The 137,199-nt window shown below is 43.8% G+C and overlaps 1 protein-coding gene across 1 annotated transcript; it reads left to right on the top strand.

Annotated features, from left to right (window-relative positions):
* The first annotated feature begins 43,525 nt into the window (after positions 1–43,525).
* Positions 43,526–93,565, top strand: TBC1D4 (TBC1 domain family member 4). The gene is made up of 18 exons (XM_056861888.1): positions 43,526–43,729; positions 45,406–45,495; positions 50,498–50,602; positions 53,226–53,358; positions 56,044–56,135; positions 56,439–56,549; positions 59,355–59,477; positions 61,236–61,310; positions 63,565–63,791; positions 79,408–79,568; positions 80,765–80,974; positions 83,949–84,107; positions 84,735–84,893; positions 86,707–86,951; positions 88,259–88,418; positions 89,911–90,080; positions 90,380–90,556; positions 92,861–93,565. The coding sequence occupies exons 1-18, from the start codon at positions 43,613–43,615 to the stop codon at positions 93,071–93,073; spliced, it is 2,727 nt and encodes a 908-aa protein (XP_056717866.1). The 5' UTR covers positions 43,526–43,612; the 3' UTR covers positions 93,074–93,565.
* Positions 93,566–137,199: the final 43,634 nt, after the last annotated feature.

The following is a 137,199-nucleotide window of genomic DNA, read 5'->3' as shown; positions in this document are numbered from 1 at the left end:
GGATTTGAGCCCAGATCCAAGACGAAGGGTAGTCTGCTAGGCCTTGGGTCTGAATAGATTAAGAAAAGAATGCCCCATCCACCCACCCCAGTAATAAAAGTATATTTTCATCAGGAAAAGCAATAAGGAGCACATCGTAGAACTGAGAAAAGTTATCCAAAAGGTTTGTTGATTTCGTGCAGAATCACAGGACAAAGGTTATTGGAAACTGTTGACTCATGAGGGTTTGCAGAGATGCCCCCTTTTGTTAATTTGGCCTTCAGTATAGAATAGACGCATAGACAAGAAACGTCTGTGGGAGAAGAAGGGGTTTTGGTCTGTCTTTAGAGATAGCGTGGCATAGAGGTGAAGGGTGGTGGATTGTAATCTGGAGAACCGGGTTCAATTCCCCACTCCTCCACATGAAGCCTGCTGGGTGACCGTGGGCCCACCTCCTAACGGAATGCCTCTTGCCTTGAAAATCCTACAGGGTTGCCATAAATCTGCTGTGTCTTGAGAACGCTTTCTGTCTCCACCACCATCGTAGTAGAGACAACCATTTCCCAGAAGGGCAATGGTCTTAAGGCTTCCATCTAGAGCGGGTTTTCTTGTGAGCAAACACCTTTAAACTCAGTGAGACTTACTCCCAATAGAGGATGCGTAGATGCAGGCTTTAAATGCTACACCAGTGTGGGGCAGTGGTTAAGAGTGGTGGTTTGGAGCGGTGGACTCTGATCTGGAGAACTGGGTTTGATTCCCCACTCCTACACGTGAGCGGCGGAGGCTAATCTGGTGAACTGGATTTGTTTCCCCGACTCCTACACACGAAGCCAGCTGGGTGACCTTGGGCTAGTCACACTCTCTCAGCCTGACCTACCTCACAGGGTGTCTGTTGGGGGGAGGGGAAGGGGAAATGATTGTAAGCTGGTTTGATTCTTCCTTAAGCGGTAGAGAAAGTCAGCATATAAAAACCAACTCTTCTTCTTTATTTAGAGATTTATACTCCACTTTTCTCCCTGATGGGAACCCTAAGCGATTTATGACATTGTTCTTCCCCCTCTGTTTTATTCTCACAACAACCGCCCTGTGAGGTAGGTTAGGCTGACAGTGTGTGCCTGGCCCTCGGCTACCCTGCAGTCTTCCATGGTGGGGTGGGGATTCAAACCTGGGTCTCCCAGATCCTAACTCTGAAACTCTAACCACTACAGTGTAATAGGTGAAGGCAGCAATGGACGTATGGACTCCTAGTCCTTGAAGTCTTTGGACATTTAGCCAGCACTCTGGTGCGGTAGAAGTAAATGTGATGGGGTTTCTTGAGCCCTTCTGCAATCCTAGTAGGGGAAACACAGAAATAATTTTTTTGGTGAGCAGGAGAGCTTGAGAGCCAGCATGGTGTAGTGGATAAGAGCGGTGGTTTGGAGCAGTGGAGTCTGATCTGGAGAACCGGGTTTGATTCCCCACTCCTCCACATGAGCGGCTGACACTAATCTGGTGAACCCCACCTACCTCACAGGGTGTCTGTTGTGGGGAGGGGAAGGGAAGGCGATTGTAAGCCGGTTTGAGTCTCCCTTAAATGGTAGAGAAAGTCGGCATATGAACACCAACTCTTCTTCTTCTTCTTCTTGTGAATGTGCCAAGGTGCACCACAATTGCCTAGCTTAAGGGGAAATGTTGAGGTTATTCCTTTCACATGCGCTGTGGTAAAGTTGTGGGTGTTGGCAGAACTGCTCCGGAGTAGGTCTCTTGAGCACTGCAGTGAATGCTTTTTCTGAATCCCAGCTGCTTTAGCAAATCAGTCATGCAAGCCCTGTGAGTCTGCATTGATGAAGGAACATCTGGTTTTGCTGTTCTCTGAAGCAAGTTCTGGGAGCCAACCATCAGAATAGAACCGGGGTGGGGTGGGGTGGGGTGGGGTGGGGGGGTCACAGGAGCAGAATATATAGCGAGCCTTTTTTGGTTTTCTAATTAAGCACTAAAAACACCATCTAAATACATAACGTGATTCTGCAGTCAGCACATCTTGAACATAAAGAATGTTGTCACTGCAGTGCTATGGAGGAGGAGAAAATTCACATCAGGCAGCAATCTTTGACCTGTATGTGTGTGTGTGTGTGTGTGTATAAATAAAATCCCCCCTCACCTTCTCCAGTGTGGCAATCTTTGACCTGTATTGTTGACCTGTATAGGGAAGGGGCCATGGCTCAGTGGTAGAGCCTCTGTTTGTTATGCAGAAGGTCCCAGGTTCGATCCCCGGCATCTCCAGTTAAGGAAACTAGGCAGTAGGTGAGGTGAAAGAGATCATCCTGAGACCTGGAGAGCTGCTGCCGGTCAGAGTAGACAATACAGACTTTGATGGACCAAGGGTCTGGTTCAGTATAAGGCCGCTTCATGTGTTCATGTTTTCTCATTCTCCAAAACCTCTCCCAATTCCATCAAACCACACTTAGTGCTCCACATATTTGAAGTATTCAGACAGCTCCTTTCACAGTGGACTATCACCACAACTTTAGAGTTGTTTTAGAGAGTCAGAGACACACCTGTGTATTATATGTGGGGCCATAGGAAACAAGGCCCTGCCATGGTTGGGTGAGAGATTCGAAACAGCTGGAAGATGAGAGATGCAAAACAGATAAAAGGAAGTATTTCTTCACACAGCGTATAGTTAAATTGTGGAACTCCCTGCCCCTGGATGTGGTGATGGCTGCCAACTTGTAAGGCTTTAAGGGGGGGTGGACATGTTCATGGAGGCGAGGGCTATCCATGGCTACTAGTCAAAATGGACGCTAGTCATGATGCATACCTATTGTCTCCAGGATCAGAGGAGCATGCCTATTATATTAGGTGTTGTGGAACACAGGCAGGACAATGCTGCTGCAGTCATCTTGTTTATGGGCTCCTTAGAGGCACCTGGTTGGACGCTGTGTGAACAGACTGCTGGACATGATAGACCTTGGTCTGATCCAGCAGGGCCTTTCTTATGTTATTATGGTTGTGTGGGACTGCACATGAAAGTTTGGTTCTCTATGATACAGACAACCATGTGAATGGGCGGTACCCGACATTTGCATTTCCCAGTAGCTGCTACAATCTTAAAAGATAAAGCCAGGTCTGGGAAATTTGCTGCAGATGTCGGGAAGAAGGTTTCTTCCCTTAATCATTTCCTAACTTTTGCAAACATTTTTTTGCACCCCTAATAATAGGCTTGCCTGATCTTGTCAGATCTCAGAAGCTAAGCAGAGTCAGTCCTGGCAAGTATTTGGTTGGGAGACCTCCAAGGAATACCAGGGTTATAATGCAGAGGCAGGCAATGGCAAACCACCTCTGAACGCCTCTTGCCTTGAAAACCCAACCAGGGGTCGCTGTAAATCAGCTAAATTGGGGAAGGGCTGTTGCTCAGTGGTAGAGCATCTGCTTGGCGTGCAGAAGGTCCCAGGTTCAATCCCTGGCATCTCCAGTTAAAGGGACTAGGTAGGTAGGTGATGTGAAAGACCTCAGCCTGAGATCCTGGAGAGCTGCTGCCTGTCTGAGTAGACAATACTGACTTTGTTGGACCAAGGGTCCGATTCAGTATAAGGCAGCTTCGTGCGTTCATGTGTGTTCAGCTGTGACTTGACGGCAAAAAAAGAAGAAAAAAACTAGCTGCCTACAATGTCTACTATTTAGAGATGACCTGGACAAACTTGGAATGACCTCAGGGTAGATTGTGTCCCCATGATTTTTCTAGGAGTGTTCCTCTTGGCATAGCTTACATGGTATTTCTGTTGATCCCTGTGTTATTAACTGTATTAGTGCGCTGAGAATCAGATTCCTTGATCTAAACTGGGCAGGAGTATCCCATGGCATAGACTGTTAACTTTAAAAAATTTCCCTCTGTCTTCTGATGTTGTTGTGTTGTCCTGGGACCAAACCGCTTGTTATGGCAAAGACAGGGGTGGCTGCGGAGATCAGCTTCCCTAGTTCATGTTCTTTCCACTGGGATAACTATCAGTTGTGTGACATGTACCTATTATGTGTTGAAAATAGAGCACATTACTTTCCCAGCTCTATGGCCCCTCTGAGTGACCAGGGCCTTTTTTGTCAAGCCCCTTGGCAGCCCTGTGGTTATACCATGAGAAATTGCAACCTTGTTTGCACCACAACATTGCCTAGAGCCTGGAAGGGGTGCTGAAAATGGAGTGGTTTGGAGTGGTGGACTCTAATCTGGAGAACCGAGTTTGATTCCCCACTCCTTCACATGAGTGGCAGACTCTAATCTGGTGACCCGGGTTGGTTTTCCCACTCCTACACATAAGGCCAGCTGGGTGACCTTGGACTAGCCACAGCTCTCTCAGCCTCACCTACCTGTCTGTTGTGGGGAAGGGAAGAAGAAGAAGAAGATTTAGTTTTTATATGCCGACTTTCTCTACCATTTAAGGGAGACTCAAATTGGGTTACAATCACCTTCCCTTCCCCTCCCCACTACAGACACCCTGTGGGGTAGGTGAGGCTGAGAGAGCTGTGACTCGCCCAAGGTCACCCAGCTGGCTTCGTGTGTAGGAGTGGGGAAACAAATCCAGTTCACCAGATTAACCTCTGCCGCTCATGTAGAGGAGCGGGGAATCAAACTCTGTTCTCCAGATCAGACTCCACCACTGCAAACCACTGCTCTTAACCACTACACCACACTGGCAAGAACCTGCAAGAGGTGCTGAAATGGAGCGGTTTGGAGCGTTGGATTCTAATATGGAGAATCGAGTTTTATTCCCCACTCCTTCACATGAGTGGCAGACACTAATCTGGCGAACTGGGTTGGTTTCCCCACTCCTACACGTAAGGCCAGCTGGGTGACCTTGGGCTAGTCACAGCTCTCTCAGCCCCACCTACCACGTCTGTTGTGGGGAGGGGAAGAGACGGTGATTGTAAGCCGGTTTGATTCTCCCTTAAATGGTAGATAGTCGGCATATACAACCACAGGTAGGCAGAACAGCACTTTATAAAGGAGAGAGATCTTTAGATGGGGCGGTGTTTTCAGCAGCTGCCATCCGGTTGCTTTTAATGTGTCCCTTTGTCTCTCAAGTAATTATTTGATGCCTTCTTGCTGAAGAGTTTTTGTTTTTGTTTTACCCTGAAAAAGAAAGTGCTATTCACCAGGGCCTGAAGCTGTTTCAGGAACTGTGTGTCTCTGAATGTTAGCTGAGGGATTAAGATAAATTAGGTAGGCACGCTGGTTGACAGGTCACATATTGCCAGTTGGATTGCCTGGTATTTAACTGTGTCCGAGTAGGATCAGATGTGGTTTTGAATTAAAATTATTGTCAGCTATTTTGTGAACCCCAGGATGCCAGCTTCCCTTTCTTATTTCATCAGGAGGTTGTTTGTTTGGAAGGGCAGGCTGTCTTGCCCTCTCTGCCTGCCGCTTTCTCCAAATTAGAAGAATCAACTTGCGGCTTCTTTAGCCCAGCTGTCTTTAAAAAGCGGCTTTGGATTTTGAAATAGCTGTTGTTATTTTGCTTTTATTTATTTTTTTAATTTCCTTTATTTTAAAATTGCAAATCTAGCCTGATCTTGTCCCACGATACAAGCTTCAGAGAAGAACCAGTCAGTTAATTTTTTTTTCATGTATAGAAACTGTGCCCTGACCTGGATGGCCCAAGCTAGCCTGATCTCGTCAGATCTCAGAAGCTAAGCAGGGTCAGCCCTGGTTAGTATTTGGATGGGAGACCACCAAGGAATAGCAGGGTTGCTGTGCAGAGGAAGGCACTGGCAAACCACCTCTGTTAGTCTCTTGCCATGAAAACCCCAAAAAGGGGTCACCATCAGTCGGCTGCGACTTGACAGCACTTTACACACACACACATAGAAACTGTACTTTTGTTAACAAAATCAGACAAATCAGTGTTGTGCAAGTTATCAAAACAAAACAACACTAGGCTATAAAGTCTTATGAGCTATATTCACAATGGACGTCAATGTGACAAGAAAGCAAATTGCATGTAATATACAGATAATGAGCGCAGTAGCGCAATATCTCAACCCTCAACGGAGGTGAAAGCAAACCCCAGAGTTCAACAGGTAAGTCTGTGTTTTATGTTGTAAAGGGATAGAGTTTTAGTCTGTCAAGGGACAAAAAGAAGCCAAGAAGGTCAGGTATGTATAGTCTCTGGAAGAACCCCAGCAAGAGGTAGATGAAGAAGACGGGCTCTCCGGATGAAAACTGTCCTCCGTTTACGCTGTTAGCTTCATCAGTTGCTTGATCCCCAAATAATCTAAACAAAGTATCTCTACAGTTAAATCTATCCTTATTCTTCTTCTTCTGCCAACTCATACAATGAAAATATCATCAATGAATGACAGTAGAAAATAGTAATACATACAGTGTTTTCCATATGTTTTTTTTCTTGGAAAGTCCATTTCTATGGCATTGCTCTCAGCATAGGCTGTCTTAAGTAGAAGTCATAGTACATAGTCTATTAACTGGTAACAACAGATGCAGCCAATACAGAAACTGAGAAAGTTAGTAACAGCATTAAAGTGATACCAATGTTAACAAGAACAGTAGCTATCCTATAATTATATACAACAGTTCAAATCTAAGTCTACATTAGAGGATAGATTTAACTGTAGTGGTACTTCTGGAGACTATACGTACCTGACCTTCTTGGCTTTTTTGTCCCTTGAAAGAAGACTATCTATCCCTTTACAACATAAACACGGACTTACCTGTTGAACTCTTGGGTTCGCTTTCACCTCCGTTGGGGGTTGGGTTTTTGCGCTTTTGCGCTCATTATCTGTATTATATGCAGTTTGCTTTCTTGTCACATTGATTGTCATCCATTGTGAATATAGCTCATAAGACTTTATAGCCTAGTGTTGTTTTGTTTTGATAACCAGAAACTATACTTAACATTGTTAAAAGTCTTATAATAATGCATTACAGAGCAATCCTGGGAACCGCCGCAGCCGGGGATGGCCCGGCTACATTGTGGCCGTGGTGCCCCCACAGAGGCTTCCCAGCCGCTGCGAGGTGGGGGAAAGGGGGGTTTAAACAACAACAACAAAAAACACTTAAAATGGTGGGGAAAGGGTGGCGCAGCAATGCCATTGCGTTAGGGAGCTTCCCAGCACGAATGAGGTTAGGAAGCTGCCTAAAGGCAGCTCCGCCCCTCGGAATGCCTCCCAGGACGCCGGCGCTGGGCACTTGCACCGGGAGAACGTCAGCAGGAGGCTGCACCAGTATCTGAGGACCACACTGCCTCCGCAGTCCATGCAACGTGGAAATTGAAAAAAAACACCACACAAATGCCCTGCATAGTGGAGGAGCTAAGAATTTTGTGTGTTTTACCAGGGCTTTTTTGTGACGGTACTCAGTAGGTACCTGTTTTCTGTTGCCCCAGAAGGTCGGACCAGAACCAGCGGGTTGAATTTAAATCAAACGAGTTTCCGTCTAGACATTAGGAACAATTTTCTAGCAGTTAAAGCAGTTCCTCAGTGGAACAGGCTTCCTTGGGAGGTGGTAAGCGCTCCTTCCCTGGAGGTTTTTAAGCAGAGGCTAGATGGCCATCTGCCAGCCATGCTGATTCTGTGACCTTAGGCAGTTCATGAGAGGGAGGGCACCTTGTCCATCTTCTGGGCATGGAGTAGGGGGTCACTGGGGGTGTGTGGGGGAGGTAGTTTGGAATTTCCTGCATTGTGCAGGGGGTTGGACTAGATGACCCTGGTGGTCCCTTCCAACTCTATTATTCTTTTTTCAGGGATCTCCCAAGTCCTGATCCTCATGCACTAGCCCACTCCACTCAGTCAGAGAAAGAAATAGTGGAACAGACTAATGGAGCACTTGGTGTGTGTGAGGTATTGGTGGAAATCTGCACGACCTTACATATGAATACGGGCACCTGTTTTTTGTTTTTGTTTTTAACAGAAAAGCATTGTGTGTGTTACATTGAATGTTCTTGCTTTTTTTGTTGGTTTGTTTAGAAGCCTGTGGGTAAGCTAAAAGCCAACAATTTCAACATTTGTGACCTAAAATCATGCTCAGTCCTGTACTTGCTCATAAGGGGGACAGGAGAGAACAGACCCTGATTTGTCTCCTGCACAAACAGGAAGAGACCGAAATGCATTTGGGAAACGCCAGCTTTTGTGCCCTGAAGATCTTGCAGGGCAGGCCTAGATTCTTCGGCAGGATTTTTGCTTGTATAAGTCAGTGCGATGGCAGCCAGGCTTTGTGGAGGACAGAGATCTGTCAGGCTAGGCTGCATACCGCATCAAGTTTTCTGGAGCAGAGCCATCCGCCTGGAAGCCAAGTGTGTTCCCGACTTGTTTGTGTGTTGGAATTAGTGTTGGGTGTGATTGTTGACCTTTTAGTTAAGAAAAGCTGTAGGAGGGGGGGGGAAGGAGTGGATAGCTTTTAGAAGCTGTGCTTTTGCTGAATTAAATAGAAGAAGAAGAAAACAAAAAAGAAGAAAACAAAAAGAAAAAGAAAACAAAAAGAAGAAACAAATAAGAAAACAAATAATAAGAAAAGAAAACAAATAAGAAAAAAGAAAACAAGAAAATAAGAAAACAAAAAAGAGGAAGAAAAAGAAAAAGGGTTTTTATATGCCAACTTTCTTTCCTACGTAAGGAAGAATCAAACTGGCCTTCCCTTCCCCTCCACACAACAGTCACCCTGCGAGGTAGGTGGGGCTGAGAGCTGTGACTTGGATTTATTCTCTCTTACACTCCCCTTTCCAGTTACTCCTCATGTCCCTGCACTTGGGCTTTCTCTGTGTGGGGGTTTGCGGTCGCACCCACCACCCTGTGCCAGCATTCCTAAGATGCCCACAGGCTCAAAAAGGCCAACCTATCTGGAGGTCTGCAAAATGACTGGCACTCTTGCTTCTGAAATGACCCCAAAGGATCCCAAAGGTTCTCTGGACATATAGCGCCCCGCGGTTGCTGATCCCTACTTTGGATACTCCAAGCTTTCCCACCCTTTAGAGTTTAAAGTTGTAATCACGGTGAACTGATTTTGCGGTATCAACTGATGTTTATGTCGCTGACCATCTTATAGCTGTGCCAGCCTCTGTGGAAAAGCCCTTCACAAACATCTGCACAGTCTTTGCAGCTGCTTCCTAATGCTGAAAATACTCCACCTTTTTATTTTGTCTACTCTGGCAAAAAATGCAAAAGCCGAATAACGTTGCCTGTGTGTGCCTGTTGGACGTTCACTTGTTACATCTGATAAAGCTAATTTTACAATGTTTCAGGAACTGAAATTGTACTGCGCTGGCATATCCTGTCGTTCACAAACAGCCTGTTCAACGGATACAGATAGTAGATAAATGTTGTTAGTCTTTAAAGTGCCGCTGGACATTTGTTTTATTTTGCTAACATGTACTAAAATGGAAAAACCCTCTGCAACAGATAACTTCAGTCTGCGGAATCCTCTAAACAGCTCTTGAAGAGCCAGGGGGCTGGCACAGATAAGTACACAAAGGGTTTTAGTTATGACTTGCAACCTTATTCATACCATATCTTATTGACTCTAAATGTCCCTTCCCAGCCTTTTGTGTAGCATCTCTGAAGTGATCTTATTGCTGGTTCTTTGCTTCCCTGATTATAAAAGTGCAATAAACAGCCTAAGGAATCAGGGATGGGAAATTGGGCCTTAGTTTTAGCTGGGAATTACCTTGTTTCTCATGTTCCTCTTGGAGAACTGAACGTCTCTCCTCTGTTCCAGAGAGTCGGTTGTTTCAGAAAATAAAGAGGAGTCTTGTGGCACTGTTAACATATTTATTGTCATAGATTTATTGCAGCACACGTTTTCATGGGCTCAATCTTAAGCAATGCCACAGGGCTCCCTTCTGTTTCCCTTCAGCTCTAGAGAATCATAGAATCACAGAGCTGGAAGGGGCCATACAGGCCATCTAGTCCAACCTTCTTAATGCAGGATCAGCCTAGAGCATCCCTGACAAGTGTTTGTCCAGCCTCTGCTTAAAGACTGCCAGTGAGGGGGAGCCTCACCACCTCCCTAGGTAGCCCACTCCACTGCTGAACAACTCTTACTGTAAAAATTATTTTTTTAATATCCAGCCGGTACCTCTTTGCCAGCAATTTAAACCCATTATTGCGAGTCCTGTCCTCTGCTGCCAACAGGAACAGCTCCCTGCCCTCCTCTGAGTGACAGCCTTTCAAGTACTTAAAGAGAGCAATCATGTCCCCCCTCAACCTCCTCTTCTCCAGACTGAACATTCCCAGCTCCCTCAGCCTTTCCTCGTAGGGCTTGGTCTCCAGGCTCCTGATCATCCTCGTCGCTCTCCTCTGCACCCACTCAATTCTGTCCACGTCCTTTTTGAAATGAGGTCTCCAGAACTGAACACAGTACTCCAGGTGCGACCTGACCAATGCAGTGTACAGCGGAACGAAGGACGTCTTGGTAAGCAACTTGTGACGATGACTTAGCCTAACCTACTTAATAGTTGTTCGTCTTCTGCGGAGGATGCTAACAAAGGACGGATTTTCAAGGACATTGAGCCAGCCTAAGATGTATGCACACACACACCTCAGTTCTGGAATAACGTGGAATACCTCAATGGATTGGAATCTATGGTTGCTATTTTAGTCATGCAGAAATCTTGAAAGTTGAGAAGAGAGTGTGGATATAATTTTAAATGAATACACAGCATTATAATATCGCTTAAGTGACCCGGCTCTCTTGGTTGTTCCTCAGTAAGAAGATCAATATGGCTAATGTCCCTGAGAAAAAGGCTTGCTTATCACTCCAGGTCTTGCTCTGTAGCTGCAATAAATAGCATATTGGAAGCACTACAGGACTAAGGTTGCCAGCTCTAGGCTGGATAATTCCTGGAGGTTTAGAGGTGGAGCCTGGGGAAATGGCAGGATTGGGGGGAGGGGTCTCAGCGGGGTATAATGCTGTAGAGTCTGCCCTCCAAAGCAGCCGTTTTCTCTAGGTTGATCTCTGTAGACAGGAGATTACTTATAGTTCTGGGAGATCTCCTTGCCCCACCTAAAGGTTGACAAGCCTGTGTAGGACCCATCGTCAGTCATATAGTGCTACAGAGGCCTGTGTGAACTGAATGTGTACCCTAGAATGCATCCCTGAATTCTCAGCAAACCACAGAAGTTCCATGGCAGACAAGTCTATGTTCTCTAAAGGTAGAAAGTTTACGATGGGTAGCCGTGTCTGTTGGTAGTAGTAGAACAAAGCCAGAGTCCAGTAGCACCTTAATGACTTAACAAAATTTCTGGCATGGTGTGAGCTGTCGTGAGCCACAACTCACTTCTTCAGATACAGCTAGAATGTGAGTCCATCTATCCTTAAGTAGAGAAGCATGAATTAGACACACAATGTCAATGTAAATGTCAAAAGCAAGTTGATGACATTACCAGGTGTGATTGGATTAGGTGTGCTATGCAGAGAGGCAGTCGGTGTGGAGAAATTAGCATTGGTAATGAGACAGGAATCCCAGATCTCTGTTCAATGCAGGAGAATGCATAGTCTTGAAGACTGCAAAATTACAACTAATAATAAAACTCAAGACTATGCATTCTCCTGGACTGAACAGAGATCTGGGATTCCTGTCTCATTACCAATGCTAATTTCTCCATGCCTACTGCACCTCTGCATATCACACCTAATCCAATCACGCCTGGTAATGTCAATTACTTGACATTTACATTGCCATTGTGTGTCTAATTCACTGGTCTCTACTTAAGGATAGATGGAGTCACATTCTAGCTGTATCTGAAGAAGTGAACTGTGGCTCATGAAAGGTCATACCCTGCCAAGAATTGTGTTAGTTTTTAAGGTGCTACTGGACTCTTGCTCTTTTCTACCAGTAGAAAGTTTGACTGGGCTATAGCAAGTTGCCGTCTTTCCTTTAAGTGACCTGGAAGCAGTCCGCTTTGGTGATCTGAGTGATGGCCGTCAGTTGAGGAGCCTTGTACCTTTCCCCCTGACTTGGCTTTTCGTAAATTAGTTGGACCGTTCAATTGGTTGATAGCCAGAGGACTTGTGTGGAATGCTGGAAAACTTTCGGCCCAATAAAGTTGAATGTTAATGGGAGAATCGTGTCTGTGGCTTTATTGAAGCACATTTTTTCAGCTGGCACCGTTGGTCCCATGATTTGTGCCTTGTTCGGAGGTGTTATTCTAACTTGTCTTGGATCATTGCCAAAGTCAATATTATGCAAGGCAGATAAGACGAATCTCATTTTTCTAACGAAACAGGTGTGCCAGTGTAACAAAAGTCAGACAAAAATGGTGTCCTTGCTTTGTTGGTGCAGTTAAGAATGTGCTGTAGTTAAGTGTTTTAATAAGTCATTTGCAGACAAATAGGACGTTGTAATGGCTGAACGGTTTCAGTATACATTCAGGTCTTTTACGCATGGCTGTTTCACTCGCCTTCATCCCTCTGACAACATCAGGTCTTTGTGTTGATTATGCATGTTGTTTCCGACCATAAGAGGTCACCTCTCTCTCCCCCTGCCTTTCCCCGCGTTTTGCCCACGTTTTCAAATTCGAGATAAAACCGGTCTCTGAAAACACAGGCAAAACGCAGGGAAAGGCAGGGGAGAGCGAGGCGACCTCTGACGGTTGGAAAAAAGATGAAAAGTCTTTGGAGGGGTGATGTCGAGTGAAACAGCCATGCATAAAAGACCTCAGTATACTTCAGACTTGCAAAGGGAATACGTTTTATGTTAGTTAAGGGCTAACTTCCTTATTCCGTTCGCTTTTCATTTTGTGGCGAATGCTTCGGGTTGCACTTGCAAAATGCAAACGAATTGTGCTTATATCATTGGAAAGTTTAATTGGTAGAGTGGCATATTCTAAATGCAACATAGTTTGGATTATTGTTCTTTGTCATTGAAACCCAGTTTTTAGGATCTCTAAGGTGAGAGTTTGAGAATGTGTAGATATGATACTTTAGCCATGTTCTTAGTACAGGGGGGAAATCCCTCTCTTGTTGTGCACTTATAATTTACCCTTGAAAAGGCCCTAAATCATTTCTGAGTTCAGCTCAGCACAGCAGTCCTTCCTTATTTGCAGCCTTCGTATTATTACTTTCCATCCCAGGGAAGGATAGCCTGCCTAACCATATCTGAAATGTGTTTCTAAAGTCAGTTGCAAAAGAGCAATTTATTCCTGGTATCTGAACTCTCCCCTCCTTAGTGCATTTAAAATATGTAGTTATGTATATCCTTTCTGAAAAACAAATCAGATTTAAACTAATACAATCAAGATCCTACATCAGCATGGTGTAGTGGTTAAGAGCGGTGGTTTGGAGCGGTGGAGTCTGATCTGGAGGACCGGGTTTGATTCCCCACTGCTCCACATGAGCGGCGGAGGCTAATCTGGTGAACTGGAATTGTTTCCCCGTTCCTACGCACGAAGCCAGCTGGGTGAACTTGGGCTGGTCACAGCTCTCTCAGCCCCACCTACCTCACAAGGTGTCTGTTGTGGGGAAGGGAAGGTGATTGTAAGCCAGTTTGAGTCTCCCTTAAGTGGTAGAGAAAGTCTTCTTCTTCTTCTTCTCCTCCTCCTCCTCGTTGTTGTTGTTATCATTTCTGTGATTATTATTATTATTATTATTATTATTATTATTATTATTATTATTATTATTATTATTATTATTATTATTTCTGTGATTGGCCAGGGAAGAGTTGCTGTGAGGGAGTCTAACTGGATAAGAGTTTTAATGAATTTGAGCCATTTTTTTTTTACACTTTATGAATGCCTGTTTTTAAGGCTGAGTGCAGACCCAGTGCTATAGATCTCTTAACTATTCGTTGTTGGTGCTAACTATGGCCAGTATTACCTTTTAACTGGTGTTTTCGCCAATGACAGCATCAACTGTGGTTGGCAGCGTGTTTGCAAAACGTGGCTTGCGTTAACCAGGGTTAGCAAAAACACCAGTTAAACGTAACACTAACCACCGTCAGCTCCGAGGCTGGCTGTGTAACCAGTTTCAGCAATAAGCCCACTTTGGAAGCACATTCGCCACATATTGTTCAAATGTGCAGTCTTATCCTTCCTCTCTTTTTGAAGCTGGCTGTTCACAGCATCGATTGGCTGGCTGGATACCTTTGGTATCACCAGGTTTCTTTCCTCTCCCCATCTGGAGCATTTTTACAGCTTTTGAAACGGTGATTGTGCTTTTAAACAAGGAGATGATGCTAGTGAACCTTTCCTTTCATGAAAATCATTTGGAAAGATGTTACTCAGAATTCCTTCTCTATGTATAAAGTGCCGTCAAGTCACAGCTGACTTATGGTATCCCCGTGGGGTTTTCAAGGCAAGAGACATCAGAGGTGGTTTGCCATTGCTTGCCTCTATGTAGCTTCCTTGGACTTCCCTGGTGGTCTCCCATCCAAGTACTAACCAGGGCCGACCCCGCTTAGCTTCCGAAATCTGGTGAGATCGGGCTAGCCTGGTCTATTTAGGTATGGCGACCTTCTCTACATGGGGTGCAACCTTGTGGGGCCCAGAAGAGATCAGTCTCCTTGGTGGCATGGCAGTTTTCCAATCCACTGTCATGGAACGCCTGCCAAGCCTTCTTAGGAGGATAGTTCAGGAATAGAGTTTGTGTGTTTGGCCTATTATTGTTTGTTGACTGTACACGAGTTTGGTTTTTCTTAATCAGAAATTGTTTCACATATTTTGTAAATAAAATTTACCCAACAAATCTTCAAGGGTTGTATATATCATTATTTTTAGGTGTGATGTTGATGGCTTTCCTCTTAGCACTTCTCTTACATTAGTTCCACATTTACGGGGATCATATGATGGTTCTTTAACCTTTAATGTGGGGAGATGATGATGCTTTTTGGGGGAAATCCTGCTCCCCTCTTAAACAAACAAGGGGCCCTGAAATTACTTAGCACCGTGCAACAGAATTCACAGAATTGTATGCATAGTCATGCACCAGAGCAGAGAATTGTTTGTTCTTGAAAATACTTTTTTTTTTTAAAGGAAAGCAAAAAAAGTTAAAAAGTGTCCCTAAAATATAGTTACTTGGGAAAGGGGAGTGGAAACAGCCTTGTCATTTGTGATGTCACAACCACTGTCCAATAGGCACCCATGACAGAAACCCAACCTAATTTCTACTCAGTGATTTCAATGATAGTGGGAGAAATGTGTTATTATGAGTAACATCAAATGGTAGTTTGAATGATAATGTCTTTGCAGTGTGATCTGAATGTAAAACATCTGTATCCATGTTGTAAAAATACACCTAGCTGGACTCTCCTTTCTTTATGCATAAATGTTTGAAGGAACTAAACCAAAATGGAAGTGAAGTATCATGACTTTTGTATGATGGAACTTTAACGGCTATAAGTAAGAAACAAGAAAAACCTTATTGTGACTCATGAATTTATTATGGAATGGGCTACTTCATCAGGTTTCTAACATCTAGTCCAGGGGTATCGAACTCATTTGTTACGAGGACCAAATATGAAATAAATATCACTTGGTCGGGTCGGGCCACATGCACCATAAAATGTAATGCCAGGTACTAACGATACAAACTTTATAGAAGACACAGGCAAAGCCAATTAATGATATTATTTTTTTACTTTATTTTTTATTTAAAATATAAATCTGCTTAAAACAATAACACTTTTTATTTTCTTTTATTTAACAGTCTTTGATAATTACCACCTCAGGACTGGGGGGTGGCTGGCTCATGAGCCGGATAACAACTGTCAAGGGGACGGATAACAGCTCTCAGGCATTATCTTCAGTGGAAGTCTTAGGATCTGGTTGTAACTGATTCTTTGGGAATTTGTATTCCTTATATAGGTAGGCAGAATACTAGCAGGTGACAGGTAGAAGCTACATCTGACCATGGATTGTTCATACTGTAAAAGCTCAAGTGATACAGTCTTTATTTCAAGAAAATTTAAGAACTCAGTCAGACCTCCGGCATCTTTGTAACTTGCTACTATTCTGCAGGTCACTTTATTATCAAAAACCAGCAGTGGGAAACGTCCGCCCTTTAGATATTAATCTGGGGCCCGGAACAACCAGAAAAGCATGCCCTTTAATAAAACTGGCGTTTCCTAGCTTCATAAAAAGGCCATTCGAGAAAATGAGAGAATGACGTGATCTTTAGTAGCACCAAGCTGGAATGAAACAGTTGTTTGTGTTAAGTACTCTTTCAAGCTCTCTATATTGCAATAGACGTGTTTGTGTAAGAAACAGAACACTGAAGAATAAAAATATGAGTAATCTTCATCCTGAACTGAAATGTTCCTCATATTGCTGGGTCATGTGAACTCCAGCAAGGACACTAAACTATTTCCCCCCCTCTCCAAGGTCAATAAAATATTTTCCTTCAAAACTGGCAGAGATGAAGAACCTATAACCACGTGGCAGCGTGTAACCTTCCTGAAAACAAATCAGCTGCCCCGACACTTTAATGGGGTTATTGTACCCCCTTCACATTCCTACAGCTGATTTTTTTTTGGGGGGGGGTTATACTGGAGAGAGGCAACCTTAAACTGTGCTTTAGCACTGAGGGGTTCCTAGCTTCTCTGAAGCATGACCCTTTTAAATCCTCATGGCAAAAAATCTTAGATGAGAAACTGTCGTTGTTGGGCTTCTCGCAGGATATGTTATTAGATCTTGGGAAAACTGAAGCTTTTATCAAAATTAAAAAGTGCATTAAAGAGCTCGATTATAACAGCACTACTTTTCGTGCTCGTCGCGTCTGTTCATCCCAGTTCTTCGGAATACCCCCTCCACGTGGCCTGCCTGCCTATACATATTATCTGACAACTCCTTGTCTCTGTAGAGCTTTTTGCTTGGCTAGATTGAATGCTAACCCTTCTATGGTAATGCAGGGCAGAATCCTGAATATACCATACTCAGACAGGATCTGCCCTTGCTCTTCCGGCTCTATTGACTCATTAGCCCATGCCCTTTTGGAATGCCGCTTTTACGAGGAACTTCGATTGCACTATATTTCCCCCCTTTTAATATACAAATCCAATGCCTCTGTGACTGACATAATGCCTTTTTTTACTAAGCGACAGGGACCCCAAGGCTACATTGTCAGTGGCAAGATTTGTTTCAATCCTTATATCCCTCCAACACTAGATACATGCTGCTCAAGATCAATTGATCAAGGAGCTTCTAAGGGATGAAAGGAAAGGAGAGAGGCAACAGGCAACCCCAGACCCAATTTAAATCCCCTCAATTAAAGAAGCAACAAAACCAAGGTCCCCTTATTATCCCTTTTGGCTAGTTTCTTGAGCTGAAACACAGGCAAGGAAGTCTTTAACCTCATTCTGACAGAATGTCTGATAACAGAGGCATTGGTAGAATTTATGACCTCAGTTGTTCACTCCATGAGCCAAGACAAGGTGAACGGGGTTGAGTGGGGGAGATCCATAAGGGGAGAACTCTTCCGTAGGCAAACTGTAGTTACCTCTGACTATAGTTGGCCTGTAAACCGCGCTTTGAAGCAGGCTTCCAAGTTTGCTTAGGGGGGAAAAGCATAGTTTGTAGTAACTAGAGCTTGCCTGATTCAGGTGATGTGAGAAGAAACATAATTATTGTAAATGAGGGAAGAGTGAGAATCTGAGTGTCTGAGGAGAGGAGGGAGTATGTGAGTGTAAAGTCCGTTCACGACAGACACACCATTGAACACATGAAGCTGCCTTCTACTGAATCAGACCCTTGGTCCATCAAAGTCAGTATTGTCTACTCAGACCGGCAGCAGCTCTCCAGGGTCTCAGGCAGAGGTCTTTCACACCACCTACCTGCCTAGTCCCTTTAACTGGAGATGCCGGGGATTGAACCTGGGACCTTCTGCACGCCAAGCAGATGCTCTACCACTGAGCCACAGCCCCTCCCGTGGCTGTGATGTCTGAATGGGGTCTTCATTGGTTTTGGGAACATGATCCTCTTTGTGCTACTGGAAGTGAAGTGGACCCTTGGATTCAGAGTGTCTGCCCGAAAGAGAACTCATTTGCACAGTAGAACGAGAGGCTCTATGCTCTTGAAAACAAGCAAATGCTGAAGTATGCATTTGGATTATTTAAAAAGTGTTTGATATATATAATATATGTGTGTGTGTATATATATAAAAATAAATTTTGGTCCAGGTGACCAAATGGCAGTGGCAGTCACTCCAACATAGAAGAAGAGTTAGTTTTTATATGCCAACTTTCTCTACCACAATCTCCTTCCCCTTCCCCACAACAGACACCCTGTGAGGTAAGTGGGGCTGAGAGAGCTCTAAGAGAACTGTGACTAGCCCAAGGTCACCCAGCTTGGCTTCATGTGGAGGAGTGGGGGAAACCAATCTAGTCCAGCAGCTTGCAAGAAGCCGTTGGTAAAATCATTCCATTGAAGATATTTATTCCGCAGCAGCTGCTATATTTAGTTGTGCGCTGCCGGCCACAGTCCCATTACATGCTACAGGATGACACACAACACCTCGGCAGTATCCTCCTAAAAGTTGTTCTTGGAAAAATCCTGTGCCTTAAATAAACGCTTGGGTTGGCAATTAAGGAACTGGGCTATTTGCTGTGAATAGCAATGGGCGTATGCCGTTTAGCTTGCAAGAAGGTCTGTCTTCTGTACCTGGAGAAAATACTCTTCTCCCTTTTCAGTGCCCATTTCTTTGTCCATACTACAGGGAGATGTGGGCTATTATGACATGGGAGATCATACTTAGAATTTATGTATGGGTTATTTTTTATTTTTTAAGGAATAGACAACACCATGGAAGATATTTCTGCTGTCAGCTGTTAGTTTTGATCAGCAAGCGGAAATTCCGCAGTCAGAAGCGTTTATACCTCTGAATACCAAGTACTGGAGCCAAACTGGGGAAGATCAACTCCATGACTTCCCTGTAAGCTGCCAGAGCCCTTCACTAATTGGTGGTTCACTATTGCAATCAGAATGGGGCACCTAGAGGCATCTTGGTACAATCCAGAAAGGCAATTCCTATACTCTTTAAAAAAAAAAAAAAAAGATAGTTTTCTCTGATTTTGCAGAGATCGAGTAAAAGATGGTCCAGATGTGTTAGTTTGTATTAACGATTTATGCATGGTGGGTATCTTATAAAAAATAGAAACATAAATAATTGTGGTCACATAAATCATGAAGATCCAATTATATAACCATATTAGAAATAGTAAGAGTGAATGACTAATGTATCTTTCATCTCTGCTCTTTAACTATATTTTTTTAGGATTAAATACTGATAAAGAAAGAAGGTGGAAGAGAATAGCTACACTTTGAGAAAGATTTGGTATATTTGAGATATGTATGCTAGATTATGCAAGGTTTTGTAAGATTAAGTTAGATTGAACCCTGACTAAGATGTAATAGACTGTGTTGTGTTTGTATGGTGTATATGTGTATGATGTGTAATGTTTGGAAAATTAAAAAAAATATTTAAAAAGATGTATTAGTTTGGATGTGTGCCTCTCAATCCCCTTCACCCAAACTTTGACATTAGTATTTTTTCTTCTTCTTGACTCTGTAACTTCCTGTGGAACTGATTACAAAATAGTTGCGGTTGGAGACCTCTTTGTGAATGTAACGTCTCTCCACTTCCCCACAGACAAATTAGCCTCCAGTACACCCCATTCCCTTGGCTGTTTTTGCTTGGTAATTAGCAGCTCGTTCCAGGCTGAAGTGCCCCGCATATTTTTTCCAGTTCTTCACACTGCGAAGCCGACACACACCTGCTTCACATTTCTTAAGAGCCCCTTTAACGCAACCTTTTTTATTTGCTCCGTCCCTGCCTTGAAGCATCCATGCAAGGAAGCATGAAGAATCACAGCCACTGGTTAGCTATGCAAACGACGATTGCTAATGGCTATGCAAACGAAGGAGCAGTCGAGTATGGGGGTGGAATTTCTCTGACTTTCTCCTCTTGCATCAGGACCGTGAATAGGCATTTTAAAGAAGAGATTTAAATAAGGAGCTTTGAGTGAGCATCAAAATCGACCCTGCGTAAAAGGCCTTTGTCTTTTTAACACACTCCTTTGTCCTTCCCAAAATATATGATGGCCAGTCCTGACTTTTTGTACTTGAGCACAAATTACTAAAGTGCAAATCACATGCTGTGTCAAAAAGATGCAGATCACATGCTGTGTCTAAAAGGTATGCACATTCAGACCTGTCTTGTTTTTAAAACGATCGTGGAAGAATCAGCAGCCCCAATATTTTATATTTCTTACCGCTTCTGCATGTTAAGGAGACATTAAATTCTACATGCATGCACTATCTAGAAGAAGAGTTGGCTTTTATATGCCGACTTTCTCTACCACTTAAGGGAGACTCAAACCAGCTTACAATCACCTTCCCCTCCCCACAACAGACACCCTGTGAGGTAGGTGGGGCTGAGAGAGCATGACTTGCCCAAGGTCACCCAGCTAGCTTCGTGTGTAGGAATGGGGAAACAAATCCAGTTCACCAGATTAGCCTCCACCACTCATGTGGAGGAGTGGGGAATCAAACCCAGTTCTCCAGATCAGACTCCACCACTCCAAACCACCGCTCTTAACCACTACACCACGCTGGCTCTACACTTGATGGGGTATTCATTTACTTAATATTTAGGCATGCATGTCTGAATACAGAAAAGGAAAAGGTCTTCAGTTCTCTCCAATACTATTTTCACTATGCTGGACTGCCTGCAGGGAAAAACAATTCCTGTCCCTTTAATAGAGGCTTAATCAGATGTTATATAGTGGGTAATGTTATTTATCTCTATGCCATGATAAGCTTCAGCTGCCCATTTGACACATTAAGCCTCTATTAAAGAGACAGGACTCCCCCCCCCCCCCCCCCGCAGGCCTTGGCAAATCCACCCAAGTCATGAGGTTGTGGGATTTAATGGTAACACTGAAATTAAGAATTCAGTTTTTTGCTTGACACTACTCATTAAACCAGAGATTGACAGGCAGGCACAGTCCTTAGAAGGACTTCTTTTATTCCCAGGACGTTGCGATCACATTGTTATCCTACCTCTTAAGGAGCTCGGAACTGTTTATATAGTTCTCCTCTACTCCGTTTTATTGTCACAACAATCTTGTGAGGTAGGTTTGGCTGAGCGGGGGCACCTGGCCCAAAGTCACTGAGGGAAATTCATGGATTTGGATGGGGATTTGAACCCAGGTCCAATAGCCCTAGTTCAGCCCTCTAACCAGAGTACATAGGTTTGATACAGGCATGATTCTGTTTGCTGAGAAAGAAGAAATTAATACTGATGAAGGTGATGCACACTGAGTGGACATTATGCCTCGCTGAACTCAGTAGAAGGAATCCTGCAATCCACTATGTTGCTTTAGCAGCACCTGGATATGTAAGCGTCACCAGGTGTTCTTATTCTCTGCGCTGTGAAAAGTTTCTCCCTCTTTGCTGTTAAAAGCACAAGAACAGAGTCCAGAAAGTTGGTGTGGTGGTTTTTTTTTTTTGGTTATTTAGCAACGCAAGCAACACAGGAAAAGCTTAATCGGGTCAGTAGCCGTGTCTCATGAATGCTGGGTCAACAACCTCGCGATAGTTTCTGAAGACTTGCTGGCAGCTGCTTGGTTTTAGGGCTTTATCTCCTTTAAGATTCACCTCATCCTAGCATCCTTGAACAATAGCTCAGCTTGCTTCAGAGGGGATTGATCTTTCCTCCTGATTTGTCCATTATGGAAGCTTACGCATTGTTCCAGTTCGTGGCCAGGTACCGAAGAAGAGGTTTGACTAAAGAAACTCTTAAGGTAACCTGTTGCTTGCATTTGCAGAATTAAGAGCCAGCGTAGTGGTTAAGAGTGGTGGACTCTAATCTGGAGAACCGGGTTTGATTCCCCACTCCTCCACCTGAACGGCGGACTCTAATCTGGTGAGCTGGCTTGGTTTCCCTACTCCTCTACATGCAGCCTACTGGGTGACCTTGGACTAGTAACAGTTCTGCAACTCTCTCAGCCTCACTTAGCTGGTCTGATTCTCCTTAAAAGGTAGAGAAAATCGGCATATAAAAACCAACTCATCTTCTTGGAAGTGTAGAGCCTTTTGTGTGTGTGTGTGTAGGAGAGACAAATAATCTGTCATAATCTGCAAGTAAGTGTGTTGGTTTCTTATACAAGTTCCAAGTGGTTATTGCTTATTGTTATACGTTGGATAGCAATTTAGGATCTTGTTTCTGTTTATATTAGTTTATAACTGATAATGGTTTCCATGAAAGTATTGTTAATGTGATCGAACCTGTCAGGGGATTGAAGCTGAAAATAATGTTGTGTTTTTCTGTGTCTCCTTAATTGGTGAGTGGGCAAAGAAAGTTTGGTAGTGGCTAGTTCCTTTTTAGCAACAGGAAATGTGTATCAAAGAAGAATTTGCTTCTGGTACAAGGATGCATCTTTTGTATCTGGCTGCATTTACAGTGCCATTTTATGCTGCGTTAGTGGAAAATACATTTTTTTTTGCTGTTGCAGAGTTTATGGGATTCCTTTGTCAAATTCTAGTTAAGAGTGCAGGATGTCAAATGTTTTCAGTAAATAAAATCAGTTAATAGGAAGCCAGTGGGAATTTTCAAAATTAGTTTTATCCATCATAGAGCTTTCTCCCTACACTGTAATAACTTCCAATCTGGGAATCTTTCTCATATTGACTTCTTCTTCTTTTGTTTATTTATTTCAGTGGTTTATTTCAATGATAAGTGTAGCTTGGTTGTTTCTTTGTTTTCCTTTTCTCCAGCCCTCTCAGTACGATAGTCAAAACATTACTGGAGAGCTGAAACCCGAGAAAGTATAACAGTTACAAATATTTCTTGTTTCAGCAATTCAGGCTTATTGCATGGTACAGAAAGGCTTTTTGCTTTTAACTGTTTTTGACTGGAGCAACTCCCAAACCCTACCTATCTTCAAAGTTCCTGAAGTGTAGGGTTTCCCCATCCTTTCTGGAAACCAGCACTGGGGACTTAACCAGGAGCGGGAGGGAGGCCTACACCTTGTTGCTGGCAGTGAGATGACATCACTTCCAGCGGGAACCAACAGTGAATTCATCACGTTGCCAGCATCATGGCAGTGCCCTTTTATGTGGGGAAAGCTCTATGGTACCTAAGAACATATGAAAGGCCCTGCTGGATCAGACCAAGGCCCATCAAGTCCAGCAGTCTGTTCACACAGTGGCCAACCAGGGGCCTCTAGGAAGCCCCCAAACAAGACGATTGCAGCAGCAGGTAAAAATGGCTTCTCCCATAGATCTGAGTGCCAACCTTCAGGTGGTGGCTGGAGATCTCCTGCTATTACAACTGATCTCCAGGCGACAGAGATCAGTTCACTTGGAGAAAATGGCCCCATGGAAGCCCCTCCCCAAACACTGTCCTCCTCAAGCTCCACCCCCAAAATATCCAGGTTTTTCCCAACCTGGAGCTGGCAACCCTATCTGCTTTCCTTCCATCCCACTGGCTTTTGTTTCCCCCAGCTCTGGCAGCTGGTTCACCACCCCTGAGTGCCATTCTACTGAATCAGACCCTTGGTCCATCAAAGTCAGCATTGTCTACTCAGACTGGCAGCGGCTCTCCAAGGTCTCAGGCAGAGGGTCTTTCACATCACCTATTCACCTAGTCCCTTTAACTGGAGATGCCGGGGATTGAACCTGGGACCTTCTGCATGCCAAGCAGATGCTCTGCCACTTCCCCACTTCACACTAAGACTACCACTGAGCCACAGCCCCTCCCTAGTATGCTTCTGGAGCTACAGCATGCTCCTTGAACACATATATTATTTTAGGCATGGGTTGGTGCCACCCAATTAAAAAACAAACTATGATTTGTTTTGTACGAAGCTGTGGGGGGGGGGGTCCCCTCTGCCATGTCTAATTGTACACATTGTAGTCAGGAGCTGTCCTGTTCTGCAGATCATTGATCCTCATGGTAACCAGTCCTTGGCTATTACAAGGAGGCATCCCCCCCCACTTAAATAACCAATGCAATCATTTAACAAACCGGCCTCTGGTCCAGATAAGCTTATGTCACAATATATATTCACTTTCAAGACTCTCATTGAGAAATAACAGCAGCAGATTCTCTCTGTGGCATGAGTGAAGAGCCGAATGCCAAGGACAGCAGCTTTGCATGCTCGAGGGGCGGGGGGGTCTTGGATGCCTGTTTATCAAACGGCATCGACACTGAACCCTGTGCCACATGGGACACTTCTGAAACAAGTACATTCACATCACTCTGTATCAAGTTAATCACCTTCATTGGTTTGGAGAATGTCATTTTGAAGAAAACTAACAGGAGAAGAAGAAGAGTTGGTTTTTATATGCCGACTCTCCCACTTAAGGAAGAATCAAACCAGCTTACAATCAGCTTCCCCTCCCCACAACAGGCATCCTGTGAAGTAGGTGGGGCTGAGAGAGTCCTAAGAGAGCTGTGACTAGCCCTAGGTCACCCAGCTGGCTTCGTGTGCAGGAGTGGGGAAACCATCCCAGTTCACCAGATTAGCCTCCACCGCTCATGTGGAGGAGTGGGGAAATCAAACCTGGTTGTCCAGATCAGAGTCCACCGCTCCAAACCACCGCTCTGAGCTGCTACACCACACTGGGAGTTGTAGTTGTTTTTCAGATTGACAAACTTTCCGCAAAAGCCCTCTACTGTCATGAAATTCAGCGGCAGTCAACCAGGAGGCAGTATAGCGGATCATAAATACCAGTTCTGCCCCTGAACTCTGTGCATTGATAGACCTCTGTATGTACAGAGCTCTGCTCTTGACTGGGGAGCTGGCTCCAAGTTGTGTTGGCATTTGGGCCGAGTAGAGACGACCCCTGCTGTTTCACAAATATTTTTGGCGACAGCAAGGAACAGCTTGCTTTCAATAACTTTTTGGCGCTACTTGCAAAAATGTTTGTTTAGATGTTGACACTGCTCTCCCTTGTTCAGCTGGCTACTTTTACCCTCAGTGGTTGACCATGTAGTTTACCATGTGGTTGACTCTTATTGACCAGGTAATATGACAATTCATTGGCTGCTTTCACGGTTTGCTGGGATCGCCATGTGACTAATTCAGCGACAGCCGGCATAAATAAAATGGTGTGGCATCTAGGAGAAGCAAAGTGATGGCTGTCAACTTGGAAGGCTTTGAGAGGGGAGTGGACATGTTCATGGAGAGGGCTATTCATGGCTACTAGTGGAAATGGATACTGGTCATGATGCATCCCTATTCTCTCCAGGATCAGAGGAGCAGGCCTATTCTATTAGGTGTTGTGAAACACAGGCAGGATGATGCGGCTGCAGTTGTCTTGTTTGGGGGCTTCCTGAGGCACCTGGTTGGCCACTGTGTGAACAGACTGCTGGACCTGATGGGCTTTGGTGTGATCCAGCATGGGTTTTCTTATGCTCTTCCTTTCAAAGTCACTGAATAGGATTGGGGAAGGTGATTTTTTTTGTGCTATCGATATGCCTTTCAATAAATACTTCTGCCCCGCCAAAATGGCTGTGTCTGATGTAAAAACTGAATTTAGAAGAAGAGGAGAAGAAGAAGAGTTGGTTTTTATATGCCGACTTTCACCGCTACCCCTTCCCTTCCCCTACCCACAACAGACACCCTGTGAGGTAGGTGGGGCTGAGAGAACTGTGACTAGCCCAAGGTCACCCAGCTGGCTTCGTGCGTAGGAGCGGGGAAACAAACCCAGTTCACCAGATTAGCCTCCGCCGCTCATGTGGAGGAGTGTGGGAATCAAACCCGGTTCTCCAGGTCAGAGTCCACCGCTCCAAACCTCTGCTCTTAACCACTATACCACGCTGGCTCTCTTAGTGAATGCTTTTCACAGCCAAGTTGGTGTGTGTGTGAAAACAACATCTAAGATGTTAGTTATCAGAGCAGCTGTCATTGTAGTAACCCTTTCCGTAGCACTGTTTGCACAGCCAACAAAATATCGGTGTATTCGTTTTTATCCTGGTTGGTGACAATCTGCTTATACAAAAAAACTACTGGAAGGGGTACTGTGGCTTGTGGCATATAATGATCAGGTCTGCTCTGTCTCTCCAAAGCACTTGGTTGGCCTGAACATTATCTATGCCTAGGGAATAGTTTTCTACACAACTTTCTGCTATAATTTCCCAGCAACAGGGCTCCTTATTATTATTTTGGAGCTGCTTGATTAAAGATAAAAGGCTGTTGATGGGAAAGCTAATTGACTTTGCATAGTTGGGTTCCTGTGAGCTGGTACGAGAAAACATTAAGACCCCGAAGTGATAAATTAAATTTATTATCCTCCTGGATGGAGGCATTCTAGGCCCAGAACCAAATCTGATTATGAGAATGCTGCGAGTAACTTGGTAGAAGTTTGTTTCCCAAGTTATGAAATGGGACACTGTGTGTTTGACGTTAAAATTGGTGGCTGTGATCCAAACAGCTACTTCGGGCATGCCTAAGAGCTTGGCTAGGCCCAGGAGGATTTTAAACATCTCCTTTCCCCCCTTGGAATACTGGACTGTCTGTACAGTATCCCAACTTGCTTTCAAAACTCCCCTCAGTTTCGAAGGTTGTTTGCCCTATGGCAGAGATGAACAGGCCTAAACCTGGTCGGTCATGCAATTCCAGGGTTCTTCAGATCCCAGCTGATATTCAGAGGTCAGACAGTCTCACATCTTGTTATGCCCTCTTTGCCATCAGCGGGAAGTTTTTTTGGGGGGAGCCTGAGGAGGCCGGGGTTTGGGGAGGGGAGGGACTATCGGCGCCATATTGCCAAAGTGGCCGATATGGCGCCGATAGACTTCCTCCAAAAACTCAGTATCTGCCAAACGCAATAAAGTGGAGCACAATACGAGGTATGCCTGTACATTGAAATCATTACTAAAAATACTGGGCACCACAATGAAATTTCATGGTGACTTAGTACCTGGGATTTGTCAAGGCCTAGAGTACATGTTAGAATCATAGAGTTGGAAGGGACCACCAGGGTCATCAAGTCCAACCCCCTGCACAATGCAGGAAATTCACAACTACCTCCCCCCCACACCTAGTGACCAGAAGATGGCCAAGATGCCCTCCCTCTCATCATCTGCCTAAGGTCACAATCAGTTACATGCATACAAAGCAAGGGCCCTCAACATTGCACTCATGGGCACCACAGTGTTCACCAACATCTTTCCTGGTGCTGGCCAAGTATTTTTAGGAAGTGGTCGAGGCCAGGTGGGGCTTTTGCTCAGCAGCTGTTAGTTTGGCCATTGGAGAAGGAGGTGGAAGTTGGTTACTTATTCCCAGTTCGTTCCCTATTCCCAGTTCCTTCTTTCCTAATTCCTGAATGTTTTTGAGGACAACTCAAAAGCTCTGCACCCCAAAATATGGATTGGACCACCACATATCATACACCCCCACATTCAGGGGACTGTGCCCTTTGAGATGGCGCATACTGGGTCCTGGTGCAAAGTCTGGTTCTTGTGCCAGTGGCTCCCAAGTGGGGTGCCCCCACCAACAATACACATACAGACACTGCACCCCAAAATAATCCTTGGACCACCCCAAATGACACATCCCCACACTCCAGAGACTGTCCCCTCCAAGAAGACATATAGCGGTACCCCGTCCAAACACCGGTTCTGGCACCACTGGCTTCTTTTTGGGTCCCCCCCCCCAGAAACCTGTAGTGCAAAGAGGTTTTGAATAAGGAACTGGAGCTCTGCACCCCAAAATATGGATTGGACCACCACATATCATACACCCCCACATTCAGGGGACTGTGCCCCACAAGGCAATGTGTCCAGGGTCCTGGTCCAAAGTTCGGTTCTTGTGACACCTGTTCCCAACTGGGGTGCCCCCAGGACCAATGCAGACGCTGTGGCCCAGCTGCACCCCAAAATAATCTTTGGACCACCCCAAATTACACATCCACACATTCCTGAGACAGTCCCCAGCAAGAAGACATACAGCAATGCCCGGCACAAACACCGGTTCTGGCATCCGAAGAGGGCATATGCTGTGTCCTGGTCCAAAGCCATGGAAAAAGTTTCTTTTGATTGCTTTCCTTGAAGATGCCTATTGCAGCCACACGTAGTTTTCCCTGAATAGTATCTTTCATGATTTCAACAGATTCTGCTGGTCTGCGATGAAGCTTGGCATTCAGAACTTGATCCTTAATAATTCTGAACCAATTTTCAGCAGCAGAATTACTGACTCTGGTTTGGGGGCACTGTTTGGCCTGCAGCGTAATTCCACTCCATAATGGCAGTGTCCGAGTGTATTTAGAGAGCAGTTTCTTCAGTTCAGTATTGTAGTAGTTGTTGGGCTGTAAAGCACTGTTCAGTACCTCATATTTAAAGTTGTCTTGTGGGATTAATTTTACAAATGGTGACGCCTGATGTATAGAGTCCAGCGGTGTTTCCATGATCTCATCTTTCAAATGGAGGTCTTGATCACTTACTGATATTGCTTGGTTTTTCAAAGCCTCTTTTACAGTACTGAATGCCACCCTACAAGCTTCCATAAGATATTTAGTACCAAATATAACGGTGAGGCATTTAATAAGTTCACCACATTCTTGTATAGTTGTTCCATTTTGCAGCAGTGCAAATGAATATAGGGAAACCTTCCCCACATCTCTTGAAAGCTTTAACTTACTGACATGGTTTTTGCTGGTCAACATTAACTATAGATTCATGGCTTCTGTTAATTGTAGGAAACCACTTTTCATTTATCACACTGGACAGAAGTATGTGAAACTTCATGTTAAACAGAGCTCCTGGTTGAAATGTTGAAGATTTACTGTTAGAGTAGTGGAGTAGTAGTTAAGAGCGGTAGTTTGGAGCGGTGGACTCTGATTTGGAGAACCTGCTTTGATTCTCTACTCCTCCACATGAGCAGCAGAGGTTAATCTGGTGAACCGGATTGGTTTCCCCACTCCTCCACACGAAGCCAGCTGGGTGACCTTGGGCTAGTCACACTCTCTCAGCCCCACCTCCTCACAGGGTGTCTTTTGTGGGGAAGGGAAGGGAAGGTGATTGTAAGCCGGTTTGAGTCTCCCTTAAGTGGTAGAGAAAGTCAGCATATAAAAACCAACTCTTCTTCTTCTTCCTTGACATTTTGTAGTTGGCTCCGTCTTCTGAGGCAGCCATTTTGTCGCTGCAACCATTACTCTTTGTCAGAATCCCAAAGGTGCCCGCAGGCTGGGAACGCCTCTCAGCACTAGGAGTGCAGAGAAAATAATTATGCAGACACAAACTTTGTCATGAGCCATGGCTAGGGGAAATTCCCATGACCAAAGGAGTTGTGGGAAAATGCAACTTAGAATCAATATTCCAAAGCCCTGAGGCTGGAACGAGTCTTTACAGGAAATACGCGATTGCCACAGAAAACAGTTGTCCTGCGTCAATACACTCTATCTTTCCTGGTAATGGGATGGCAGGCGTCCTGCAACATTTTCTTGCTCTTTGGAGTGACAACCAATAAAGTGGTTGCCCAATCTTGTAAGAAGTGATGTCACTGCAAAACATCTTGAGTTACTAAATGTTACTGGGGGAGAGATTAGTAGGTAAAGACCATTTTTTAGCCATTTTTTAGTTACACCTGTATGCAGCCTGCAATGTCTGGTTTGGGGCTATTTTGCTGCATGTAGCAGGTCTGATTCTTTTCTACTTTGCCGACGGAGGCGGCCATGTATCGGACCGTCAGTCAGATTTTTCCTTTTGTGTTGGAACAGGCCTGTCAGACAAGTTGTTCAAGTGCCTTCCTGCTCATTTAGAAATCTAAATTTTCCAGAAATTTTGAAACCATTGGAAGGAAAGAAGGGCTTTCCTGTTTTGTTTTAAATATGCATTTAAAATGGAGAAAACTTCAATATATCCATCTTTATCAAGCCTGTTGAAGACCTGGAAGTGTTGCCACGGCATTGAGAGACTCTCTAGGATTTCCCTTAATATTTGGAATTTGGGGGAATTCCTAGAGTGGCACTTGACACCGTGATGTCACTTCTGGTCTGCCCCTGGAATTGATCTCGCAAAACACCCTCTCCCTCTCCTGACCTCCTCAGGCTGGTCATGTGAGCCCTTGGCTGCAGTTTCAACTAATATAGGCTTGGGTCTCAGAACAAACCTGGCCCTCATCTCTTGCCATTTCCTGTGTGACAGCTCATCTCTACAGGACTGAAAGGTCCTAAGTGACCCTCTGCCATGCCCTTAAATGGCTCCCAGCCCTCCCTGGAGCTTTCAGGCATTTTCTGTGAAACCCCTTCCTGCAAATCTGTTACTTCAGCGACTAATGTTGCATATAATTCACAGTGCAACAATGTTGCATATTCTTAGTTTGCATAATGATCCCTCCAAGATGAGTACAGTTGCCAGGTGGGCAATTGCCCGCCAATCCAGCAGCCTGCTTGGAGCGGCAGCTGCAATGTGACGTGTTTATGTCACTTCCGGGTTTAGTCCCGTTTAGCCAAACCGGGGGGGGAGGTTGAGTGGTAAAGGGCCCCTTCGTGATGGAGCATTTCCAGGACTAAACCCGGACGTGACGTAAGCGCTTCATGTGTGGCTGCATGCATGCGTGACCGACCGCCCCTGCCCCCAAAAACCTCCCACCAGGGAAGAGGGAGGACCTGGCAACCCTCAAGATGAGCTTGTCACAGAGTATTACCAAAAGGAACATAACACGCGAGTTCTTTGATCCCAGGTGTGCTGGGTCTCCTACTTGTTCCTTGTGCCCACAAGGTTTGAATGGCAAATTGAGGGCTAAGAAATCGGCAGGTGGATGTGACCTTTCCTTCTTAGGAAGACCTTGAGTAAGAAGGCCTGCACACAGACCTTTTCCAATGGGTTACCAGTTAGTTTCAGGAAAGAAAGGTTTAACAGGAAGTTGCGGACACAAAGAACTCTTTGAAGGGCGTATATTAAGTGCTGGCAGGTGGCTTGTGCAAGAAAAATCTGACAGTGTGCGGCGCTTTCTGGAACCCGAAACAGCCTGCATTCCTGCAGTATCCATTAACTGAAGTTCCACCACTCATACATGTAATTTTTATTGAGGAAGAAGCCAGAACAGCCAGTCTTTCAAGGTCACAGATAGAACCACTTTTATTAAAATGTGCACAAGACAAGTTCTTACAGTCCTAATTTTTACTGCAGCTATGCCCACATTCCCAACTTGGGTTACAGAGAGGACAAGGTATCGGAAGAAAATTGCTAGGTAAACAGAAACGTCTTGCCCAACTGTTCCTGACAAGTCTGAGAACAAATTCTTCTGAGAATAGTCTACCAGTCCTGAACCAAAAATATATATATATATATCTATACTGTGGTGTTTGCATTTTACTGGAAAGGGGAGCAGGATCTACATTTAAATATCTGGTTGTTCTGAAGCCAAGATGAGTAGCCCCTCAGTTTCCATAAGTTGATTCAATTTATTTCTTCCGACACCAGCAGAACGTAGTATCTGACAAATGTAATAATCTCAAGTCGCATCCACACACTGTTGACATGTTGCACTATATCAGGTACCCCCAACATGGTGCCTTTTCCTGGTGCCAACCAAGTGTTTTTGGAAAGTGGGTGGGACACTTAACCAGCAGAGTTTCTGATTGGCCGCTGGATAGTCTATTGTCTGAGCAGATGAAAACATTGGATTTATTCTATCTTGCTCTCCTCTTTCTAGGGTATCCAACCTCCAGGTACTAGCTGGAGATCTCCTGCTGTCGCAACTGATCTCCAGCTGATAGAGATCAGTTCACCTGGAGAAAATGGCCGCTTTGGCAACCGGACTCTATGGCATTGAAGTCCCTCCCCAAACCCCACCCTCCTCAGGCTCTGCCCCAAAAAACTCCTGCTGGTAGCAAAGAGGGACCTGGCAACCCTACCTCTTTCCCAGTGTATTTTTTAAAAAAATTATCCCTCTTCTCTCTAGTGCTTAAGCTTCCCCTGTGTGTGTGTGTGTGTGTGTGTGTGGCTTTGCCTCCTATGGAAGCTATTTTGTGGTTGGCTCCGCCTCCTGCGGCGACAATTTTTTCGTTCCCACCACGCTGTGTCAAATTCCAAAGGTGCCCATGGGCTCAAAAAGGTTGGGGACCCCTGCGCTATAGCAGTGCTTTCCAACTGGATTGTTCTGTGTATACAAGACAATCCAGGTGGTCAATGATTGCTACAAGCCCCAGGGTTTTGCTAGTATTCGTCGATTTGTAGACGCGGCCTAAAATAATGTCCTTCCAGTTCAGTATTTCTCACAAAAGCCTCATTTATTCCCCACTGGTCTTCAGTGGCATTGGCACCATGATGTTCAGGCATTCATTGTGGCTAGTAATCATTGACTGACACATCTATGTCTAATAGTGTCTGTTTCCGCCTCTTCTGGTAGTTCATTCTCTAAATTAACTGTATATTACATTAACTAAACTGCCTGTTGTAAAAATTGGCAGAACTCAAACCGTACATTTCACATTGAAGTTTCCGGTTTTTAATTACTAAAAAACCTCTTGGTTTTTGTGACTGGTATAAGCACAGAATGCATAAACAGTTCTTTTTAAAAAAAAAATAGTATAGAATGAAGGGGTACAGAAGGAAAACAGGGAAAGGGGAAAAATAAAAGTATCTGACATACTGTTAAAAAACTAAAAATAAAGATTTTAATGCAAATCAAGCAGACGACATTACTTTGCATTTCAATATTTGGGCAGGTTGTACGAATAACATAATCGATAAATGATCGCTGTCTATGTCTAGTTAATATATTAACAAACCAAATAATTATCTAAATGTAAAATTGGAGTTACATTATAATACCACTAAATATTATCTGATTTCTCACTTTCCATTTGTTATCCATGAACCGCGACATAATTTGCATAAACAGTTCTTGAACACAGTGCTTATCTGTTGGCATGATAAACCATCCTTGTGATTTGGACAAAAACACACACATGCACTTCCATCTTGCAATGCAGACTTCTTGCGCTACAAAACAGGAAGGATGATGTGTGTCTCTGAATTTATTTCATGTGGTCTGGAAGTTCCCAAAATCCCAGAAGTTTTGAACTTACTTCCAAGTAGGCTTTGTAGAAAATTGCACCCTTATAACTTCTGCTGTACAGGACAGCGGATGATCTTGGGAATTACCAGAGTGCATCCTTTAGCGTTTTTTGAGCCTGCAGGCACCTTTGCAATTCTGACACAGCGTGGTGGGTGCACAGAGGTGGAGCCAACCAGAAAATATCAGGTGTGAGGTTATGCGTAACTCTAGCAGCATAACACTTCAATATTTCAAGCAGAAGCTGTGTTTAACAGGCTGTCCTTTGAAATGAACATGTTTAAAAATATTTTGGTGCTTGCCTTCAGTCATGGAGCGAAGATCCTTGCGCTGTGGGGACAGTTTCTCCTAAAGCAACATGGTTAAAAATCTGCACAGCCAATCAGATCTCCAGTGGCAAAAGCCCCATCTGGCCCCTACCTGCCTTCTAAAATCAATTGGTGGGTGCCAGGAAAGGTGTTGGACTACAGTAGCGTGGTGTAGTGGTTAAGAGCGGTGGTTTGGAGCGGTGGACTCTGATCTGGAGAACCGGGTTTGATTCCCCACTCCTCCACATGAGCGGTGGAGGCTAATCCGGTGAACCGAGTTTTCCCCACTCCTACACACGAAGTCAGCTAGGTGACCTTAGGCTAGTCACATTCTCTCAGCCCCATTTACCTCACAGGGTGTCTGTTGTAGGGAGGGGAAGGGAAGGCAATTGTAAGCCGGTTTGATTCTGCCTTAAGTGGTAGAGAAAGTCAGCATATAAAAACCAACTCTTCTTCTAAATTATTTTTCACAGACCGCGCCAAAAAGAAATACTTGAGTAAATTATGCAGGATACTAATAAATAATAATGGTGATAGAACTTGGGTATCATAGCTTTCTGAACACTTCTGGCTGGCTTAAAATTGTATTTTGGCTGTGAAAGGTTCACTTTCTTATGGCTTATCTTCAACCATTGTAGGCTTCAAGTGCATTTCTAGCAGATGTCCCAGGTTGCATGTTGTAACATAACAGCCTCTCAAATATCACTGTGGGGGAGGAAGTGTGCGCTCGCTGATGTAGTGAAAACAGAGTCTGCAAACATTGATGCCCAGCCAGAAAATGAGAAGTGCTGTTAACTGTAAAAGCTGAGCTTGAGTTTAAAAGAGAGAAAAAATTGGTAATGTGGTTTTCGAGACAGTAACGGTTGGGTCTGATAGCGGATCCCTGCTAGATATTGCACCCTTCGTGAAGTGCACTCAGTATGTTAAAGATGAAGTACAAAATATTTGTTGGAGGTAAAACTACACTGAAATGTCTTGTTGCCCGCTCTGGGTTGAGACATTCCTGGAGATTGGGGGGACAGAGCGTGGGGAGGGACCTCATCGGGTTATAATGCCATAGAGTCCTGCCTCCAAAGCAGCCCACTTTCTCCAGGAGAAGTAGTCTCTGTAGTCTGGAGATCAGTTGTAATTCTGGGAGATCTGCAGGGCCCACCTAGAGGTTGCCTGATGAGATGACATCACATTGGGAGATCCATGCTGAGCTTCCAAGCCTTGAGGAGTGCCCAAATTGGATCAGGGTTGCTGCAAGGTAAGGGGTTGGGGGATAGGGTTCCAAACCTCACTTATTTTCCCCAGTCAAAACCAGGGGAAGGGGTGTAACTCAGTGGCAGAGCATCTGCTTGGCATGCAGAAGGTCCCAGGTTCAATCCCCGGCATCTCCAGTTAAAGGGACTAGGCAACTAGGTGTTGTGAAAGACCTCTGCCTGAGACCTTGGAGAGCCGCTGTCGGTCTGAGTAGACAATACTGACTTTGATGGACCGAGGGTCTGGTTCAGTAGAAGGCAGCTTCATGTGTTCAGCTCCTTGGTACTGTTAGTCCTTGGAGGAGGGGAGCAGGTAAAGAGAAGGTGACCATATCCCCCTGCCCCCCCCTTTAGTGTTCATGACTAAGGAGAGGTCAAGTCAGCTTCGATTGGTGGAACAGCTGCTCTGGTAGGAAGGTGAGAATTGGGTTGACCTTGTATTCTTCATTTCACATTATTTGTGTCTTTGCTGTACTTTGTCAAGTAGGGAGTTGAGGAATAGCTGACATTATGTCAAGATGGTCTTGCCAAGATGGTCTCTTTCATGTCCAAAGTTTTAACTTCATGAGATATTCAAATATTGTTCCCTTTCTGTGGCTGGAAATGTGGTTATGTGCCCCTGCTTTCCTAATGGCACAATTGCATCAATATGTATTGTGTTAAAAAAGATGGTTGAACAAGGAAGCCTTGGTTACAAAATTTTCTGAACAATATATAGATGCATGGAAGCCAAAGCTGAATTTGTATCTTAAGGGAGAGGGAGCTAAACTGATATTCTTAAATAAATATGTTTAGTCTGAAGAGAAGACTGAGAGGGGATATGATAACCATCTTCAAGTAGTTGAAGGGCTGTCACATAGAGGATGGTGCCGAGTTGTTTTCTGTTGCCCCAGAAGGTCGGACCAGAACCAATGGGTTGAAATTAAATCAAAAGAGTTTCTGTCTAGACATTAGGAAGAATTTTCTAACAATCAGAGCAGTTCCTCAGTGGAACAGGCTTCCTCAGGAGGTGGTAAGTGCTCCTTCCCTGGAGGTTTTTAAGCAGAGGCTAGATGGCCATCTGTCAGCAATGCTGATTCTATGACCTTAGGCAGTTCATGAAAGGGAGGGCATCTTGGCCATCTTCTGGGCATTGAGTAGGGGTCACTGGGTGTGTATGGGGGAGGTAGTTGTTAAATTCCTGCATTGTGCAGGGGGTTGGACTAGATGACCCTGGTGGTCCCTTCCAACTCTGTGATTCTATTAAATAAATTAACCAGTGTTTTCATCCTTAATATGAAGATTGCCAGTATGCTTGCTGTTGAATTTGAAAAGTGTGTGCATATGTTTCAGTTTTTCTGGATTAGAAAAATGTTTTTAAATTATGTGCACTGCATTTTTCTATCTATGCTTCTGTTGCTTACAAAACGTTAACACTTATTAGTACCTCAATGTATTGTATTCTGATAGATTTAATTTCTATCTCAGACAACTTGCCTTCCATAGTTATGTCAATAACTTGTGGCATCTGTAGTCTGAAAGGGGATGGGAGTATTCTTTCCATTTTCCAAACTTTCCTTTGCCTGGGAGTGGTTTTTACTTTCCATAACTCTCTTGTGCACAATGAACAGACGGGTTTCCAAAGCAAGAGATGTTCAGAGGTGGTTTGCCATTGCCTACCTCTGCGTAGCAACCCTGGACTTCCTTGATGGTTTTCCATCCAAGTACTGACCGTTCTTAGCTTCCGAGATCTGATGAGATCAGGCTAGCCTGGGCCATCCAGGTGAGGGCCGAAATAAAGTTAGCATTTCCCAAACAGTGATACATGCTGGATTCTATCAGCTTTCTGTCTTTATGCCTTCCTAGGGTATTAGTCACAAAGCGGGCATGTGATAGTGCAAAACTGAACAGGCTATGACTACAGAGTAGGGTTACCAACCTCCAGGTAGTACAAAACACAGCACCAATGCTCAAAGTACAATCAACTATTCCATATACGTTTACTAACAACCAATATACAAGAAAACAATACCTATCACTATTATAATTCTAAATCCATCAGTGCAGTATATATGTTCACAATAAGTCATTCAGTCTTACATCGGATAGTGGAGGATTTTCTATCACCCGGAGTCTGCTGTTCACGCAGTTGTTACAAGCTATCACCACTTCTTTACAAGTTACCACTACTTCTTTCGGAAGTTCTGCCTTTCACTTACCTGCTGTGGTCCACAACTGTTCCATGGTTTGGGGATGGTTGGACTTTTTGAATACAGATTGTGTACATTACCATTGTGTATCACATGACTTATTGTGAACATACATATTGTATTGATGGATTTAGAATTACAATAGTGATAGGTATTATTGTTTTCTTGTATATTGGTTGTTAGTAAACGTATATGGAATAGCTGATTGTACTGTGATGTGTTTTGTATTAATTCCTACTTCAGCACGGGTTCCTTTCTTGTTATTGTTGTTTAACCTCCAGGTAGTAGCTGGAGATCTCCTGCTATTACAACTGATACCCAGGCGACAGAGATCAGTTCCCCTGGAGAAAATGGCCGCTGTGGCAATTGGACTCTATGGCATTGAAGTCCCTCTCCTCCCCCAACCCCGCCCTCCTCAGGCTCTGCCCCCAAAACCTCCAGGTGTTTCCCAACCCGGAGCTGGCAACCCAACTACAGTGGCCCTTCTTTATCTGCATCCTGTGTCTGGCAGTCTAGACTGACCACCGTAGTACTTAGCCATCTAAATAGAGATCTGTCTTTTCAAAATACACTGCTTATGCTAGTAGTGGTTCTCTTGGCACCTTACAAAAACATACATACTTATCAGAGGGAGCAGAGTAAGAATTTGCTTGCTGACACTGCATTTTATTTTGTCTGCGTTGAAACAGGGTTTCAGAAGGTTTTTTTTACATCTGAGTTGGTGTTCGGTTTTTGTTGCGGTAAAGGCTGAAGTGATTTGGACATTGCATATATAGATTCTTCTCCTGCAGGCTAGCTTCCTTCCTTCCAGCTGACCTATGTCGACCCTGTTGGATTTTCAAGGCAAGAGACGTTGGGAGGTGGTTTGCCATTGCTGGCCTCTGCATCATGTCCCTGGTATTCCTTGGAGGTCTTCCATCAAAATACTTGCCAGGGTCGAGGCTGAGAGCGTGTGACTGGCCCAAGGTCACCCAGCAAGTTTCCATGGCGGAGTGGGGATTCAAACCTGGGTTCCCCAGAACCTAGTCTGACGCTCTAACCACTACACCACGCTTGCTCTCTGTTCCTTTTATTGTTAAACAAAGCAGCAGGTACCATCTTAGAAAATGTATCCCTTTCTCTGTCTCTCGTAGGAAAAGTGCTTATAAGGCTGGACTCGCATTCTGCATTTTGTATCAAACACAATAAATGAAATAAAATGTAAGAAAAGCTGATGCTGGATTAGAGAAGGCACCTCTTTAAACACATCAATTTGTTCATAATCCCATATATGTTCCTCTCCCCACCCCGTTTCTGTTGCAAATGTAAACACACTGGCCTAATGGATAAACCCTTCATTGCATCTGATGGAGTGAGATGTAAGTCACGAAAGCTTATATTGGAATAAGCTTTATTAGCCTTTAACTTGCCCCTCGATTTCTGTTTCATAATCCACTATGCATTCATATCATCAAATCATAACTTTCTTAAAGAACATGGCTTTTATGCAACCATAATAAAGTAACATTAAGTCAGGGATTTGTGCGTATTGCTTCTGTCCCTCTTGTGGGGATGTATCCCCCAGCCATAATCTTGTTACTGCTGTCTTTGAACTAATTTTGAAAGATCTAATATCTGTTAGCAGCGTGTAAAATGACCATGTGTCCAATTGTGAAGAGTTACCAAGCAGATAAGTCTTTTGAGAGAGCTGTGTTTTGCGGTGGAGTGAAGAACAGAACAGAGATCTCTATCTCTGTCGGGGAGGGGCCATGGCTCAGTGGTACAGCATCTGCTTGGCATGCAGAAGGTCCCAGGTTCAATCTCCAGTTAAAGGGACCAGGCAAGTAGGTGATGTGAAAGACCTCTGCCTGTGACCCTGGAGAGCCGCTGCCGGTCTGAGCAGACAATACTGACTTGGATGGACCAAGGGTCTGATTCAGTATAAGGCAGCTTCATATGTGTTCATATGTGCTAATTTTATGGTGTTTTTCCTTAGACAGCAAAGTGATTACCGAGGCGCTTCCTTGTCAGAGGCTTTGTAGTGGAAGAACACCTGCTCAATTATTTATGTTCATGTTCAAATGCTTTGTGCAAAACAACTCTGATTTGTGTCTGTGTTTTCAGCAACCTTCATGAATAAAGGTTTGGAATCAAGTTTAACTGTCTGGTTTAGATGGGCAGATACAAGCGCGCCGGTTCCAATCTGATTCTATAACCATGCTCTAGAGAGAAAAACAGGTCAGCCAATGCTTTTGAAATAGTTTGCCTAAGAGCCATTATGGGGGAGATCTGTGATGGGATCTCATTACATTTTTTTAACTTAAAAAAAAAGGTGAAACCCCTTAATTCAGTCAGGGCTATGGGATTCAGAGGAGGAAGGTTTAATCCTTTTCTCCACTGATTTAATCACAGAAGTCCCTTCTCTCGACTCCCTGGCTGTTAATTGGGAAATTGTTCAAAAATGGTAAAGGTCCCCTGTCCGAGCACCAGGTCATTCCTGACCCATGGGGTGACGTCACATCTCGACATTTACTAGGCAGACTTTGTTTACGGGGTGGTTTGCCATTGCCTTCCCCAGTCATCTTCCCTTTACCCCCAGCAAGCAGAAGTGATTATTTTTGTGTGCCAATTGGATCAATTTCCCAGCATTTACGTGTCCTTACCACTGGAGATGTACACTTGTGATCAGTCCAACAGAACTGAAAATGCCTGCATTATACTAGTTTTCTTATCTATAGTTTATGCTCTGCTTTTGCTTTTATGCCTGTGAAGTACTTACCCATCTATATGAAAAGTGGCTCTACTTGTTTGGTTTTAAATATGCAGCCCAAAAAAGATCAGTTAAATGCTTGACAGAATATGCATTTCCTGTGTCTAAAATATCAGGAAACACTTTGCTTTTGAATCAGTAACGGTTGCTGTTAAAAGGCTATGTAACTATTTGAATTGGGGGAACTGTGACGAGTGAGTCTGAGGAAATGCAGATAAATCACTGCCAATTTTGTGGGAAGAGAAACTCCCTCTGCTTTTAGAAGAAAGGGTCTGTTCTCATGTGCAAAAGTCATTTTTCTGCCTCTGGAGAATGCCTCTTCTGTTCTTTTGGAATTCCAGCCAAAAGGTACCGTACATACTGAAGGTTATTTCTACTTGGCAACACTTTAAAATAGAACTATAAAGTGAATCTTGATTTATCTAGAAAATAACAGTTAATATAGATATTTAAAGTTAACTAGCGCTTGTGGGTCCTTTGTTTGCATAAATTTTGTAGGTGAAGAACTTTCTTATCTGAAAAGTTTTAATAGATGTACTTAAGGCTGCCGACCTCCAAGTACTAGCTGGAGATCTCCTGCTATTACAACTGATCTCCAGCTGATAGAGATCAGTTCACCTGGAGAAAATGGCTGCTTTGGAAATTGGACTCTATGGCATTGAAGTCCCCCCTCCCCAAATCCCTCCCTCCCCAGGCTCCACCCCCAAAATCTCCAGGTATTTCCCAAACCAGAGCTGGCAACCCTGTTTTACAAACCTGTGACTTGTATTTTGATCTTTCTGTGTTCTGTCTTCTGAAGCATGCTTTACAGCAGTCTTTTCAAAACCCCTTTAAAATGAGGTCAAGCTGGGGTTTTGCATCTGTAATGGAGAATTATGTTGTAATGCACGCGATATTGATGTGTCACAATGAAGCTACTTGACATCGGTGTAGAGATTTGACAGTCAAGCAGGCGCTCTTGATGAGGTTTGGATTAATGACAGAAAATGCATTTTTTGAGGTTTGTAGCTCTAAAAGTCCTTGTGAACTTAAACATCATGATGAATAGAAGTATTTCAAAAATGTTAAGCCCCTTAATTAGCAAAGCACATATCCTGGTCTAGGGAGTTTATGTAATTAATGGCTAAGAGTTTATGGTAAATGTTATGGATATAGACGTAGGGTTGCCAACCTCCAGGTACTAGCTGGAGATCTCCTGCTATTACAACTGATCTCCAGCCGATAGAGATGAGTTCACCTGGAGAAAATGGCCACCTTGGCAATTGGACTCTATGGCATTGAAGTCCCTCCCCTCCTCAAACCCTTCCCTCCTCAGGCTCCGCCCCCAAAACCTCCCGCCGGTGGCAAAGAGGGACCTGGCAGCCCTATGCAGACAGTATACTTATCACATAACCATACACCATGTGAACAGCTGGGCTGGGTCTTTGAATGGGCCCTGTATTAAAATCTTCCAGTGCATGCAAAGCTACCATGAAGGGCCGCCATGCTGAATGATTGTAAACCACTTATGGAAAGTTGGAGGGTGAACTCTTCAGCAGAACCTGTGGGCTGTGTTCAGCAGTCTCTAGAAATGGCTACATGGGGCAGTGGTGCATATTTTAAAAATGGGTCTCCCCCACTCGAATGTAAAGCATTGTTTTCAGTTGACAGAACGGAAGGTGTAGGACAGGGGTGTTGAGCTCATTTGTTACGAGGGCCGGATGTGACATAAATGTCACTTGGTCGAGCCAGACCCTGCCTTGCCAGCCCAGATCGAGAGTGGGGTGTGTGTGGCTGTCTCACCAGCCCAGATCAGGACGGGGGGGGGCTACCTCATTTGGTGAGCCTACAGCAGGCTCGCCAGCCCATATTGGGACTGGGGGGATGGCTGCCTCAGTTGGCTTGTGGGCTGGATAAGAGCTCTTGAGGGGCCGGATCCAGCCCGTGGGCCATATGGTTGACACCCCTGGTGTAGGGTGTGTGTATGCTGAACCCTCCCCTGCCTAGGGATCTTCCCCCCCCCTCCATAGGCCCTCTCCACATACTCCTTAAAGCAAAAAAAAATAGGCAAGAGTTTTCTCTGAAACATTTGGACGCACGGTACTCATCCTTAAGTGGTGGTTTCTTTAGTTCTTGTTTGGCTCTTGAAGGCGTTGGTCACTCGTTCCTAAGCACATTAACAAGAAGGGACACTAAAATAAGTGTCACAGTCCCAAATGATGTCATAATCCCAAATGGTGTGCCGCTATGGAATTGCTCTCTGAGATTCTACAAAATCATCCCGGAGGAGCTTTAGATGTATGAAACAGTAGCTTTTAGGCCAAGCCAGGATTTCTAAGCAATTTCCCTATTTTTTTCTAATATCTAGAGCCACCCATCACACTGTGCCTTGTATCCTTGCTGTATTATAAATTTTGCAATCTTTACCATCTCCTGTTTGTTTTTATTTAAAAAGAAATTCAGGAAATTCGAGTGCCTTCTTTCCATTATCAAGTGTCTTAATCAGTCTCTATCAACCTCAAATAATGGACAATGAAAAAAACAAATGACTTATTGTACCTATACTGCCAGACCCCCAAGGGCAGATCCTATTAAAAATGGAAGTTATATATGTATATATTTAAGTTTCTCATGTATTTCCAAGCCACTTTAATTGAGCAAAACTTTTTCATTGTACTAACTTTAATCATCTTGGTTAAAAGCAAGACAAAGATTGGCTCCTTCCGCTCACCCAGTGGTATTCCCTCTCATCGAGAGGAACATTTGTATTTATCAACACCCAAAGGCCCACATTTACTTCTACCCCCGGCATGAGGTCTGTCCCACAGGGTGGCTCACAGCCTACCTCTGCCTCTGGCAGCAGGTGTTTTGAGGTGGGAACCACCTGTCAACCACAAGCCCCACCAGGCTATGGCCTTGCCTACCTTCCTGAAATATGGGGCGGGTGGCACATTGGGGAACAATGCTCTCTAGATCCACAAGTGATTCATGAGACACCGAGTGAGTATTACTTTTCTAACAGAGCCAGCGTGGCATAGTGGTTAAGAGTTGTAGACTCTAATCTACAGAACCGGGTTTGATTCCCCACTCCTCCCCAGGAGTGGAGAACTCTTATCTGGAGAACTGGGTTTCTCTCCCCTCTCCTCCACATGAAGCTTTCTGGATGACCTTGAGCTAGTTACAGTTCTCTCAGAACTCTTCAGCCCCACCTACCTCACAAGGTGTCTGTTGTGTGGGGGAATGGAAGGTAAGCCGCTGTGAGACTCCTTAAAGGTAGACAAAAGTTTTTTCTCTCTGTAATCCCCTTTTTCTTTGTTCTGTATCCCACTATATAAAATAATTAAAAAAAAAAAAAAAGGTAGAGAAAAGTGAGGTATAAAACCCAATTCTTGTTCTTCTAACCACTGTGTGCGTGGGAAAGGGAGAGATACTCAGATTGGCAGTGGTTGAATGGAGATATTTATAATTTGTCCTCTTTAAAAAGAAATACACGGTTTAAAATGCATTTCTCTTTGGGTCAAAGGGAATGTGAGAGGTAACCTCTTGAAATGATGATTATTTATTTATTATTTATTGCTATGTGCATTGTCATCTGATTAAAGTTCTGTGTGAAGTTCTCCACCAGTTCCCTCTAGGGGGAAAAACTGAAATAAAGTTCGTGGGCGTAATTCTAGTATCTTTTTATGTTGTTTTTGGCCTTCTTAATGAAGATTCTCCGTCTCTTTCCCCCCCCATAAAGGTTCCTGATGTGATCAGCAGCATAAGGCAAGCTTCCAAGGCAGCCCTCAAGGAGGACGTCAAACCCAATAAAGACAGTGAAGATGCCTTCTACAACTCCCAGAAATTTGAGGTCCTGTACTGTGGCAAGGTGACAGTCGCTCACAAAAAGGCCCCCTCCACTCTGATCGATGACTGCATTGAGAAGTTCAACCAGCATGAACGCCAGCGCCTGAAACTGTTGAGCGAACAACGCAGTGCAGAATCCAGCGTGGACCTCCCTGAGAACGAAGGCAATGCGCCGTTTTCTCCTTTGGACAGTCCCTTCGAGGAGTCGAATGGTGCGGACCGCACTTGTGATAGTCACGTTGCGATGTTTTCGGTTGGAAGTCAGACGAACCTGGCGAGCCTCACTAGCTCCCGTCTCTCTTTCCCTGAGCGGATTTTGGAGGATTCTGGGTTTGACGATCAGCAGGAGTTTCGGTCCCGGTGCAGCAGCGTCACTGCTGTTATGCAAAGGAAGGTGCATGACAGCACCTTAAAAACCCAGTCGCGGAGACGGCATGCAAGTGCCCCCAGCCATGTCCAGCCCTCTGATTCTGAGAAGAACAGGACCATGTTGTTTCAGGTATGGTCACTATGTAATTTGCAGTTCATAGCCCTGGAGGCAGAGAGCAGATGAATTTGCATATTAATCTTCTTTAGCTTAATTCTTTATAGCAGGGGTGTCAAACATATGGCCCGCGGGCCGGATCCGACCCCTTGAGAATTCTTATCTGGCTCGCAAGCCAGCTAGGGTGGCCACCCCCCCCCCCCAGTCCTGAACTGGGCTGGCAAGCCCACTGCAGACTCGCCAACCGAGGCAGCCCCCCCCCCCCACATACACTCTTGATATGGGCTGATGAGGCATCGCCCAGCCCAATCAAGTGACATTTATGTCATATCCGGCCTTTGTAACAGATGAGTTCGACACCCCTGCTCTAAACATTGGGGAGACAACAATGAGGAAATTCAGGCATCAATGGTACAAACTACATTAAATGCCTTGAATTATACGTTCATTGATGCATTCTTGATTAGTGTAATGTTAGTATAACTAACCTACTGCGAATCCATTTTATATAAACTTGAAGAAATGGGATTCTGTGGTGTTGGCACTCTTAATTTCTTCCCAAGGAGAACCACAGACCATATAAGTTTATAAGACATGCCCAAACTATGTGGTTTTTTTCCCCCATCAGATTATTTCCCCCCATCTTTTAACCACTTTTAATTATGGCTTGCTTATGAAATATTTCTTGTCAACCTCCCTAGTTTCTGTAATTTATTTTAAAAGATGCAGCAATCAGAGAGATACTTAATAGGAGCATCCTGTTGTTTTTTTTAATTTTTTAAAAATTATTTAAAAACAAAATATAATACAAGAGTCTATGACAGAAATTACCTTAATACATCAACAACAAAATATACAAGCACAAACTAACTTTCTTTTCTCCTTAAGGACTGGAATATCTCATGGAACAGATTTTTAGGAATCCAGGTTTTTACAGCTGAAAGTCTAGATTATATGCTGGCCAAGAGAATGGGTGGTGCTTAGCATAAGAGTGAATGCACTTTTCCCCTTTTGTACTTTCCCTGCATGTTCTCCCTTGAGCATTGTATTTATCTTTTTTCTCTGATTCTTTGATCTCTCCTGTTGTGTTGTTTTAACCTTTTTTGGGGGGGGGGATCTTTGGTTCAGGACAGTGTTGTTATTGGACGTTTTCACAATGGAAAGATGTAGCGTTGTCTTCTTGAGTACCAACGTTCTGGTACAAATGGTCGAAGAACTGTAATGAGAAGTTCTGTAGGGGGGAAATAGTTCAAAATAAAGCTTGTATGTAGTGAGAAGTGTTGGGAGGCATGTCCTGACCCTTCAGTGGTTGATAGTCACTTGTAAGGCTGGAGTAGTTTGAAGCACTGGGGAAGAACGGGGGCTCCAGAAATTAAGGAGGTCAGCTATATAGCAGACATCTGTACCCTGGATACACATTGGTGTGAATATGACCAACTTTCTAATTCCTACCAACCCCACAAAAATAGCCTGAGTCTAAGGAAGATGTCTTCCTTCAGCTACCTCAAGAACTGTTGACTTAAGTTCTTAAAGGCACTCTGAATTGGCCATTGTTTGGCATAAGTGTTACTTTCCTTGAATATTTGCTAGTAAGCCCTATATGTTGAAGTTCTTAAATGAGCTTTTCGTCCTGACCGCAAAAAACAAAAACACGTTACTCTTGTATTGACATGCATCGTCTTCTGTTCAAGGTTGGTCGATTTGAAATTAACCTCATCAGTCCAGATTCTAAATCTGTTGTATTGGAGAAGAACTTCAAAGATATCTCATCATGTTCTCAGGTAAGTACAAAAGACAGTTTGGAAAAACAGCATTAACGTTTAGAGAGCAAAAAAGATGGACGGGGAAAAATGAAAGAAAGAAGTACAGAGTATTTCTGTGTACTTGGTTGCTGGTACTTCCTTCTTTCAATTGTTTATACAGTATATTCTACATCATACAGAATAGTACAAATGAAATTGGAGAGAACTGAGGATTTGAGTGCATGTTGATCAGTGATCATTTCTCACTTTAGTGCCTCCCATCCTAACCATAATCTAACAGACATTCTTCTACATGTTTTAATATCTTAGATACCCAGAGGTCACGTTTTATATTCTTACCACTGAATACTTTTGATCTGATAACTAACCTACTTACGAGACAAGCAGTTTCTGTTTGGTACAGTCATAAAGGAGAAAACAAATGTTTCTTAATGTAATATTTAGAAGTAGCTAGCAAAGAGCTAGAGAATGGCAGTACATTTCTTGATGCTGGCCCTGATCACTGTCTGGCTGTGGGCTACACATGATTCATAACAAATGTTGGCTTGGAATGAGATAAAAAATATAAGACCAAGGCCGATGGTGCAAAATAAACTAAAATATATATTTTATTACTTAGTTAAAATCCCCAAAATTCCCAATGCGTTTCACCAAGTGGCTTCTTCAGGGGAATCTGTTAGTCTTGCAGTGATTTTCCAAAAACAGTGGCTACTGATCTTGTACTCTTTTTAGGAAAATCACTGCAAGACTCCCTTGAAGAAGCCTCTTGTTGAGAAGTGTAGGGAATTTTTGGAATTTTTAACTGAGTAATAATATATATATTATTTTGCACCATGGACCCTGGCCTTATTTTTTTTATCTCCTAGTGACTGGTGCAGCCCTTTTATTTCTCCTGGCTTGAAATGAGAACCAGCATTTCCACATGCCCCTGAGAAGCATTTGTCCTCATGGTATAGATGCATATCAGCATATCCATAGGGTATACGTTTTACTCTGCTCTGGTTAGACCTCAACTACAGTACTGTGTTCAGTTTTGGGCACCACAATTTAAAAAAAGATGCAGACAAGCTGGAACGGGTCCAGAGAAGGGCAACAAAGATGGTGAGGGGTCTGGAGACCAAGTCCTATGAGGAAAGGTTGAAGGAGCTGGGTATGTTAACCTGAAGACGAGAAGACTGAGAGGGGATATGATAACCATGTTCAAGTACTTGAAGGGCTGTCCTATAGAGGAGGGTGCCGAGTTATTTTCTGTTGCTCAAGAAGGTCGGACCAGAACCAAGGGGTTAAAATTAAATCAAAAGAGTTTCTGTCTAGACATTAGGCAGAATTTTCTAATAGTTAGAGCGGTTCCTCAGTGGAACAGGCTTCCTCGGGAGGTGGTAAGCTCTCCTTCCCTGGAGGGTTTTAAGAAGAGGTTAGATGGCCATCTGTCAGCAATGCTGATTCTGTGACCTTAGGCAGATGATGAGAGGGAGGGCATCTTGGCCATCTTCTGGTCACTAGGGGTGTGGAGGGGGGAGGTAGTTGTGAATTTCCTGCATTGTGCAGGGGGTTGGACTTGATGGCCCTGGTGGTCCCTTCCAACTCTATGATTTAGAAGTCAAGCCAAAGGCTGTCCTCTGCTGAATTGTGGCAACTACTATTTTTCTACAAGAGCAGCCATAAGGTGGTTCTGTTCTAAATTTCCTAAACTAAAATAACATTACTTGAAACTGCTTTTTCTTGACTAAGGGTACCAGAGTGGTTTGGTTTTATGTACAGGGGTGTATGTGTAGACCAGTGGTTCCTAAAGTGGGCAGTATCACTCCCTGGGAGTGGTGGGATTACCTAGGGGGCACTAAGAAGCAAGAGGGCAGCAGGGGGGCTCTAGAGGTGGGCCCCTTCAACTGTGTTGTTCACTAATTTACAATAGATCAAGCTATGGCACTATGCTGGCAAATTTGGTGGAAACTATCAGAATTTTTTTCCAGACTCAGGAGCTGGAACCACTGGGTCAAGTTCATAAGTTCTGTTGAATAAAGTTCAACTAAAAAGTTTTAATTTGATTTTGAACAAATGTGCAATTAACTGTTACTGTTTTTGAAATTTTATTGTTGTTATGTTCTTTAGTGAGTCATGTAAACCCCTATTTTGAATAATGCTTTTTTATGGGGTAGGGGGCGCTGGGGTTGAATTTGTGGAACCAAGGAGGCAGTGGCCCAAAAAGTTTGGGGACCACTGGTGTAGACCTTTGTGCAGTTAGCTAAATCATGAATGTCAGTACTTTTATCAGTATAACGTTACCTACCAGAAGCAGCTGTGTGAATTTCCTTGTACTGTGGAGAACAATAAAAATGGTTGCTTGTTTTTGGGAATGTTGAACCATGCTGCTAGGAGTCAAAAAGGGCAAGAGTCCAGTAGCACCTTAAAGACTAACAAAAATATTTTCTGGTAGGGTATGAGCTTTCATGAGCCACAGCTCACTTCTTCAGATACCTTCTGAAGGTACAGATACCTTCAGATACAGATCTGAAGAAGTGAGCTGTGGGTCACGAAAGCTCATTACCCTACCAGAAAATATTTTTGTTAGTCTTTAAGGTGCTACTGGACTCTTGCCCTTTTTGACTACTGCAAACAGACTAACACGGCTACCCACTGTGAATTATCACGCTGCTAGGAGTGAATCAAAGTGAAAGAGAACCTGACAGGCAAGTACACTGGGTTAGTGGTGGGAGCATCCTTGTATAACACCTTCCGGGCACAAAGCCCCTTTTAAATTTCATCTTTTTGCAAGTGCCAGTTCTGTGATTATCTTTTGCTCTCTGTTGACTGGCGAAGCAAAGAGGAACTCCTCAATAGAACCCCTTTTGATCTGTTTGGAATGTCTGCTCTATTTCTTGATTTAATGTGACTCACATAAACGTAATGGAGGCTGTAGTATCTCTTGACTTTAGAATTTTTAATGAGGGTCCATGCTGGTTTTAGTGAGTGACCATGGTGCTTTGAAGCGTTTTTTTTTTAAACCCTTTTACTGAAGGATAGTATTTACTGAAAACAGCATTTCAATTAAGTGAAAACAAACCAGAGAACACTAATTATAATAATTGTACTTGGTAAGTGGGGCAGAGTGGTAAGCTACAGTACTGCGGTCAAAAGCTCTGCTCATGACCTGAGTTCGATCCCATCGGAAGTTGGTTTCAGGTAGCCGGCTCAAGGTTGACTCAGCCTTCCATCCTTCCGAGGTCAGTAAAATGAGTACCCATTTGACTGACTCATTTGACTTGAAGATGACTGGGGAAGGCACTGGCAAACCACCCCATAAACAAAGTCTGCCTAGTAAACGTCGGGATGTGACATCACCCCATGGGTCAGGAATAACCCGGTGCTTGCACAGGGGACCTTTACCTTTAAGTGGGGTACTTGCTTGAGTAATAAATCCACCATGCCGAAAGCTCTACTGTTCCTATTCCTCCCTGGGGAGGCCCAGAAATTTTGGAAGTTCAGATTCTTCCATGTGCCCCACAAACAGAAAGGAATCTCAGTATCCAAGATTCCTGTCATATATGCAATGTGGCTCTAAAGTAATGTGAGGACCACATATCTATATCAGTTATTAAAAGCTATACAAAATAATTGGATTATTCCAGCTCTACAATGCATGCTCGAAGAGTATGCTCTACTCAATTCTTAGGTATCCTTCTTACTCTGCAAACTCCACCATATTTCAGTAAATTAACAGTCCCAGGTTTCCAAAGAGCCTTTATGCTTGCTCGTTTGAATGCCACACCTTCAGCAGTGCTAAATGGAAGATTTGGAAATTTACCCTACCCTACCCTGAAAGACTTTGCTCATGTAATATGAAGAAAATTGATACGCTTTCTCACATGATGCTCGAATGTCCCCACTTCAAACTCCAATTTTAATTAAATTACCTGCCACGGTAACAGATGATAAAATAGTCCCCTTTTTGCTGGTGGATAGAGATCCAAGTATAACATTGGCGGTTGCCAAGTATCTCTCCACCATATTTTCCTTAAAGAAATAGATATTTTTTTTTAAAAAAAACTCCTTATTAGCTTCTCAAGCCCTATGGGTCATGGGAGCTTAGAAGGAAAAAGGAAAGGCAAGGACCACGCATGTAGGACAGCCCCCCTTGTTGAAGTGGTCTCTGAAGGCGTCTCTGTCCCTGTTTCCTCTTGTCTTTTCCGTTAAAAGGGATGCAGTATGGTGTCTTGTCTGCAGGCCCCAGGACAGGACAGGTGGTAGTATGAAGAGAATGAACCAGTGAAATAACCCCCTAGGCCTAGTGTATCAAATGGGAACAAACTACCTCCTTTACTGACTGCCTTGGAATCTTCGGTGTAACTCTTCAGAATATTCGGTGGTTATATGGATAACCATCTGTTACCTGAGATAACTGTTGGCTACTCTATACTCTCATGTGCATGGTCTCCCTTTTTAAAAAAGTAAAAGAAAACAAAATTAAGGATTACAGTGCATCTCCCCCTGCATTCGCCACTCTTCACTTTATGAGACAACTGTATTTTTTAAATGCAGACATGTACAGAGTTATTCCAGGGGCCCCCAATCTTGTTGAACCTGTGGACACTTGGAATTTTGTGTGCATTAATGCCCCTGTCACCCATCATGGGGGCACAGCCAACTACCAAATGGCTGCCATAGAGTCTGCAACCAGTCATCAAATATTGGCAGGTTCCAAGCGAAGGTTCCTGCTATGATGAAAATTGCTCTTTCTGTATGAATTCTCCCTGCAGATGGAAAGGTGATGCCTCCTGGGCTCTTTTGAAGAATCTGCTTTTTCAAAGAGATGGAGGAAAACCAGGATTAGCTCTTACCTTCGGGGAAGAAGGAAGTTGGCACCAGAAAACACAATGGCAAATACCACATTGGGAATTACTGGATTAGAATAACTCTGCATAAGCCTGCACTCGTACTCCTAATAGAAAACATTGATCATTGGCAAATGTATGTCAACTAAACTCAAACAACAATTGGTTCTTTTCTCCCCCTCTTCCCATAGGGCATAAAAAACATAGATCACTTTGGTTTTATTTGTCGAGAATCTACTGAACCTGGCATAAATCAGTATGTTTGCTATGTATTCCAGTGCGCAAATGAGTCTTTGGTAAGTTTATCACTGCTTTTCCTACAATTTATTTTTAATTTCAAAATGCTTCTAATCCTCCCTTCTCTCAACCAGCACAACCCAATGCAGGTTTCAGCTTGTTCAGTAGTTTTCATGTCAACAGTTGTGAAGACTTAAACAACAAGAAAGTTTTTTCTCTTTTCTTTTATGAGAAGATGCCTGATCCATTTTATGATCTTCTCCTGACCTCTGCATGAAGTCATAAGCCCCTGACGGTTGGAGAAAAGGAAAAGGGGAAGAGACTAGGGTTTATTCTTTCCCCAACTTCTATAGTAGACATTCATTGTGTGCCACTATTCAATTGTGCTTGATACACATACCAATCTTTGCCTGTTTCACTGGGGAAACCACTTCAGTTGAACCATTTTATCATTGATTTCCTCCATCCCACCAATACATGGGCAGGTACATCGTAATAAGTGCTCTCTAGACTCTTATTTATTTACTTTGTTTGCCTTTTTTGCTGAGATTCAAGGTGGATATCAAGATTCCTTGTTGTTCTGTGTGCTATAGCCTGTGGGAATGTGGGTAATTCAGAAGCACTATAACTTTAAATTGTCCAAGGACGTAAATCGTCACTGTTCACCTCTCTTCTTCCAGATACCCTTTAACAGAAGTTTTTCCTTGCCAGATTATTTCCACTAGTTAGAAATCCATAAATTTAGACTAGCTTCTTTATTGGAAGATGCAATACAATTGGGAGATACAATGCAATTATTGCAGAAGAACACAAATGCCCATTTTGTCCAGATCAAGTAGACTTCCCAGTCCACATTGTTTTAGCTTGTTCATGAAAAAATATAGCATGAAATAAACATATCACTCCTTGGATGAAACCGCTAATGACATTTTCTGAGAAGCGGATATTGTGTTATCTGCTATCAAGTAGATCGGTGAATTGCATGAGAGATGTGGTAACTTTCTCTTTATAGTGTCAAGAAAAAAATTAATATTCATTTCCCCTTTTTAAAAAGTGTGAAGCGGCAGAAGAATAGCCAGTGGCTGTTAAATTTGGGTTAAGGATAATTTTAAATTGCACATCTATAACCCTGACTGTCAGGCAAATTGTTTGCTGGGAAGCTGATAAAATCTGAGCTCTCCCACAGTTGCAAAGAAGATGGGGTGCCTTGAGTGAGCCTAGAATTTTAATCTAGATATCAAAAGTGTATGGGGGAAAACTGTTTTACTGTATGAAGAGAGATAGTCATTGTCACATACAGTGAGATCTGGGAGCCCTGGATGACCTCAGAGATCATATTATCTGTGTATAGTTGCTATTAGTTATTTGGTGGTATTAATTCTTCCACAGTTTCAAATTTAAAAGTTTTTTTTAAAGAATTTTGAATTTTGGATGGTAAGAAACCAACCTCAAATGAATAAAAAACTCAAACAACCATAAGACTCTTTAACTAAGACCTCTCAAAACTTAATTCTAGCTATAAGCTCTTGTGATCTGTTAGGCTTTAGCAGAACCGCTAAGAATCGACAACTGAGTATTTAATAATGTTTTTTAAAGAGAAAACTTTCATAGCCCCTAAATCCTTCAGCAAGTTTGTGCTTCTTTTTCTATTTAAAGATGAAGGTCTCATTCCTTTCCTTACCATCTTTTTGGTATCCAGATATAAAGAGAGAAGATTAAAGTAAACTAGAAGCTACTGTAAGAAGCTAATGTTATTCCCGGTCTCCACCCTATCACCCCGCCTGCTTCACTATCCTCATTTAAAATATATGAAGGGAAAGCATATATTTGAAAAGCTTTTATGTAAAGGCATGAAAATGCATTTGAATTTCTATACCCGTTGAGGGGGAAACCGTGTAGCCTTTGACCCGGTTTCCCCACAAAGAATGCCAAGTTTGGTCGCCTCAAAGCGGGGAGGGTGTGGGAATCTTGCACTGCTTGTGATGCTGTCAGGGCAAAGCCCAGACTGGCGTCTGAGGACAATAAAGGCAGACACGTTGTTCAGTTGGTTACAAATGGGCTTCTCTTCCGTCCCTCCCAATCCCAGAATATTCAAGGGCTAGCTTCTCTACCATCTGTGGAGGTACGGGTCTCGATGGATTCGCTATGGATGCCAGAAATTTTTAAGCTCTCGTAAAACAGTTTGTCGGAGGCACAGAATCGTTGGCTTGTGCTAGTAAAGCCGGCGTGAAATAGAATTGCAATCTTAAGCATGCATTTTGTGTCACAAATAATCGGCGAGAGGTGTGATGTTCTGGGAAATTCTCCTGTGGGAAACCCCCCTTGGAATGAAAGGGAGTGCAGTACCCTAAAGCAAGGGTGTCAAACACAAGAGTCGGCCCCTCGAGAGCTCGTATCCGGCCGCGAGACGGCCGAGGAAGCTACCTCCCCCAGTCCCAATCTGGGCTGGCGAGGCATGGCCCAGGCCGACCAAGTGACATTTATGTCATATCCGGCCCTCGTAACGATTGAATTCGACACCCCTGCCCTAAAGCATGCTGTGCCCTTGAATTCTAATACGAACTCATGCTCTGTGGTTTCAGACTCTGAACATGGGGCACGCTTGTTAAAAAAAAACACCCTGTATTATAATTGGTGGTAAAATGTGCAGGTTTAACATTTCGCTTTCCATCTTCCTTTCAGGTTGATGAGGTGATGCTCACTCTCAAACAGGCTTTTAGCACCGCTGCCGCCCTCCAGAACGCCAAGACGCAAATTAAACTGTGCGAAGCCTGTCCGATGCACTCGTTACATAAACTCTGTGAAAGGATTGAAGGTAGCTGCCGCCCTGTCGTTACTCGCTTGCTTAAAACGGAACACGATTGCTTTTTTTCATGGTGCAGTAAAGCTTTGTGTTTGTGTGTGTGTGTGGGAGGTGCAACAAGGCCTCAGGTGTAAACCCTGTGGAGTGCATTGTTTTCTGTATTTGGTCCAGAATTGAATAGACACCCATACATGATGTGGGAAGTCCTGCTATAGTTGTTTACCCGATAAGACATATACCAGACCTCCTAAAACACTTTGGGATTAGCCCTTCAGGTATTTTTTGGTGGGATTTACTATCTGTTCTAATAATTCCAGTAATGTCAACAGATTCAACAAGTTTGGGAATCCCTAATTCTAGCTTTTCAGTCTCTCTCTCTCTCTCTTTCTTTCTCTCTCTCTCTCTCTCTCTCTCTCTCTCTCTTTCTTTCTCTCTTTCTTTCTCTCTTTCTTTCTCTCTTTCTTTCTCTCTTTCTTTCTCTCTTTCTTTCTCTCTCTCTCTCTTTCTTTCTTTCTTTCTTTCTTTCTTTCTTTCTTTCTTTCTTTCTTTCTTTTTCTCTTGTTCTTTTTGTTCTTTCTCTCGTTCTGTCTCCCTCTTTCTGTCTAGTCTGCTGTAATTTGCTAGTGACTTTTCCCTCTTAGGTATCAGAGATTTTTCTTGAAAGCTCAACTGACACGTTTCAACTACAAGTACATGTTTTTTTTAAAAAAAAAATCTCCTGCAGAGCGTAGGAGGTTACTTAACTGACAGATAACAGACCTGCCTGTGAGGTGCAAATCTTGCAGAGAACTTACTCTGCTTCCCTTCCAGTTGTTTGCACTGGGATGACATGTCTGTACCTGGATTGCAGTGCTACTGCAGGCAGGGAAAGCGAAGACTCACTTTCTCTCTCTGACTTGATTTGCTCCTGGAACTGTAGATGTTATCATCACAATAGCAAGTACTTAGATATTTTTAGCTCCCTCTGGTGATCAAACAGCCAACGGATATGGTGTCCTGTGCCCTCATAGCCTCAGTTTAATTGCAGACTATCTGAAGGCAAAAGGAGAACAGCAGCAAACATTTCCAGTTTCAACTTCCTAGATTCTAGCAATAGTGTAAGTAGAGGACTTTTGATTTGCTCTGTAATAGCTGGCTGGCTAGTACAGGGGTCCCAAATATGGTGCCTACTGATTCCTTTCTTGGTGCCCACCAAGTATTTTTAGAAAGTTGGCAACCATTTTGCGGCTGTGCCTACCACCCTGTGTCAGATTTCCAAGGGGCTCATATACTCAAAAAGGTTGGTGACCCCTAAGCTAGTATTTAGGTTTATTGAGAGACAAAATTGAAATTATTGGAAAAGTTTGAATTTTGAAAAAAAATATATACGTAGAAGCCAAGATCTTTTCTTTGTATATATAATTTCCCAGATATTAACACTTGGCCCTAAAAGACATTGGGAGTATCAGAATAGATAAGGTGCTTCTGCGTGCTAAAGAGAGTAGAAATTCTGGCGTGTAAATGTCTGAGATACCCTCATCACTAAATTCTGTAAAGGGATTTTTGTCTCTCCCCCAGAAGTATGAAATATATCCCCAAATCGTTAATATACCAAATCGTTAATATAAAACGCAGAAAACTAAAATTTGGTGCTAATTTTGTCCAAAATATTTGGGGTGGGGGATTATTGTCCTGTAGATGAAACCTTGGTACATGAAGTAGCCATTGTACAGGGAGAAGTCCAGCACAGAGCAAGTCAAACCTCACATAGAACATAGCGTTGAGCTGTGCCATGGGTGGAGGAGAATTTCAGGTAGTAACCACCTAATAGATAGGACATTTTGGAGGACTTTCATTCATAGGGTCGCCATGAGTCGGAAGCGACTTGACTGCACTTACACACACAACCACCTAATATCTATTGATGCTTGCAGAAAGCAGGGTAAATTTACTCTGTGTGTAAAGAGACAGAGAATTTTAGGCATGAAAATTGTGCTTATGTCCATCTTTATTTCTGAGCTTATGTCTGAGCTGTATGTGTTGTGTTTGAGTTTGGGACTGAAGCTGGCTTACTTCTGAAGTTCCAGGATATAGGAAGAAATCATCCAGCTGCCTTGCCTGAAGTTAAGCAGGTCTGACTCTGGTCAGCGCCTGAACAGAGTACTTCATGTACAGCGACCTCCTTGAGGTCCATGGTGGAAGAAAAACAGAATGTAAATGTCATTTAAAAATCTGATAAAAATCTGATTTTTAATTTTCGGTCTCATGTAGAACAGCTGGGATGGAGCAAGAAACTCAAAATGGAGTTCATGTTTTATATGAAGGCTGACCTTCTTGATGGTCTAACACAGGGGTGTCAAACATAAGGCCCGTGGGCCAGATCCAGTCCCTTGAAGGCTCTTATTTGGCCTGCAAGCCAGCCGAAGCAGCCCCCCCCCCAACTCGAACTGAGCTGGTGAGGCCTGGCCTGGCCTGACCAAGTGGCATTTATGTCATATCTGGCCCTCATAACAAATGAATTCGACACCCCTGGCCTAACATGATTTAACAGGCTATGAACTATCCTTCGAATTTTCAGCTCGAGCTTTGTATTTGGTGGCGCAAATTTGGTGGCTTGCTTTGGCGCAAGCAAAAAGTGATGCATGTTTAATGAATGGGACTTTTGCTTACAGATGCAAAGCAGACTGTTTGAAAGGCTCTCCTCTTCCTTTCTTTAAGGTCTTTACCCACCAAGAGCGAAGCTTGTGATTCAGAGACATTTGTCCATCCTCAGTGACAACGAGCAAGCTGACATCTTTGAACGTGTCCAGGTAATAAATGGAATCGGTTGGCGTCCTTTGTCTGGGAAAGAGATGCAGGATCAGGTTACTAGATCGAAGACTTGCAAGAATCAAGAGCATCCTATCGACCTCCCTGCCCCCATTCTATGAGAGATAATTTGGGTACACAGTCATTCATAGCTGCCTTCTACGTTGGTTCTTAACTAGCGTTGCAATAAACTAACCTAGAGACACTAAAAGAGTGTGAAGTCTACTGTCATTTAAAAATCTAACCGAGCCGAATTGTAGATGTCAGAGTTTCTAAACAAATCTTACTACTTTCTGTCTCGACAGAAAATGAAACCTATTAGTGACCAGGAAGAAAACGAGCTTGTGATCTTACATCTGCGACAGTTGTGTGAAACGAAACAAAAGACACACGTGCACATTGGCGAGGCACCAGTGGTAAAACCTGTGTTCTCTTCTACTGTTTAGTAATGCTGGAAGAAAGACACATTGTGTAGTAATGCTATTTAGTAATGCTGGAAGTGACATGGGATTGGAGTGATATGGGATGTTCATGGAGGAGAGGGGTATTCATGGCTACTAGTTAAAATGGATACTAGTCATGATGCATACCTATTCTCGCATGCTGAATATATTAGGTGCTGTGGAACACAGGATGGTGCTGCTGCAGTTGTCTTGTTTGTGGGCTTCCTAGAGGCACCTGGTTGGCCACTGTGTGAACAGACTGCTGGACTTGATGGTCCTTGGTCTGATCCAGAAGGGCTTTTCTTATGTTCTTATGTGGTGGGGGGGGGCCAAGGGGAATCTTTTACTTTAACACTAGCACGTTGTGATCCTAAGCTTGCTTTTTGCCAGAATGTAAGGTTCCTTGGCCCTGACCTGGATGGCTTCATCATGTTGGCTCTTGGAAGTTAAGCAGGGTCGGCCCTGGTCAGTACTTGGATGGGAGACCACCAGGAAACTTGGGGGTTGCTATGCAGAGGCAGGCAATGGCAAACTGCTTCTGACTATCTCGGGGTGCATCAACAGAGGCATAACATCCAAATTGCAAGAGGTCGTAGTTCCACTGTACACTGCATTGGTCAGGCCGCACCTGGAGTGTTGTGTGCAGTTCTGGAGGCCTCACTTCAGCAAGGATGTGGACAGAATGGAGCGGGTACAGAGGAGAGGGACGAGGATGATCAGGGCTTGCAATAATGGGTTTAAATTGTGGGTGGAAAGGTACCAGGTGGATATAGGAAACATTTTTTACAATAAGAGTTGTACGACAGTGGAATCAGTTACCTGGGGAGGCGGTGAGCTCCCCCTCACTGGCAGTCTTTAAGCAGAGGCAGGACAAACACTTGTCAAGGGATGCTCTGGGCTGATCCTGCATTAAGCAGGGGGTTGGACTAGATGGCCTCTATGGCCCCTTCCAACTCTATGATTCTGTGAACATCTCTTGCCTTCACAATCCTATGGGGTTACCATAAATTGGCTGTGACTTGATGACACTTTCCACCGTTACAAGTTTCCTTGAAAACGATTCGACAGACTTCTGAGAGAATGTTGTTCAGATTAGAGTGACAAACCACTTACCTGTAGGTAGAGGTCTTCCCTCTGCAATTTACAGTGTAATCCTAAACAGAGTTGACCCCTTATATTGAAATCAGTACATTTAGGATTGCTCTGTTAGTTCTCCTTGGAAAATAATTAATTTAATACTTAGTGGGCTGGATAAACACCATTTCTTTATATGTAATGACAGGGCTTTGGTCTACTGAAAAAATCTTCTATGAGTTACAAAAATATTTAGTAGTTGTTTTGTTTTTCTCAGTATTTTAACTGGTAATATTTATAAGCCCTGACCTGGATGGCCCAGGCTAGCCTGATCTCGTCAGATCTCAGAAGCTAAGCAGGGTCGGCCCTGGTTAGTATTTGGATGGGAGACCACCAAGGAAGTCCAGGGTTGCTGTGCAGAGGAAGGCACTGGCAAACCACCTCTGTTAGTCTCTTGCCATGAAAACCCCAAAAGGGGTCGCCATAAGTCGGCTGCGACTTGAAGGCACTTTACACACACAATATTTATAAACCACCTTTTGATTGCAAGATGCTGGAGGCACCTGTTAAGAGAGAACCAAGAAACCAAAGAATTGCACCATAAAATGCAGTGAAATATAAACATTTCAAAACGAAAAACAAGCAGCGACAACAAATTTGATTTGCAGTTCACACATATTCCCTATGCCAAACACCTCTATATCAAGAGGACAACTGGACTTCCCTTGGAACTGAGTTTCATAATTGCAAGGCATTCACAGAGAACATAATAGTCTTCATCCAGGGAGCTACTTCTGGGAGAATTGGATCATGCAGCAGACCCCAAAAAACAAGGTGTCGAAGCCTGCATTGTTGAAATGTTTTGGGGAAGGGCTGTGGCTCAGTGGATGAGCCTCTGCTTTGCATGCAGAAAGTGCTAAGTCCAATCCCTGTTATTTCCAGTTAAAAGGACCAAGCAGTAGGTGATGGGGAAAACCCTTTGTCCAAGACCCTGGAGACCTGTGGCCAGTCTGAGTAGCCAGTACTGACCTTGATGGACCGATGGTCTGATTCGATATGAGGCAGCTTCGTGGGTGTTTAGTTATATGTTTGCTTGGAATCTGAAATGTGAAAAATTTCTCCAGATCTGGTCCTGCCAGTCCTACTACCAATTTTGACAGAATAGCAGCCTGTGAGTCCAAACTTTGAATCATGAATGTCTCACTACAGATCAGTCTCTTAGCTGCTACACTGTAATAGTTCTCCGTAAACTATATTAAAAACAAGGGCTTATTTTTTCCCCTATACAATTTAGGGTTGGCTGGATAATTCCAAGGAAACTAGCCTAGCAAAAATGTAGGCGTGACATTTTTCAAAAAAAGGAGACCAAGAAACATACCCCACTTACCTGCTTTTTTGCTAGGGTTGCCAGCTCCAGGTTGGGAAATACCTGGAGATTTTTGGGGCAGAGCCTGAGGAGGGCGGGGTTTGGGGAGGGGAGGGACTTCAATGCCATAGAGTCCAGTTGCCAAAGCAGCCATTTTCTCCAGGTGAACTGATTTCTATTGGTGGGAGATCAGTTGTAATAGCAGGAGATCTCCAGCTAGTACGTGCAGGTTGGCAACTCTATTTGTTGCTAATATGAATGTGAGTTATGTTCAGTGTTAGATGTCTTCAGGCGGCTATATTGACCAAAACGAGCATGTGTTCTCGCATTTGTTTTAGCAGAATACCTGCAACAACTCAGTTACCGAAATCGCGGCGAGCGGCGGCAGGTTCAAACTGGATGTTCTGAAAAACAAGGCCAAGAAATCTTTGACTAGTTCTCTGGAAAACATTTTCTCAAGGGTAAGATTAGTGAGCTTCAACAGGATATAATTGACAATAATATTGTCATCTCCTATTAGATCTTTCATTAGCTTCTTCCTTGCGGGTTAAATAGGAGGAGCTGGCATCTATTTAGGGCCTTCCTAAATCCATCACACAAAACTGAAATTGCAATGGAACGATAGAGTGCGCTAATTATTCTCAAAATTGCCTTGTATGCCACACCTACTGCTAGAATTAGGACTAATTTGTGTTGTCAAAACAATGTGGTTTGTACATTTTATTTACCCCCCACCCCCACGGCAGTCCCCCGATCCTCATGGCTTTTTGTCTCCCCTGGCAAGAAAAGAATAGTGAGGGAAACTCCTGCTACCAGTTTTAAACTATTTCATTTGCAAAACAGAGAAGCAAAACCAAGATTCCCGTAGCTGTGTGCGTTTAACAGTTCTGAGCCTTTACCGCAGGGGTGTCAAACATAAGGCCTGTGGGGCCGGATCCAGTCCATTGAGAGCTCTTATCCAGCTGGCGAGCCAGCCGAGCCACCCCCACACTGCCCTCTTGGTCTGGGCTCGATCGGCCCCCATCAAATGACATGTCATATCCAGCCCTGCTTTATAGAAAGCGAATAGATCAAGTGCAGTTTTTGTTAGGGAGTGGAGACTGTTCTTTAGTTGAATAAATATAACCTGTATTCAACCCCAGATCTCATAAATGCAGTATCTGTCTCTTGCTGTCGGCGCATGCCTAGCTAAAATTCTTGGTATCTGAAAAATGTAATATGAATGGTAAGCACATTTTTGACCGTCTAAAAGGAAGCATCGATTAATGCCTGAAGTAAAATTCTGAATCTTTTGTTTAGAACAGATTGTTGTTTGGTGCACAGATTGTTGTTTGGTGCACCGATAAATACTTATATTTCAGAATCAGATTGAAAAATGACAGTGAAGAAAGTACATGTAGAATGAATTAATACTTAATTAGCTTGAAAGGCCTACCTCTGTCTTTTTTTAAAAATAAGAATTGGGTTCCTTTGTTCCTCAATTATGTGAAAATACAAAATACTCCAAATATTTATTCTTTTAGTCATGATATTCTTTTTCTGCATTGTAAATCATCTCATTTTTTGTGACATGATGTTCACCTAAGGTTACAAGTTATATGCACTAAGGTTGTATATATCTGCCATCAAACGTTATGGATGTGTGCCCTGGAGCGCTGTAGATAAATTCTGTATCTTTAACAGAATGCCGTGAACGCTGCAGGAATTTGTAAAAAAGAAAGCCAAGAAGTTGCATTTTTTTCAAGCAAAGTGTGCATGGAAAATAATCTGGAAAATGCTCTGATGGGAATTTTTTTTAAAATCAGGGGCTGTTCTGTGCCTTCACCCTGAAGTGTAGGGGTATGCATTCAGCATCCAGGTGTTAACGTGTTTAGTATTGAAAAAGTTTAAAAAATACGCCAGACCTGTAGCCAGGTGTTGCAAAAATCAGCAAAGAAAAGTACTAAATTCTAGTTTTATAAGGTGTTTTGTTCCCCATGAGATATGTAGTGCAGGGAATCACTCCTCTCCACCCACAATCACACACACACAAAATGATCCAGTTGCAAAGGATTCTTATAGTGCAGTGATGCCTCAATATCCAACCGTGTGCGAATGCAGCCATGGCTTTGCTTCCTGATAACTTAAACGGGGTTTCTACATACTTATTTCGAGCAATAGAAAATGGGGCATAAACAAAGGGCTTATTTCCACCACCCCTCTTTTCTGATGTTTTGTAGGGAGCGAACAGAATGCGTGGCCGTTTGGGGAGCGTGGACAGTTTTGAAAGATGCAACAACCTCTCCTCTGACAGAGTAAGTACCTAGTTTTAAGACGATAATTTCAGAGGGCAGCCGTGTCGGTCTGCAGTAGAAAAGCTAGAATCGAGTCCAGTAGCACCCTGGAGACCGACTGTCATATAGAGGAGGATGCCGAGTTGTTTTCTGTTGTTCCAGAAGGTCAGACCAGAACCAATGGGTTGAAATTAAATCAAAAGAGTTTCCATCTAGACAATAAGAATAATTTTCTAGCAGTTAGAGCGGTTCCTCAGTGGAACAGGCTTCCTCGGGAGGTGGTGGGCTCTCCTTCCCTGGAGGTTTTTAAGAAGAGGTTAGATGGCCATCTGTCAGCAATGCTGATTCTATGACCTTAAGCAGATCATGAAAGGGTGGGCACCTTGGCCATCTTCTGGGCATGGAGTAGGGGTCACTGGGGGTGGGGTGGGAGGTAGTTGTGAATTTCCTGCATTGTGCAGGGGGTTGGACTAGATGACCCTGGTGGTCCCTCCTAACTCTATGATTCTAAGATTTTCAGAGGGTGAGTGTTCAAGAGCCAAAGTTCCTTTCTTCAGATACAAAGGGATCTTTGACTTGCGAAAGATCATTCTCCAAAAAATCTCGTTAGTCTCTAAGGTGCTGCTGGACTCAAACCTAATTTTAAGGAGCAAACAGTGCAAGGCAAGCTCTTATGCTAATTTCTACTCTCTTGTTCTGCTAATACTTTAAAAAAATAGCTAGTACACTGTCTGCTATAATGCTATATTGACTCTTTTTATATGAAATGCTATTAAGAATAACTTCTATCTGTGCTTAGAAAGAGCCATCTGCCTGGCGGGGCTGCTGAGGGCCAGCGTGGACCTCCCACCCCAAACAGAAGTTTCCTTGGGGCCCTTCACTCGCACACACACACACACACACACCGATATCATATGAGAGCCATTTGCATCATGTGTCTGCCTGGCTTCACGGGCCCCTAGGTTGGCTGGAGCCCAGAACCTTCTCCTCTGTTCTCTTCTGTTGCCTGGTAACCTGTGGCATGCAAGAATAATTTCTAGACAACCCAGACAAGCAAGGTTATGTGAACTGGAAGAAAGCTTGTCTCCCGTTCTTTTCAAGCCACCAAGTTGCCAGAAATGGCTGACGTAGGCAAGTGAGCCAAGGAACACTTTTTTTGTCAATGAGTAACAGACAAGACTCACTGGAAAAGACAATAATGCCAGGAAAAGTTGAAGGCAGCAGGAAAAGAGGAAGACCCAACATGAGATAGATTGACTCAGTCAAGGAAGCCACGGCCCTCAGTCTGCAAGACCTGAGCAAAGCTGTTAAGGATAGGATGTTTTGGAGGTCATTAATTCAAAGGGCCACCATAAGTCGGAAGCGACTTGATGGCACTTAACACACACACACACAATTGTTTTGTAGACTTGTCTGCAAGACTGCTTTTATTCCTTATTTTCTTAGTTCTGTTATTTATACACACACACACTATATGCTTTTGTTATCATAGGACACAGGACAATTTTTGGCTGTCTTCTTGTTTTCCCGGAGTTTTCTAAGAGAGTGTCTCTGAGAGAAAGAAACTGGACAACTTTCGTGGTTTGTTGGTGTAAAGTGACTTCCCCTCAGAACAAAAGTAGTAGGAAAATGAATATATGAGCCAAGTGCTTATTATTTAAGGAATAACATTTTAATTGATTGCCCGTTATTGTTTGCTTGTCTGTGTTGTACGGGAAAGAAGTTTGCTGCCCGCTTTCTCTTTGTTTCTTGTTTTTAAATAACTGCTGCATACTCTGGAATACTCTCCCCCCCTTGAGATTCAGATGTTATTTGCAATTATCCCTCTGCTGTTACTGTTAATGTCTTCGTTTAATAATAGATTCCTTTTCCAGGATACTGCTTTGACAGCGCAGGAAATCTGTGCCTGATATGTCGAGGAAATGAGTAAAGAAACCAATTTTATTGGCGGCTGGGCCCTTAGCTTGATTTCCCTCTTTTCCTCCCTTTCTCTAAAGGCATGCAACAGTCTCTAAAGGCATGCAACAGTCTAGATACAGCGTCCAGTAGTTCTAGGATGTTTTGAATGTTGCTGCAGGTCTTTTTGCAATATTTTCTATCCGAGGAGATGGCATTTTCAGGGCTTTGACTCAGTCAATGTCAAACAATTGTATCTCCTTTGCTAAGGAGGGGGGGGAAAAAAGGCTTCGTCTTTGTTTTGTTTAGCTGCAGATATCACTGTGCTGTGTTCTGGGAGGCAAAGAAGAGAACCTCACTCCTGTCTGACTTCTTTTAGGACTGCTCCTCCGGGGAATCTCCTCCCCCAACTCCCCCGGGTTCGCCGATATCCTCGGTTTGGCAGCCTTTTCCCGAAGAGGATTTTGATTCGCCTCAGTTTCGAAGGCGCGCGCACACGTTCAGCCACCCGCCGTCCAGCGCGAAGAAAAAGATCTCTTTCCAAGACGGGAGATCCCAAAGCGTCAAGTCTCCTCTCCTGAGACAGAACTCTGTGGAACAGAGCAGGTGAGTCTGACCAGAGACACCTGAGCTAAATCACTTCCCTGGCATACAACTAGGTCACCTTGGGGTGTGCCCCCCCCCTTTTCAGCTCTTCCTTGGAGATAACATGAGACTGAAAAGCAAGAGTCTTATCAGAATAATTAGCAAATATTAGTAGACTGCCAAATTAGACAGAATAGCATCACAGTGTAATTTACTCAAGAGGAAGTCTTTCTGAATTCGGTTGGGAATTCCTCCTAAGTACAATGCCTTAGGGCATTGTGCACTCATATATGTAGACCTCTGGTCAGTGTTTGTTTGTTTTTTAGCTACTATGAAAGAGAGAGGAGCCCCATGGCGCAGAGTGGTAAGCTGCAGGACTGCAGTCCAAGCTCTGCTCACAACCTGAGTTCGATCCCAATGGAAGTTGGTTTCAGGTAGCCGGCTCAAGGTCGACTCAGCCTTCCATCCTTCCGAGGTTGGTAAAGTGAGTACCCAGCTTGCTGGGGGTAAAGTGTAGGCGACTGGGGAAGGCAGTGGCAAACCACCCTGTAAACATAATCTGTCAAGTAAATGTCATGATGCGAGGTGACCCCATGGGTCAGTAATGACCCGGTGCTTGCACAGGGGACTGCGTTTACCTTGATGAAAGAGAGCTTGCCCAGAGATTGCCCAACCATGGTAACTGAGAACAAAAATCCCCAGGGTGTGAGATATATATTTATATAAATATATAATAGGCTGCACATAAATTTGAAAGCAGTTCTAGCCTATAGGGTGTTGTTAGGACATAAAGAATTGGTTTTGCCTCCTGGAAGGTTTTTCTGGGCAAGCTGGGTTGAAATGAATGGGAGGGGGAAAATGGGCCTCTGGAATTCTGGGTTCTTACCTCTTTAATTCAATTAACCTTTATTGCTCATTGACAAAATCTCATAATATTTAAGAATTTAAAGAGAGAGATTTAATGCTTTATATACAGGGTGAGATAACTGGTTTCCATTTAGAGTTGTACGAGTGCCGTCTTAAATTATATGTTAGTGTGGCCTTGAATCTGGTTCTGCATGTTTTGCAATAGTGATTCATTTTCCTTTCTATGGCTCAGTAATTTTATAATGAACATACACTTGTTCCTTCTCCGCAGTAGGTTGAATTGCAGTCTTTTAAACCAATTATCAATTATCAGGCTCTACAGATAGGGAGAGTCACATTACAAAACAATGCTTCTTGCTCTTGAATTCTCCCCTACTCCTACACATAAGGCCAGCTGGGTGACCTTGGGCTAGTCACAGCTCTCTCAGCCCCCACCTACCTCACAGGGTGTCTGTTGTGGGAAGGGGAAGGGAAGATGATTATAAGCCGGTTTGATTCTCCCTTAAGCGGTAGAGAAATTCGGCATATATCCTTTTCCCTAGATTTAACAGCCATTGGGTATCCAGCAACCACTTCATGAAAGTCAGCCTATAAAAACCAACTCTTCTTCTTTTTGAAAGTCCAGAATCTTCTTCCTTGTATTGTATGTGTGTCTGCAGCTATGCTTTGTATGATGGGAGAGAGGCAGGGAATCTCCTTTGGCATGCTATAAAGGTGGCGATAACAAATTCTGGGTGCAATAATCCACCATGCTGTTGCATGCACTTTATCAAGGTATAAACCTCAGACCTACTGAAGAAATATTACAGTGTGAACGCTAAGATTCCAAACATTCCCAGCACAGTCTTCTTAAATACCTGCCACGTAGGGAGTAATATCCTAAGTTACTTAGCCGAATAACGGGAGCTGGTTAGAATGAGCTACGTTGAAATATCTCCAGTATAGCCATAGCTAAAGAGTAGAAAAGAGCAAGAGTCCCGTAGCACCTTAAAGACTGACACAGTTTCTGACGGGGTATGAGCTTTCGTGAGTCACAGCTCACTTCTTCAGCTAAAGGGATCTCTGTGGGGAGCAGAGATGTTAGTGCCGATTGAAAGGATGGGTGTGCAAGCTGGCTGCAAGGAGGGCTTTTGAAGTTAGTATCCATTGGAAGCTTGGCCGTCTACATTTTGTTTTTAACGAGCTAGAATCATAGAGTTGGAAGGGACCACCAGGGTCATCTAGGCCAACCCCCTGCACAATGCTGGAAATTCACAATTACCTCCCCCTCACACCCCCAGTGACCCCTACTCCATGCCCAGAAGATGGCCAAGATGAGCTGCCTAAGGTCATAGAATCAGCATTACTGTCATATTTCCGCTTATTGACACTTAGTCAGTTACTCTTCTCCTTACATACAGTAGTTGCATCAAAGTCCATCCTAGAAACTTCAAAAGGAGATTGAAAAGTTGTAACCTGCTTCCTTAAATACTTGTGTCCGAAAGGAGTTAAGCTAGCATTCCCTTTCTGTGCTGGTAGTGTTAAAGGCCGTAAACCTTCAAGGTAGTTCTTCAAAACTTCATTCTCAAAAGGCATTCCTTTCCTTTATCCCTTAGAAGCTCCTTGATCCATTGATCTTGAGCAGCATATATCTAATGTTTGAGGGATATAAGGACTGAAACAAATCTTGCCACTGACAATGTAGCCTTGGGATCCCTGTCACTTAGTAAAAAAGGCATTATGTCAGACATAGAGGCATTAGATTTATATGTTAAAAGGGGAGAGATATAACGTGGTCGGAGTTCCTCATAGAAGTGGCATTCCAAGAGGGCATGAGCTAATGAATCGATAGAGCCTGAAGAGCAAGGACAGGTCCTGTCTGGGCATGGTATGTTCAAACTCCTGCCCTGCATAACCATAGAGGGGTTAGCATTCAGCCTAGTTAAACAGAAAGCTCTAGAAAGACGAGGAGTTGTCAAATAATAAGTATAAGCAGGCAAACCGCGTTGTGGTGGTATTCCGAAGAACTGGCATTGATTCTTGTACACAAGCATACTCAGCATATTTGCTCCAGGGTGATTGACCTTAAATGTCAGCTAAGGCATGAACGAATGACTGTAACCTCGTAAGCATGAATGGGCAACACTCCAAAAGAAGCAAGTAGATCGGGGTGTCAAACTCATTTGTTACAAGGGCTGGATATGATATAAATGTCACTTGGGTCGGCTGGGCCATGCCTCACCAGCCCAGATCGGGAGCGGGGTGGTGGTGGTGGCTGCCTCGGCCAGCGAGCCTGAAGCGGGTTCGCCAGCCCAGATTGGGTCTGGAGGGGAGTGGCTGCCTCGTCTGGCTCGCGGGCTGCATAAGACCTCTCAAGGGGCCGGATCTTGTCTGTGGGCCATATGTTTGACATTCCTGAAGTAGAACCTCTTTAAAAGCATCATGTTTTACAGAATCCCTCAAGGAGGAAGGGCTGTTCAGCTGATTCCTTACTGCAGACTTGACTGACTTCCAACTCCCTTCAGAGGGGGTATGAAGATCTATAAGTGGTCAGTTATCTGCAAGATGTTGATGTGGCAGCTTATCAGCTCTGTTTAATAAAATACCCCCAAGCTGTCATACTCTTCTTCTGTAATTACTAATTCCCGCCACCTCAGAACAGAGAAGGAGAAGTGTGTGGTTTTACTGTTTAACCTATTAATGGTTTGGCTAGTCATTTCAATAGAGGAACATGACAGTTTATTAAAAACAAAATGTACACAGCCCAGTGTCCAACTGGTGGTAACTCCAGGAGTTCGGGGGGCTACCCCTCGTTGCTGCCAAGTTGCGTATTGATCCGTCCAGCTAGCACATCTCTGTTGCCCAACTAGTGCCCGTCCCCTTCAGCTAGGATTGTATTAAAGAACACAGCACACAATACCAGGATAGAGAAGCAAGGAGCTGAAGACTTTCACCTTCATTGTCTTTCAAGTATAATTCATTTCCACGTTGAGGAGGTTACTACAGCTCTGTTGTACACCAGAAGAACTCTGCTGGATTAGACCAGCCCAGTCAAGCATCTTGTCTCACACATGGCCAGACAGTTACTACGGAGGACCAAAACGCAAGTTCCTTCCCATCACTGGTGTTTTCTTTCAGCGAACGTGGAGCTTTTCCTTTAGTCATCATGACTAGTAGCCAAGTAGCCACCGATGGACCTATCTTCCATGAATCTTCCATGAATCTGCTCTGCAGCAATCAGTGAATTATTTGAGCTTTTACCTCACTCCATTTTCAAACTGTGCCAACTTTGTTAGCTGGACGTGACTCCTAAACACCATGGGACTCTTGTCTATGTATTCATGGAGCCGCAGTTCCAGAGGACCTAATGCTTTACATTTATTTCTGTCCTCTTTATACAGAGCCTCTTTCTCACAGCATTTCTAAAAAAAGGGGCTACATATTTTTTTTCAGATTCAGAGAAGCTGCTCTTTCTCCTCTCAGATGCCCATCTAGTTGTCTCCTATAGACTGTCACTCTTTGCCTCAGCAGCCAAGAAAATCCCTGGCATCTTCAGTTAAAAGAGACTAGGCAAGTAGGTGATGTGAAAGACCTCTCTGCCTGAGACCCTGGAGAGCCGCTGCCGGTCTGAGTAGACAATACTGACTTTGATGGACCAAGGGTCTGATTCAGTATAAGGCAGCTTCATGTGTTCATGTGAGTATTAATGCCCCAAATGTTATTAATGCTCCAAAAAAAAGACTTACATGAGATTTAAAAATTCAATCTAACACTTTCCTCCAGTAGAAATGTGTCAACATTCTGTTTTGGGATAGCTAGGTTCTATTTGTTAAGGTCTTACTAAAACGTTATGTCCCTGGAAATTTAGGCATACTCTTTGGCTTCAGTATTTATTACAGGGAGCCAGCATGGTGTGGTGGTTAGTGTAACTATACCCTTCTATACCCCTTGTAATATGGACACTCTTGGACTCTCGTGTCTGTACATTGGGACTGTTGCTGAATGGCAGGGGAGGCACAGAGAGAGACAGCACCACACTCCAAGACACAGGCGCATCCCAGGCACCCCACCGGACGTCGCTGTACGGAGCCAGCAGGGACCTGCAAATGGCACACAGCACCTGGACCCGGAAAGGGAAGGGGACCTGAACTCCATCTTTAATCTGAATGCAGAGCAGAACAGAGAACTCCAAAATGTGCTCCTGAGCCTCTCTGCCAGAGACTCGCCCCTGGAACAGCTGCTTTCCTGGTCACCTTTTGCATAACCAAAGAAATGGCCAGCATATCAAGATCTGCCTGACGACTTCAGACTCAGAACAATAGCATTTTCCCCTTACACACCTTACATTCCTTCTCAGGGCAAGCTAATCCCATCTTCTCCTTCCCCTCTCTGCTCCCAGTTCCTACCAGCTGTCAATAACGCAATCACTGAGTGATTGACAGTCATCAATAATCCTGAAGCAATCTTACCTTTGTGCCCCACTGCTCACATTCCCTGTAAATCAGTCTGCCCCAAGGGCAGAATTTGACTATAAAACAGAGAGACCTGGCACATGTCAGTGGCTTCTTCTCCTTTTGGATCCAGAACACAAGATGTGAGTCCTACACCTGGCATGTAGTCCTTTTTCCCCTCCCCTCGTGCAGCTGCAATTCTGGAACCTCCTTCTGCAGGAAAGGTGACTATGAACCGCTTGGGAATCTCAAAACCTTTACTTTCTTAGCTCTCTGTGTGATGGGAATTAACTGTTTGTTTGTGTGTGTGTGTTGTTACCCTATTTGATTACTTTTAATAAAACCCTTAAAATTCATAAAGGCCTCCTTGTTATTGGGTTGCTCTCCATTTTGGCTCGCTCACCTAGGGGCAGAATTGGTTTAGAAAGATCCCCACTCCAGTCTCTTGCATGCTCTATTTAGTCTCCAGCTAATTTCCCCAAATAAAGGAGACCCCCTGTGCTTGGCGTAACAGTTAGGAACGGCAGACTCTAATCTGGAGAACCGGGTTCGATTCCCCACTCTTCCCCATGAAGCCTGCTGGGTGGCTTGGGCCAGTCACAGTTCTCTGAGAACTCTCTCAGCCCATGCCGAGGCAAGCAATGGCCAACCATCTCTGAATATTTCTTGCCTTGAAAAGCCCATGGGGCTACCATAAGTCAGCTGTCACTTGACGGCACTTTACACACACAAACTTATTACAGCTTCCTTCTGGAACTAGACCTTTGTAACATTTATATTGACCATCTCCCTTCCCCATTCTGTAACATTTGAAGTGGGAGGTGCAGTTTCTTTTCTCTGTTAACACTGGGTGGGGGTGGAGGGATCTGGTAAAGGGCTCTATTTTGTCTTCTTGGAAACTGGACCACTACAAGAACTACAGTCAAGAGGGGCTTAAGGATGCATTGCTGGAGAAAGGGGCCATTAAAAATCAATGTAAAATGGCAAATATATAAATACAAGTAGTCTAGTTTTTAACGTTAGTGAATTAAGTAAAATAGAATGCCCAACACTGGAGGCGAGGGGCTCTGGCTCAGTGGTAGAGCCTCTGCTTGGCATGCAGAAGGTCCCAGGTTCGATCACCGGCATCTCCAGTTAAAGGGACCAGGCAAGTAGGTGATGTGAAAGACCTCTACCCGAGACCCTGGAGAGCCTCTGCCGGTCTGAGTAGACTATACTGACTTTGATGGACCGAGGGTCTGATTCAGTAGAAGGCAGCTTCATGTGTTCATGTGGAGCATTTTATTTGGCAAGCTTGCATTCATAGACCAGAACCCTCGAATGCAGAAACAACTTAAAACTGAATTTGTTTCTGCAATTTTTGTGTGTGTAAAGGCAGCTGGTTCCTCTCTGTGACATTTAATAGCGCTCAGCATTGTGATGTCATGATGTGGATAAGTTCAGATTGAGCCGTGTGGGTTAGACACATGGCTGCTGTTTTCAGCAGCAGTCTTGGGTTTAGCTCTTCCTAATTTGGTTACTAGAATACAGGTATTACAGCTTGCCTCCAAGTGAAATAGCTTGCATCTTTGTCAAAATAATGAAAACGTAACATTTTAGGGGTCTTGAATAGTGCAGGGAGGGGGTGTACGTTACCTCCACATTGAACAGAGAGTCCGCTTACCCATTTATTGCGATTTATATTCTTATATAAGATCTTGTTTTATTGCTCCATTGATTTCAGACTTTCCTGGCAAAGATAAGTCCTTTCCTGGCAAAGATAAGTCCTCTGTCCGTAGTTTATTATTTAACGGCCGCTTTGAAGATACACTGAAAGTGATAATCAGTTATGCCTAAATGCTCATAGGCGCTCTTTTTGCACTGAAACTGTTTAAGAGTAATGAAATTATGCACATTAAGTATGTTTGGATGCTCTCACGTGAATGCCTGTTGTTTTTGCCAAATCTCATAATGTGTTATTAACCTTCTTGCACACGGTTTGGGTGATTAGCACCTATTACAATTCAGGCCAGGACTAAGCTGTAACATGGTGAGTATGGTTAACCTTCTAGGAACTCTGGGGGGGGGGCAAAAATATTGTATTAAGCACTTACTTGCTGCGCTTTCTTTTATCGCCTGCTGTCAGGCCGACCATTGCCCGACGCGCTCGCAGTGAGAGTGAATCATCTGCGCCGTCCAGTCTCCCTTCTTCCTTCTCTGCCCCGTCTTTCTTGAAAACCTTTTACCAGAGCTCAGGAAAGCCACCTCTGCAATCTGAAAATGAACTTCCCAAGAGGTGAGAGCTCTGGTTATCTGCCTGCTCTTCCTTGCTGCGCTTCCCACACGGCCGGCTTGCAATAGGAGTCACTGCTAAGCGAAATATTTGAGGATCTCTGGGCAAAGCATTGTGCGAAAATGCTTGTTGAGAGTTACGGCTCAGAGAGCCCTTGCTTAATTATTGCACTGTTTTTTATTGTTCTAATTCACCCCTCCCAAAAATCAGCATTGCCAAATCAAATTAATGAGGATTTCATTATTTTATCCTCTTAAACATGGGATTTCCCCCCCAAAAAACACATCATCAATAAGATCTTGAAGAACTCTATACATGTATCCAGTGTGCTTTAATGCCAGGATTGGGAAGTCCTTGTTCACTTTCCTGGCGTTTGGGCAAGTAAGATGTGTCTGTTTCCCCTATATAAAATGGAAATAATGTCGATTTACCCCCACATAGTTGTTCTAAGGGTTATTGAGAGTTATTATGGAGGACTCGGCAAGTGAAAATTCTCCGTATTTACAGTCTTCCACTCGCTGCAACTCGGAGGGCATCAGCTCCTCAAACAAGGTTCACGTTCTTGTTAAATTAATGAAATTTAAGCAAAGTTGTTCAGGGAGTTTTGTTCCAAAGACTGAATGGTGGGCTGTAAGAACTGGCAATGTTGATAATTTTTGTGAGGATTTCACTACTAATTACCTTCTCTGTAACGTGTGCTGTGTAAAGGTTTGTATGACAGTGACTAACATTGGCATGATATATTTTTAAAATGCTTTAAACAGAATCTTCCCATTGTCCACCCTGGTATCAGTGAAGCTTGTTGAAGAGGGTGGTTGGTAAATCCATGTTGATGGCTCCCTTTGGCCAGCCTGGATATTCATATTTCCAAAAACCATAAGGTGCATATTGTGGTGTTGCCCCATAAGTACAGTTATATTTGGCCCCAAACCCTTCCCTCACTGAGGACATCAGTACAAAAATACAGATGGGCTATCCATTTTCTAAGATTTGTAGACCCCTTATATCAGGGGTGGGGAACCTTTTTTCCGCCAAGGGCCATTTGGATATTTGTAACATTATTCGAGGGCCATTCGCCACTGCCCTCTTGTAGTACAGAGGGAATACGTTCTCCATGGCCTGGGTGGGAAAGGGTTCACACAGTTTCTTGGGCGGTCCTATCAGCTACGTTGCTAACAACTCTTCTGCAAGGGGGGAAAAGGTTCCTTTTCTTGGCAAAACAAACTCACATCTGCCTTGAATAGTGGCTATTCCTGTCCGCGGGAGGGGGCAGATCGCCAGTCTTAAATACTTCTGAGCTTGAGATCTTCCAGGACCCACAAAGGGCCAGACCAAATGACTTCGCGGGCCTTATACGGCCCCCGGGCCTGACGTTCCCCACCCCTTCCTTATGTCTTTTAGCATGTGGCTGAGAGATGCGTGAGGCCATGCTATCCGGTTTGACAGCCCTTTCCTCGACTTAGAAGTGTGCAGAAAGCATGTGTGTGTGTGTGTGTGTGTGTTTTCACCGTTGGTCAAGCACTTTTGCAGTCTCACAATGCATGCATGGTGGTATAAAGTCACCTAAAATAATCTTTAATTTCCTCAGTCAAGATCTGTATTTGAATGGTCTGTGAAACTGCAGTGGCGCATGTAAAAGAGCACTGTACTATACAAAGCTAGAGATTGTATATGACGACCTTCTTACGCCTCTATAGTCTCCCCTTAATAGGATTTTTTTGTTAAATGATAGCAACGTACTCTGAATGCAGGTCTGTGGACAATTCTTAGCAGTTGTTGACTGACAATGTTAAGGATGAGCACGGTCTTTTGGAGTTTTGTTCTCTATCAGACTGGCTTGTAAGCTTGCCGGTCAGCTGGTTCCTGCCTACCGAATTCAAAAGCCTGGTTGTTCACAGTCACAGAAAAGAGAGTTCTTTTCTTTGGAGGATTTGCAGTAGAGATAAAAACAGCCGCCATAAGTCGGCTGCGACTTGACGGCATTTTACACACACACACACAAGAAGATAACATTGGGGTTACGTGACTGAAGTGGTCATTGGAAGATGACTGACTTACGTAGGAGCCAACACAGGGTGCGCTGACCTGAAAAAGAGGTCAGTCACAGTCCGGTTAGAACAATATACACATAATTTCTCAGTTGTTTGAAATGATACTTTGAAGGATCTATTTGTGCTTATATTTGGTGTGTCAGAAATATGGAAATCGTGTGTCGCATGACATCCCGAATGGTCTTTTATGTCAGTAGCTCAGTATTTCAAAGGGAGAGACTGCCGAGTGTTGAGATCTCAGGGAATGATCCTTGAGGTGGTAATAGAGGTGTCTGATGGAGAGCCGATATGGTCTACTGGTTAGTGTATTGAACTAGGACTTGAAGACTTGGGTTTAAATCCCTACATGACCATGAAGCTGACTGGGTGACTATCAGCCTAACCTGCCTCACGGAAATTTGTAATTATAATGGTCTACTGGTTAGTATATTGAATTAGGACTTGAACACTTGGGTTTAAATCCCTACATGGCCATGAAGCTGACTCTGTAAGCCTAACCTCCCTCACAGAAATTTGTAATTATAAAATGGAGGGCAGGAGAACTTTGTATGCCGCCTTCAGCTCCTTGAAGGAAGGATGGGATAAATATGTGATGGTCTGAGATCTGAAGCTAACGCTGAGATTATGATTTAGAGGGCTAAGTGCATGGCAGAATGAAGATCTAATACACTCCCAGCATTGTTACCTTTGACGGCTGTTTCCTGTCCCCACTCCTCTAAAAAATCCCTCCAAGAATAATCTTGAAATAGAAGAGAAAAAAGGGAAGCCCAAACAAAAATTGTAATAATGGGTAATTACAGCTGCCACCGCTCTGGTGTCCTGGAATATATTAATTATAGAAGAGTAGAGGTTAGGGTTGCCAACCTCCAGCTGCCACCTGGAGATCTCCCACTATTACAATTGATCTCCAGATGACCAAGACCAGTTCCCCTGGAGAAAATGGCTGCTTTGGAGAATAGATTCTATGGCATTATATCTGGCTGAGGTCCCTCCCCTCTCCAAACCCTGCCCTCCCCAGGCCCCACCCCCAAATCTCCAAGTATTTCCCAACCCAGAGCTGGCAATGCTAGGAAAGGGTAACTCCATACAAGATCTAAGTGTGATCGAGCCACTTAGAACAATGACCAGCACCCACAACTTCAATACATACGCATAGAAAGTTTTCCAGAAAGTCAAGTGATCTCATATTTGATTTCTAGGGCTGCCAGGTCCCTCTTTGCCACCAGCAGGAGGTTTTGGGGGGCGGAGCCTGAGGAGGGCGGGGTTTGGGGAGGGGAAGGACTTCAATACTATAGAGTCCAATTGCCGAAGTGGCCATCTTCTCCAGATGAATTGATCTTTATCGGCTGGAGATCAGTTGTAATAGCAGGAGATCTCCAGCTAGTACCTGAAGGTTGGCAATCCTAGTGATTTCAAAAGAGGAAGTCTCTCTAAAATGAAAAGATTCATTAGAAGGAAGTTGAAAGGGAGGGTCAAGTGTCTACATTGTAGAGAATAATTGTGGTTTGTGAAGCAGCTTTCAATCACTGAAACTCAGAATGCATAGTGGAAAGAAGAAAAGGGAAAAAATCAGGTTCAAGATGCTTCTAGCATAGTTGCCAAGCAGAAGTGAGGGTTCCTTTTAAAAAGAAGAAATCTGACCAAGATATGGAGGATTAAACAAATGTAAGTTGACGCTAAGATAGTCAGGAGCTGGAGGATCACATTACTAAAACATTAATATAAATAATAAATGATTTAAACTGCTAGGTTTGGATGGAATGCATCCAGAAATGCACGAAGAACTGAAACGCAAAATTGCTGACCTTATAACAAAAACAAACAAACAAAAAACAAAACCATACAGCTTGTCACCCAAGTTAGCTTGGTTCAGTTGGGTTGCCAACTGAGAAGTCACAGGTCAGTTATACTAACGTCTGTTCTCAGTGAATTGGCGGAAAGCATTATTAAAGATAGAGTTGTTAAGGATACTGTAAAACCTGATTGTGCAGAAGTCTAGTGCATTTTTTCCCCTTAGCAAGCAAAGTATTACTTGGAGGAAAATGGTCTCAAACAATCAGAATAGGACTAGCAGCATATTTAGATATGGGGTTGGACCCAGACGACGTTTTCCACTAATAGAAGGGGTGGGGTAATTTCCACGAATTCCCTCTTCCTGCCATAGATGCCCAATTTGTCTCTCACGCCGTTCTTGAGGGTGACGTGTCCCCCAGGATCAGTGTTTTGGGACAGTATAGAAACAGAAAAACCAGACATGTTTTTACCATGGGTAGACCAATGTGAAGAGGTGAACAACTTTGGGATCTGTCAGTGGGAGGATCCTAATTGATAAGGACTCTGCAGCTTCAGGGTAAGAAAGCTTTGGTTGTTACAGATCACTTTAGCTGGATGAAATAAGAATTTCAGCTGCTTTTCTGATTTCCCTCCCCCCCTCCGTTAATTTTAAGATTACGAAGTAAGGTGACCTTTCTGTAATTTTTTTTGTATGTTTGTTTTCTGTCAAAGGAAAAGAGAAGTTGAACTGAAAGCAACTGTGTCTGCCTGTGTAGGAGGCCACAAACTCTGTCAACAGCAAAGAACCAGTTCTCAGTCAACTATAACTTTGTGGATTGAGCTTTTGTGTGTATAGGAATGTTTCTAAATGGAGGGGGGTATTATTTTGAAATCAGAGTTTTGGAAGACTGGTGCAAAGATTTAATATTTCATTGTGGGGGGGAGACACCTCCCTGTAACTACGGAGATAACATTGGGGTTAAGTCTAGGGCAGATTTACAGGGGCTGTTTTGCTTGCATTTGGAGAAGCTCAGCAGTCCATGAAACTTGAAGGAAGAAGAAAAGGACTTCTGTATTTCAGGGTAAATTTTGATAGCCGATGTCTTTAAAAGGGTAATTTAACTGAAGAGGCTATCAGTATAGGGTTGTACTTGAAGTGGTCCCACAGGTAGGTGATGTTTTTTTGTCTGTCTCTTTTGGCTATTTCACAATAATATTACTGGCTGCTTAAGGTTAAAGTGCAAAAGGGTAAACCTTCTAAGGTTTTCACAGTAAGCCTGGTTTATTTTCTGCTTCATGGCAAAGAAAAAACTGCAGGAAAACTTCAGAGGGGGGGGGTTAGTCATATTATGTGCAAACGGTTATCTCTGGGATACTGTTACTCACACTTGTTTTCAGAATTGTGTTCTTGGTAAAATAATCTGATGTCAAAGAATTAGGGTGTGTACTGTTGCACATTTAACGGATCAGGGAATAATTTAAACTATAAACACATCTGTGTCTTGCCAGAACACCTTGTTTATGTGTGCTAGGCACCAAAAGCATGATAATAATCTATCAGCAAAACTTTGTGTGTGTGTCCCCGTTGTGGAGTTTGTACCCAATAAACCCCTAAAGCATTGAGGAAAGGGGCTCCTTTCTGTCAAACAGTTCTTAGGTTTCTTCTAGTAAACATCTAGGCGTGTAAACTCTTTGGGAAGCTAGGAGGTTTGAGGAACGGATGTACTTCTCACTATCCGAGACTCCTTGAGAGAAGATATATTTCTTCATTCTTCATCATTCAGTACGTACATTTTTATATCTCATGGTCACAGGAATCAACTTCCGCTGATTTAAGCTCAGCTCTGGCATCTTCAGTAAAAAGTTCAAACTTTTACAATCATGCATAGTTGTGTTTAGATTTCTAATAAGAGTCTTCCACTCAAACAACCAAATTAAGTCTAGGGTAGAGTTACAGGAACTGCTGTTTTAACTATTGCAAAGGAGGTGGGGGCTCATTGCAGAACCATTATCTTCTGCCCCCTCCTTTAAAAGTTAAAATTGCCAAATAAATGTATGCCATGTACCTGCAAAGGCCCCATGACGCAGAGTGGTTAGCTGCAGTACTGCAGTCAAAGCTCTGCTCACGATCTGAGAGTTTGATCCCAACGGAAGTTGGTTTCAGGTAGCCGGCTTGAGGTTGTCTCAGCCTTCCATCCATCCGAGGTTGGTAAAATGAGTACCCAGCTTGCTGGGGGTGAAGTGTTGACGACTGGGGAAGGCAATGGCAAACCACCCCATAAACATAGACTGCCTAGGAAATGTGATGTGATGTCACCCCATGGGTCAGAAATGACCCAGTCCCTACACAAGGGATCACCTATCCCTATGTTATCTGTAACTCTTTTTTTTGTATTTTAGAAATTAATGTCGTTAAATTGGAGTACATTTTGAATGAGAAGAGATTTATTATTCTAAAAAAAATCCTCATTTTTCAGTTCTCCTGTCCTACTTCCTTCCTTTGTATAGTTTTGTTTTGTTTTTTGATGTGCTCTGTATTTTTTACTCCGTTTATACCTGTTTGTGGTGATTAACTGTGGCATTTTACCCTAACAGTAAATATTGCCTTAAAGGACTAGTTGGGATGGGTGTTTATACAGCAGGAAGTTGTAGGAGCTAGAATATTAAATATTTATCTATCTCAGTTATTTCCCTGATTCATAAACGTCTTGTTTTTGAAATGCAAACTAGGGAGAACTGCTTAAATATTCTAGATCTTCAGGCTTGTGTAGGGCATAAAAGTGAAGGTTTTCACATAGTGCGCTGTTATATGTAGTGGACCTGCATCTGGATATACCCTGCAAAGGATAACACGTACACCAATCGAAGTGGAAAAATCTCCTAAACCTGCAGCTTCAGGAAATGGGTTTTCCGCCTGGGGATTTAATAAATATAGGTTATACCAAAGCTCTATCTGAGATGAGTCAAATAAGTCAAGATATAGAGCTGCAACAGCATTTGAGTTTTGCCGGGGGCATTACATAGGATTTAAACAGTACCTGCAAACTATCTGGGAAATTGGTTCTTGTAGGTTATCCGGGCTGTGTAACCGTGGTCTTGGAATTCCAAGACCACGGTTACACAGCCCGGATAACCTACAAGAACCAATGAACTCTGACCGTGAAAGCCTTCGACAATATCTGGGAAATCTTGTAAATTCCCAAAACAAGCACAGCTTTGACTCAGGCGCGATTTAACATACTGCCCTCTGAGCCGTTAAAAGGGAGGTATAAACAAAAATCCATATTTGGAACAGAATTGCCCTTGTGGAAGTCAACAAGTGGAATCAATTGGGCATGTTCATTTACACTGTCCTTACTCTGCCAAAGCAGCCATTTTCTCCAGGGGAACTGATCTCTATCGGCTGGAGATCAGTTGTAATAGCAGGAGATCTCCAACTAGTACCTGGAGGTTGGCAACCCTACCAGAGAGGCCTTGTCTCCCTGCTCCCACTGTTTAATGGCTCTAGAGATCATAGTTAGAAAGAGAATTAATACCCCCATTGCAGAACTAAAAGCCTGCTTCTTGATTTGCTTCCTTGCTTGCAACTCTTTTTTGGAATGTCAACACAGCTGGAAAAAGAAGGCTCGATATATTTGAGCTCTCCCCCCTCACTCCAAGTGCCTTTATGTATACAATGATTAGCCAGATCCACCCAAAATGCCTGAGGCATTCCTGATTCATCAAAAGCTGAAGTAACCTGGAAAGCCATTCTATATTCTGTGTTCGAGATGCTGACGTGAGGGGTCACAACAATTTGGAGTAGCGGGTTATCAGGATTTGGATGGTAGGATTCTATTGTTTGCTGTTACTCCTTTATATTTGCTACATGATGCAAAGTTTTAAGCAAGTTGTTTTTATGCTGTGCTAAATTATTAGTGGCTTCAGAATGGTAGCCTGGGACACCTCAGTGACTTGCCGAATTGTTACAGTACAGCTGCCAGGCTTTGACTGTGTTGTATTCCAGGTTGGGCAATTCTATGCCAGGGGTTGAAATGTGGAAATAATTTGAGTCGAGATTGGATCACCCACTGTCATTAATAAAACATTTAGGATTGCCTGACATATGATCATTATGTCTTGGGGTATAATTCTGCAATTTGGGGGGCTGTTTTCTGGTTTGCATGGGGCCTTGTTGGACCTCAGCCAATACAATACCTCAGTGATTTTTGCATTGTCTCTTTTTATCCTGCTCCTTTCTATAGTAATGGGGAAAGACGAAAAAGGACGTCATCAGTCTGCAGCAATGACTCTGTAAATGCTGGTGGAATCTCTCTTACCCCCCGCCGGATCTCCTGGCGGCAGAGAATCTTCCTCAGGGTAGCATCGCCCATGAAGAAATCTACCTCAGCAATGCAAAATCAAGGTCTGTGTACATTGAGAGAGCTAACTGTGGATATGTCACTTGATTGCATCTCTTTTAAGAGTAGAAGTTTCCATTTTGTGCTTCGGTGCAAGGTATGACTGAGCACTAGGAGTGGGCATGTGGCTAAAGCCGAACCAAAAAAACACCTGTTCAGTATTTTTTCGGTTGGGGGGGGGGGATGTTCACCAGCTAAAAAAAATGGCAGAAATTAAAGGAAGCCAGAAAAACGGATCTTGAATAATGTCATTTTTTCAGCATTATTTGTGTTGCTTTGGCCCATTGCCATTTTCCCCTCCTTACTTACCTGCTGGCTGAGTCCTTTCTGTTGCCACCTTGGAAGTCTGTGTGGACTTCGGAGGCAGCAGGGGGTGGTGATCTGAACACTGGGCTGCCTCAGAAATTCACATGGACATCCAAGGCAGCAAACGGCACAAAACTTGAGCGCTGGGCTCCACCAAGCCATGTATTTTTCAGGTTCAGGTTTAATAAACCTGAAAATTTTCGATTATTCAAAACAGCCAAATCCTTAGATCCAGCTCTTTCGGATTTTTTGAAAATTTCCAGGTTTATTAAACCCAAACCTGAAAAATACCCCCCAAAATGGTGCAAGGCTCTACGGCAGGGGTGGGGAACGTCAGGCCCGGGGGCCGTTTAAGGCCCGCAAAATAATTTGGTCTGGCCCTTCGTGGGTCCTGGCAGATCTCTAGCTCAGAAGGATCTAAGACTGGTGATCCGTACCCTCCCGCGGACAGGAATAGCCTCTGTTCAAGGCAGATGTGAGTTTGTTTTGCCGAGAAAAGGAAACCCCCCCTTGCAGAAGAGTCATTAGCTATGGAGCTGCTAGGACTGCCAAAGAAACTGTGTTAACCCTTTCCTACCTGGGCCATGGAGAAACGTATTGGTTGGCTTATTTTTAAATTGATAATTTTGTATGGCCCGCGAATGATGTTATAAATATCGAAATGGCCCTTGGCGGAAAAAAGGTTCCCTACCCCTGCTCTACGGGGTACTAATGCCTGATCCACTTTGTTATATGAATATGAGCAATGGCAGTTAAATGCACATAGGTTTGGGTTGTAATCTTCAACGAAACCATGCACATAGCAGGAAGGAAGATCATGTATATTTCTGCCACTGTGATAGAACTATGAGATGGCAGTGGGGTTAATCCATGGCTAACACATAGTTCTTTGCAGATGGAGGTGATGGTAGCGAATTGTTACCCCTGTCTCCCCTTGCGCCATCTTTGGAAGAAGACCCCCTGGCTTCCATATTACAAAACGATGACTCCCAAGATAACACTGGGGAGAAGAAGAACTCGGAAGAGTTGCAGAGTCTGTGGAGGAAAGCTATCCATCAACAAATACTGCTGCTTCGGATGGAAAAAGAAAACCAGAAATTGGAAGGTTAGTAAAGGTTAAGAGTGCGGGCAGAAGTTCAATGTCCAACTAATGGTGTGGGTCCAGCATGGATCCAACCTCAGGGGCCTTCCTCCAGCTTCCTGTTCTGTTGGAGGAAGTGCCACTTAGGTTGGAAGAAGTCTTCAAAAACTTGCTCAGTTGAGGGGTAGGATAAGGAGTAGGATCCACCCCTGTGGAATCTGCACCATATTTTACTGGCTAATTCTGTTTCACCTGCCAAATCCACCTCGCTTCTAGGCAAGACAGTTAAATCTTAGCTGGGAACCCTATAACAAGTTCAGTATCTCAAACTGTGCTTTATTTAGCTCTCAATAAACTGAGAGTGAGCCCCAGAATGTATACCAGATTCCTCGCAGTGTGCAAAGTTTTCATGGCAGGTGAAGTGAAGTGGGAAGTTTCCTTCAAGGTAGGAATCCTGAAAATTTCTATCTTGACACACTGTGTCCAGCATTGTTTGGGTTTGTTGATGTGCATCAACTCCAAATTCATTGCTGTATCACTTAAAATTGAATTACTGAGACGTTTTAGACAAGGATCTTGCTCTTTTCCATGCTCCCATTACTGAAGAACTCACCCTTGCCTTGGGAAATTACTGCCTTCCATCTCTCTCTCTCTCTCCCCCCCCCCTCACACACACTCACTCACTCACACTTCCATTTGTGTTAATGGACTTTATATGAAACATGTCAACAAAATACTAATAAAATATTTCTTTCTAATGCTGTCGAGGAGGCTTTGAATGATGACTGTTGTTTTTATAGAAGGTAAGATGCCCGCCGAGAGAATCTTTTTCTGTTTATCTCTAGACCACCAACTCTGTTGTTTTGTGTGTTTCAAAATGTTGTCGTGACTTTTATAATCCCTACCGCAACCTGACACGTCTGAGGGGTGAGATAAAGAGTAGGAATTTGACACTATCATTTATAGTATCCTCAGAATAGTATTTTTCCCTCCTAGTAAATTCTGTGTGTTTAAGAACATTTGACAAGCAAAAAAGATGGGTGCTCAGGCCAGGCAGAAGTCTTGTGTTGTGTCGGCCTGGCTGTGGAAATATGGCATTGGGCTTTTCACTCAGTGCTTTCCCCCAGGGATTCTAGTTGAGGTGAAATCAGAGTGGGCCTAGGGTCTAATACCAGCTCCACAACTTTTCTCCTCTTCTCCCCTGCCAGCCGTATCTGGAAAGTAAAGATCTCACATTTACTGAACGTAATCTCATCTTGACACTGAAGACCTAACTGCACATAACAACATCCTCAGATCTGTCAGAAGGACCTTCAATCAGATGTACGTTGCGAGTTCCTGCGTCAGAGCTCAGTTCCTAGTTGCGCGGGGGCCCATTTGGATTGAGACTGTGGTATGCAGGGAAAGGGGTTTATGCCTTCTCCCCTGTGCTGTTTTCTTAACTGAACACAGCTCATGGGGGCACTAGAGAGCCAGTGTGGTTTAATAGTTAGAGCGTCGGACTATGATCTGTGAGACTCGGGTTTGAATCCCCAGTCTGCTGTGGGTGGTTGTTGTGGGGATAAAGTGGAGAAGATGAGAATGGTATAAACCCCTTAAGACCACCATTTGAGAAAATGGCAGGGCATAAATGAAGAAGAGCTGGTTTTTATTCCCTGCTTTTATCTACCTCTAAGGAGTCTCAAAGCAGCTTACAATCTCCTTCTTTCCCCTTCAGAAGCCTAAGAAGAAGAGTTGGGTTTTATATGCCAACTTTCTCTACCTTTTAAGGAGAATCAAACCGGTTTATAATCTCCTTCCCTTCCTCTCCCCACAACAGACTCCTTGTGAAGTAGGTGGGGCTGAGAGAGTTCAGAGAGAACTGTAACTAGCTCAAGGTCACCCAACTGGCCTGATGTGTAGGAGTGGGAAACCAACCCAGTTCACCAGATTAGCGTCCGCTGCTCATGTGGAGGAGTGGGGAATCAAACCCGGTTCTTCAGAATCCACCACTCTTAACCTCTACACCATGCTTTCTGTCAACAAATAAATGTTTGCCCATTGGGGGGGTTTCTATGTTTCCTGATGGGTTTTCCCAACAAGGCCAGTAGTTTCCACTGATTCAGGTCAGGAGAATGGCATAGGGAAGAGGTTTAAGTATTCTCTCCCCATGTACAACAGTTCTGATCTGAATCGGGCTGCCCACATATCTGAGAACTGAATCCCAAGCGCAGAAGTCCCAATGCACATCTGACTGAAAGTCCTCATGGCAAACCCAGGCACAATCTGAGGATTTTGTCTTGTGAGTACTACAGCTGAGTCAAAATACCTCTGTCATGTTAAAATCACTTTAATCCCTGCCCAAAACTGACCTCTGCTCTCAGAATTTGTTTGGCTGTCAACTTGGAATATTCATTGTTCCTCTGAATTTTGAATAGTGCCATCGATCCCATCATAACATAGTTTCATGGTAATGTATGTGCTCAAATATCTGTGGCATTCAGTTTGCCGTCTCGGTCCATGTGATTTGTGTGTTGATGTAATGCACAGCTATAAAACATTTCGTGCCTGTAAGGATATGTCACGCTAATTACCTTGATTTACCTCACTTGCTGGTTTGATTCTGTGAGATTACAGGTCAGGTGATGTTGGCAGAGGGTAAAGAAAAACACAACCATTGCATTGTGGGAATGTTCCACTGAATGAAGCATTAAACAGGTTGAAACAACTACTGAACAGTCCCTTTGCAAAACTGCGCGCGGCTCTACAAACATTCAGTTTGGCATCAACACAGAGCTAGATGCAAACTATTGGGAAAACCCCTTTCCACCTTCCTCAGGCAATTCTTCCTTCGTCCTGGCTGGTGGAAAATTGCCTGGGGGATACAACCTTTGCCTATGGTTTACAACCATAATGTTCAACATATGTACGATTTGCTTGCTGTAAACTGCTCATCTGTGATAGTTTTATCTTAAATAGTGCGTGCCTTGCGTTTTCTTTCTCTCTGTGTCTCTTGCAGCAAGCAGAGATGAGCTCCAATCCCGAAAGGTTAAATTGGACTATGAGGAAGTGGGTACTTGTCAGAAAGATGTTATCAATGTCTGGGATAAGAAGCTCATAAATTGCAGAGCCAAAATCAGATGTGACGTGGAAGATATTCATGCTACTCTGAAAGACGGTAATTTATTTTTTTGCACGAGAGCAGTCTCCTCTGCTGAAGTAGAGTAAGACAAGCATTATTACACAGACCTCTTGATTTTTCTGTTTGAAGGTTATGAAAGCAGAATTGGCAAACCACTTGGTCATGTCACAACCTGTTTCTTTGCCATGGTTTATACAATTGAAAATCTGAGTTGTCATAGTTTCATAGTCAGTGACCCCTTTATTTAGCAAGGCCCATTTGGAAGTGCGTGGCCCAGAACAGGCATTTGTTGTAGGCTCCAACCATAGGGTTTACAAATAGTCTTCCCAACAGAACCAGAAAATATGAATGCATGGTTTCGATTCAGTTCCAGAACTTGGAATTTTCCGAACATGCTTCATGTGCGAGCAGAGGAGGACGTGGGAAGGTCATGATACTTGAATGTGGCCATACTAACTGAATTTACTAACTGAATTTAAGTATGAAGAATGCTGTTGCTTCTTCCGAAATAAGGCCAGGTGATTTCTGTAGCAAGGCAGAAAACAAAAACAAAAGTTGAGTCCCAAAAGTTGAGAAAGGTGGAGTATAGATAATGTAAATAAACAAAAATAAAGTTTCTCCCCCTCTGATTTGAAAATTTTGTTTGTTTGTTTGTATTTTCAGGTGTACCAAAAGGTCGCCGGGGAGAAATTTGGCAGTTCCTCGCTGTGCAGCATCGTGTGCGACATCGGCTCTCAAACAAGCAGCAACCCCCAGACATCTCGTACAAAGAGCTCTTGAAACAACTGACGACTCAGCAGCATGCAATCCTCGTAGATCTAGGTGATTTGCAGATTCTGTATTGGAAGCAAGGCTTGCTATGCGTATATAGAACAGACAAGACCAGGAAGCATATGACCCGGGGGCCGGATTCGCCCCCTTGAGACCTCTTATCTGGGCTGCGAGGCCCCCCCCCCATCCCGATCTGGGCTGGCAAGGCATGGCTTGGTCTGACCAAGTGACATTTATGTTATATCTGGCCCTCATAACAAATGAGTTCAACACCCCAGGATAAGATTCTTCACCATCCTGGGCTGCTGATAGATGCATGGGGGCGGGGCAGGGGATATATGTCAGACAGGAAATCAACCGTCCTCTGCTGTAGGGGTAACTGCTTAGCAGTCCTGTTTCCTGCACACAGTAACTTGCTGGTCATCTGCAACATGTGCTTCCTCCTTGATTAACGTTGCTGTGCATCCGGGTTAATGAGATTCATCTTGCAAGCAGCAATGGATTCGAAGAAGCTGCTGCCTGTTTGTTCTCAGAGCTAGGGCGCATAACCAGGGTTACTGTGTTTTATTCATTGTGGCCCGTTTTTGTGAAATAGCCTTTTGGGTCAGCCCATAGACAGCCTAAAAAACACTTTTTTTTTTACACCACGAGTTAGTGGATTCTGTGACCTATCTAAGTTATGCAAATAATGTGGGTTTAATTTCTCTTTTGCACAATTTATTTTTCCAGTTTTGCTAGTCAGAGAGATAGGAGCTTACAGTATGTGGGGTGGGGTTACGAACTTCAAGGGCCTGAAGTTCTCCCAGAATTACAACTGAACACCAGACTGAAGAGATCGGTTCCTCTAGGGCAGGGGTATCAAACTCGATTGTTACGAGGCCTGATAGGACATAAATGTCACTGGGTTGGGCCGGGCCGGGCCATGCCTTGCCAGCCCAGATCGGGACTGGAGGGGGTGGCTGCCCTCAGCTGGCTTGTGAGCCAGATAAGAGCTCTCAAGGGACCAGATCTGGTCTGCGGCCCTTATGTTTGACACCCCTGCTCTAGGGGAAATGGCAGCTTCAGAGGGTAGACTCCATGGCATCTCATCCCTCTTCTTCCCAATCTCGGCACTCTCCAGGCAACCCCCTCCCACCAATCTTCAGGAGTTTCCCAAGCTGGAATCAGTAACCCTGATGGGTACTAACCCGGCGCCTTGGAAAATTTACTTAACACCCCCCCCCCCCCAAGAATTGCTTGTCGCTGAGATTTGCTTGTTCTGGAATTCCTGTTTCCAGCTTTATTCCTGTTTCCTGTTTTATTTTGTGCATATGCTGGACTGCGGAGGTATTGTGACCCATGTGCGGCTTTGCTCAAGCTTAACAACCCCTTGTAGCTGCCAGTTGGAATACTGGGAAAATGCTAGCCATGATGAGTGCTCTGTTTCTCGTTGAGGAAATGAAGCTTGCTCGAGGGGATTCTGTTTTCATTCTCCTTTTCAGCAATGCAGGTGTTGGAACAGGATCTGTGCAAGCGACAGGGAAAGGGGGATGGAGTTGTCACAATGCTGTCAGACTGGGGAGCGGACTTTACTATTCCCCCTCCTTCTCCAGATTTTGTAGAGGCAGATGTGTGGTAAAATTCTCATCATTTCATCAAGGGTTATGGCGATATGTCTGTAAACACTCGGAGAACTTTATTTATATTTGTTCGTTTATTGGATTTCTACCCTGCCTTTTCCCAACTGGGGTCAGGCTCAGGGCGGCTCACAACCAGAAAAATATCAAAATAACTCATAATATGCAACGTAAATTATACTTAAAACCTATTACTTAGAATTCTACAAAAACTGACAGCAGCTCTTCCCTCCCTGTTCTTTTTCCAGGAAGGACCTTTCCGACGCACCCTTATTTCTCTGCTCAGTTGGGAGCAGGTCAGTTGTCCCTTTTCAATCTCCTGAAAGCTTATTCCTTGCTGGACAAGGAGGTGGGCTACTGCCAAGGCATCAGCTTTGTGGCCGGAGTGCTGCTTCTCCACATGAGCGAAGAGCAAGCCTTCGAAATGCTGAAGTTCCTCATGTACGACCTGGGCTTCCGGAAACAGTACAGGCCCGACATGATGTCACTACAGGTAAGGCAGAACGAACGAAAATCGGTTCAAAGAAAGTGGTTATGTTGCAGCAACATGTGGATTTGAGACCACGTCACATAATGCAGTTTGTGGATGGAATCCAGCCTGCTAGACTCAGCAGTGGGTTGCCAGCCACTGTGTAGGAAAACGCTGGGAAATTTTTTGAGGTGATGCCTGGAAAGGGTAGGCTTTCAGGGGATATGACATCACATCCTCGGTGACACATGAACGCATGAAGCTGCCTTATACTGAATCAGACCCTTGGTCCATCGAAGTCAGTATTGTCTACTCAGACTGGCAGCGGCTCTCCAGGGTCTCAGGCAGAGGTCTTTCACATCACCTACCTGCCTAGTTCCTTTAACTGGAGATGCCGGGGATTGAACCTGGGACCCTCTGCGTGCCAAGCAGATGCTCTACAAACTGAGCCATAGCCCCTCCCTAGTCTAGGAATTTCCCCATCTCTATAATAGAGACCATGATGACTGGGGTAATTCATAGAGTCAAATATACCTCCAATATGCTGTTTTGGAAACTGTGTCATTTTCAGTACAGTGGAATTTACTTCTGAGTAACCTTGTCTGGAATCAGGCTGTTCTTCCGACTAGCTGTTTCCTGCCTTAGGAATGGCCTTCTTACTTGAGTTTAGAAACTCCATTAACAATGTAATAGGACTTGACAGCTAATCAATATCTGCCTGCTTCTCAATTCTCTTCGGAAGAGATGGGGAGTCTGCATGCTCAGGATGGCAATAAGTCAAGGAAAAACACAACATTTTGTAGCGGGGAAGGGAGAAGGTGGGAATGGCCAGTTTGCAGTGCAGAGTTGTAACAGAGGAGCAGCGATTTTCGAACTGTCAGGAAATCAGAGCAAGGAAAGGCTTTGGGGGGGGGGGCGCTTTTTCGGATAGAAGGAAGACAACTTGTGGGGAGTGGACTGGTGGAAGTTTATAAAATGACTAGGAAGTGAATTATTTTGAAAACAGAGATAATACATTCCTGGCTTCACGAGGAGATGATTTAACTTCTCACCCACCAGATAAGGCTCATAGACTCCGGCAGGTCAGCATTCCATTCCAGGTGTGGTTTGGGTTCCTCTCAGTCCGAGACTCACTGTCTTGCAAAGTAATCTTCGTCCATTGAGTTTTAACTGTTGGGTGCCAAATTTCAGCGTCCTGCAGGAGCATCTTTTGGGATAATGAGCCTTACAAATTCCCCCTTTCGAGGGCTCAACTACGCAAGGCACAAGAGAGCCAGCGTGGTGTGTAGTGGATGATCTTAATTGTTTTTTCTTCTCGTATGTTGTCGTAGATCCAGATGTACCAGTTGTCGAGGCTTCTCCACGACTACCACAGGGATCTCTACAACCACCTTGAGGAGAATGAAATCAGCCCCAGTCTGTATGCTGCACCGTGGTTTCTCACCTTACTTGCTTCACAGTTTCCGTTGGGATTTGTAGCTAGAGTATTTGGTAAGAACTTTTTGCAACAGTCGTAAAGGCAGTGATAACTGCTTAATCCCTGAAGTTGACCAAGTCATTGTAGTTTCCCCTCCCCCTTACAATTGAGCATATTTTGGGTGATTGCCAGTTACCATTTTAAAACGACTTAACCACTTAAGGGAGACTCAAACCGGTTTACAATCTCCTTCCCCGGCTTACAATCTCCTTCCCTTCCCCTCCCCACAACAGACACCCTGTGAGGTGGGTGAGGCTGAGAGAAATGTGACTAGCTCAAGGTCGCCCAGCTGGCTTCATGTGAAGGAGCTGGGAATCCTACCTGGTTATCCAGATCTGAGTCCACCGCTCCTAACCACCGCTGTTAACCACTACACCACGCTCAACCTGGGAGTCAAAGGAAATGAAAGAGGTTGAGCTAGATGCTACATAAAATATAAACAAATAAATGTATTTTTATTATATTGTGCACCAATGTATGTTAAAAACACTGGGCCTACAATGCAGACTACCTAAAATTCATGAACAAATATCAACAACACATGCTCAGTTGATGTCAATACATAAAATGACCAAACTAAGACCAGATGCGTTTCAACCTTCCTCAGTGGCCATACATAAAACAATTTTATAATACACATCCTGACATATACATACACGATGTACAAGGTCAAAGACATATAAAAGCCTTTTAATTTGTGTGGTTTATGTAGTAATGTTTAGTCCATGTGTGTTAAAACATGGCTCGCATTCACATCTTGTATATGATATCAAACTTCTCAGGATGTGTATAACATCACCAAGTGTGAAAGAAAGAGCATGGCCAGTGTTTTTAACATATATTGGTGCAAAATACAATAAAAATAGATTTATTTGCTTATATTTTATGTAGCATCTAGCTCAACCTCTTTCCAGTTACCATTTTAGCCATCACATCTGACTGAATAAGCATTGGCAGGAAGGTAAAACTTTTGATCTCTGCATTTTTTTTAAAAAAAATTGAGGCTGTACTCAAAATTTTTTGTGCTCCAAAGGATCACGACTGGATTTTTAGCCGAGTATTAAGGTCTATCTTTTGTTGGTTGATGTATACCGCAGATCTAAACTGGTAATACAGTCTTTTTCTTTTCCCATGTAAGCCAACGTGGTGAAGTGGTTAGGAGCAGCAGACTAATCTAGAGAACCAGGTTTGATTCCCCACTCAACGTATGAGTGATGAACTCAATCTGGTAAAGCGGGTTGGTTTTCCCCGCTCCTCCACATAAAGCCTGCTGGGTGATTGGGCTATTCACAGTTCTCTCCAAACTCTCAGCCCCACCTACCTTACAAGATGTCTGTTGTGGGGAGAGGGAAGGTGATCGAAAGCTGGTTTGAGACTCCTTAAAGGTAGAGAAAATCGGGGTATAAAAGCCAACTCTTCTTTTTCTTCTTCACGTTTCAAATATATTATGAAATGGGAGCTTGAAGTTGCATGGTTATCAGATCTATGTTTTTGTTTCCACCCCAGACATTATTTTTCTTCAGGGAACAGAAGTCATATTTAAAGTAGCCCTCAGCCTGCTTAGCAGCCAAGAGGTGCAAATCATGATGTGTGATACTTTTGAGAACATAGTTGAGTTTCTTAAAAACACTCTCCCGGATATGACAAAGCCCCAGATGGAGAAGATTATCACACAGGTAAGAGTTTTCCTTTTCTCTCAATTTCCTTTTCTACCAATCGCAGTGTGGATTCTTAGATCAGCTCCTGGAAGTCCTGATTGTTAGACTGTGTGTGACCCAGTGGTGTTCTTCACCTTGATTTACTTTAAACTCCTTTGAATCAGTAAGTTTCTAAATTGTTCTTTGCAGGCCACAGCACAGAAGGCAGCATAGGAGTTACTTACGAGTAGATCTGGCTAGAACTAATTTCTGCTTCCAAAGAAAGATTTTAGTCTGGCATGTCAAGGAACAGGCTTGTCTTCTGTTTTTCCTGATAGGTCTTTGAGATGGATATTTCTAAGCAGCTTCACGCCTACGAAGTAGAGTATCACGTTCTTCAGGATGAGCTTCAGGACGACTCGAATCCGTGCGATGACAGTGAGGGTCTGGAGAAACTCGAAAGGATGAATAATCAGCTCAAGAGACAGAATATGGACCTCTTGGAGAAACTGCAGGTAAATCATGAAGGGCCAGACTGGATGGTCAACGGAAGATCCTAGACCATGATGGCTGAACACCTGGAAAATAGTGGCAAGAGGAGAGAAATGCTAGGAAAAGGTGCTCAATCTCCTCCCATTCCTAATCTGGGCTTTCCACATGCATGTTTCTTTTTGGCTGTGGAAGGAAAGGATGGTGGCAAGAGGGTAAGAAATGAGCATCCGTGGACACAGCTTTCCCTCCAAATCAGATAATCAGATAATGAGAGCCAGAGTGGTGTAGTGGTTAAGAGCGGTGGTTTGGAGCGGTGGAGTCTGATCTGGAGAACCAGGCTTGATTCCCCACTCCTCCACATGAACTGCGGAGGCTAATGTGGTGAACCAGGTTGGTTTCCCCACTCCTACACATGAAGCCAGCTGGGTGACCTTGGGCTAATCACAGTTCTCTCAGCCCCACCCTACCTCGCAGGGTGTCTGTTGTGGGGAGGGGAAGGTAAGGTGATTGTAAGCCGGTTTGATTCTTCCTTAAGTGGTAGGGAAAGTCAGCATATAAAAACCAACTCTTCTCCTCCTCCTCCTCTGCCCATTGCTTTTTTAGGTGTTCAGAGACCTGGAACTTTTGCATGTTATCTTGGACACAATCATTATCCCTGTTTCTCTCTCTCGTGGACATCTCACCGTTCCTCCAAGGGACCCCTCAGGGTGGCATAGATAGGTCTCCTGCCCATTTTATCCTCCCAGCACCCCATCAAGGTAGGTTAGGCAGGCAGAGAAAGACCGTTCCAAGGGCACCCAAGTGAGCTTCATGGCTGAGTGAAGATCCGAAACGGTCCTCCCTTGTCCTAGTCCAGCCGTCTAACCTCAACATCGCACTGGCTCATTGGGACTGGGCATTGAGCAGGCTCCAGCAAATTAGTTATGACGCAGGCCAATGTCGTGTCTTTCAGTGGGGCATGGGTAGGGGGTTGGACTAGATGATCCTGGTGGTCCCTTCCAATTCTATGATTCTAATATAGCCAATCCATTGAATCAAAAGATTCTAGGGGCAGAGTGTTTTGCTAGACTGTCACTTCAAGCTGTTGGTAAAGAACTGCACAAATTCTCCTTCTGCTTCTTCCCCCTGTCTTTCCCACTGAGACTCAATGTAGATTACGAAATATGAAAACAAATTCAGTGAAACAGCGTAGATCTCTAATAAAACAATGCAGTGGGCTGTTTGGAACACAGGACAAGCAAATAATTAAACCATCTGAGGCAACAGTTAGTCAGTTTAGGCACAGACCTACCTAAAGCAACAGAACTATCTTAAAGTTTGGCATAACCATAGTAAATAAAGTGTTGCAAAGGAAGAAGACATTGTATTGCGGTAAAAGGGGGTGACACATGTAGTAAATGTTGCCGTATATTACAAGAGTGTCCTTTAAACAAAGTCATAATAGCAACCAGCTAAAGCAAGGGTGTCAAACATACAAGCCGGCCAGATCCACCCCCTTGTGTGTGTGTTAAGTGCCGTCAAGTTGCTTCCGACTCATGGCGACCCTATGAATCAAAGTCCTCCAAAATGTCCTGTCTTTGACAGCCTTGCTCAGATCTTGCAAACTGAGGGCTGTGGCTTCCTTTATTGAGTCAATCCATCTCTTGTTGGGTCTTCCTCTTTTCCTTCTGCCCTCAACTTTTCCTAGCATGACTGTCTTTCCCAGTGACTCTTGTCTTCTCATAATGTGACCAAAATACGATAGCCTCAGTTTAGTCCTTTTAGCTTCTAGGGTCAGTTCAGGCTTGATTTGATCTCAAACCCACTGATTTGTTTTTTTGGCAGTCCACGGTATCCGTAACACTCTCCTCCAACAAAGGAATCTACTTTCTTCTTATCAGCTTTCTTCAATGTCCAGCTTTCATACCCATACATAGTAATAGGGAATACAATGGCATGAATTAACTTGATCTTGGTGACCAGTGACACATCCTTACACTTCAGAATCTTTTCTAGCTCCTTCATGGCTGCCCTTCCCAGTCTCAATCTCCTGATTTCTTGGCTGCAGTCTCCCTTTTGGTTGATGATGGAACCCTTAAGAGCTCTTATTTGGTTGATGATAAAACCCTTAAGAGCTCTTATTTGGCCCACAAGCCAGCCAAGGCAGCCATGCCCCACTCAGTCCTGATCTGTGCTGGTGAGGAACTATTTCTCATATACCCTATGTGCAATTCCTCATCAATCCTCCACCTTGTTACAGGTAATACCTGTAATACTATAGCTATATGTATTGCCTCTTTCAATTGTCCCCTTGTTTTAAAACCTCCCGTTTTGTGACCTTCCCATAGGCAGCTCATGCTAGACTCCAGAGCGTGGAATCGAATTTGGAAGACGTCTTGGCGAGAGAGAGCAAAATGAAGAGCCTCATCCTGTCGCTGGAGGAAGAGAAGGCCCTTTATCGAAAGACGATCGAGAAGCTCTGTCAGTACCTGCCCGTCGAGGCTCTGTCGGCCTGCGAGCAGCTGCTGAAGGAGGCGGACTGTCACCCAAACATAATCTAGAAACAAGCCATAAATCGAGAGTTGCAGGCCAACGCCATTTTCTGACAATAAAGGAAAGACACGGGACCGGGTCTGCTGTCGAGGGTATCTGCTCCACCTCACACGGGTACTGAGATGCTCAGAGCTACGAGAGAGGCCTTTTCAACCTTGATATGCAAATCCCAGGTTAAATGTTTTTAATAATGTGTGTACATAAACTGCAATTCAAAAAAAAGGAGGTCAGATCTAATGAAGACAATTAGATATATATTTAGGATTGATCTAAAGGGAGCGGGAAAAGGTGAAATTTCACTAGTGGAGACCAGTGGTGACTTTCTAAACGTCAACCTCAGTATGTTTTCTTGACCTGTAATAAAAGGAACACTGTTGTGTCTTTCTATGTATTAATTAATACTTGAAAAGAAACAAGAATGTAATTCCCCCCCTCCAAAGAATAGCATGTTTCTCCTTGTAATGGGGGCGGGGTTCTTTTGTTGAGGCGGAGATGGGAGGGAGAGACGGGGGGGAAATGAGGAACTTCCCAACGAGTTCTCATGTGCCTGTGATGAATTCTACTGACAACTGCAGCTACTTAACAATAATCCCCTTCTGGTTCCCCAGATGTGACTTTGCTGCCAAGAATCACTGGTTCCAAGTTGCTTTTTCAGACACCTCCGGGTAGCCTGGCCTTATTTTTCCAGCTGTGTCTCCCAAAGTTGAGGTGGGAGGCGATGAAGGTTGGAAGTTCTCTCTTTCTTTCTGATCTTGCCCCTTGCTCTGCTAAGAGTCCAAATGGCAGTGACCTCGCAAGAGGCTGGATCCGTTGAGATGTATCATCCCGGAGGGTCAGTGGGAGATGAAAATGCTGGACCTCAACGCACAACTAGCCCATCCGGAAGACGGCACTAGGGCAGCCCTTCTTCCGACATGTTGATTTTGTATGCGTTGGCTTTATTTAAATGGAGAACGTTTGAATATTTCGTGCTCCCACCTTAGAGCCTGACGCGGTACAGTCCAGCGGCACATTCCTCGCAAGGGGTTTCTCCTCATCCATTTCTGAACTTAAGCAGAAGCACAGGTTTTTTGGCACGAACGCTGTGTGTTGCAATAGAATGTGTGCTGCCATTTACAAGATTTCAAGGATCCAAGGGAACTCTGTAAGATTGGTTTTCTTCTTCTTCTCTGTTTCAATGGCCATTGGGATCAAACGATCCTTCCAACTCCTGCCCCCCCCCCTTGTTGGAACAAGGGCACTGGATAAAATTTAAGCGTTAGCGTTCCTTAAACACTGTAGGATTATTATCATTACACAACAAAGGTGCACTTGCTCCAGAGAAGTACGTAGGCTGTTCTTGTGTTAACTCTCGGCAGAGGCTATAATCTAGATCTAGTGGTGGATACATTTCAGCTGCAAATATCTGCTCTGTAGTACGCTTAAAAAAACAATCAAAGAAGGCCATAGACACTGCTGGATGCTCTTCTGGCGGCTTCTGTCTCTAGCTGCTGCTCTGCATTATTTTGAAGTGTTGGGGGGGGATCTCTTCTGCCAGACACTGAAGTCAAAATTTGACATTATAGGGAATGACAAAGCTATGAAAATAGCTGTCAGTCATACGCAGGAAATGTGCATTTTACGAGATGCTTGGATCGTTGTAAGGTTTGGTAGGGATTTATTATTTGTCAGATTGTTTTAATAACGAGAGAAGTGCCAAATTCTACCAAGTTGTCTTACTCATAGCAATTAGGGGAAGATTGTGCGTGTCGGGGCTTCCATCGTAACACGCATTATGCAAGCGACACGCAAAATGGGGGGGGGACACAACAAAGTTGTGTTGCTTCTTTGTGTGTGCCACAGCGTCAATCTCTCCCCTTCCAGTACTGATATAATCCTCATGGTTACAGCCCAACAGGAGGACAGGAAATTCTAAGAGTTGACATCAACTTGTATTAATTTTGGCCGTGCGACGGAAGACTCAGATAGATTGTACCCAGTATTGTTTATGTGCCATTCATTACTGCCTCTTATTGAGTGAATCAGTTTCACATGGGATTAGATGACGCTGCAATAATACTGTATTTCACCAGTTCGAGGGAGAGAGAAAAAGCCATTTGAGGCAATTGGTGCATACGGAATTAAGTCCCAGAGAACTGTGGAACCGTACAGCAATGATCCAGGTGTTCAGGAACACCCTGCAATATTTTGTTTTTTAATTTTGAAAGGCACAGAATATTTCACTTACGTTGGACTTGCATTGACTTTTGAGTTATTCATTCATCACCTGGAACTTTTCCAATAAATGCCATTGCTGCAATTCCCTTGGCTGGTTTTGTTTGTCATATGGATTTATATGAAGTGTAAGGATGTAGTGCAGAGTGGTAAGCTGCAGGACTGCAGTCCAAGCTTTGCTCACGACCTGAGTTCGATCCCGACGGAAGTTGGTTTCAGGTAGCCGGCTCAAGGTTGACTCAGCCTTCCATCCTTCCGAGGTCTGTAAAAGGAGTACCCAGCTTGCTGGGGGTAAAGGGAAGATGACTGGGGAAGGCACTGGCAAACCACCCCATAAACAAAGTTTGCCTGGTAAACGTCGGGATGTGACGTCACCCCATGGGTCAGGAATGACCCAATGCTTGTACAGGGGACCTTTACCTTTTAAGGATGGGTTACTGGCCACCAAGATTAAGTGAATTCATGCCATCGTATTCCCTATTACTATGTACGGGTGTGAAAGCTGGACCTTGAAGAAAGCTGATAGGAAGAAAGTAGATTCCTTTGAAATGTGGTGCTGGAGGAGAGTGTTATGGATACTGTGGACTGCCAAAAATACAAATCAGTGGGTTATAGACCTAATCAAGCCTGAACTGACCCTAGAAGCTAAAATAACTAAACTGAAGCTATCGTATTTTGGTCACATTATGAGAAGACAAGAGTCACTGGGAAAGACAGTCATGCTAGGAAAAGTTGAGGGCAGAAGGAAAAGAGAAAGACCCAACAAGGGATGGATTGACTCAATAAAGGAAGCCACGGCCCTCAGTTTGCAAGATCTGAGCAAGGCTGTCAAAGATAGGACATTTTGGAGGACTTTGATTCATAGGGTCGCCATGAGTCAGAAGCGACTTGACGACACAACACACACATGGATTTATACACACACACACACACAAGCTTGGACATAGAAATCTCTCTGCTGCTACCCTTGATATGTTTTTAATCTGATCCAGCGGGCTTCCTCTTGCATTCTGATTCTGAAGCAAAATTTATAGCATGGGAAAAAACTCCTACAAGATCAAGGCATTGCAATCAATACAAATAGATCTGTAGGAGAATTATTAAAATTCTAAGCTTCTTTCTCCCCTGGGGGCAACTCAAGCATCATGGACTGAACCTGGCAGTGGAATTACTGACCAAAGTAATAAACTATGCAGATACATCAAGCATCATTTATTTAGAAATATAGAGTGCTGTTTACATCATGATGTGTGATTTCTAATCTTATAAAGAAGAGCGTGCAGCTATTAAATATAAGCAGATTAGCCAGGCTACAGTTGTGGTTTTTAACATGCCAAAACGGTTCTGGTTGTAGTTTAAATGCTATTTAAATGTGGAATAAAGAGTGAAATTACACAACTTTTATAAATCATGCCAATTCATTATCTGACTAATTTTATATTTTGCCTAATTCTGGTTTTTCCAAGTTGGGCAAGGACATTCATCCGTTGAAAATCTTACTCAGGCAGCGTGGTGTAGTGGTTAAGAGCGGTGGACTCTAATCTGAAGAACCGGGTTTGATGCCCCATTCCTCCACATGCAGCCTGCTGGGTGACCTTGGGCTAGTCACAGTTCTCTCAGAACTCTCAGCCCCAGCTACATCACAAGGTGTCTGTTGCGGGGAGAGAAAGAGAAGGCACTTGTAAGCTGGTTTGTTTCTCCTTAAAAGGGAAAGTCGGCATATAAAAACCAACTCTTCTTGTTGCCCTGAAAACTCTTATGAGGTGGAACTTGATGGGGTCACCATGAGTTGGCTGTAACTTGATTATAAGCCGCTTTGAGACTCCTTACGGTAGAGAAAAAAGAGATATAAAAACCAACTCTTCTTCTTCTGTGGGTGTTAAGATTTCAAGAAGACAGTGCAATTGGAGTCTATGGCATTGAAGTCCCTCCCCTCCCCAAACCCCACCCTCCTCAGGCTCTGTCCCAAAAACCTCCCTCTGGCAGCAAAGCGGGACCAGGCAACCCTAGCAGCTTTCCATCTGATTTCAGTCTATATGGCATATAGGTGTGTCAAACAGAACTGCTCACCGCTCTGGAAGTAGCCTCTTTTTAGCTTATGCTTCAGGTGGATGGCAGTACGTTGAAAACCAAACTTCATACTCTCTTCTATAATCCCAGCATTGTGGACCGACATGCCATTGTCAACCCTCAGCGTTTCTTACGCCTCTCCATCTGGGTGACCTTGGGCCAATCACTCTCAGCCTAACCTCCCTCGCAGGGTTGTTGTAAGGACAAAATGGAGGATTGGGTCCCCATTGGGGGAAAAGGTGGGGTACAAATAAATTAAATAAAATTAATAAATTAATTAAAATTAATTAATTAACCAACCCAAGATTCAAATCCCCACCTGGCCATGGAAGCTTGCTAGGTGACCCTGGTCCAGTCACATACTTTTAGCCTAACATACCTCACAGGGTTGTTGTGATGATATAATAAAGATATAATAGAGAAGAGGAGAATGATGATGCTCCTCTGATCCTGGAGAGAATAGGTATGCATCATAACTAGTATCCATTTTGACTAGTAGCCATGGATAGCCCTCTCCTCCATGAACATGTCCACTCCCCTCTTAAAGCCTTCGAAGTTGGCAGCCGTAAGAAGAGTCATGCTGGAACAGACCAAGGTCCATCAAGTCCAGCTAGATGCCTCCAGGAAGCCCCCAAACAAGACGACTGCAGAGCATCCTGCCTGTGTTCCACAGCACTGAATATAATAGGTATGCTCCTCTGATACTAGAGAGAGTAGGTATGCATCATGACTACTATTCATTTTGACTAGTAGCCATGGATAGCCCTCTCCTCCTGGCACAAAAGGTGGATTATCTGGCACAAAAGGTGGCTTTTCACTATGCTGACTTTTCTGCACATGTATAGTAGCATCCCGGTGTGCATTCTTATTGATATTTCAATTCACCTTCACTATTTGATACGATATTCAGTAAATGTCAGGCAAATAAGAGTATTTATCTGACCTTGCTGCATTATCTTAATTGGCTAGAAAGTCTCCCCCCCCCCCTTGTAGCCCTTGAATGTTGTTCTCTTTCCCCCTCTGGAAAAGGGGGAAAAAACCACCCTAGCAATTTTAATCCTCCTCCTTTGTATTTTCAGATTCAGAATGCAACCATAAAAGTTAATGTGGCCCTTCATAAGGTTCCCTTCTGTAAGTGTGAGCATCATAATGGAGATTTAGTGGGCTGTAAACAGGATGTCGGAAGTTGCCCTCCGTCAAAAATTAATGATGGCGATGGAGATTAAATCATTCTTCCGTGAAAATTCAGCGCATAACGCTGGGAGAGGGTTTGCAAGCAAGTTCAAAATAGGCCTTTCCCTGGAGACAGCCCCGAGAGATACTCCTGCTGCCTGTTCTGTGCAAAAAGGGGAGCTGCTGCTAAATCCTCTAGAAATCTACGGTAATCTTTCTGAGCAGTTCTAGGTGGGAGCTATTCTTCATAGGCACGTGACTGTTTGGCCTGTCCGTATAGCTATTTTTTTAAAAAATAATTTTTATTAATTTTTAAAAGTACAGGGATACAGGAAAAAAAGTGGGAAAGGGAAAATTCAACATAAAAACAAACATAAAATACAGCATACCTGTGCCCAAGCAAGCCAACCTTAGTTTTCCATATGCCTTGTGTGTGTAAAGTTCCTTCAAGTTGCAGCCGACTTATGGCGATCCCTTTTTGGGGTTTTCATGGCAAGAGACTAACAGAGGTGGTTTGCCAGTGCCTTCCTCTGCACAGCAACCCTGGACTTCCTTGGTGGTCTCCCATTCAAATACTAACCAGGGCTGACCCAGCCTGGGCCATCCAGGTCAGGGCTCCATATGCCTTAGCACCCCCGAAATTCCAGCCCCTGCCCATTGATTTAATATACTTTTGGCATAGACACTAAATGTAATAAAAGAACCGTTAAGAGATCATGTATTAGATACTAAATTCTGTAGCTTCTGTATTGTTTTTGTCTGTTATTAGCTTTTATATCAAATTTACAGTAGAATAATGCCTATCGTAGAAATAATATGTTATCTATGTTGATTGGTCACTCACCAGCTATTAATTCAATTATCATATGAAGAATATTTCTACTAACTAAGACAAAAATTTGTCCTATAGCTATTTTTAAAGCGTTGCTGTATGGGGAGACAGGGACTTGACAATACAACCTCGTGGTTCTCAGTGGCCCTGGGCATTTTCCTTTAATTGGCAATTTACCTGCAGAGGTCAGATCTGGGAAGTGCGTTCTGCAGCCAGCGTTATGTGCGTGATGGAAGCAAGCCGTTTGCAGTCAAGAACTTAAGAAGGAACTAGTCAAAGTGCTGGGAGGGCAGGGAGACCAAGGCGAGAAGACAAGCCAAATTACTTTCTGAGAATCTAATAGCGAGGTGTAGTGGTTAAGAGCGGTGGTTTGGAGCGGTGGAGTCTGATCTGGAGAACCGGGTTTGATTCCCTGCTCCTCAGGTTTAATCGAGGATCTCCCTCACATTTTGTTTAGTTGCTCATTTTATAACTCTATTCGTTTTAAATTAACCCAGCACATCCCAGATGTTTTAGACACAGTGGACGGCCAAGTTAGTTTTTTAATGGCAGACGTTAATCCAAAGATCATGCTTAGTGTGGCCTTTTATATCATGTTAGCTTCTAAGCTAAGGAAGAAATTTGTTGAAAATTAGAAAATTAGACCCCAAAGCTGACACAGAAAGAATAAATTTAGGAGAACTATAACATCCAATTCAGTAACAAGTATGTATATATGTAGCTGCCTGTAACATTTTAAAAATTTTATTCATGTAACTCTGGGTGTTGTGGGTTTTACATTGTGTATGGTTTTAATCTGAACATTGTTAAGGTCTGTGACCAAAACATTAATAAATTGGAGCTGGTCATTGGATTCCCCCACTCCTCCACATGAAGCCAGCTGGGTGACCTTGGGCTAGTCACACTCTCTCAGCCCCATCTATCTCACAGGGTGTCTGTTGTGGGGAGGGGAAGGGAAGGTGATTGTAAGCCTGTTTGAGTCTTCCTTAAGTGGTAGAGAAAGCCGGCATATGAAAACCAACTCTTCTTCTTCCTCCTCCTCTTCTTCCTCTTCCTCTTCTCCTCCTCCTCCTCCTCTTTCTCTTTCTCCTTCTAATTTTGCATACCTGCGCAGGCTGTCTAGAGGAGTAAATTTACCTCCATTTTCATCCGGCTTGATTATTTTGTAAATAAAGCAATTATTGCAAAGGCATCGTAACTCTCTAATGCTCTCTCATCCAAAGAAAGGCAGTCTGAGCTGTGTTGCCCTCGGGGTTTCTCCTCTGGTCTTGCTCTCCATTTCCTACCATCTGATCAGACTCTCCAAACCCTAGGGCTGCCAACCTCCAGGTACTAGCTGGAGATCTCCTGCTATTACAACTGATCTCCAGCCGACAAAGATCAGTTCACCTGGAGAAAAATGGCCGCTTTGGCAATTGGACTCTATGGCACTGAAGTCCCTCCCCAAACCCCACCCTCCTCAGGCTCCATCCCAAAAACCTCACGCTGGTGACGAAGAGGGACCTGGCAACCCCATCAAACGCTCTGTCATGTTCTAGTTGGACCAAGAAACAGAAGCCAGGCTGGACCTATGGTGGAAGTGCGGGCCACTAGTGGGGGAAGAAGAGGCTTAGGTTGTACCCCAGCACTCTCTGCCTGTGCATGCTTTTGCTTCCTTCCATAGATTCTTCCTATAGAGACCAGACATATACTTGGTCCTCCACAATGACAGACGGTCATATATCTAATTTCAATCCAGGCCACAGAGTGAGGATTAATAGATCTGCAAAATGGATCTAGGGACAGAAAAGAGGGATTTCTTTACAAATCTGAAGTTCCAAGTTTGTGGAAAGATCCGAATTTTTTTTCAAAGAATACGTTGGAAGGCAATTTACGCTTATCAAAACAATGCAACCAAGAAAGGAATGCCCACTGCCCTTTCATTGGCCATTTTGGGGGTTGCTAGGCAACAACAATTTTGCTAAGCCTTCCAAGCCTTGGTCCCTGTTAAGCAAAGCCATGGGGAAGGAGCAGGGGTGGACTTGGAGGCTACCACATAAATCAGTCAGACTTTTCCCAAGGGAGAGGCTGCCAGGGGGAAGGAGGGAGGGAAATCTGAAGACGGGAGTAGATAAAGGTAGCCCTTTCTTGGCAGGTGGGAATAGAAGAAGAAAAGGAAGCAGGAAAAGGGGGGCTGTATTGGGATGCCAGGGAAGAGCAAGAGGAAATAGCTGGGGAGGGAGATTTCAAGAGAAAATAAGATGCCTCTGCAAGTCCTTGGGGGGGGGGGTGTCCCCAAATTATATAATTTTATGCAAAAATGCATTTGTTTAGAATTTTTTAATCTGCCTTTCTCGCTGGAGTGATCCAAGGCAGCTTTCTTGATGTATTGCAAGACACGCTTCACTGCTGGTTATGTTCCTTTTCTTGTCGAACAGATTTCTTAATCTAAAAACATTTCCTTAAACCAAGCCGTCTGCGAAAGGCACCGTAATGTTTGATGCGACCACTAGATGGCAGCATATCTTTGACTATTTCCCCAACAGCTAATGATGCTTCTGGTGGGTTTCGAGAATTTCCCAAACTGATTTTTCAGATTATTGTTCTGTAAAAATGTAAACATCACCCACAGAGAGATCATGCGCACGCTGCATGGGCGTGGCTGCCAGCTCATGATTTTATGAAAAGACATCTTCCATGAAACAAATCTCCTTGGCTTGCTTGATTTATTTGTTTTGTTTCTTTTACACACAAAAATTGCTATAAAAATAACCTCACCTTCCTTTTCATTATCTTGGCACATTAGAAATTCTTGGCTAGGCTTCTGAACAGAAGCAAGCTCATATTGTATATATAGCATCCATCTGCGGAGTTACTTGGCTATTTGATAGTACCAGTAGCTGTGTGTTCTCTTCTGCCGCAGATCCTCCTGTAGGAAGAAAAAAATAGGTGTTTCTATCTACCATCTGCTCCTGTAAAAACTCACCTTTTCATGTTGATTTTTGAAGCTTGGTGCTCAACAGGTTAACATATAGTATTCCAGTGACAGACACGGGAAACCAAGTAGATTTACAAGGTAGCAACAATTTCTCTGTAAATGCAGGATTGTGTCTCTTGATAATTGGACTCTATGGCACTGAAGCCCCACCTCTCTCCAAAGCCTGCCTTCCTCAGGCTCCACCCCCATAATCTTCACGTATTGCCCAACCTGGAGCTGGCAACCCTACTTATGGTGATCCTGTAGGGTTTTCAAGACGAGACATCCAGAGGTGGTTTGCCATCGCTTGCATCTGTGTAGCAACCCTTGGCTTCCTTGGTTGGTCTCCCATCCAAGTACTAACCAAGGCCCACTCTGCTTAGCTTTCAAGATCTGATAAGATTGGGCCATCCAGGTCAAGGCCCTTCTGTGTATACATATCTGCTTTTCAGTCTCTGTGTTTCTCTTTCATCACAGTCAAGTGCTATTCACATACACAGCACTTCATAGAGTTTCATAGGTCAGGACCCGGCTTCTGAAGAGTTTACAATCTAAATTTTGATAGGGGGAAGAACATCCAAGAGGGGTAAAAGAGAGAGAGAGGCTAGCAAAGAATGAATACCAGCAAATGCAGATATATATCCTTGAGTTTGTTTACAATAGGGCCATCCCTCTGCCTGAAACAAACATTGGAGGAATGGCCAAGAGATTAAGTGATGAAACTAAACAGAAGGATGCATTAACTTCTGCATGGTTCTGGTATCTCCGCTAGGAGATATACACTCACACAATACGCACAGGTAGTTGATTATTGATTTATTTCCTTGCTTTATTTGTGTGTGTATAAAGTGCCGTCAAGTCGCAGCCGACTTATGGCGACCCCTTTTTGGGTTTTTCATGGCAAGAGACTAACAGAGGTGGTTTGCCAGTGCCTTCCTCTGCACAGCAACCCTGGTATTCCTTGGTGGTCTCCCATCCAAATACTAACCAGGGCTGACCCTGCTTAGCTTCTGAGATCTGACAAGATCAGGCCAGCCTGGGCCATCCAGGTCAGGGCTTGCTTTATTTACAGTCTGCCTTTTTTGCTGAGGCTCAAGGCAGGTTACAAAATTTAACAACAACACCATAGGAAAAGCAGAAGACATACAATAAGATTGGATGGCAAAATTAGAAAACAGTGCAATAAAATGGTGTAAGATAGGACAAAGGAGCCCCGTGGCACAGAGTGGTAAGCTGCAGTACTGCAGTTAAAAGCTCTGCTCACTACCTGATTTCGATCCCGACGGAAGTCGGGTTCAGGTAGCCGGCTCAAGGTTGACTCAGCCTTCCGTCCTTCCGAGGTCGGTAAAATGAGGACCCAGCTTGCTGGGGGTAAAGGGAAGATGACTGGGGAAGACACTGGCAAACCACTTCGTAAACACAGTCTGCCTAGTAATCGTCGGGATGTGACTTCACCCCATGGGTCAGGAATGACCCGGTGCTTGCACAGGGGACCTTTACCTTTAAGACAGGACACGCATCTCAAGCAATGCAAAAACGGGAGTACATAAACTAGAAAAATAATTCAGTAAGAACATGATAATTCATGCAACATTCAGTGTCATAAACTGTATCTCTATTCCCTGCATAAAAAGGCCGCACCTGAACAATTCATTTTTGCACATTCTGTGGAATGGCAGAAGCTTGGTAACCAACTGAACATCTACAGAACATCTCCCAATAATACTATGACCTGGAGTGCCCCGGTTGTTGACTTGAACCTTGTGTTCAAGTAATAGAGATAAAATGAAATAGATGAGCCAATCTCATTTGATGAAAAGTGACACGTTAGCAAGAGAACCGGCTTTCTATAGCGATGAGCGGCTTGACTTGCAAATGGGCTGACAACTCTCAGTAATGCTTGTGAATGTTCAGAATTTTGGTTGCTGTCGTCAAGAGTTTTGTAGGCTCAGAATTACTGCTTGCCCACCATTTATTTCTTAGATGCCATGCATGATCTTTTTCTAGGATGCATGCATGTTTTCACTAGAGTTGCCAACCTCCAGGTACTAGCTGGAGATCTCCTGCTATTACAACTGATCCCCAGACGATAGAGATAAGATCCCCTGGAGAAAATGTCTGCTTTGGCAATTGGACTCTATGGCATTGAAGTCCCCTCCCGAACCCTGCCCTCCTCAGGCTCTGCCTCAAAAACCTCCCGCTGGTGGCGAAGAGGGGCCTGGCAATCCTAGTTCTCACTGTGCCCCTCAAGAATTGTGTGGCATGGTCGATTGTGTGCTGCCTAAGCAAGGATGCAGTGCTCAAGGCAAGCAATGTCCCCCGCCCCATATGTCTGGAATTATAATTTGCCTTGGGGTGTCTGTGAAATTGCCCGGCCCTGTTTGATTGCTCATGCCATGACCAAGAAATTGTTCTGTATATTACACACCCATTTTAAAAACCTCAACAAACATGCGCCAACATTACAACTTCCCTCAGTGCTCATTCGGACGAACGCTGGCCACGCTGGTTCAAAATCAGCTCACAAACCTGCGACGTTCTCAGTTTAAATTATGAACAGAAGACCATTTTCAAGGGGGTTTAAGTCAAATGCAATTAAGCGCGGCAGGCTGGGTAAATTCATGCGACAAGCCCCTTCTTTTTGAACTTCAATCATACCTAATTTTCATGTATTCTCTCTGATGTGCTTATTTCACTTCCCCCCAGGTGGCTGTTTCAAATGAATGGTTGTCCGTACAGAAATGGAGGAGGGTAATGTACTCGTGTTCTGCTTTAACCATGTAGCAGCAAGAGGTGGTCCCCAGATGGTTCACCATATTAAATCACATATCCGATTTGATCCCACATTTCTTCACGTGAGAAATGTTTAAATTTGGAACCAAATTTATTACAAAGAGCAAAAGATGTAAAATAAAGCAAATGGAAGGCCTTGCTGCATGATTATCCTCCAAAACTGTACAGAAAGCTTGGCAACATTAAACCTTTTTGTGAATCTGCTTGGCCATTACATTTATGTATTTATGTATTTATTTATTTATTCCCTACTTTTGTCCCTGATGGGTACGCAAAGTAGCGTACAACTTTGTTCTCCCCTCTTCTATTGTACCCTTAACAACTATCTTATGAGGTAGCTTACTCTGAAAGAGGGCGACTAGACAAAATAAACTCAGCAGGCTTACGTGGCCGAGTAGGGCTTCCAACCTGTATCTCCTATGTAGACCCCTTTGAGGCTTGGTGGATAGGGCTAAGTTCACCTATTGGATCACCCATCAGTAGGGTTGCCAGCTCCAGATTGGGAAATACCTGGAGATTTTTGGGGTGGAGCCTAAGGAGGGTGGGGTTTGGGGAGGGGAGGGACTTCAATGCCATAGACTCCAATTGCCAATGCAGCCATTTTCTCCAGGTGAACTGATCTCTATCGGCTGGAGATCAGTCGTAATAGCAGGATATCTCCATCTAATACCTGGATTCGCAACCCTACCCATCAGTCCCACTCAATAGCAGCATATGGGAGACTCTAGTCGCATCAATAACAGGTCCCACTGAAAGAGACCACTTACAGATGGAACAGTCAGATTCGAGTCCAGTAGCACCTGTAATACCAAGAAGATTTTCAGGGCATAAGCTCTCCCTCAGCGGTCTGTTGCTTCCATGTTAGGTATTGCTGCAAGGAAACTCAACCACATGGGTAGAAAGAGCTTTTATCCGTCCCCAACAGAAACCTGGAAACCAGCAGCGACATTGCCCGGGCAGGTGTTCTCTATGTTTGCTTCGTAAAACGTTTCTTCCCTAATGCTCCCATCATTTTCTCTTCCTCTGTATTTCCAATGAAGTTTTAGTACTGAATTTACGGCACTGCAATGATTAGCATGGGAACAGACTGTGGGCTCATTAAAAAAGGGATTGCCATCAATTTTCTGCCGGATCAAACATCAATGGAAAGTATCTGTTTGTTGGGAAAGTTGCATCCATCTCCAGCAAATGGCTGTTGAAGGAGGAAATGGGGCAGGGGTAGCAAAGTTTGCGTCTATACCTTTCACAGAGGCTTGATTTGCAAGAATCACCCTGTGAAGCTTTTCATGACTTGGAAGTAAATCATTAAAGGTGAAGGTGTAGTGGTTAAGAGCGGTGGTTTGGGGCGGTGGAGTCGGATCTGGAGAACTGGGTTTCCTTCCCCACTCCTCCACATGAGCTGCAGAGCCTAATCTGGTGAACTGGATTTGTTTCCCCGCTCCTCCACGTGAAGCCAGCTGGGTGACCTTGGGATAGTCACAGCTCTCTTAGAGCTCTCTCAGCCCCACATACCTCACAGGGTGTCTGTTGTGGGGAGGGGAAGGGAAGGTGATTGTAAGCCAGTTTGAGTCTCCCTTAAGTGGTAGAGAAAGTCAGCATACAAAAACCAACTCTTCTTCTTCTTCTTCTTCTTCTTCTTCTTCTTCTTCTTCTTCTTCTTCTTCTTCTTCTTCTTCTTCTTCTTCTTCTCTGTTCCAGGATTCCAGTTCTGGGTTGCAATTAGGATTGCCAACCTCCAGGTACTAGCTGGTGATCTCCTGCTATTAAAACTGATCTCCAGGCGACCGAGATCAGTTCACCTGGAGAAAATGGCCACTTTGGCAATTGGACTCTATGGCATTATACCCTACTGAAGTCCCTCCTCTCCCTGTGTGTGTTTTATTGTTATTTATTATACTGCAAGCCGCTTCATAGCTATTTATGTGGAGAGTTGCAGTATAAATATTTTAAAGAAATATCCAGATATTCATGACGCTGTCTGCATGATCTTTTAAGACTGTTTTGTGTGGTTTAGAACAATTTGCTGATAGATGGCTTCTTCTTCTTTTTTGCCATCAAGTCACAACTGACTTATGGTGACCCTGTAGGTTTTTCAAGGCAAGAGACGTTCAGAGGTGGTTGGCCATTAACTGCCTCTGCATCACAATCCTGGTATTCGTTGGAGGTCTCCCTTCCAAATGCTTGCCAGGGTCAGGGCTAGGGTTGCCAGCTCTGGGTTGGGAAATATCTGGAGATTTTGAGGCGGCGCCTGAGGAGGGCGGGGGTTTGGGGTGGGGAGGGACTTCAATGGAGTATAATGCCATAGAATCCATCTTCCAAAACGGCCATTTTCTCCACGTGAATTGATCTCTATCACTGGGAGATCAGCTGTAATCCCAGGAACTCTCTAGCTAATACCTGGAGGTTATCTCAGAGAACAAGATACCTATGCTGAAAAAGACTATAAGTTAAAGAACAACAGCATGTGGCTCCAAAATAGGTAATTTATAATAGATTCACATTCAAACAGACTCGGTACTCAGACCTAAATTCAAAATCATATGCAATTCAATTACACTTGATACAACCAAAGCAATAAATTTCAAAGGGATTCAAAGGAATTACAATTCATTCCTCAAACACAATTCATTCCCAAACCATGGGTATAAGAGTTCAAATCAAATAAGGTCACTCCAGACCGTCACAGTATATTCCTCCTTTGGTGGTGATTACCCCACTTCTCTCCGGGGAAGAGGCAACAAAGTTCCAACTCACAAAGTGATGATGTTCCAAATCATAAGAAGACGTTCAAAATCATAAAAAAGACGACACTTCTAGATAAGTTGTCGTTTCGCCAACCCGGCTTCTTCAGTTGTACTTAAAAATTATGCAATTCGGGCACTCCGCCTCTATAAAAAATGCATTTAATAGGCAATGGTATTATAACGTCATTTTTCAAAACATTAAATTGATATGAAACATATTAAATTCCATGTATTGCAATCTTACCCCAATAGTGATAGACCAGACACGGCTCAAGACCCAAACAGGCTCCTAGTTCCTACTGAGAGGTTGTGAAAGCTAAGGGGAATAATACTCAGAGTTATAGATGGGAGTCAGCTGTGCATCCAATACAAACTCCTAACCTGCTTAAAGGAAACTTGACAAGTCAAATTCATGATTGAGTCCCGCAGGAAACATCGTTTTAAAAAGAAAAATGAGTTTCATTTCCTGTCTATGCAGGATAGTGGTAATATCCTGTTGGTGATAGGAACGAGGTGTATACTTCCAGAGGGCAAAAAATAAAATATCATTTTCGGAATGTCCTTTGTCGAGATAATGCTGCGTGAGTGGAGCATCTAATACCTTTGCCCGCAAGCGCGCCCTGTGCTCCCCAATCCTAAGCTTAAGTTGTCTAGTACAGGAGCCAATGTAAAGAAGAGAGCAGGGGCAAGAAATTGCGTACACAGTATTCCTTGATGAACAATTAGTAAAATGCCTCAGTTGATATTTGAAATTGAACGCAGAGGAGCTCACTTCTTTCACTGGTAAACTGAGCGAACAGACTGAGCAGGTTCCACACTTGTAGTGGCCAGAAATCATAGGTCTGGGTTTAGGATCAGAAAAGTCAGTTTTAACCATGTAATTCTTCAGTGACTGGGTTTTCCTCAGGCCAAATAGGGGAGGTTGCTGACATCCAGGTATATTCTGCAAAATGTGCCAGTGACGATTGATTATTTTCTTAATATCATATGTCAAATGATTAAACTCCAAAGAGCCATAGATTCTGAGGGCAGTCTCACACTTACGACCTTCACTGCTTAAAAGGGAATTCCTTTCAGCTAGATCAGCCCGATGCTGAGCTTTCCTAATGCTATCTTCTGCATAGCCCCTACAGCGTAACTTTTTTGTTAGTTCTGAGGCTGCCTTGTTATAATCATGGTTAAAGGTGGAATTGCGTTTTAGTCTTAATAACTGGCTGTATGGTAAATTGAGTTTGAGATGGAGGGGGTGATGTGAATGAAAGTGCAAACCTGCCCCTAAGTCCGTAGGTTTGTGGAAAGGTTTCACTGCAATGGTGTTTTGCTGGGTCCTAAAGACCGTCACGTCTAGAAAGGAAATGGATTGCTCACTGAAAGAGCCCGAGAATCGTAAGTGCTCATCTAGAGAATTGATCCATGTGTAAAATGAGGAGAAACTGTCTGATGAATTCAAAATAAGAAACAAATCATCAATAAATCTAAAATAACATTTAACATGTGCCAAAAAAGGATCACTATTATACAAAAGCCGTTGCTCAAAAGATATCATATACAGATTGGCAATCGATGGGGCGCACGCTGCGCCCATAGCAACTCCCTGGGTTTGAATGAAAAACTGGTCCTTGTATCTAAAAAAATTGTTCTCAAATAAAATATCAATCAAACTTAATAGAAAATGTGTGGGTGGCAATAGATTCTCCCGATGATTCAGTCTCTCTTCCAAGATGCTTCTAGCACTCTCCAATGGAATGTTTGTATAGAGTGCTGAGACGTCCAGAGTAACAAATACAGCTTCTGGAGATATTTCCATGTGTTCAATTTTAGTAATAAAATCCCTGGTGTCTTTGATGTAAGAGGGAGTGTCCTTCACCATGGGTTGAAGAAAGGATTCTATGTATTTTGAAACAGGCTCCAAAAGACTGCCGGTTGCTGATATAATAGGTCTTCCAGGAGGATTTTCTAAAGTCTTATGTATTTTAGGCAAAGAATAAAAAATCGGAACTCGAGGGTATTTCACAAACAAAAAGTCAGCTGTAGGTTTTTCTATGTAGTTGAGAGCCAAGCCTTCATAGAGAACTGTTTTGACCACATTCGAGATCCTATCAGTAGGATCCCTGGAAATACGTTTGTAGAACCTAGTATCCTGCAGTTGTCTCATATTTTCATTGTTATAATTTTGGGAATCCAAGATCACGATGGCCCCTCCTTTATCGGCTGGCCGGCAAACAATAGATCTGTCTTCAGACAGTGATTTCAAAACGGACATTTCCTCAGAGCTCATATTAGATGGGGTGTGATTCTTCCAAGCCTTGCGTTTCTCCAGTTTCTCCACATCACGGAGAACAATGGATTGGAAAGTGGAGATGTGATGACTAACGTTTTTTGGAATGAAAGTGGACTTTGGTTGGAAAGTGCGAATTGGTGAGGATAGCCCCCTGAAAAATTCCTTCAACTTAATAATTCTGAAGAATTTATAAAGGTCCACCCTTGTTTTAAAAGCCGAATAGCGTGGGGTGGGTACAAATCCTAAACCTAAATTGATAACTTTCTCTTCTTCTGGGGTAAGAGTTCTGGAAGATAAATTCACAATGAGGTTATTGGTCTCTAATGGCAATTCTAATTGCTATGAGGGTTGCGCTTGTTTTTTACGGGGAGCCCTGGGGGGACCCCGTTGAGGTTTAGAGGTATAAGAAAATTCTCTACGGCCCGAGCGCAGTTGGTAGGAGGAGCCGTACGACCCACCACTTGAGATGCTAGAATTGCCTTGCTCAGAGGAGGAGGCTTCTGAGTCGGAACCTCTGGCCCCACCCATTCTGCCTCGGTAATTACGCTGTTGTCCCTGCCCATGCCAAAAATATACCCTATTATTGGCGTAATTGTCCTGATCCCGCTGAAATTTCCGGTTTTTATACACCTCAATATCAGTTGCATATTTCTCCAAATCCTTCTCTAGTTGGTTTAACTGAGATTCATACGCCTCTTCAGTGATAGAATCTTTTAACTCTGCTTTCAAGCAATCAGCTTCTTCCTTGGATGTTTCTGATTCCCTGAGAGATCTCTCAATAACTAACATCATGAGGTCCACTGAGCATTTGTTTAATATGGCCATCCATTTCTCATTGAATTCTTTATCTGTTCTGTATAAAGCTGGTGCTTTCTGAATTCTTAGCCCTCTGGGGATAATGTCGTTCTCAATATATTCTGATAAGGTTAATGCATGTGACTCCGCTCTAACACTCCGTTTTAAAATATTCCAAACTTTAGACATATCCCTACTTGGTGTTTTGCTAACTGTTGGTTTCTTGGGTAATAATTTGAATATCCTATCTTTATCAGAGCTCGAATAGCTAAATAAAGTAAGCTTGTGAGCCATAGTTTTAGATTATCTCAGAGAACAAGATACCTATGCTGAAAAAGACTATAAGTTAAAGAACAACAGCATGTGGCTCCAAAATAGGTAATTTATAATAGATTCACATTCAAACAGACTCGGTACTCAGACCTAAATTCAAAATCATATGCAATTCAATTACACTTGATACAACCAAAGCAATAAATTTCAAAGGGATTCAAAGGAATTACAATTCATTCCTCAAACACAATTCATTCCCAAACCATGGGTATAAGAGTTCAAATCAAATAAGGTCACTCCAGACCGTCACAGTATATTCCTCCTTTGGTGGTGATTACCCCACTTCTCTCCGGGGAAGAGGCAACAAAGTTCCAACTCACAAAGTGATGATGTTCCAAATCATAAGAAGACGTTCAAAATCATAAAAAAGACGACACTTCTAGATAAGTTGTCGTTTCGCCAACCCGGCTTCTTCAGTTGTACTTAAAAATTATGCAATTCGGGCACTCCGCCTCTATAAAAAATGCATTTAATAGGCAATGGTATTATAACGTCATTTTTCAAAACATTAAATTGATATGAAACATATTAAATTCCATGTATTGCAATCTTACCCCAATAGTGATAGACCAGACACGGCTCAAGACCCAAACAGGCTCCTAGTTCCTACTGAGAGGTTGTGAAAGCTAAGGGGAATAATACTCAGAGTTATAGATGGGAGTCAGCTGTGCATCCAATACAAACTCCTAACCTGCTTAAAGGAAACTTGACAAGTCAAATTCATGATTGAGTCCCGCAGGAAACATCGTTTTAAAAAGAAAAATGAGTTTCATTTCCTGTCTATGCAGGATAGTGGTAATATCCTGTTGGTGATAGGAACGAGGTGTATACTTCCAGAGGGCAAAAAATAAAATATCATTTTCGGAATGTCCTTTGTCGAGATAATGCTGCGTGAGTGGAGCATCTAATACCTTTGCCCGCAAGCGCGCCCTGTGCTCCCCAATCCTAAGCTTAAGTTGTCTAGTACAGGAGCCAATGTAAAGAAGAGAGCAGGGGCAAGAAATTGCGTACACAGTATTCCTTGATGAACAATTAGTAAAATGCCTCAGTTGATATTTGAAATTGAACGCAGAGGAGCTCACTTCTTTCACTGGTAAACTGAGCGAACAGACTGAGCAGGTTCCACACTTGTAGTGGCCAGAAATCATAGGTCTGGGTTTAGGATCAGAAAAGTCAGTTTTAACCATGTAATTCTTCAGTGACTGGGTTTTCCTCAGGCCAAATAGGGGAGGTTGCTGACATCCAGGTATATTCTGCAAAATGTGCCAGTGACGATTGATTATTTTCTTAATATCATATGTCAAATGATTAAACTCCAAAGAGCCATAGATTCTGAGGGCAGTCTCACACTTACGACCTTCACTGCTTAAAAGGGAATTCCTTTCAGCTAGATCAGCCCGATGCTGAGCTTTCCTAATGCTATCTTCTGCATAGCCCCTACAGCGTAACTTTTTTGTTAGTTCTGAGGCTGCCTTGTTATAATCATGGTTAAAGGTGGAATTGCGTTTTAGTCTTAATAACTGGCTGTATGGTAAATTGAGTTTGAGATGGAACCTGCTCAGTCTGTTCGCTCAGTCCTGTACTAGACAACTTAAGCTTAGGATTGGGGAGCACAGGGCGCGCTTGCGGGCAAAGGTATTAGATGCTCCACTCACGCAGCATTATCTCGACAAAGGACATTCCGAAAATGATATTTTATTTTTTGCCCTCTGGAAGTATACACCTCGTTCCTATCACCAACAGGATATTACCACTATCCTGCATAGACAGGAAATGAAACTCATTTTTCTTTTTAAAACGATGTTTCCTGCGGGACTCAATCATGAATTTGACTTGTCAAGTTTCCTTTAAGCAGGTTAGGAGTTTGTATTGGATGCACAGCTGACTCCCATCTATAACTCTGAGTATTATTCCCCTTAGCTTTCACAACCTCTCAGTAGGAACTAGGAGCCTGTTTGGGTCTTGAGCCGTGTCTGGTCTATCACTATTGGGGTAAGATTGCAATACATGGAATTTAATATGTTTCATATCAATTTAATGTTTTGAAAAATGACGTTATAATACCATTGCCTATTAAATGCATTTTTTATAGAGGCGGAGTGCCCGAATTGCATAATTTTTAAGTACAACTGAAGAAGCCGGGTTGGCGAAACGACAACTTATCTAGAAGTGTCGTCTTTTTTATGATTTTGAACGTCTTCTTATGATTTGGAACATCATCACTTTGTGAGTTGGAACTTTGTTGCCTCTTCCCCGGAGAGAAGTGGGGTAATCACCACCAAAGGAGGAATATACTGTGACGGTCTGGAGTGACCTTATTTGATTTGAACTCTTATACCCATGGTTTGGGAATGAATTGTGTTTGAGGAATGAATTGTAATTCCTTTGAATCCCTTTGAAATTTATTGCTTTGGTTGTATCAAGTGTAATTGAATTGCATATGATTTTGAATTTAGGTCTGAGTACCGAGTCTGTTTGAATGTGAATCTATTATAAATTACCTATTTTGGAGCCACATGCTGTTGTTCTTTAACTTATAGTCTTTTTCAGCATAGGTATCTTGTTCTCTGAGATAATCTAAAACTATGGCTCACAAGCTTACTTTATTTAGCTATTCGAGCTCTGATAAAGATAGGATATTCAAATTATTACCCAAGAAACCAACAGTTAGCAAAACACCAAGTAGGGATATGTCTAAAGTTTGGAATATTTTAAAACGGAGTGTTAGAGCGGAGTCACATGCATTAACCTTATCAGAATATATTGAGAACGACATTATCCCCAGAGGGCTAAGAATTCAGAAAGCACCAGCTTTATACAGAACAGATAAAGAATTCAATGAGAAATGGATGGCCATATTAAACAAATGCTCAGTGGACCTCATGATGTTAGTTATTGAGAGATCTCTCAGGGAATCAGAAACATCCAAGGAAGAAGCTGATTGCTTGAAAGCAGAGTTAAAAGATTCTATCACTGAAGAGGCGTATGAATCTCAGTTAAACCAACTAGAGAAGGATTTGGAGAAATATGCAACTGATATTGAGGTGTATAAAAACCGGAAATTTCAGCGGGATCAGGACGATTACGCCAATAATAGGGTATATTTTTGGCATGGGCAGGGACAACAGCGTAATTACCGAGGCAGAATGGGTGGGGCCAGAGGTTCCGACTCAGAAGCCTCCTCCTCTGAGCAAGGCAATTCTAGCATCTCAAGTGGTGGGTCGTACGGCTCCTCCTACCAACTGCGCTCGGGCCGTAGAGAATTTTCTTATACCTCTAAACCTCAACGGGGTCCCCCCAGGGCTCCCCGTAAAAAACAAGCGCAACCCTCATAGCAATTAGAATTGCCATTAGAGACCAATAACCTCATTGTGAATTTATCTTCCAGAACTCTTACCCCAGAAGAAGAGAAAGTTATCAATTTAGGTTTAGGATTTGTACCCACCCCACGCTATTCGGCTTTTAAAACAAGGGTGGACCTTTATAAATTCTTCAGAATTATTAAGTTGAAGGAATTTTTCAGGGGGCTATCCTCACCAATTCGCACTTTCCAACCAAAGTCCACTTTCATTCCAAAAAACGTTAGTCATCACATCTCCACTTTCCAATCCATTGTTCTCCGTGATGTGGAGAAACTGGAGAAACGCAAGGCTTGGAAGAATCACACCCCATCTAATATGAGCTCTGAGGAAATGTCCGTTTTGAAATCACTGTCTGAAGACAGATCTATTGTTTGCCGGCCAGCCGATAAAGGAGGGGCCATCGTGATCTTGGATTCCCAAAATTATAACAATGAAAATATGAGACAACTGCAGGATACTAGGTTCTACAAACGTATTTCCAGGGATCCTACTGATAGGATCTCGAATGTGGTCAAAACAGTTCTCTATGAAGGCTTGGCTCTCAACTACATAGAAAAACCTACAGCTGACTTTTTGTTTGTGAAATACCCTCGAGTTCCGATTTTTTATTCTTTGCCTAAAATACATAAGACTTTAGAAAATCCTCCTGGAAGACCTATTATATCAGCAACCGGCAGTCTTTTGGAGCCTGTTTCAAAATACATAGAATCCTTTCTTCAACCCATGGTGAAGGACACTCCCTCTTACATCAAAGACACCAGGGATTTTATTACTAAAATTGAACACATGGAAATATCTCCAGAAGCTGTATTTGTTACTCTGGACGTCTCAGCACTCTATACAAACATTCCATTGGAGAGTGCTAGAAGCATCTTGGAAGAGAGACTGAATCATCGGGAGAATCTATTGCCACCCACACATTTTCTATTAAGTTTGATTGATATTTTATTTGAGAACAATTTTTTTAGATACAAGGACCAGTTTTTCATTCAAACCCAGGGAGTTGCTATGGGCGCAGCGTGCGCCCCATCGATTGCCAATCTGTATATGATATCTTTTGAGCAACGGCTTTTGTATAATAGTGATCCTTTTTTGGCACATGTTAAATGTTATTTTAGATTTATTGATGATTTGTTTCTTATTTTGAATTCATCAGACAGTTTCTCCTCATTTTACACATGGATCAATTCTCTAGATGAGCACTTACGATTCTCGGGCTCTTTCAGTGAGCAATCCATTTCCTTTCTAGACGTGACGGTCTTTAGGACCCAGCAAAACACCATTGCAGTGAAACCTTTCCACAAACCTACGGACTTAGGGGCAGGTTTGCACTTTCATTCACATCACCCCCTCCATCTCAAACTCAATTTACCATACAGCCAGTTATTAAGACTAAAACGCAATTCCACCTTTAACCATGATTATAACAAGGCAGCCTCAGAACTAACAAAAAAGTTACGCTGTAGGGGCTATGCAGAAGATAGCATTAGGAAAGCTCAGCATCGGGCTGATCTAGCTGAAAGGAATTCCCTTTTAAGCAGTGAAGGTCGTAAGTGTGAGACTGCCCTCAGAATCTATGGCTCTTTGGAGTTTAATCATTTGACATATGATATTAAGAAAATAATCAATCGTCACTGGCACATTTTGCAGAATATACCTGGATGTCAGCAACCTCCCCTATTTGGCCTGAGGAAAACCCAGTCACTGAAGAATTACATGGTTAAAACTGACTTTTCTGATCCTAAACCCAGACCTATGATTTCTGGCCACTACAAGTGTGGAACCTGCTCAGTCTGTTCGCTCAGTTTACCAGTGAAAGAAGTGAGCTCCTCTGCGTTCAATTTCAAATATCAACTGAGGCATTTTACTAATTGTTCATCAAGGAATACTGTGTACGCAATTTCTTGCCCCTGCTCTCTTCTTTACATTGGCTCCTGTACTAGACAACTTAAGCTTAGGATTGGGGAGCACAGGGCGCGCTTGCGGGCAAAGGTATTAGATGCTCCACTCACGCAGCATTATCTCGACAAAGGACATTCCGAAAATGATATTTTATTTTTTGCCCTCTGGAAGTATACACCTCGTTCCTATCACCAACAGGATATTACCACTATCCTGCATAGACAGGAAATGAAACTCATTTTTCTTTTTAAAACGATGTTTCCTGCGGGACTCAATCATGAATTTGACTTGTCAAGTTTCCTTTAAGCAGGTTAGGAGTTTGTATTGGATGCACAGCTGACTCCCATCTATAACTCTGAGTATTATTCCCCTTAGCTTTCACAACCTCTCAGTAGGAACTAGGAGCCTGTTTGGGTCTTGAGCCGTGTCTGGTCTATCACTATTGGGGTAAGATTGCAATACATGGAATTTAATATGTTTCATATCAATTTAATGTTTTGAAAAATGACGTTATAATACCATTGCCTATTAAATGCATTTTTTATAGAGGCGGAGTGCCCGAATTGCATAATTTTTAAGTACAACTGAAGAAGCCGGGTTGGCGAAACGACAACTTATCTAGAAGTGTCGTCTTTTTTATGATTTTGAACGTCTTCTTATGATTTGGAACATCATCACTTTGTGAGTTGGAACTTTGTTGCCTCTTCCCCGGAGAGAAGTGGGGTAATCACCACCAAAGGAGGAATATACTGTGACGGTCTGGAGTGACCTTATTTGATTTGAACTCTTATACCCATGGTTTGGGAATGAATTGTGTTTGAGGAATGAATTGTAATTCCTTTGAATCCCTTTGAAATTTATTGCTTTGGTTGTATCAAGTGTAATTGAATTGCATATGATTTTGAATTTAGGTCTGAGTACCGAGTCTGTTTGAATGTGAATCTATTATAAATTACCTATTTTGGAGCCACATGCTGTTGTTCTTTAACTTAATACCTGGAGGTTGGCAACCCTAGTCAGGGCTGAGAGTGTGTGACTGGCCCAAGGTCACCCAGCAAGCTTCCATGGTAGGGTTGCTAGGTCCCTCCTCGACACCTGTGGGAGGTTTTTGGAGCGGAGCCTGAGGAGGGCGGGGTTTGGAGAGGGGAGGGACTTCAACGCCATAGAGTCCAATGGCCAAAGCGGCCATTTTCCCCAGGGGAACTGATCTCTATCGGCTGGAGATCAGTTGTAATAGCAGGAGATCTCCAGCTAGAACCTGGCAACCCTATTCCATGGCACGAGTGGGGATTCGAACCTGGGTTTCACAAGTCCTAGACTGACACCTTAACCACTACACTATGCTGGCTCTCGACAGTATTGTTGGAGATAGTTCAAAAGAGCTTTAGCAAGCCAGCATTTGTCGGCCAGGGTATCTGCAGCATCCTACCCTAGCCATACCTTTTCCTGGAAGGGCCTGCCGCTGACTGCGCATCTAGGACTGGGCTGCTCACGCCAGGGTCTTGGTGTGGTGCCCAGGTCAGTCTCCCGATAATTTCATGCATATCCTCGGGGCAGCGGGGAGGGTATCTGGGCCTGGAGGCGTGGGGGCGAGTCAGCCCTCTGGGGTCTTCTGTGTTTTCATGGAAGGAAGCTTCTGGAGGCCCATTGAGAGTCACTGATATCGAGCTTTTTACTCAATTAATGGATTGGTTAATTAACTTTTTAAAATACCGTCTAAATTGCTCGGCAAACGTTGCTCGTGGGTGAGTATTCTGGCGTTCCTGAAACCCTCAAGCACCATTCGCAGGAATATCTTTTCGCCTTATCATTTTATCTCCGTGTTTCGCTGGATGCATTTGATGGTGGCGTTATTATGTGTCTGTAGGGGGACTAATTTGTTTCCAGATTTTGTTACTGATCTCCCCTAGGTGTTGTGTGAAGCGTTTGCCGTGAGCTGTTTAAATTCTGCTTTTTTAACATTATACCTGGAATCGCAATTGATCTCCAGACTGCAGAGATCCGCTCCCCTGAATGGCAGCCTCTGTGGTATACCATAGAGTCTTGGTGAGATAGAAGTCCTAGGGTGACATGATTTTCCCACTGAGCTCCCTCCCCTCCCCAAACCCCACCTTCCCTAGGCACTACCCCCAAATTTCCAGGAATTGTCTAAACTGGACTTGGGTGAAACTCTATGGTAAAAAAAGCTTTTATCATAGACAAGGTTGCCAGCTGTGGGTTGGGAAATACCTGGAGATTTCAGGGGCAGAGACTAAAGAGGGTGTGGTTTGGAGAGGGGAGGGACTTCAATGCCATAGAGTCCAATTGCTAAAGCAGCCATTTTCTCCCGGCGAAGTGATCTCTGGAGATTAGCCCTCTCCTCCATGAACATGTCCACCCCCCTCTTAAAGCCTTCCAAGTTGGCAGCCATCACCACATCCTGGGGCAGGGAGTTCCACAACTGAACTATGTGTCATGTGAAGAAATACTTCCTTGTATCTGTTTTGAATTTCTCACCCTCCAGCATTTCTCACCTGTGCATTTGAATTTCTCACCTGTGCTCTGGTCTTATGAGAGAGGGAGAAAAGCTTCTCCCTGTCCACTCTCTCCATACCATGCATAATGTACAGACCTCTATCATGTCTCCCCTTAAGTGCCTTCTTTCCAAGCTAAACAGCCGAAAGCATAGTTGTGGTTCTTCCCCTCCCTTCCCCCCAGTTTGTTAAATGCCACTGTGCCCTTAGCAGATGAGAATCCAGGTAGTACTGTCGCTACCTCAGTTTTAGAAATTGGAATTGCAGGGGTGTGTGTGTGTGTGTGTGTGTTTAACACACAAAAAAAATCCCAGGCTTGCTCAAATTTTACATCCAATTATGGGCGATATTTGGTGCTCTGATCATAACCATTTGCAGGCACCGCCATTGGTAAAGGACAACCAGAGGGAGGAGGACAAACGAAGCCTGACATGGAGACGGCCGGATGAATGTGACTTGCAATGCAATTTCAGCTTTGGCGCGGTTGGAAGCCGGCCCTTTGACCTCTCGCTTCCCGGTGCCGCGCCACCACACCCACAGGCCTCATTTTCATCTTCTGTCCTCGATGGTCCCCAGGATACCACCGCCTCCCTCCCATTAGCTGCAGGAATCCAAGATATCCATGGCAACCAGTCTCGGCTCTAACCCCAGGGAGGAGGCCGCCGAATTGAAAAAGGCCCCAGCCTGCCTCCCGCGTCTCCCACTCAGCAAATTGACAGTCGAGTCGTTTTCTTTTAGCTCCATTAGATTGCGATGTACATTTCTATCTTCCTTTGTTCCTTTTCTCTCCAGCCTCTGCCCGCTCTCTCTTTCCCTCTCCGTGTCAGCGGGTGAACTTGCTCGGAAGAGTTCGGTTTGCAGCGGGTGAACTTGCACGGAAGAATTCGGCTTGCTTTTAGGTTCGACCGTGCATTTGCTCGCGGTTTAGAGGGCACTCTTTTTTATTTTTAACAAAATGGGAGTCAAAGATGGCGCAAGGCTCCCCCCGGAATAGGCCAAGCCTGCCATCGGACTTGATCTCATAAACCGGGCAGCGTGGATAATAAACAGCTCTTTAATAGCGCAGTTAAAACTAGAGCGCCAATAACGGTAATCATTTCAAAAGTGATTGTTTATGGCAGGTACTTAGCAAGAGTTGCAGCTTCCTGTTTGGCGTTGCCAGTGCATGCACATTTAAATCCACATTAGTGTGGTAACATTTACCAGGTAATTCTGACAATCCCTACACTGGTGCTTCTCGACATTGACCAGAAACATGAAAACAAAAAAAGAACAGTCTTTTCCCTCCCGTGGCATTCAAAGTAATGGCCATGCTATGCTTTAAACAAAAGTAAGGAAGACCGGACTTCTCTGATATGCAAAATTTGCCTGAAAATTTCTTCTAATTTCTCTTTGTGGATGTTTTGTTTGTACGGATCACTCCAGATTTTTATTGTTTGGTTTAGTTGAAATCTGGAGGCAATATTATATCCCACAGTTTCAGTGCCTGATTATACCTCCAATGGAAATTAAATCCAGGTAATTATGAGGTTTTTCCCCAATATATGTCCTGTTTTCCCTGGCCAGCACATATCTGAAATCAAGGGACTTTTCAGATACAGGAGAATCTAGCTTAGTGGATCGTCACAAACCAGCTGCGGTGAGTGCCAAACCTGGATTTTTATAGTCCTAAAATCTCATTAGGCTGCTGTAAGATATTCACTGTGATAAATATATGCATTAGTCAGCACAGTACATGCCAGAAGGCAACCTAGAAGCTTATCTTTTAGCAAAACAAATAAAAGGAAGATTTTGCTGGAGACGTAGCTACATAAACAGGCGCTCCAGCATCTATGCACAGTTTAGTAATCTGCTTGTGGTTTAGGGTTGCCAGGTCCCTCTTCGCCACCGGTGGGAGGTTTGGGGGGCGGAGTCTGGGGAGGGCGGGGTTTGGGGAGGGGAGGGACTTCAATGCCATAGAGTCCAATTGCCAAAGCAGCCATTTTCTCCAGGTGAACTGATTTCTATCGGCTGGAGATCATAAGAATATAAGAAAAACCATGCTGGATCAGACCAAGGCCCATCAAGTCCAGCAGTCTGTTCACACAGTGGCCAACCAGGTGCCTCTAACCAGGTGCCCACAAACAAGACGACTGCAGCAGCATTGTCCTGCATGGGTTCCACCGCACCAAATATAATAGGCATGCTCCTCTGATACTAGAGAGAATAGATATGCAGCATGACTAGTATCCATTCTAATTAATAGCCATGAATACCCCTTTCCTCCATGAATATGTCCACTCCCCTCTTAAACCCTCCAAGCTGGCAGCCATCACCACATCCTGGGGCAGGGAGTTCCACAATTTAACTATGCATTGGCACAAAGCAGGGCGCAATAACATGAGGTACGTCTGTGCTGTTTTCTGAATGTAAGGAGTCATGATTATCCCATTACAGAAACCTGGAGGTTGGCAACCCTATTGTGGTTAAATGTCACAAAAATTCAGTCTGGCAAAAACTTGCTTCCAAAAAGAGCTGTTAGGTTCTGCAGCGTCGGAAATTCCTGAACAAATACGGTTTTGTAACGACAACAGTCAGATCTATGTTGGCCCGAGTAGGTTTTTGTGGCTTGTTTTGAATGAGAAGACAATTATGAGAGCTTGTTGGAAGCTCTGCATTGCAAGAAAAAGTTTATTTATTAATTCACAAATTTATATCCTGCCTTTCTGCACTCACAAGGGCTACCGAGGCGGCTAACAGTTTAAAATGTACATGATACAATCACATTTTAAAATAGTTAAAAATCACCCCTCCCCCAACCGACACTAATAGCGCTTTCACACATGCTAAATAATCCACTTTCAATCTTCTTTCAACACACTTTAACGATCGTTTGCAACTGGATTTTGCCATTTCACACAGTAAAATCCAGCTTCAAAGTGCATTAAATGTGCATTGAAAGTTGAGGAGGGCGTGGTTTGGGGAGGGACTTCAATGTCATAGAGTCCAATTGCCAAAGCAGCCATTTTCTCCAGTTGAACCGATCTCTATCGGCTGGAGATCAGTTGTAATAGCGGAAGATCTCCAGCTAGTACCTGGAGGTTGGCAACCCTAACTGGAAGACCCAGGGGAGCAGCACCTGTTTCCTTTGCCTCCTGTGAAATGTCCTGCATCTTTCACAGTGTACTGCATAAATCTTGATTTGTACATGCAGGAGGATGAGTTGGCAATGGGATAGTTCAGACTGCGTGTGGAGACCAAGCCCTATGCTGGGAATGTTCAGTCTGTAGAAGAGGAGGCTGAGGGGGGACATGATTGCTCTCTTTAAGTATCTGAAGGGCTGTCGCTTAGAGGAGGTCAGGGAACTGTTCCTGTTGGCAGCAGAGGATAGGACTTAGAGGAGGGGGTGTGGCTCAGTGGTAGAGCATCTGCTTGGCATGCAGAAGGTTCCAGGTTCAATCCCCAGCATCTCCAGTTAAAGGGACTAGGTGAATAGGTGATGTGAAAGACCTCTGCCTGAGACCCTGGAGAGCCGCTGCCGGTCTGAGTAGATAATACTGACTTTGATGGACCAAGGGTCTGATTCAGTAGAAGGCAGCTTCAGGTGTTCATGTGACTTGCAATAATGGGTTTAAATTGTGGGTGGAAAGGTACCAGCTGGATATTAGGAAAGCATTTTTTACAGTGAGAGTTGTTTGACAGTGGAATCAGCCACCTAGGGAGGTGGAGAGCTCCCCCCTCACTGGCAGTCTTCAAGCAGCCGCTGGACAGGCACTTGTCAGGGATGCTCTAGGCTGATTTTGCATTAAGCAAGGGGATGGACTAGATGGCTTGTATGGCCCCTTCCGACTCTATGATTCTATGGATCACACTTTGGAATTGCACCTCTTTGTTAAAAACATCCTGAAGAAATCTGGAAGACGTTTTTATGCTAAGGTACCCTCAGAACTGGAATCTACCACCTGCAGTCTCGAGTATGTTTTACCACCTCATTCCCACCTGCATGTATGAAGCAAGCCTTAACCACTTTCCAATACTCCGTCACACTCTGGCATGACCAAGGAACAGAAATCAGGATGGGGCGATGTGAATAGGAGCAGTTTCGGTCCGTACTGGTCCAAGGGCAAGAAGCAATTTTAGACCTCCAATATCACTGAATTTTTCAAATGCATCTGCTTTGACAGATATAGTACATTTGGCATCATTCGTCCAAAGAGGGGAAACGCAAACCACTTGGGAATGTGGTTGTGGTGGAAAAGATTGGGCATGGAGACTGTGCCATTGGCGTGAGCAGGCAATCCTGCTTCCAAATACACTACCCACAACAAAGAAGCATTCACCTAGACATGTAGTGAGGTCACTCCAAGCCAAGAAACAGCCTAGAGTCCTGCCAGTCCTGTGATGTTGAAGAGTCAGACTTTTGCCAGTGTGTAATACAAAGCTCTCATATCTGCTCCATTTCTTCGGACTGGTCAACTTGTTACTGAGGGGGGTTACTCGTCTGTGCCGACAAACCAACCAGCCCCCTGTTTTTCTTCTACCTGCTTCCACGCTTGCCCCCAAATACTTGGCATTCCTTAGCTGTGAACATCCTGGCTATTACAGCATTGGACTTCTTCAGTTCTACTTTTCTTTCCCCGAGTAGAGAGTTCAAGAGGACTCAATTTATCTTGGTCACAGTCAGGAACGTGGGGTGTTTTACCAGAGGAAAAGAAAACCCTGCCGCATGATCCATTTAGAACTGAATCCTCCCGAGGAGCCTGTGGGAACTTGGTGACTTTTCTCAAAATCCGGTTGAAAAGTTTCACCTAATTTGTTCTCTCTGGGCGAAAACGCATGGTCACTTTATCCTCCTTTAATCCCTGTTTTAGCCAGGATCGAATGCACATTAGGCAAAACGCATGCGTTCGATCCTGGCTGAATCCTGGTTGAAACAGGGATTAAAGGAGGATAAAGCGACCGTGCGGTTTTGCCCTCTGTCTATTATTTGAAGAAGAGGTTTTTTTTTTTTTTAATATGTTGATTTTCTCTACCTTTTAAGGAGAATCAAGCCGGTTTACAATGCCCTTCCCTTCCTCTTCCCGCAACAGACACCTTGTGAGGTGGGTGAGGCGGAGAGAGTTCTGAGAGAACTGTGACTAGCCCAAGGTCACCCAGCAGGCTTCATGTGGAGGAGTGCAGAAACAAACCCGGTTCTCCAGATTAGAGTCCGCCGCTCATGTGGGGGAGTGGGGAATCAAACCCAGTTCACCAGATTAGAGTCCGCTGCTCATATGGAGGTGTGGGGAATCACCCGGTTCTCCAGATTACAGTCTTCCACTCCTAACCACTACACCATGCTGGCTCTCCTCTCTGGCTCTCTCTGTATTCTCTCTGGCTATTATTTGCCCAACCTGCACCTGAGTAATTCCATCGGCGAACGCCGGCCACCGTTCTGAACAAGACATCAGTTTAATTTCAACTGTAACTTGGTCCTCTGCCATCTGCACAATAAAGGTATTGCTCTGATAAAGAAGAAGAAGAATGCTTACATGCATAATTAAGCAGTGGTACAGAATGACACAGCCTACTAATTTGTTGAACAAGATTTAGTGTGGTTTTTTTTTTTTTACGTTTAAAAGGGAATATTGGATGAGTGGCTCATGATATGACAGAAGGAAGACAGACCTGACACTGTTCCTGGAATATTATAACAGTGTCCTGGAAAAACGGCATACCAAATTGGTTTCAGTAATTTCGGAGCTTCAAAACAAAAGCACAGTATGTTCAATTTGACAGCGAAATTGTCTATTTAAATATGCATGCCCTAGAAATTGAAAACTGAGGTAAATCTAATGAATATGCCCAAATTAGCAAACAAATATTTTCTCTCTCAATCCTTTCACAGCTGAGCCATTTACGGCAGGTAGCAACAACGGGAAGAGTCTGTTAGTAGCTACCCAGTTTCTGGATCCATTGAGCATACTCATCCGAAGTGCTATGTGACAGCCCAGTCTCTTGGACTCAGTTGTACCATTTAGTAGTTTCTGCCAGCATGGTGTAGTGGTTAAGAGCGGTGGTTTGGAGCAGTGGACTCTGACCTGGAGAACCGGGTTTGGTTCCCCGCTCCTCCACATGAGCGGCGGAGGCTAATCTGGTGAACCGGGTTTGTTTCCCCACTCCTACACATGAAGCCAGCTGGGTGACCCTGGGCTGATCACAGCTCCCTCAGCCCCACCTACCTCACAGGGTGTCTGTTGTGGGAAGGGGAAGGGAAGGTGATGGTAAGCCCGCTTGAGTCTCCCTTAAGTGGTAGAGAAAGTCGGCATATAAAAACCAACTCTTCTGCATTGCGATTCTGATCCAGGCCACGCACACTTGGGTTTCAGAGGAAACAGAACTGTTGAGCTTCGTTCACTGAATTTCCAGGGTCTCGTGTTGTTGAGCCCTAAATCAGTTCCTTAACTCGTTTAGTCCAATTTCATGTAAGTCCCTGCCATGAGTGCATTTAGGTTTGGAATAATTTGGTTAAATTGACCTCAGCTGTACCTTATCTGATTTAAGAGTTGACTGTATCTCATTTCACTCATTTGAGGAGATTGATTTTGTTAAATTGGAGCTGTGAGCAGGCAAATCCTAAGAAACTGCTCCAATGTCCTCGGCCTGGTTGTGCTTTCTTTTCTAGCCTGCTCTTCAGGGGTTTACTCTCATTTTTGCTAAACTGTGTTTTTATTAGTGTTGGAAGTTATGGTTGTCCACCCTCTTTTTGCTGATAGGGAAAAAATAAATACAAATTTAATAGTGTTCGAGTATCAATCGGTATAAGAATTTGTTGTCCTAACATTGCTAGTTGAATTAATTTCATAGAATCACAGAATCACCAGGGTCATCTAGTCCAACCCCCTGCCCAATGCAGGAAATTCATTCTGAAATTACTGGTCAAAAGGCCCTACAGGAGTGAAAATAGAATAGATTTTCTTGCCTACTTTTAGGTTTTTAGGGAACAGATCTGGATGGTTGTATGGTGTCACAGGCAGTCTTCCAGTCCTATTTTAATGTAGACACTATGGCCATTTATGCATGGCTGTTTCCTCACGGTCACCCGCCGACTACTTCGGGGCTTTTGCTTTGATTATGCTTGCAGTTTCCGACCATCAGAGGTTGCTTCGTTCTCCCCTGAGCGTTTCCGCACATTTTGCCCGCGTTTTCTGGATTCGTGTTTAGCCTGCATCCAGAAGACGTGGAGAAAATGTACGGTAATTCTCGGGGTGAGCGAGGTGACCTCTGATGGTCGGCCCAAACGGAGAGTAAGATTTAAATAAATATATAAAGCGCATTTCCTGTTGTAATAAAAAATTTTGTACATTTTGTACAATGAAATGGATTTGTCTTGTTTTTTGTAATTATTAATAACAATCTAGCTGCTATTTTTAGGTTCAGTTTCTCATATCTATACACTTTTTGGTTGAGTTCTCTTTAAGAAATTTTGCTGAAGAGTACTGTATAAATTAGCATCACCTGTAGCCTTAGTATCCGACTTTGAACGGAGCAGCTCAGTGAGCGCTGTGGAATTATCCTACTCCCTGCAGAGTTTTGATACACTTTTACATTAAGGTATGTCAGGCAGACCTTGTTGTATTCTATTTATTGTATTCTGTATCAATTTTAAATATTTATAGTATTTATTGTATTATATAGGAGTTTTATTTAGGAGCTTTGTCTCCTGATACCGAACAGAGTTGCTGATGAAGCCGCCTTTGCGGTGGTGAAAACGTCAAGTTAATCCGGACTGCGTTTCGACCACGACCTGACCTGTTCTGCTTTTTGCTTCTTATATGAAGTCCTTGGGACTTTTGCAAAGAGTCTTAGACGTTCTCATTGAAGACTCCGTTGGGAGCAATGCATTCTAGAATTGTATTGTGATGTTTGTCATTGTTTCACTTTCTGCACTGATGTCTCACTTGCACTAAATTTGTGTTTGCATTCCAGTTTGTTGTTTGGTACTTTATTTTGTTCTTAACCCCCAGTTACTAGCTAGAGATCTCCTGCTATTACAATTGATCTCCAGCCGATAGAGATCAGTTCACCTGCAGAAAATGGCCGCTTTGGCAATTAGAATCCATGGCATTGAATCATAGAATCATAGAGTTGGAAGGGACCTCCAGGGATATCTAGTCCAACCCCCTGCACAATGCAGGAAATTCAAAACTACCTCCCACACACACCCCCAGTGACCCCTACTCCATGCCCAGAAGATGGCCAAGATGCCCTCCCTTGCATGATCTGCCTAAGGTCATAGAATCAGCATTGCTGACAGATGGCCATCTAACCTCTTCTTAAAAACTTCCAGGGAAGGAGAGCTCACCACCTCCCAAGGAAGCCTGTTCAACTGAGGAACCACTCTAACTGTTAGAAAATTCTTCCTAATATCTAGACGGATACTCTAGATTTAATTGATTTAATTTCAAGCCATTGGTTCTGGTCCAACCTTCTGGGGCAACAGAAAACAACTCGGCACCATCCTCTATATGACAGCCCTTCAGGTACTTGAAGATGGTTATCATATCACCTCTCGGTCTTCTCTTCTGGCTAAACATACCCAACTCCTTCAACCTTTCCTCATAGGACTTGGAAGTCCCTCCCCTTCCCAAACCCTGCCCTCCTCAGGCTCTGCCCCAAAAACCTCCCATCGGTGGCGAAGAGGGACCTGGCAACCCTAAATATGACAGTTTTCATCTTAGGGTACTGAGCAGTTAGCTCTTTATGAATTGCCTAAATGTATGTGTTCATATTGGATTGAAGCTTAGCCCGATCATTTCACCTGTAACCACCGTTCAAGCTTGAATGGATGGACCTGTCTATAGCGCAGTTGTATTAAAAATGATAGGTCTATAAATGCCGTGGTAAACACTGCAAAGCTTTCTCTTTATTTCCAGCTCAACTTCAGTGTAGGCAAGGATTATAGAAGCTTTATTGCACCGCCAGAAGTTCCCCAGTGATAATGGAATAGACGTTGCCTGCCAGAAATGGAGTTGACACCACACCAAATTATTTCATTTTCTGACTTAATCTGGATTCGGCTCAGTTCGAGTAAGCTGAGACCCGCAGTGTCCCTCAGGTGTGTCTCTCTCTCAGAAACAACCTATGGGAGTATTCTTTTCTCTTTTTTTGCCACTGTCCTCTTATGCCTGCCTGCATCCCCTGTGAACATCTTTTCAGAGTTTTAACGGTTATCCAGGATGACGGGAAGAAAATGCCACGGCAGCCTTTCCTTTTAAGATTCCAAAGTAACAAAGCTTGAAGAAAATAGAGATATTATGATTCTAATGCTTGGGATTAGTTTACCTCAGCAGAAAATCCATTACAATAATAACTTTTCGATGGAACGCAATTGACTTTTTCTTTCCCCCCTGAAGTCCTGCAATATTTCAGCGGCAAGATTTCAGTTATCTGTTACACAGCTCTAAGGGTTTCTCTTATCAGCTAGGCTGGAGATAACCCAGAGGTACACACCTGTGCAGAAAAAAATGGACTCACCTAGCATTTTCTTTAGGGCATATGTAAATGCCGTGACTTTTACAAATTTGGCAAAGGCAGGGCTGTGAAATCTGACAGCTACCAAGCGAAATGCACCCCTTCACGGATGCACTGTGGCTTACCTGGTGCTTAACAACCCCTTGCATTTCTGCAATCCTGAGCAGGCAAAAACACGAGAATGCACCAGTTGGAAATGGTGACCGCAATGCATCGATGTTCAACATTGGTAGGAAAGTCGCCCACCTAATCCAAAGCAATCAGACTTGATTTTAAAAAAGGGAACTTCACAAAAACGAGGGGACTAATCAGAAGGAAGTTAAAAGGGGAACTAAGGCCTTTTATGCATGGCTGTTTCCCTCGCCGTCACCCCTCTGACGACTTCGGGTCTTTGTGTTGATTACGCATGCCTTTTCCGACCATCAGAGGTCGCCTCACTCTCCCCCTGCGTTCCCCCTTGTTTTGCCTGTGTTTTTAGAGATCTGTTTTATCTCAGATTTGAAAACACTGGCAAAACATGGGGAAACGCAGGGGGAGAGGGAGGCAACTTCTGCCGGTCGGAAACGGCACCCATAATCAAAACAAAGACCCGAATTTGTCGTTGGAGTGATGGTGAGTGAAACCGCCATGCTTAAAAAGGCCTAAGAGAATCACATCTCTCCACGATGCTCGGAAATGATTTAAAACTAATTGAGGCACAGATAAGAATGCGTACCTCAACTTAGGAAAGGTACCATCAAATCTAAAATGATCCCTGTATGGTTAAGAACTAGGGTTGCCAGCTCTGGGTTGCAAGGTAGTTGAAGATTTTGGGTGTGAAGCCTAAGGAGGGATGGGTTTGGAGAGGGGAGAGACCCCAGCAGAGTATAATGCCATACAGCCCACCCTCCAAAACAGTCCTTTTTTTCCAGAGGAACAGATCTTGGTCATTTGGAAATCAACTGTAATAGAGGGAGATCTTCAGGTGTCACCTGAAGGTTGGCAACCCTATTAACAAAAATGAGAGAAAAAGCAACGAATAATAAAGTACTCCTAAGCGTTTCGCACAAGCTTCTCTGCTCAAGCACAGAAGCATAAAGAGAAGCAACTAGCTGCTGAGGCTAGCTAACTAGGGTTGCCAGGTCCCTCTTTGCCACCGGCGGGAGGCTTTTGGGGCGGAGCCTGAGGAGGGCGTGGTTTAGGGAGGGGAGGGACTTCAATGCCATAGAGTCCAATTGCCAAAGCGGCCATTTTCTCCAGGGGAACCGATCTCTATCGGCTGGAGATCAGTTGTAATGGCGGGAGATCTCCAGCTAGTACCTGGAGGTTGGCAAACCTATAGCTAACAGATGTTGCTGGCTAGCAGACATGCTAAGCCACAAAGCACAAGCTAATGAGAGAGACAAAAATATGCGTCTTTTACATCACTGGATGTGGAAAGAAATACCATTAGCTCAGACGCTGGTGGACACACTCACGCGGCCTGCTTGTTTTGGATGAAAGAACCGGGAAGTAATGAACTAAACAGCCAGGCCACAGAAACAGCAGCAGCTCTGGATTTGCATCAAACCAAAGGTTCCCTTCCCATGTGTCATGAACAGAGGCACTCTGGCCATTTTTGCATGGTCAATTTTGATGCTCGCTCAAAGCTCTTTTTTAAAATGCGACCTTTAAAATGACTATTCATGGTCCCAAAGCAAAAGGAGAAATTCCACCCCGCCCACGCACCTGCTCCTTTGTTCCTGTTTGCATAGCCATTAGCATGTGTGCATAGCTATATTGTTTTGCATGGTTCCTTGAGGGGAATTCTTTGCTGCAAACACCAAAGGTTGCGTTAAATGGGCTTTTTAGTAATGCGAAGCCTGGAATGCACTGCTACTTACCATGCAAAAATGAGAAAAGATTTATTTGAGCAGCCAAATCCCAGGGGCCAAACACAGCTTGTTTTTACCTACACCAGCCACAAAGTGACCCCAGTTTACCATTTCTCCTGCATTAAATCGTAAAGAGATTTTGGACATCATATTCTTGACAGTATGCTGCCCTGTTATGTAGCTTAGGGTTGCCAGCTCCGGGTTGGAAAATACCTGGAGATTTTGGGGGTGGCACCTGAGGAGGGCAGGGTTTGGAGAGGGGAGGGATTTCAATGTCATAGAGTCCAATTGCCAAAGTGGCCATTTTCTCCAGGGGAACTAGGGTTGCCTGTTAGAGTTGGGAAATACCTGGAGATTTTGGTTTGTTCTGTTTTCAAGGAAACTTGTATTTGGAACATTCAGAGAATCTCAGTTCCAATATATTTTTAAGAGCGTATTTCTTGCCCTAAATTCTATAAAAGTAAGCTTGGAGATATGTAGGTTATTGCCTGCCAAAATCTCAGAAGCCAGGGGAAAGCACCACAAATCTCTATGTACAGCACATGTAGCTACTTTGTCAATACATTTCAAAATAGTATTGCACATCTATCATTCCTATGGAGTTGGATCTAAATAATTAACTGGACTTATGGCGCTTGTTTTATACATTATCAAAAAATAAGCCGAAAGCCTGAATGTTTTCATTTTTTTCCATTAAGGGGCTCCCACCCATTCTAAGGTCTGCATTTGTTAAAATGGAAACTTTGACCCAGAAGTCATTTATCATGTCACTTAAATTTATTTTTCTTGCCAAGATATGTTCTGTTGAAATCTCTTCTAAGCCAGAAAATCTTTTGTTGTTGCTGCAGGTGGGGGAGGGGCTGTTTGGGGAAAGGGAATGGGGAACACAACGCTGTTGCCAACCTCCAGATAGTAGCTGGAGATCTCCTGCTATTACAACTGATCTCCAGCTGATAGAGATCAGTTCCCCTGGAGAAAAGGGATGCTTTGGCAATTGGACTCTATTGCATAGAAGTCCCGCCCCTCCCTAAACCCCACCCTCCTCAGGCTCCGCTCCAAAAAACCTCCCGCCGGTGGCAAAGAAAGGCCTGGCAACCTTAGTCCTCGGTGAGATCATTGAGACCCCGTTCCCCCAAGCTTTGGAACTGCTTTGTACTTTCAAGCTAAAAAGTTTTCTTCTTTTAATGAATAAAGTGGCAATTGAGTAAAGGAATGTGTGCATACTTGTGCTTTGCTTTTAATAAGCATATAGGCATTATATAGTTCAGCATTCAGTTAGGTGGTATGCATGTCTGTCATTTTAGTTGCAAAGCCGGACACACACTGAGGATGGGGGACACGCTGGGAACTGCTTTGTTTCCTATTCTGTCAGTCTTCACCTTCAATGAATTAGGCCAGTGATGGCGAACCTTTTAGAGACCGAGTGCCCAAACTGCAACCAAAAACCCACATTTATTGCCGAGTGCCAATGCGGCAATTTAACCTGAATACCACCCCCAGAGGGGGCCCAGAGGGAGAGGCTAGGGTTGCCAAGTTCCTCTTCGCCATGAGTGGGAGGTTTTTGGGGTGGCGCCTGAGGAGGGCAGGGTTTGGGGAAGGACTTCAGTGCCATAGAGTCCAATTGCCAAAGTGGCAATTTTTTCCAGGGGAACTGATCTCTATTGGTTGGAGATCACCTGTAATAGCAGATCTCCAGCTAATACCTGGAGATTGGCAACTAGTTCCTTAGTGTTTTCTCTCTACATATCAAGACAAATGGAAAGGTGTTTGGAGGATAGCTTGTGGGCACTTCAAAGGTGGAATAGGACTGCACGCCCCTCCGCCCGCACAGACCCAGAGGGTGCTGGAGAAGCCGCTGGAGGGAAAGAAGGAAGGAAGGAAAGAAGGGAAGGGAGGGGGAAAGGGAAGGAAGGGAGGGAGAGAAAGAAAGAAAGAAAAAGAGAGAGAAAGGGAGAAAGAAATGGAGCAAGGGAGAGAAAGAAAAGGACAGAGGGAGACAGAAAAAGAAAGAGGCCATTTATGCATGGGAGGTTTTGCCTTGGATTTGCCACTCGGTGGGGCGCGGCGGCAGGCTTGTGAGAGGCGAGCAGGGTGGGGCAGAGGGCGCCTCCTTCGCACCCACAGACCAGCCATGCCCCTCCACCCGCACAGGCCCAGAGGGCGCCGGAGAAGCCACCAGCCATGCCGAGTGTGGGCGCTCGGCTTCTGTTCCCCGCTCTCCCACCCGCCTGGCTGGCCGCGCACGCTCCAGCGGCGGCAATGGCGGCAGCTTCTGTGGGAGAGTCCGGGGGCCACCGCCAATGACGTCGGAGGTTCCCCACCCCTGGGCTACAGCCTCCCCCATCTGTGGCGGGGCAGAGCCGGAAAGGCCAGCGGCTTGGAGGAACCGCGCGTGCCGGCAGAAAGGGCTACGCGTGCCGGAAGTGGCACCCGTGCCATAGGTTCGCCAACACGGAATTAGGCTGTCACTGAGACCAAATTAGCCTTGTGGCTGAGGGATATCCCTAAAGGAATCTCCGGGTGATTTTGAATAATAAAAACATATGTATGGCAGCAGGAGCAAGTTACCTTTACGTCTCGAAAGCTATCAGGCATGAAATGGAGTATCAGTGCTACCCAAATGACTAGGTGCCATAGTTTATGGGCAAAGCTGCCAATTTCCGAACTAAGTCTCAAACAAAATTATACGACGGTATCAAGTGATATCCTCTGTATGCCTTCAGATGCTTGAGGCAGTTATTGTCAACCTTATTTGACAGTAATGCATTTTTGCTAATAACGTTATGGGAAGCGCTCATTTGCTTGATTTGCGATTGCGGCAGCTATTATTATTTTCCACTTTGGCTGTTCTGTTGCAGTGGAAGCTCGTCTAAGATACAGTTTTGTGGTTAAAGGCTGGAGAGATGACCTTATTTATGATTATGATTTTCAATATTTTTAACCTTACCTTCCTATCATTTATGGCCTTTAAGGCAGCATACAAAAATCCATCAAAATTACAACTAATTCCCACTAAGATACAAGCTAGTGGGAAGATAGTCTTTATAACCTTTCCCCAGTATTCCTGCCATTTCTTCTAAGAACAGATAAAAGCTTGTCCCCCTAAGTTGTACTGGAAGACAGTGGTGACTGGCTGCTTATCTTATTTATTTATTAGTATTATTTATAGTCCACCTTCTCACCAGGACACAATGCGAATTACACATAGTGAGTCAGTACAGTGAACAAAATGTGACATCCAATAAACAAAGCATTAGGATTTTAGAAGTCTAGAAGCACCATAAAGAAGGAAACATATCATATTAACATGACACATTAACAGCACATTCCTGAGTCTCCAGGAAGAAAGTTTCCCCGCTCTTTCACATGACGCCAACTGGGTGACCTTGGGCTAGCCACAGCTCTCTCAGCCCCACCTACTTCACAGGGTGTCTGTTGTGGGGACGGGAAGGTAAGGTGATTGTAAGCCAGTTTGATTCTTCCTTAAGTGTCAGAGGAAGTCGGCTTATAAAAACCAACTCTTCTTCTTCTTCTTCTTCTTCTTCTTCTTCTTCTTCTTCTTCTTCTTCTTCTTCTTCTTCTTCATCATCATCATCATCATCATCATCATCATCATCATCATCATCCTATTCATATAAAATGCTCGATTCCCCCCCCCGCTCGATTGTATGTATATTAAAACTTTATAACAATTAAACAAAGGGCGAAAACAAATGGTCACTTTAGCCTCTTTTATTCCCTATTTCAGCCAGGATTCAGCCAGGATCTAACGCATGTTCGGCGAAAACGCATGCGTTCGATTCTGGCTGAATCCTGGCTGAAACAGTGAATAAAGGAGGCTAAAGCAACCGTGCGTTTTCACCCAAAGTTACCCCCCCCCAAAAAAACAACCCCAAACCATCAACAACATCTGATATAGATCTTCAGCAGGAGGGGGAGAGAAAGATAGCAGAGTGTTATGTAAAATAGTGAGGAAGGAAAAAAAGGAAATACTTCTGAACAGAAGCTTCAAATTGTGTTTGGCAAAGGTGATAGATAGGGTTGCCAGCTCTGGGTTGGGAAATACCTGGAGATTTTTGGGTGGAGCCTGAGGAGGGCGGGGTTTGGGGAGGGAGGGGCTTCAATGCCATAGAGTCCAATTGCCAAAGCAGCCATTTTCTCCAGGCGAACTGATCTCTATCGGCTGGAGATCAGTTGTAACAGCGGGAGATCTCCAGCTATTACCTGGAGGTTATGCCAATAACTCACTCTACTGTAAATAGTAATGATGCAAATAAAACAGTAGTAGGCAAAATTGAATGAGACAATAAGCAATGGATAGCAGGCAGCAAAACAGCGAAGGCTGTAACTATATTACAAAGAAATAAATGTACAAATGAAGCTAAGCAACAAGGGTTACAAAGCAAGGAAATAACAATGTCAAGAAAAAAATCAGTGGAGTTGCTGATAATAAGTGCGAAAAAGTTCATGTAAGACAGAGTCATATTTTAGTCAATATCAATGTCAATGTGTCTTCAGGCAACGGAGACACAGATGGTAACGCGGCTCCGGATGTATTCCAGCGTTTTCACTACAAAAGTAGCTTCATCAGCCAAAAGGCTTAATATTACTATTCCTAGGATTAAAGTGGAGCTCCCTGACGGGAGATAGCAGCCTTTTGGCTGATGAAGCTACTTTTGTAGTGAAAACGCTGGAATACGTCCGGAGCCGCGTTACCATCTGTATCTCCGTTGGTGAAGACACATTGACATTGATATAAACTAAAATATGACTCTATGTCTTACATGAACTTTTTTGCACTTATTATCAGCAACTCCAGCTGATTTTTTTCTTGACATTGTTATTTCCTTGCTTTGTAACCCTTGTTGCTTAGCTTCATTTGAACATTTATTTCTTTGTAATACAGTTACAGCCTTCGCTGTTTTGCTGCCTGCTATCCATTGCTTATTGTCTCATTCAATTTTGCCTACTACTGTTTTATTTGCATCATTACCTGGAGGTTGGCAACCCTAGTGATCGAGCCGGCAGCTTCCTTCCAAAGGGGTGTCTTTTGGATTTCAGACTGCAACAGGTTCTTGACACAGGGTAGCATTAAAAGTCCCATATAAAATAAACTGCACCCTGTTGCCTTTTAACTGTGTGTCCTGTAACCACAATAAAACGCCGCTGTGATAAATCTCTAAATGGGGAGGGAGGGGGAAGGGGGTCAATAAGGCAATAGTACTCTGCTGCGAAAACTGATCATTGAATGTAACGACTGATTCATTACGCCATTAATGTGTCCTCAGCTTTGTCTTAAAGGCAGTTTACTAAGCGAGTGCTCGTTAACTACTGCAATGAATAGTTTCTTGTAGGGGAGAAAAGACCCAATAAGGTCTCTGTGCAAATTTATCAGCAATGTAGAAGGCAAACACTGACGCTTGTGACAGGCGCCCAATAACATTAGGAGACATTTAATCATGGCTGTGTTTCAAGATTTTGAATACATTCACAGGAAATGGAATTGGCCCACAAGTGGGGGGAAAGTGCTGAGTTGTCATAAATTATCATTTTGGAGGACAGATCAACACACATGAACACCTGAAGCTGCCTTCTACTGAATCAGACACTTGGTCCATTAAAGTCAGTATTGTCTACTCTGACCGGCAGCGGCTCTCCAGGGTCTCAGGCAGAGGGTCTTTCACATCACCTACCTGCCTAGTCCCTTTAACTGGAGACGCCGGGGATTGAACCTGGGACCTTCTGCATGCCAAGCAGATGCTCTACCAAGGAGCCAAAGAGTACAGATCTCTCCAGAGGACAGATGTCAGTTCCCATGAAGAAAATGGCTGCTTTGGTGGATGGACTCTGTAGCTGGTCCGTGACTGTAATAAATTATGTATTGATTGACCCTATGACATTATACCCTGCTGAGGTCCCTCCCCTCCCCAAATCCTAACCTCTCCAGGCTCCACCCCTCCCAAATCTCCAGGAATTTCCCACCCTAGAGTTGACAACCCTAGTTTGAGTGGCTCTAAGAAAGATGAAAGGGATAGAAGAGAACCAGAGGGCAGGGGAAGATGTAAATACTGCTTCCTTACCCACCATTTTTCTCCTCCAGTTTTGCACCCCTCATCTTTCTTTCCCCCTGTTTTTAGACTGAGGTCTTGAACAATAAAACCATAAAACCTAAGTAAGCCCCATCTCTAAAAACACCTCCCTTCGTCTCTTCTCTGCAGCCTCCAAAAAACGAGCGACAAAATAAGTACACTGAGGGTCAGAGTCCTCTAAGAGGAATTGAACCTTTTGCTCCAAAGTTGCTCGAGAAGATGTGGACCATTTGTTAAAACATGGTATAATCCATTTTAGCCTAAATTGGTATATGTAAGGACAATGCAAAAGGATATGTACCAAGAAGTCTACTGACTGAAGAGGGAAGGGATGCAGCCGGTCTGGAAAAGGGTTCTCGGCCCAGCAAAACCATTGAAAAAAGGCAATTAAATCTTGAATTCATAAAGATTCTACATAACTTTGGACTAACCAGAGAATCCATATAGGAAGGAAGATTACTCTTTGGTAACAGGCCCAGGGAGTTTTGCGCCCCTTTTAGATGTTTGGTGGAAGTTCCCACCCAAGTCACTGAACATTTAGCTCCACATTCAAGTATAAGAAATATTTATAGTCTCCATGGATTCTTAATATTTGTGAGTTTGGGAGGGGCAGTTGCTTGTCTCCCACATGCTTCCCTTTTTATCCACAAAAGAAGAGTCCACACAGTCTCCAGAAACAAACTGAGGACCCTTCAAAGAAAAATGGCAACAGGGCTTCCCTCTAATATGGAC

Source organism: Euleptes europaea, chromosome 16, assembly GCF_029931775.1.
Source record: "Euleptes europaea isolate rEulEur1 chromosome 16, rEulEur1.hap1, whole genome shotgun sequence".
Lineage (NCBI taxonomy): Eukaryota > Metazoa > Chordata > Lepidosauria > Squamata > Sphaerodactylidae > Euleptes > Euleptes europaea.
This window is presented reverse-complemented; position numbering and strand designations above follow the sequence as displayed.

Bases quoted from the DNA above. Each gene is read 5' to 3' on its own strand.
- TBC1D4 (XM_056861888.1), top strand. From the start codon at position 43,613: ATGCAAAGGAAGGTGCATGACAGCACCTTAAAAACCCAGTCGCGGAGA. The intron at 84,894-86,706 runs GTGATTTGCAGA...TTCTTTTTCCAG, and splicing joins TGCAATCCTCGTAGATCTAG to GAAGGACCTTTCCGACGCAC. The intron at 88,419-89,910 runs GTAAGAACTTTT...TTTCCACCCCAG, and splicing joins ATTTGTAGCTAGAGTATTTG to ACATTATTTTTCTTCAGGGA.